Here is a 144179-nt window from a genome sequence, read left to right as displayed (position 1 = left end):
GGTGCATGACAATGCCTGGCCTCATGTGGCGAGAGTATGCAGGCAGTTCCTGGAGGATAAAAAAACTGATACCATTGACTGGCCCTCACGCTTGCCTGACTTAAATCCAATAGAACACCTCTGGGACATTATGTTTCGGTCCATCCAACTCCGCCAAGTTGCACCTCAGACTGTCCAGGAGCTCAGTGACGCCCTGGTCCAGATCTGGGAGGAGATCCCCCAGGACACCATCCATCGTCTCATTAGGAGCATGCCCCGATGTTGTCAGGCATGCATACAAGCACGTGGGGGCCACACAAACTACTGAGTCCAATGGAGTTGCTGCAGTGAAATTTCGATAAAATGGACTAGCCTGCCGCATCATTTTTTCACTTTGATTTTCGGGTTGTCTTTGAATTTAGCCCTCTGTAGGTTGATAATTTTAATTTCCATCAAACGATGTGGCATCCTTTCATTCCTAACACATTACCCAGTCCGTATCAGTATAGATCTCCAGCAGGATTTTTTCCCCATAGAGATCTGATGTGTTTTTAATTTTTTTGAGCAGTTTATATCACTGTAACAAGATTCAAGAAAATAAGACAAGATATAGCAGTATTTTTATGAACAATACACACATCTTCATGATTTCTCCAAATAATTATTGTACCTTTAGCACTACAAAATGATAATTAAGAAACAAAATATAAAACGAGTTTGCTAATTTTTTAGGGGAATATAGCAGCATGTTTGTGTGTTTGACATATTTATTGTTATTTTTTTGGTTTTTGAGCTTTTTCTCATTTTTATGTTCAGGTCATTTAAGCATTGTCTTAATTATCAGCCCACAAGAGAATTTTATTTGGAAGTGGCTGCTTCCCTTTAGTATATATTCTCATTTATACCTGTGTCTGTAGAGTTGATCATTGATTGTCAGTATTTGGATACAATTAAGGGAGTCAACTCTACAGGAAAAGGTGAACTATAAAAGAATGTAGTAAATGAATGTTAACATTTTGTTCACAAATACTAGCCCATATTTTTTCCATACAAAATAAGAGAAGAAAAAGACTAAGTAAACGATGACATCATTTAGAAGAAAGACTGAACCATTTGTTTGTTAAACTGGTTGGAGTGAAACTCACAGTCACAGAGGTACCACAGGACTGCACCTGGGAACCCCGGTGTAACTGGGCATACGCTATCTTTTCTTGACAATTCAGTGACCTTGTCTATGCCATGTTTAGTTGAATTTTCTTTTAAGTTGAAATAGAAGTGAAAAAATAGGGTAAAAATGAATAAAGCTCCAGAATGTTTACTAGCGCACTTGCTACTGAATACATCTTCTTGGAAGTTCCATCCACAGAATTTACTCCAAGATATATCAGGGCATAAACTATTCTGAAAATGGAAGACAATTTTTAAATAAATTGGCAGTTCTGTATCATTTTCTTATATGCTCGACCTTCCATGTCTCAACCTTAAAGCCAATGCATACTTGTCAATTCAAATCAAGTCAAGTCAAGTTGGGGAGCATACACTGGTACAGTACGTTGCTGCACCCACTACACGACGAAACAATGCGGTCCAGTCCCACTCTCCGTAAATGACCCTCTATCTGCCGCAGCCAAGTGTTACGTGGGTGACCCCTTGGCCTGGTTCAGTCACTCGGGTCCCCAACAATGAGGAACCTGTGAGCCGGATCACCTTCGGGGAAACGCGCCACATGTATGTAGTGCCGTAACTGACGCACCCTCACAATGCAGGTAATGTGCCTCATTCGGGACTCCATGATCAATCACTCATTTGACACAAAGTCAAACCAATGGTACTCAAGGATTTTCCTGAGAGACACAGTACCAAAGGAGTCCAGTCTTCGTCTCTGGTCACTGGAAAGCGTCCACGTCTCGCAACCATATAGCAAGACAGGAAGCACCAGGACTCTAAAGACTTGGACCTTCGTCCTTTTGCATAGATATCGGGAGTGCCATACACCCCTTTCCAGCGACCTCATGACCCCCCATGCTCTCCCAATCTGTCTACTGACTTCATAGGAAGAGTCACCAGAGACATGAATGTCACTGCCAAGGTAAGTAAACTTAAGAGTAAGACACTTGTCAGTAGAGTAAAAAAAATCTGCCTCTACTCTGCCAGCTTCAGTGGATGAGAAATGGGAGAATGAAATCCGGAATATTTTGGATTCAGCGACTCAAGGTTTACACGTTTTCTTTTTGGTTAATTGAAAGGGGTGTGGACCTGAAGAATAGCCCTTGGTCACTGTTTGGGATGTTCATGCTTCTCAATTGCTCAATTTAATTTGCATCTTCTAGAGCAGGGGTAGGCAACGTCGGTCCTGGAGTGCCACAGTATGTGCAGGTTTTTGTTCCAACCCAGTTCCTTAACGAGAACTCAATTATTGCTGATGAAGCACATATTGCTTAAGTGACATTTTAATGCTTCATTTTAGTGGTCTCGCTTGTTAAGGTTCTCCAACCTTAATTGCTTATTTCAATCTTAAACTGCTGCATTTCAGTGTTTTAATTGCTCCTTATTAGCAATAAGATGTAAAACAGGGGTAGGTAATGTCGGTCCTGGTGAGCCGCAGTGGCTACAGGTTTTCAGTTCAACCCAATTGCTTAATTAGAAACCAATCATTGCCAATCTCAGACCTTATTTAATTTATGGCTTGTTAGTCTGTGCAATGTAAGGCTTTTATATCGTAGATTTTTTTTCCTTTCCAAGGATATCATCCAAATGATTTGAAGCCTAAAACAGATCATTTTCAGTCTGTCACATTTTTCTATTAAGTGTTTTATTAAATCAAAACCGTGCATGATGAACACACACAGATGTAATTGGAAAAAAGCTAGCTGGAGAACTGCTGGCTGGCTTTGTCTTTTACATCTTATTGCTAATAAGGAGCAATTAAAACACTGAATGCAGCAGTTTAAGATTGAAATAAGCAATTAAGGTTGGAGAACCTTAACAAGCGAGACCACTAAAATGAAGCATTAAAATGTCACTTAAGCAATATGTGCTTCATCAGCAATAATTGAGTTCTCGTTAAGGAACTGGGTTGGAACAAAAACCTGCACATACTGTGGCACTGCAGGACCGACGTTGCCTACCCCTGTTCTAGAGAGTACATTCAGAGGCCACACTTTAAGTGAGGGACTCTGTTGTAATTTTACTTCTTTTCTGTATATCATTTTGATTTCTGAAGTTTGAGAGTTCTTTCAGTTCTTTTTTATGGCATTGTGAATAATTGTATTGATATTATTATATATTATTGTTATTATTCATTAATGGTTTCTTCTGTGTTCATTGTTGTTTTGTAGGATTTTAAATTATTAAGGTTTTATTTTCAATAGGAGATAGGAAAAGGCTTTTAACCCAGACACTCACTTTTTGACCCTTCCCCTCTTTTTACTTTTCCTTGTCCTTCTCATTTAAAGTACATCTTTTTGCTTGTCTTCCTTTCACTGCTTGCATTGTTTACTGTCCAAATCACAAAACTATGTGCACAAGATACTGTACCATTAATTACCATTAATCAAGTAGTAATCCAAATATTAACACTGATTTAGAATATGGTACCAACATAGGGGAGATGTAAAGGCTGACATTAATATCAGAAAATTGTATATTCCTATCATCGTTTAAGTATTCAATGTTTAGCACACTAAAGAAGAGTAGGAGCTCAAAAAGGGAAGAAGGCACAAAATTGAACCAAACAAAATGAAATGAAAACAAAAGCAAAAATTTTAAGAAAACATGAAAATAACAATGACATAGTTAGAGAGAAAGCTACATGCTAATGTAAGAATGTTGTAGAAAAAACAGAGCTTGGTAACCAAGTTGAAACAAAAGTAGCGTATTGCATTTATACAACAGCTGGTCAAAAAGTTTCCGCACTTTTATATTTTTATTGGAAACGGTGGGGGGAGTGGTAATTGAACATTAAAAAGTTGGTATGATGCTGGGAAAATTGAATTGCAAACAAAGGTGACTATGTAAAAAAGTGATGTCATTTGTTTTTTAAATTCTTAATAAACAGAGTTAAAAAAAAGTGCAGAAACTTTTTGAACATCCCTCATATATAAAACATGAAAGGACACTAACGTGAAAGAAAATGGCAGGATGCATTGAACAGATTGGCTTTTGTAAACATGTACTTCTCATAGCTCATCATCACTTTTGAATTTGAATTACCATCAGTCCTTTACCAGTGGGTTCTTTGAAACAAATATACCTGCAAAAAACTGCTTCAAACCTTATAGACTGCTCCTTTAAGTCTGGCTTTTGTCAAAAGTTTGTCTTTTTCACAAGATGAGGCTGAAAGCGATGAAAATAGTACTTGTTAGTTCATGGCATTTTTATATTATGTAAAATTAATTCTAAGTGATTTGTCACTATATTTCCTTATTCAGTTAGTATAATTTCTTCAATTTCCATGTCGTATGTTTCAGGAACAGTACACAAAATAAGGCATCTACCATGGTGTCCCATAAATATAAGAAAGAACCTAACAGTGAAGGCAAAATAGCTTGGATGTGGAAAAAGGCCACAGGAAAGATCTGAGTGAGCACAACAGGATCAAGAATAGATGGAAGAGGTACTTTTTGAATGAAGAATATCTAAAGGTAGTGTTTGGGATGTAGTCCAAAATGAAAGGCTAGTACCAACAATAAGCAGAGAGGACAAAAAAGAAGGCACTGAATAGAATCATACCAGCAGAAGGTGGAAGAATTTAGGAGAAAAGGGAGTAGATGTGTTGTGGGATCTTATGCAGAAGATATTTTAAAAGGGGAGAATACCAGAGGAGTAGAGGAACAGTGTTATTGTACCTATTTATAAGGAGAACAGTGATATTCAGATTGTGGAAACTATAAATGGATAAAGTTGATGTCACACATAATAAAGATTTAGGAAAGGGTTATATGGAGAAGGATTAGAGAAGAGACCATCATAGGGAAGGAGTATTTTTGTTTTATGACAGCAACAGGAACAACTGGTGCAGTCTTTGCATTGAGACAGCTTATACAGAAGCATCAAGATAAACAGAAATGTTTATATGGTGTTTATTGATTTGGAGAAAGCTTATGATAGAGTGCAACATTTAGATGTCTGGAGTTTCATGAGAGAGGAAGGAGTACCACAGAAGTATGTGAGGATTGTCCAGGATATGTATGAGGGAGTGAGGGAGGGAGGACTCAGGTATTAGGATAATAGACACAATCCCAGATAGAGTGGGTCTGAACCAGGGAATTTCTTTAAGTCCTTACCTCTTTGATCTGGTTATGAATGTGTTGAGTCATGGGATAAAAGACAATGTCCCCTGGTGCATGCTTTTTGCTGAAAAAAAGAAAAGTGGAAGTGGAGAGAAAATTGAAAGAATGAAGAAGGGCTTCAGAAGACAGAGGATTGAAGACAAATAGGACAATGACAGCATATATGAGGTTTAATAATCAGAATTGCGAAGTTTGCTTGCAAGAAAGAGCTATTGAAAAGAATGGATACATTTAAAAATCTATGATCAGTGGTAGCCCAAAATAGAAAATGAGATGCAGAGATAACTCATAAGGGAGAGCAGGGGAAGACATTACATGTGGCAGAATTTAGAATGTTTAGATGGATGTGTAGATTATAAGAAAGGACAAACACGTTTTCAGAGACCAAATTAAAATAAACCTGTCCTGTGCCTGGCCAATTTATTGCAGTTCTGCTGTGGCAGTAACATATTTTAATGAAACAATCTGAGACCCCAACTTTATTGTTTACTTATTACCTTTTAAATACTGCGCATCCTTTTCTCTGCATGGGTCTGGGGGTTGTCAGGTTGTTTGGCACCTCTTCTTAAATAAGCTTGTCTGCAGTGCAAAGAGGTGGACAAGGAGGACAAGGAGAAGAACTACAGTATTTTCTAATATGGTTGCTGCAATGCTTAATTCACCTGAATAACAATACATCAATCTGTTCCATTTATGACAATGGTAGTGATTCACCAATTTCCCCTTCTATTGATGCTTTAAGCATATAATATCATTCTTAATTTGTCATTGGCCCCTTCTGTGCCAATTGCTTGATTTGGGCAGCCATTTGATGTTTTCTTTTTTTAAGATGACGGATCTCTTCATTGTCAACTTGTTAATTGATAGAGATTGTAAGCGCTTTTGTACTCATCCTCCTGTTGCCTGTAATGTCATGCAATGAGGCACAATGGTTTCTCACTGTTTTGTTTAGTCTGAAAAATGAGCAAAATATTTTTTCTTTTTTGTTTTTAAAGGAAATTTTACTTTTTTAGACTGGCTTCATGGAGGCCTGGTGAGAGTTTCCTCTGTGTCAGGAGGACCCCGTCTTGGGGCTGTGCAGGCACATGTTATGCCAGTGCATCTGCCTATCCCAACAATCATTGCGCTTAAGGCAGGGCACTAGTAAGGGTGAAAACACGAACAAACACACATACCAGAGCCAATTTAGCAAAGCGATTTCACCTAACATGCTTTTGCTTTTAAACATTTATAAGTTATTTAACAAATGTCTAATAAGGGTTTTTTTTACCATTTAGTACAACATTATCCTTGATGAGAAATTGTTCATTAATGTCCAGCTGATTAGTGTCAAATGTCTTTTAAGTACATTTACATGTGTTTTATTTAGCATTTTTCAGATTTGTTGTTAATGGATATTACATTATTTAAAAACTGTTTATTTCATGCTTCTGTCTGCTTTGCAACACTGAAACAATTTATCAGGATTTTACATTTATAATTCACTTATTTCTTAGATCTTTTGAAATATCTAATGAGAAGACTAAGGTCATTTATAGTGTTACCATCTTGGACATTGGAGTCTGAATAGGGAAAAACAAACTCTTCAGTTAGAACATTGCTTACATATTTTTAGTTCATAGTACCTTCTCCTTTAATTTAAAATGAGATTCTCACTGTGTGTCTCACAAAGAAAAAAATGAAACGATTAACTAAGACAGAAATGTAATCTTTTTTTATGTTAACGCTGCCAAGACAACATTTGGCATTGGTGATTGGTATTCATAAGCAATGCAGTTGCAATTATAGTAGCATTCACGCACTTTTAAAACCTCTTTTTCCAAGTCAGTATTACCAGACCCACAGCCCATGTGCATCAAACAAAAGACTAAAATCAGCCTCAGACGGGGCACATTCATAAACACCCATTCTGAGACAATTTAAATTCACTAATTAACCTAACTCTGCATATATTTGGGATGTGGGTGGAAAAAGAAAATACTAACCTACACATTCAGAGATCAGGAAAACTCTCAAATTTCATACAACGATGAGACTGAGATTTGAACCAATTTTACTTTAACTGTGAGGAAATCAGCTCTAACTTGGTACATTGTAATTTTTAGACTGTTTATTGCTGTCTCTGCTGTAAAAGAATCACAACTATTATTATTTAATGCATGATAAAAGTCACATCTACTGTAAATCTATATACTTTACTTCCACTTAAAGAACATGCCACAGACATTTTCATTTCTTTATTATTATTATTATTATTATTATTATTATTATTATTATTATTATTATTACCATGCTTATATTAACTTCACCTGTTTGTTGTCTGGTACAAATCTGTAATCAATATTTAACCCACTTCCTATTGTCCAAATGACTTGAAATTTTGCACACTTACTCACTTCTGATGACAATAAATGAATCAATAATCAGTTTCACTAATTTATCAATTAATCCATGTTAATTAAGAAATGAAATTTTCATATGAAGAATAGTTCAAGATTTCGCCAAAAGATGGCGCTAGTAATGGATAGAACAAAAACAAACCTAAGACTCTTCTTACCATGCTCCCTGTTCTTGTTTTGGGAGCCTCTTGAACCTGATATCATTGATAACATAATCAAATTAGCTGGCAGATGAGGACAAATCATACTTGGAGCAAGGGGATGGTGTAAAAGTGTTATGTGCTTTTATTCTTCTTCTTGTTTTGGCTGCTCCCGTTAGTGGTAGCCACAGCCGACCATCCTCCTCCATATCTCCCTGTCCTCTGCATCTTGTTTTGTTACACCCATCACCTGCATGTCCTCTCTCACCACATCAATAAACCTTCTCTTAGGCCTTACTCTTTTCCTCTTCCCTGGCAGCTCTATCCTTAGCATCCTTCTCCCAATATACCCAGCATTTCTCCTATGCACATGTCCAAACCAACGCAATCTTGCCTCTCTGACTTTGTCTCCCAAACATCCAACTTGAACTGACCCTCTAATGTACTCATTTCTAATCCTATCCATCCTCGTCACACCAAGTGCAAATCATAGCATCTTTAACTCTGCTACCTCCAGCTCTGTCTCCTGCTTTCTAGTCAGTGCCACTGTCTCCAACCCATATAACATAGCTGGTCTCACTACAGTCCTGTAGACCTTCCCTTTCACTCTTGCTGATACCCGTTTGTCACAAATTACTCCTGACACTCTTCTCCACCCATTCCACCCTGCCTGCACTCTTTTTCACCTCTCTTCCACAATCCCCATTACTCTGTACTGTTGATCCCAAGTATTTAAACTCATCCACCTTCGCCAACTCTACTCCCTGCATCCTCACCATTCCGCTGACCTCCCTCTCATTTACACACATGTATTCTGTCTTGTTCCTACTGACCTTCATTCCTCTCCTCTCTAGAGCATATCGCCACCTATCCAGGGTCTCCTCAACCTGGATGTTTCCTACTATTGCTACAGATCACAATGTCATCAGCAAACATCATAGTCTACGGGGACTCCTGTCTAATCTCGTCTGTCAACCTGTCCATCACTATTGCAAATAAGAAAGGGCTCAGAGCCGATCCCCGATGTAATCCCACCTCCAACTTGAATGCATCTGTCACTCCTACCGCAGACCTCACCACTGTCACACTTTCCTCGTACATATCCTGTACAACTCTTACATACTTCTCTGCCACTCCCGACTTCCTCATACAATACCACAGCTCCTCTCGAGGCACCCTGTCATATGCTTTCTCCAGGTCCACAAAGATGCAATGAAACTCCTTCTGGCCTTTTCTAAACTTCTCCATCAATATCCTCAGAGCAAACATTGCATCTATGGTGCTCTTTCTTGGCATGAAACCATACTGCAGCTCACTAATCATCATATCACTTCTTAACCTAACTTCCACTACTCTTTCCCATAACTTCATGCTGTGGCTCATCACTTTTATTCCCCTGTAGTTACTGCAGTCCTGCGCATCCCCCTTATTCTTAAATATCTGCACCAGTACACTTCTTCTCCACTCCTCAGGCATCCTCTCACTTTCCAAGATTCCATTAAACAATCTGGTTAAAAACTCCAGTGCCATCTATAGGTACAGTATGTCATCTGGACCAATGGCCTTTCCATTTGTTATCCTCTTCATAGCTGTCCTTACTTCCTTCTTGCTAATCCGTTGCACTTCCTGATTCACTATCTCCACATCATCCAACCTCTTCTCTCTCTTGTTCTCTTCATTCATCAGCCTTTCAAAGTACTCTTTCCATCTGCTCAACACACTCTCCTCGCTTCTGAGTATGTTTCCATCTTTATCCTTTATTACCCTAACGTGCTGCACATCATTCCCAGCTCAGTCCCTCTGTCTAGCCAATCGGTACAGGTCCTTTTCTCCCTCCTTAGTGTCCAACCTCATACGACTCATCATATGCCTTTTTTTTAGTCTTTGCCACCTCTCTCTTCACCTTGCCCTTACCTCCTTGTACTCTTGTCTACTTTCTGCATCTTTTTGATTATCCCACTTCTTCTTTGCCATCCTCTTCCTCTGTATACTCTCCTGTATTTCCTCATTCCACCACCAGGTTTCCTTTTCCTCCTTCCTCTTTCCAGATGTCATACCAAGCACCCTTCTTGCTGTCACCCTTACTACATCTGCTGTAGTTTCCCAGCTGTCTGGTAACTCTTCACTGTCACCCAGTAGCTGTCTCACCTTCTCCCTAAACTCAACTTTGCAGTCTTCCTTTTTCAACTTCCACCATTTGATCCTTGGCTCTGCTCTCACTCTCTTCCTCTTCTTGATCTGCAACATCATTGTACAGACCACCATCCTATGCTGCTTAACTACACTTTCCCCTGCCACCACTTTGCAGTCTTCAATCTCCTTCAGATCAACTCTTCTGCATAGGATGTAATCTACCTGTGTGCATCTTCCTCCACTCTTGTACGTAACCCTATGTTCCTCCCTCTTCTTAAAATACGTATTCACCACAGCCATGTCCATCCTTTTGGCAAAATCCACTATCATCTGACCTTCTTCATTCCTCTCCTTTACAAAATACCTACCCATCAGCTCCTCATCTCCTCTGTTCCCTTCACCAACATGCCCATTCAAATCCGCTCCAATCACCACTTTCTGTCCCTTGGGTACACTGTTCATCACTTCATCCAACTCACTACAAAAATCTTCTTTCTCACCCGTTGCACACCCAACTTGCGGTGCATATGCACTAACAGCATTCATCATTACGCCCCCAATTTCCAGCTTCATAATCATTACTCTGCCTGACACTCTTTTCACCTCTAAAACACTCTTGACATACTTTTCCTTCAGAATAACTCCTACTCCATTTCTCCTCCCATCCACACCATGATAGAACAATTTGAATCTATCTCCAATCCACCTGGTCCTACTCCCCTTCCATTTAGTCTCTTGCACACACAATATATCAACCTTCCTTCTCTCCATCATATCTGCTAACTCTCTCCCCTTACCAGTCATACTAAAAAGTTGAAAATAATATATATATATAAAAATACTTTATTAAAACCACATTTATACTAAGTTAAAAAGTGTACTAAAAAGTAAAAAATAAGTCTCTCATACATCACTCATTAAAAAAATAAAAGCGTGGGCGCTTTTCATCAATCAAAATTCAAACAAAATCTTAGCAAAGCGTTATGCACCTAGCAGAGCTCCTCATTCAGCAACTGTCCACCTGCTCTTTGTTCCAAGATACTGGTATTCAGCTTTTGTTAAAATTTACTCTCAATAGCAATAGGCAGCTTCAGTATGTAGATGTGTTTAAATCAAAGCTTAAGGCTTTTTCACCTCATAAAGTTTTTTTGTTTAGGCATTTTTAATGTTTTGAGTTTCTTTTCTGCAATGCATGTTTTGATCATTTTTTTATTAATTGTATATTAATATCTTTTGTATTTTATGTGCTTTTATAACACCTAGACACTTGTTTTGTAAATGACAAATTTTCTATGTTAAATTACAGAATAATGTCATTCAAACTTGCCCGTCATAATGGTTTACAGCAGTGGTCCCCAACCTTCTTGACAGCAAGGACCACTTTATTAGATGCAAATTTTTCCACAGACCGGTCGGCTTTGGGTGTGGGGGGGGGGGGGGGGGGGGGGGGGGTTGCGGGGGCAGTTTTATACACAATTTACATAACATTTCTATTATTATTAAGTTATTAAGCAGTTCGCATACGTTTGCAACCCGAGATTTTTCTTCTTTTTTTGCATATAACAAAGACATATGCTTTGCATTTGTCATTCCAACAGATTGCACATCACAAACATTAACACTGCTATCTTTCTTTCGTGTCTGCCGTTTCTATAGGAGGGTGACAATGAGTTAAATTCCAATGGATGTTTTTCTAATGTTGACAAGCAATAAGAAAAAGGTATCACTGAAAACCACAGAAAACAAAAACAGCAAAAAAAAAAAAAAAATAGTACGAGGAAAGTTCGAAGAAACAGATTTTTTTTACAATGTTTCTGTTTTGGGGATCGTTGTGCAAACGTGCACAACTGAGCTGTGACCACAGATCTAACTGCTCTGTGGATGATTTGTTCAAGCATTTCAAGGTCACTTCATTGTAATGAAAGCATCTGCTGAATGTACTTCGTAGTAACGCGATTTCTATAGACTCGTGTCATATGGGGAAACTGTCGGGACCATAAAAATAACTTTGTTGTAATACACTCTCACCTCGGTCTCTCTCCTCTCTCTGCGCTGCTGCAAAGCCCAGCCCGCCAAGCGTTCTGAAAAGTCTGAGTGAGTCTCTGTTGCCATCAGTTCTCTCGCGGACCGGCTGTCAGACAGTTGCGGCCCAGTAGTGGGCTGTGGACCGGGGGTTGGGGACCCCTGGTTTACAGTATATAAAACTGAAACTGCCTTTGTATCAGGCCTGTGACATGGTGTTCATGGAGGATGACCTGATAGTTCGCTGGATGACCCGTGTTGCTTGGCTGTAGTCATCCTAATAAAGCCATTTTGAACAGGCATTTGAACTTATCACCAGCAAATAAATGGCCTCCTAAGACTGAAATAATTACTTCACTGCAGGAATAAGAACTGGTATTTCTGCAAGGTATTAGATAGATACTGTCAAACTCTCCTCAGCTTTTTGATCAGTGGTGTCATGTCACCTATTCTGTCATCTGTATTCAGCAGAGGATGTAGAACACCTGGAATATACACTCTCCAGCCACTTTATTAGGCACATCTAGCTAGTACCAGCCTTTTGCCATAAATCTTCATGGTCTAGATTCAACACGGTGCTGGAAACATTCCTGATGGATTTTGGTCCATATTGACATGTTAGCGTCACGTAGTTGCTGCAGATTTCTCAGCTGCACAACACTTAAAGTGCTCGATTGATTTGAAATCTGGGGTCTTATGTATAAACGGTGTGTATGCACAAAAATGTTACATACACCTGTTTCCACGTTTACAGCCGCACACATTCCCACGGGAGCCACATTCATCCCCACCCCCACCCCTTGTGCATTCTTCTTGGTTTTGCAACAGCAGTGCTATTGTTTCTGTGTGGCCTCCCTTTTTCTTTTAGATTCATATCCCAGGATGCCGGCTCCATTACATACATCGAAATGAACCACATATCATTTATAAATTTAAGGCACATATCATTTATAAATGTAATCAATCTGTAACTATATAATGGTGCATGAATGGTCAGACTATTCCAACTACCATGGATACTTTAGCCTTATTAGAGGACACCACAAATGGAAGAATTAGAATAAAATGCACATTCAGAGCTCATACTGATTTCTCTCCACAAGATGATGACTGGCTTATAAGTCAGTTTAAATTTCCAAGAACTATCCTTTTGGAGCTGTGTGCTGAACTGGGGCTGGCTTTACAAAGGTAAACTGTGAAAAATTATACTGTACCTCTATAGTTCCCAACCTTTTTTTTTAGGTTCTCTAAAATCATGATGTCCCCCACTGTAACATATACCTTATTCTTATTATGACCTATTCAAAAAGTGAACTCCTACTCACATGGAGGAAGTCCATAATGTCATTAATTTGGTCTAAACAAGATTCCAAAGAACATGGAAACAAAAGAGGGAAAGGATAGTTCAAGTACTGACAAAGAAATCACTAAGAAATTGTTAAAAAAATAATATAATATGAAGTAAAATGAAAATACAGCAAATACAGTTTTGAAAACATATAATAAGAGAGGTGGTATTCATAAATATAAAATAACTTCAATTACAGCTTTTTCTGTAATATATGGATCATTTTATACTTCTGTTATATTGCAAAATTTTATAATCATTGTTACAATTCATATTATTTTAATGGTAGAAAAACCCAAGCCGGTTGTAAAATCATAAATTAAAGAGTTCTTCACCATCCCTTCTATGTTTATATAAATATATAAATGTCTCTGTAAAAAATAAAAATAAAAATTATTTGTTTATTTTTTTCTATCATTTTTAACAGTGAATTTCTGTTTTTTCATTTTATAAATTGTTTAATGTACCTAAATTCTCGACTTACCAACCTAAAAAATCAAATTGTCCCCCAGTGGGGTGTGCGCCCCACGTTGAGAATCACCGCTCTACCTGTTCCTTTGCAAGTTCCGTCCACTCTTGGGTTTTTAGCCACAGGAGTTTTTCAGCATGAACAGGCTGACCGATCGGGTATTTCTCAGACATCACTGAGTTGTGCCATGCCAGTTGTATGGGATGGTATTATCTGCTTGTGAAGCAGATATATAAGATTTCTGTACACTGTGGGTGAACAGGCAAAAATCAAAGCACAAATTGCAGCAACGTCCAGTTTTCCAATGTAATCTGAGCAGTCGACCGCACACACATTGCTACAAAGGCGTCTTCACGGAATGAATTTGTTTATGTAAATAGAAAACATTTACACTCTGTTAATGTGAAAATCATCTGTGATGAGAAAATGCGGCTAACTAATGTCATGAGATGGCCTGGCTCAACTCATGATTCATTCACCCTGAGAAATAGTAATGTGGGGAACAAACTTGAAAATGGTGTTGTGCATGATGGCTTGCTGCTTGGTAAGATAAGACATCTCATATTACCCCATTGGTCAAAATTGTACGTTATCTGCACGATGTAACCATATAACATGATTACTTGGGTGACAGTGGGTACCTGCTGAAGATGTGGCTTCTCACCCCACTTGCCAACCCACTGACTGAACAAGAGCGACGTTATAATGACTTCCACTCTCATGTTCGGCAGTGGTAGAAGGTACTTTAGGGCATCTTAGATAAGAGAAGTGGAGTGCTGCTCTATAGGCAACAGAAAGTGTGTCACATTGTGCAAGCGTGTACCGTGCTACATAATGTGGCACGCAATCGTGGTTTGCCTGTACATGAAGAGATACAGTATGATGAACCTGACCCTGAACCACCAAATAAACAGCCATATTGGACAGTGTTACAACTTCATTTGAATGTAATTAACAGAATGTAAAAAAAGCTAAGCAGATGAATCATTTATTTTTTTAACCAATTCATTTAATTTTGGTCACTATCACAAAGTACTGCCTTTAAATTCCATAGTTCATTGGCTACATCTCTTACTGCATCTACTAATGCATTTTGTGATTCCACAACAGCATCCATCAGCACACAGGCAGGGGTGTGTGAACAGCCTGCACCCGAAGATGGGGTTGGCACAACAGCAGTACCATCATCGCCTGGAGCCATGTCCTTGGGATAGGGGTCAGCTTTTGTAATGTTGTCTGGAACTGAATAAACAGTAATTAATACTGCATCTGCTGTCTGATTGTTTGACTTATTAAACATGCAAATTATTTACACAAGTATATTTACACAAGTATGGATAATAGTAAGCAAAAAAGAAAATACAACTCAATGTCACCTGCAGTGATGTCAGAATCTCCCTCCCCCATTGGTAAAATGCCAGCAACAAGTGTGCAACAGCTGGCTGCTCAAACAACGTGAGCCCCGGGAGTTTGCTATCTCCAGTGGTGTTGACATTCAAATGGTGGTCTGCATTTCTCCTTTTCACAGCAACTTTGATGTCTGACCACTTTTTTTTTATTTCCGGGACAGTGCGATTTTCTGATCCTGAACTTTTGAGTACATCTGCCATGCTATGCCACTCCATCAACTTCCTTTTATTGCTTACTAGCAAAATACCCACGCTTCGCAGCGGAGAAGTAGTGTGTTAAAGAGGTTATGTAAACATATATATACATATACATATATACATATCTATACATATACATATATATATATATATATATATATATATATATATATATATATATATATATATATATATATATATACAGTGGTGTGAAAAACTATTTGCCCCCTTCCTGATCATCAAACACATTTAACCATTAGTCAAATATAACACAAGTAAACACAAAATGCAGTTTGTAAATGGTGGTTTTTATTATTTAGGGAGAAAAAAAATCCAAACCTACATGGCCCTGTGTGAAAAAGTAATTGCCCCCTGAACCTAATAACTGGTTGGCCACCCTTAGCAGCAATAACTGCAATCAAGCGTTTGCGATAACTTGCAATGAGTCTTTTTACAGCGCTCTGGAGGAATTTTGGCCCACTCATCTTTGCAAAATTGTTGTAATTCAGCTTTATTTGAGGGTTTTCTAGCATGAACCGCCTTTTTTAAGGTCATGCCATAGCATCTCAATTGGATTCAGGTCAGGACTTTGACTAGGCCACTCCAAAGTCTTCATTTTGTTTTTCTTCAGCCATTTCAGAGGTGGATTTGCTGGTGTGTTTTGGGTCATTGTCCTTTTGCAGCACCCAAGATCGCTTCAGCTTGAGTTGACGAACAGATGGCCGGACATTCTCCTTCAGGATTTTTTGGTAGACAGTAGAATTCATGGTTCCATCTATCACAGCAAGCCTTCAGGTCCTGAAGCAGCAAAACAACCCCAGACCATCACACTACCACCACCATATTTTACTGTTGGTATGATGTTCTTTTTCTGAAATGCTGTGTTCCTTTTACGCCAGATGAACGGGACATTTGCCTTCCAAAAAGTTCAAATTTTGACTCATCAGTCCACAAGGTATTTTCCCAAAAGTCTTGGCAATCATTGAGATGTTTCTTAGCAAAATTGAGACGAGCCCTAATGTTCTTTTTTGCTTAACAGTGGTTTGCGTCTTGGAATCTGCCATGCAGGCCGTTTTTGCCCAGTCTCTTTCTTATGGTGGAGTCATGAACACTGACCTTAATTGAGGCAAGTGAGGCCTGCAGTTCTTTAGACATTGTCCTGGGGTCTTTTGTGACCTCTCGGATGAGTCGTCTCTGCGCGCTTGGGGTAATTTTGGTCGGCCGGCCACTCCTGGGAAGGTTCACCACTGTTCCATGTTTTTGCCATTTGTGATAATGGCTCTCACTGTGGTTCGCTGGAGTCCCAAAGCTTTAGAAATGGTTTTATAACCTTTACCAGACTGATAGATCTCAATTACTTCTGTTCTCATTTGTTCCTGATTTCTTTGGATTTTGGCATGATGTCTAGCTTTTGAGGTGCTTGTTGGTCTACTTCTCTGTGTCAGGCAGCTCCTATTTAAGTGATTTCTTGATTGAAACAGGTGTGGCAATAATCAGGCCTGGGGGTGGCTATGGAAATTGAACTCAGGTGTGATACACCACAGTTAGGTTATTTTTAACAAGGGGGGCAATTACTTTTTCACACACGGCCATGTAGGTTTGGATTTGTTTTCTCCCTAAATAATAAAAACCATCATTTAAAAACTGCATTTTGTGTTTACTTGTGTTATATTTGACTAATGGTTAAATGTGTTTGATGATCAGAAACATTTTGTGTGACAACATGCAAAAGAATAAGAAATCAGGAAGGGGGCACATATATATATATACATATATATATACACATATCAACATATATATATACACATACATATACACACATACATACACACACACATATACATATATACATATACACATACTTACATAGTGCGTTGTAACATGGGTTGTGATTGTTACATGGGAAGGAGACGACAAATCACAGCTTCCCGCTTTCTAATCGGGCCTGTGATTGGTGCTTTGACTGATGCCCAGATCCCACAGTATCTCCCCTTAGGAGAGGCGTTAGGCAAGTGTAATTGAATAGCAGTGCTGCAAGTTCCTCAAAGTATCCTCACAGGTGGCGCAGTGGTAGTGCTGCTGCTTTGCAGTAAGGAGACTGTGGAAGATTGTGGGTTCGGTTCCTCCCTGTGTGGATAGCGCTTTGAGTACTGAGAAAAGCGCTATATAAATGTAATGAATTATTATTTAATGAATTATTAAGTTTAGCTTTACACCTGTTTTTAAGGCTTATTGACTGAAAGGGGCTTTCATGAAAAAAGTTAGGGCTTTGCTACAGGATACACCCTCCACAAGTTAAGGAAGCAAAAATAAAGGTATATATTTCTGTTTTATTTAAACCTTTTAAGTTTGTATGTGGGCGGCATGGTGGCGCAGTGAAAGGTGCCAGTTAGGAGACCCGGGTTTGCTTCCCTGCGTGGAGTTTGAATGTTCTCCCCGTGTCTGTCTGGGTTTCCTCCGGGTACTCCGGTTTCCTCCCACAGTCCAAAGACATGCAGGTTAGGTGCTTTGGCGATTCTAAATTGTCCCTGGTGTGTGGGTGTGTGCGCCCTGCGCTGGGCTGGCACCTTGCCCGGGGTTTGTTTCCTGCCTTGTGCCCTGTGTTGGCAGGGATTGGCTCCTGTATTTAGGATATAGCGGGTTGGATAATGGATGGATGGACATTTGTATGCATAGCCCCATTTGCCTGTTTTTCTTTCTTCAGTAATATTTCAGCAAACCCGGAGCTTGTCAGTTCAAATCCTGGTACTGACACCACTGTGTGACCCTGAGGAAGTCACTTCACCTGCCTGTGCTGCAAAAAACAAAAGTAATATAACAAATTGTACCTCAGATGTTGCAAGTTGCTGGAATAAAGGCATAAGTCAAATAGATAAATATGTATTATACACATAGGAACTATTCATTTATTTTCAGTTAAGTCATCTGCAGCAAACCTTTATAAATGAGGGTTTCTCCTTTTTAGATAGTGCAAACTGTTTCTTCTTCATTGAGGTTTTCTCTTGGAGAGCTTTTTTCATTTCATTGAAAATTAAAGCAGCAGCTGCCGAAATATGTAGCTTTCTTATTAATTTTTCAACATTGTGTAAAATAACTTTATAAAGTAACATAAAAGGTTTAAATACTGGTTATCCTTTTACACTAAAATATTACTAAAGAGATACAAAAAAAGTAAAATGCATATGTTGTTTTTCTTTAAGGAGATTAAATATTACTGAAGAAAGAAAAAAAAAACTAAAACAACCAAATGGGGCTATGCATACGAACTTAAAAGGTTTAAATAAAACAGAAATATATACCTTTATTTTACTTCCTTAACTTGTGGAGGGTGTATCCTGTAGCAAAGCCCTAACTTTTTTCGTGAAAGCCTGTTTCAGTCAATAAGTCTTAAAAACAGGTGTAAAGATATTGACAATAAGCTACGCAAACCCACCAAGACATGGAATCGTTTAAATCAAGGCGCTGCGCTACCTTCTTCCAGATCGGCCCCAAGGCGTTCATATTTTTCCAAAGCAGTTCTGGTCTCCATCGGCATCTGTAGCTGAGTCGAAAAACACCATCCCATACTATTAGTTAACGATTAACACATTTCTATATGTATTGTAAGCATACAATACAACTGATAATATGTTGCGCTTATTTATCTGGTGTACTAACATTTTTGCGCGTTTAACGGCTGAAATCCAACATGGTTTGTGCCCTTCAGAATGAAAACAGTTTGCATTTACCTGTTTAATAAAAGGCGAGCTTTTAAGCCTGAGAAATCACCCCGTAAATGCACACGTTTAATTGCACATGTGTTGATATGTATGCTTACACAGTATTAGAAGACACTCAATAATTAACGTAATTTACCTTCGTTCCCGCGTTTGAGTCGTGCTGTAAATTCTTACTGTGAAATATAATTTACAAATAATTTGGTGAATGAACTTGTGAAGAAGGTGGAGCTGGAGTATTACGTCACTTCATTAACGAAAATGCCGTGATGTGCAGAAGGGCGGGGGGAGTGTGGGGGTTGACGGAGAATGTTTTCTTTAGCGCTCTTTGGGGCTCTTCCTTGTTTTCAGTTCACGTGATTACGTAGGAGGCATGATGACGCGATACTCGACTCTGCCTCCTCCATTAGAGTATATGGACAAAAAAGAGGTTCCAGTTATGACCATTACGCGTAAAATTTCGAAATGAAACCTGCCTAACTTTTGTAAGCAAGCTGTAAGGAATGAGCCTGCCAAATTTCAGCCTTCCACCTACACGGGAAGTTGGAGAATTAGTGATGAGTGAGTGAGTGAGGGCTTTGCCTTTTATTAGTATAGATTCACTGCCTAAGCCAGCAAATAGTACTTTTTCCTTGCCTCTACTTCAGCAGGACCTCCATTTCGCATTCGCTGAAGCTTTTTTTCCCCTGTGCTTTTAGATCGATAGATAGATAGATAGATAGATAGATAGATAGATAGATAGATAGATAGATAGATAGATAGATAGATAGATAGATAGATACTTTATTAATCCCCAAGTGGAAATTTTGCCATTGTCTTTTAACAATACACTACACAGAAGGGGCTATTTGTATTGATTTGCATATTCAAAGGGGAGTAGTTCTGGGAGGAGTCGGGGTGGGGTAGCAGGTGCATGCACATGCAATACATTTCATGCTGAGTGGTATTTTTGGAGTGGAAGAGCGTGGAAGTTGACTTACACATGCACTTTTGTCTGTATGCCATGTTTTAGTGTGAATTCTATGCAGCGTTATACTGTACATGAAGCCCCTGATGACTGGGGAGGTCATTTGAATACAGTAAATGCATTGTCATATTCAAGAAACCAGTTTGAGATGATTTGAGCTTTATAACATTGTGCATTATACTGCTGGAAGATGCCATTGGTACACTGCAGTCATAAAGGGATGGACATGGTCAACAACAATACTCAGGTAGGCTGTGCCATTTGAATGATACTCAATTGGTAATTGGTACTAAGGGGACCAAAATGTGCCAAGAAAATATCCCTCGCTCCTTTACACCATCACCACTACCAGCCTGAACTCTTGATATGAGGCAGGATGGATCTGTCCTTTGAAATTCTCACCCTACCATCTGAATGTTGCAGCAGAAATTGAGAGTCATCAGACCAGGCAACATTTTTCCAGTCTTCTGTTGTCCAACTGTGGTGAGTTCATGCAAATTCTAGCCTCAGCTGCCTGTTCTTAGCTGACAGGAGTGGCACCCAAGTGTCGTCTCCTGCTGCTGTAGCCCATCTGCTTCAAGGTTCAATGGGTTATGCATCCAGAGATGTTCTTTTATATACCTCGGTTGTAGTAATTGGTTATTTGACCTACTGTTGCCTTTCTATCAGCTCAAACCAGTCTGGCCATTCTCCTCTGACCTCTGGCATTAACAAGACATTTTCGCCCAGAGAACTGCTACTCATTGGATATTTTTCTTTTTCTGACCATTCTCTATAAACTCTAAAGATTGTTGTGCATTAAAAGTTTCTGAAATATTCAGACCAGCCCATCTGACACCAACAATGCCACGTTCAAAGTCACAAATCAACTTTCTTCCTTATTTTGATGCTTAATTTGAACTTCAGCAGGTTGCCTTGACAATGTCAGCATGCCTAAATATTTTAAGTTGCTGCCATGTGATGTAGCTAATTAGATATCAGGGTTAACAAGCAGTTGAACAGGTGTACCTAATAAAGTGCCTGGTGAGTGTATGTATACTAAATTCAAAACCATGTTGTCAACATCACAGGTCCCAGTGACAGTCCTTGTGATGACATTCAAACCCATCATTAAATCATTAAATTCTTTGGCAACATGAATTTTTATATTAGTACACAAGTGGGTAGGTCTGAGTACAAGATCAACCACAGCACCATTTTCAATTTTAATGATCATTTTTACCATGAACTTTAATAAGAATCATAGGGCATTCATCTTTTTAAAAGATGATCACTCCTTCTTTCTGGTAGTTGTCATCCTAAATAAGCTGGCTGGTTCTGCTACCCTATTAGAAAAATGTTTTTCTTTCCTCTCAGCCATTTTTCTACTTTTCAGTGTTCCCTTCCATTTAGATAGATAGATAGATAGATAGATAGATAGATAGATAGATAGATAGATAGATAGATAGATAGATAGATAGATAGATAGATAGATAGATACTTTATTAATCCCGAGGGAAAAAACACATACTCCAGCAGCAGTATACTGATACAAAAAACAATATTAAATTAAAGAGTAATAAAAATGCAGGTAAAAACAGACAATAACTTTGAATAATGTTAACGTTTACCCCCCGGGGTGGAATTGAAGAGTCTCATAGTTTGGGGGAGGAACAATCTCCTCAGTCTGTCAGTGGAGCAGGACAGTGACAGCAGTCTGTCGCTGAAGCTGCACCTCTGTCTGGAGATGACACTGTTTAGTGGATGCAGTGGATTCTCCATAATTGATAGGAGCCTGCTGAGCGCCCGTCGCTCTGCCACAGATGTCAAACTGTCCAGCTCCATGCCTACAATAAAGCCTGCTTTCCTGACCAGTTTGTCCAGGCATGAGGCGTCCTTCTTCTTAATGCTGCTTCCCCAGCACACCACCGTGTAGAAGAGGGCACTCGCCACAACCGTCTGATAGAACATCTGCAGCATCTTATTGCAGATGTTGAAGGATGCCAGTCTTCTAAGGAAGTATAGCCAGCTCTGTCCTCTCTTGCACAGAGAATCAGTATTGGTAGTCCAGTCCAATTTATCATCCAGCTGCACTCCCAGGTATTTATACAGTTAGGTCCATAAATATTTGAACAGAGACAACTTTTTTCTAATTTTGGTTCTGTACATTACCACAATGAATTTTAAATGAAACAACTCAGATGTAGTTGAAGTGCAGACTTTCAGCTTTAATTCAGTGGGGTGAAGAAAACGATTGCATAAAAATGTGAGGCATCTAAAGCATTTTTTTGACACAATCCCTTCATTTCAGGGGCTCAAAAGTAATTGGAGAATTGACTCAAAGGCTATTTCATGGGCAGGTGTGGGCAAGTCCGTCGTTATGTCATTATCAATTAAGCAGATGAAAGGCCTGGAGTTGATTTGAGGTGTGATGCTTGCATGTGGAAGATTTTGCTGTGAACAGACAACATGCGGTCAAAGGAGCTCTTCATGCAGGTGAAAGAAGCCATCCTTAAGCTGCGAAAACAGAAAAATTCCATCCGAGAAATTGCTACAATATTAAGAGTGGCAAAATCTACAGTTTGGTACATCCTGAGAAAGAAAGCAAGCACTGGTGAACTCAGCAACGCAAAAAGACCAGGACATCCACAGAAGACAACAGTGGGGGATGATTGCAGAATCATTTCCATGGTGAAGAGAAACCCCTTCACAACAGCCAACCAAGTGAACAACACTCTCCAGGGGGAAGGCGTATCGATATCCAAGTCTACCATAAAGAGAAGTCTGCATGAAAGTAAATACAGAGGATGCACTGCAAGGTGCAAGCCACTCATAAGCCTCAAGAATAGAAAGGCTAGATTGGACTTTGCTAAAGAACATCTAAAAAAGCCAGCACAGTTCTGGAAAAACATTCTTTGGACAGATGAAACCAAGATCAACCTGTACCAGAATGATGGCAAGAAAAAAGTATGGAAAAGGCGTGGAACAGCATCTGTAAAACACGGTGGAGGCAGTGTGATGGCTTAAGCGTGCATGGCTGCTAGTGGCACTGGGACACTAATGTTTATTGATGATGTGACACAGGACAGAAGCAGCCGAATGAATTCTGAGGTGTTCAGAGACATACTGTCTGCTAAAATCCAGCTAAATGCAGTTAAATTGATTGGGCGGCGTTTCATGATACAGATGGACAATGACCCAAAACATACAGCCAAAGCAACCCAGGAGTTTATTAAAGCAAAGAAGTAGAAAATTCTTGAATGGCCAAGTCAGTCACCTGATCTTAACCCAATTGAGCATTCATTTCACTTGTTGAAGACTAAACTTCAGACAGAAAGGCCCACAAACAAACAGCAACTGAAAGCCGCTGCAGTAAAGGCCTGGCAGAGCATTAAAAAGGAGGAAACCCAGCATCTGGTGATGTCCATGAGTTGAAGACTTCAGGCTGTCATTGCCAGCAAAGGGTTTTCAACCAAGTTTTAGAAATGAACATTTTATTTCCAGTTATTTCATTTGTCCAATTACTTTTGAGCCCCTGAAATGAAGGGATTGTGTTAAAAAAATGCTTTAGTTGCCTCACATTTTTATGCAATCGTTTTGTTCACCCCACTAAATTAAAGCTGAAAGTCTGCACTTCAACTGCATCTGAGTTGTTTCATTTAAAATTCATTGTGGTAATGTACAGAACCAAAACTAGAAAAAAGTTGTCCCTGTCCAAATATTTATGGACCAAACTGTAGGTCTGTACCCTCTGCACACAGTCACCTCTGATGATCACGGGGTCCAGGAGGGGTCTGGGCCTCCTAAAATCCACCACCAGCTCCTTGGTTTTGCTGGTGTTTAGGTGTAGGTGGTTTGAGTCGCACCATTTAACAAAGTCCTTGATGAGGTTCCTATACTCCTCCTCCTGCCCACTCCTGATGCAGCCCACGATAGCAGTGTCGTCAGCGAACTTTTGCACATGGCAGGACTCCAAGTTGTATTGGAAGTCTGATGTATATAGGCTGAACAGGACCGGAGAAAGTACAGTCCCCTGCGGCGCTCCTGTGTTGCTGACCACAATGTCAGACCTGCAGTTCCCGAGACGAACATACTGAGGTCTGTTTGCAAGATAGTCCATGATCCATGCCACTAGGTATGAATCTACTCCCATCTCTGTCAGCTTGTCCCTAAGGAGCAGAGGTTGGATGGTGTTGAAGGCGCTAGAGAGGTCTAGAAACATAATTCTTACAGCACCACTGCCTCTGTCCAAGTGGGAGAGTGATCGGTGTAGCATATAGATGATGGCATCCTCCGCTCCCACCTTCTCCTGGTATGCGAACTGCAGAGGGTCGAGGGCGTGGCATACCTGTGGCCTCAGGTTGTGAAGCAGCAGCCGCTCCATGGTTTTCATCACATGTGACGTCAGAGTGACAGGCCGGAAGTCGTTCAGCTTACTAGGATGTGATACCTTTGGGAGTGGGGTGATACAACATGTTTTCCAAAGCCTCGGGACTCTCCCCTGTTCCTGGCTCAGGTTGAAGATGCACTGTAGAGGACTCCCCAGCTCCAGCGCACAGACCTTCAGCAGTCGTGGCGATACTTCATCTGGACCTGCTGCTTTCCTGGCACGGTCTCCTCAGCTCTCTGCTCACCTGTGCTGTTGTAATTGTGGGTGGGGATGTCTCTCCTATGCTGGTATTAGCAGAAGGATGGGTGGAGGGTGTAGTACTCCGAGGTGAGAGTGGGTTAGGGTGGTCAAACCTATTAAAGAAGTTGTTCATTTGGTTTGCTCTCTTCACGTCTCTCTCGATGGTGGCACCCCGCTTCGAGCTGCAGTCAGTGATGATCTTCATCCCATCCCACACTTCCTTCGTGCTGTTATTCTGCAACTTCTGCTTCAGCTTTCTCCTGTAATGCTCCTTCACCGCCCTGAGCTGGACTCTGAGTTCCTTCTGCACGCGCTTGACCTCATGCTGATCACTGTCTTTAAAAGCCCTTTCTTCTGGTTCAAAAGTCCCTTGATGTCACTTGTAATCCATGGCTTGTTGTTAGCATAGGAGCGTACAGTTCTTACTGGAACTACAATGTCCATACAGAAGTTGATGTAGTCAGTAGTGCAGTCAACAACCTCCTCAATGTTCTCACTATGTGATCCCTGCAGGATATCCCAGTCCGTAGTTCCAAAGCAGTCTCAAAGAGCCTGCTCTGCCTCAGGGGACCACTTCCTGAATGAGCATGTGGTTGTAGGTAGCTCCCTCACTCTTGGTTTGTAGTGAGGCTGAAGCAGAACCAGGTTATGATCTGCTTTCCCAAGCGCAGGCAGCGGGGTGGCGCTGTATGCATCTTTAATTGGGTCCAATAGAACTTTATTTGTCCTTAGGTGGAAATCTGGCTTTTTACAGAAGGTCTTTAAATAAATAAATAAATAAATAAATAGATAAATAAATAAATAAAATTAAATAAATAAATGCACGCTTTGGTCTGAAAAAGATGGAAAATAAAAAGAAAGAAAACTTCTGACTTGGCTGTCACAAGTGAGGCATTATAAATATACAATATAAAGAAGCCCCAGTAGTGTTTCTTGACCCACTTCTACCGAATAATTCATTGGCTGAAAATCCTTGATGTTAGTGTATCAGAGAGGGGATGTGTAGCATTGTTAGTGACGACACTCAGATTTGTTCCAAACCCTCCAGAGTGTGTCCTATAATTGAGCTTGACCTTTTAATTACTGTACTTTGTTGATTGAGTGGACTTCTTTTGAAGTGATGTTACCAGCACAGCACATCATACCACAGAACATTGCACTGATCATCACATAATTATAGAAAACGTGAAGGATATCTTTTTCTTATTAAAGGAACACCATCTCCTAAAGAAGAAGAGCTTTCTCTGCCCTTTCTTATATGGTTCCTCTGTGTTCTGAGACCAGTCCAACCTGTCATTAATGTGGACCCCCAAGTTCTTGTAGGAATGGACCACCTTTACATCCACTCTTTGAATAGTGACCCGATATACATGCTGCTTCGTGTGGTGAAAGCCAATAACCAAACCCTTGGTTTTGCTAATGTTATGGTGCAGAAAATTCTCTTTGCACCAAGAAACAAAGTTCTCCACCTTACTCCTATACTCTGTCTCCTCACCTTCATCAATACACTCCATAACTGCAGAATCATCTGAGAATGACATGGGGCTTCATGTATAATGCTGTGTGTAGAATTCACCCTAAAAACATGGAGTACACACAAAAACAGTAATGTGCATTTGCACACAAAAATCCAGATGCATAAATCTGTGCATACGCCAACTTCCACGTTCTTCCACTACATTAATCCTGGTCAGCATGAAGTGTAACGCATGTGCATGCGCCTGCCGCCCACCCTAACTCCTCCCAAAATTATGCCTCTTTGAATATGCAAATAAAGACAAATCCTTTATGTTCAGCCTTCTGTGAAAAGACAATGGCAAAAGCACAGGGAAAAAAGAACAATTTCAGCAAATACAAAATGGGGGCAAGGAAAAACATACTATTTGTTGGTTTAAGCAGTGATATAAACAACAAAAGGAAGTTGATTGAGTGACATAGAGTGGTGGAAAAACTCGAAAGTTCAAGTTCAGAAAGTTGAAAAAAGTGCCCAAAATTAAAAAAAAAAAAAGTGGTCAGATATCAAAGTTGCCATAAAAAGGTGAATTGTCCACCGTCACAGTGTCACATGGAAGTGTATTAGGGTACAGAGAAAAAAAAATAGGGACACAATCGAAAAAAAAGTCAAAATTTCAACTTTAATCTCATAATTTCTACTTTAATCACGTAGTTTATTTTGTCATTAAAGTAGAACATCATAAACTTCATCTTAAAATCTTTTAATCTATTAGTTTCTCAAATAACAATTGTAATTAAAGTAGCACATTAAATGATTCGTACTCTATGTGTTCTCTATGTACTCTATGTGTGTAAATGAGCTTTTTCTTATGCCGACAAGACACATAATACATTATAGTCATGATATTACAGCTCTCTGAACAATTTAAATACTAAGATGTACTGTATACTTGATATCATTTTGATGATGATAGGAATTAAAGCATGTATTAAACATGGGGGCATCGTGGCACAGTGGTAGTGACAAGATGGCGTCCCAACCAGAGATTGTTCCTGCCTCCCGCAAGATGCTTGCTGCGTTGTGCGTGACCCATTTTGAAAATTCCTGTCCTTCCTTTCCTTTCTCCAACTAACCAATCACCACACAATAAGCTCTGTAATAAATGTCATGCCATCTGTAAGCTTAGAACAACAATTCTTCAGAACTTTTAAGGAACATTGAAATATCTTCATAGTACATATTTAATTATTCCATCCATCTATCTGTCTAGGGGCATGCCAGTCCCAGCAAGCATATAGCACGAGGCAGGAACAATCCCTGGATGGGGCGCCAGCTCATCGCTGCCACTGCACCATCGTGGCCACATGTTTAATTATTCACAGTATACATAACTTAAATGAAGTTAAAAGTTTATCTGTATAATGTAATATACATAATTTAATACATTTCATTTTATAAATGATATCAAGAGCTCAAAGAAGATAGGTCTTGTAAATGTAAATCAACTGTAAATATGAGGTGCTCTCTTCTATTGAATTGAATTGAATACCTTTATTATTATTGTATGATACAAGGAGATTCAGTATGCAAATCCTCCATAAACTTACTTTCCTATAAAATGATAACGTAACATTAATAATAATAATAATAATAATAATGATAATACAGTGATCCCTCGCTATATCACGCTTCGACTTTTGCGGCTTCACTCCATCGCGGATTTTAAATGTAAGTATATCTAAATATATATCACGGATTTTTAGCTGGTTCGCGGATTTCTGCGGACAATGGGTCTTTTAATTTATGGTACATGCTTCCTCAGTTGGTTTGCCCAGTTGATTTCATACAAGGGACGCTATTGACAGATGGCCGAGAAGCTACCCAACCAGAGCACGTATTACGTATTAAATAAAACTCCTCAATGATATACGATATGCTTCCCACGCGGTGCTTCACATACTTGAAAGCCCGAGCAGCACGTATTGATTTTTAATTGTTTGCTTTTCTCTGTCTCTCTCACTCTCTCTGACATTCTCTGCTCCTGACGGAGGGGGTGTGAGCAGAGGGGCTGTTCACACACTGGCCTAGAGGATACGGACGCTCCTCTAAAAAATGCTGAAAGACTACCTTCACATTGCTCCCTTCCTTGCAGCTGCTTTGTCCAGCGGTGCTTCGCATGCTTAAAAGCCCAAACAGCCCTATTGCTTTTTGATTGTTTGCTTTTCTCTCTCTCTCTGTCTCTCTTTCTCTCTCTGACATTCTCTGCTCCTGAAGTGCACTCCTTTGAAGAGGAAGATATGTTTGCATTCTTTTAATTATAAGACAGAGCTGTCATCTCTGTCTTGTTATGGAGCATAGTTTAAACTTTTGACTAAAGTGTGTTATTTCATGTCTAGAGGGCTCTAATAATGTTAAAAAACGTATTTAGAAGGCAGTAAACAGGTTTTCTATGCTCTAACTGCAAAAATTATTTGATTTATAGGTAAAGAATCCTACTTCGCGGAAATTCATTTATCGCGGTAGAGTCTGGAACGGATTAACCATGATAAACGAGGGTTTACTGTAATAATAATAATACGATACTGCGGTGGGCTGGCGCCATGCCCGGGGTTTGTTTCCTGCCTTGCGCCCTGTGTTTGCTGGAATTGGCTCCAGCAGACCCCCATGACCCTGTACTTAGGATATAGCAGGTTGGATAATGGATAGATGGATAATACGATAAAAAGCAATGAAACATGTACAATATGAAAGCATAAGTACAATATACGTGTGCATATAGTACAGACAGTGCAAGTGGCTCAGGTTATGCAATATTACAGCTATAGTGCAAGTTTACAATGAGGTAATTATACATATAAGTACAAACAGTTCTACAATTCTACCAGGAGCACTTGATAGAATAATTGAATGTGTTTAGAGCTCTTGGGATGAAACTGTTTCTGAACTGTGAGGTCCCTACAGGAAAGGTTCTGAAGCGTTTGCCGTATTTGAGCTGTTCAAAGAGACTCTGCGCATGGCTGAGGCAGTGTGTGCTAGATGCTGTATCCCAATCTTTCCGATCAGCTGCTGTAGAGCTGTAGAGCTGGCGTGAGAATGTGCATGGCTTTACGCCAAGTTTAGTTTTTATACATTGCGAGTGAGTGTGAGTGTAAAAAAGGACGTATGCAACATTTTTTTGCATACGCACTGTTTATATATGAGGCCCCAGGAGTTATATTTACAGTCTGAGGAATATAAGGAGAAGAGAAAAGAAGACAAAAATGTTCCTTGTGGTGATGGTGATACCAATGCAGTAGCAACTGCAACCTTATTTATGACCTGATCTCTTTTGTCCGAGGCTTCAACATCACCAACAGCAGGCGAGTTCTTCATGATGTCTCTTATCTAAGTTTGGTGCAATGGGTGAAGCAGCATTAACAATACACCTTTTCATTTCATGTGCTCAAGTTCTCTTTTAATTGCAAAGGAAACTTGATTTTATTTGTTTAAACATTGGTGCACCAAAAGGCCACATTTTTAGGTTCATCTAATACCAGGTAGAAGCCACTTTTGCATCCAGAGCAGTGGGAATTCTTTGACGTTGTACAAGAAGCTTGAGAAATCCTTAAAGAACTGGTTCTTTGCTGACTCAACACCACCACACAATTTTTGCAGATCGTTTGAGCACATTAACATCGTGAACTTCCTTTAAAACCTTTGTAACGGCGTGGCTCCTGCACCATGCTCACTGTTCTTGTTTTGGGAGCCTCTTGAACCTGATATCATTGAAAACATAATCAAATGAGCTGGCAGATGAGGACAAATCACACTTGGAGCAAGGGGATGGTGTAAAAGTGTTATGTGCTTTTATTCTTCTTCTTCTTTCCGCTGCTTCCGTTAGGGGTTGCCAAAGCAGATCATCTTTTTCCATATCTTCCTGTCCTCTGCGTCTTGTTCTGTTACACCCACAACCTGCATGTCCTCTCTCAGCACATCCATAAACCTTCTCTTAGGCCTTCCTCTTTTCCTCTTGCCTGGCAGCTCTATCTTTAACATCCTTCTCCCAATATACTCAGCATTTCTCCTCTGCACATGTCCAAACCAACGCAATCTCACCTCTATGACTTTGTCTCCCTACTGTCCAACTTAAGCTGACCCCATTATGTACTCATTTCTAATCCTGTCCATCCTCGTCACACCCAATGCAAATCTTAATGTAATCCATAAATAAATAATCCATAAAAATGATGAAAATTAAAATGTTTAAAACCAGGCTAAGATGAGACTAAAAACCAGCAGCAGTCATTGTGACAAATGAGCCAAGCACAACTCCTTCCATGTCTCTCCAGCTCACCCATAGCTCGCTCAACTGGCAGAGACTTCAACAGCTGCGGTCCTCTTACTACTGACCCCCATGGGCATCTGCCAGATGGCTCAGGGTCAGCTGCCCTCTCGCATACACAGTCGTCCCTCGGATTCCAAGAAATAACACCAACTTGATTGTACCCATTCATCAGCACATTCAGAGGGTGGGTGAGTACTCACTTTCTTTTTCTATCTATCTATCTATCTATCTATCTATCTATCTATCTATCTATCTATCTATCTATCTATCTATCTATCTATCTATCTATCTATCTATCTATCTATCTATCTATCTATCTATCTATCTATCTATCTATCTATCTATCTATCTATCTATCTATCTATCTATCTATCTATCTATCTATCTATCCTTTTCCATTTCTTTTCCCTCCTTTCATTACTCTTTCTGTGCTGGCTTGTACTTATATGGCTCCTTGGGCCCAACGTCTCAATCACGTACCGCAGGAAGCCAATGAAACAATTGAGAAAGATCGCATGCACATGTGCAGGTGTGACTCACCTCAATTACCTCATCAACTCCCCACAACTGTGGCACCCACCGAGCCTCGGACCCGCTATACCACAACCTTATTCTGAATATACTGTATTGGTTTGAGATATGGTGCTATGCCGTCAATTCAAGTAAATTAAAATAACTGTCATGATTGTGGAACCACGTTGAAATGATACATGAATTGTAATGTGGAGCAGTATCCTGCTGTAAGCATTCCTTTAAAAAAATTGAAGACAGTGACCAGAAAGGGGTACACATAGTCAGATAAAAATCTTAAGTATGCTGTGGCATTCAAATGAACCAATGTTGGTGCTAAAAGACCTAACTTGTGCCACGAGAACATTTCCACAACATATCACACCATTACTGGTTTGTACTGTTTGACGTCATCAAAATACACTGCTGGAAGAATATCCACAACTAAACTACAAGAAATTGTCACATACTACTAATAAGTAAAAAAATAAATACATATATATATATATATTGTGGCAAGCGGCTGGGGGTGGGCGGACGGACCGGAGGAGGGAGATACACCTCCTCCAGACCACGAGGGGGTGACCGCATTGGTGGCTTTGGGGACCACGGGAACTGAGCTTGGAAGCTCAACCCTATAGGGGCCCGTGGTCACTGCTAGGGGGTGCCCCGATGCCTGGAGAGCCCTGGTCCTCAGCACTTCCGCCACACCCAGAAGTGCTGGGGGGAAGATGACCAGGGACACCCAGAGTGCTTCCGGGTGCGCGGCTGGTACATCCGCCACACTGGGGAGTGCCGGTGGAGGTTAGTTGGGAGGCACCTGGAGGACATCCAGGTGATTATAAGAGGGTCCACCTCCCTCCATTCGTTGGCTGGAGTTGGGAGTGTAAAAGGACAGAGCTCGGAGGAGAGGAATGGAGGCGATGAAGAAGGCATTGTGTTCCAGAGGCCTGGACTTTGGGGTGATTGGCACTGTGGCACTGGGGTGTGCTTCACTTATTGTGTAAATAGTTTGTAAATAAACGTGTGTAGTACTTTAAAATCATGTCTACCTGTCTGTGTCAGGGCTGTTCCCCACAATATATATATATATATATATATATATATATATATATATATATATATATATATATATATATATATATCTTGCCTAAAGAAGGGGCCTGAGTTGCCTCGAAAGCTTGCATATTGTAATCTTTTTAGTTAGCCAATAAAATGTGTCATTTTGCTTGACTTTTCAATATATATATATATATATGACATTGTACTTGCAGAGTTCCAGTCTTGGAAAACAGCACATCGGCCATGCCATGAAGTGCTCTGGGCGCAGCAGAAATATTTGTTTTGTTTCTGATCTATCTGTGCAGATAAAGTACTTTGCAGTTTTTTTCTACCATCAGGAAGTCAGAAATGCCTTGGATGTAGTAATAAAAACTTTCATTATTATTATTTCAAAGAATCTCATTCTTACTAAAGGATTGGGTTTTCCTTTAAGGCTTGTTTTAACTCGCATATTTTGAGATCATATCTAATTATACTGTACATGTGAATTAGACATGCAATGTTGCTGGATTTTTTTTTTTTTTGTGGTACTGCTCTCTGTACACCAACATGAGTGGAGTGAATTAAAATACTAACTGCAACTATCATGCCTGGCACAAAGTATCATACCTCAGTCAAAGTTGCTTGGATCATACATGTTACCCAGTTATAATGTTTGCAACCACATGATTGGCTGGCTATTGGTGGAGCAGGCTAATTGTGATGAGGAAAACACATAATGTTCATAATAAGGTGACCAATGAATGGACATTAGAAACAAAATTATTCTTTGCCATAATACAATGTTACTCTGAGCAAAATTAATCATGAAAAATATGACTGGTCCCAAACAAAAGATACAGAAACAGTGACACCGCTGGTTTAGTTTTAAGATCAGCCTTCATGCAATTTTCAGTAGGATTTTGTGTTAACCTTAACATCTAAAACAGTATGCAAATACAATTACATTAAATTATTTAATTTTCAAGCCGTTACTAAATTATACATTTTTAGCCTAAAAGGGTGTTTATATTTCATTACTGGAAATCAAACCCCTGCCTGTCTCTTTTGTAATATTAAGGCTGAAAATGTAATGTTTCTTAATATGCAGTGAGAAGTCAAGCAAAATGACACCTTTTATTGGCTAACTAAAAAGATTACAATATGCAAGCTTTCAAGGAAACTCAGGCCCCTTCTTGAGGCAATTTTAAAAGTCTAAAATCTTGAATCTAAAACTAAAATCTTAAAGCTTTCAAGTTTTACAGGAGAGCACAAGGTCAATTCTTTCAGTTCCAAATAAAGAAGGCATTATTACAAAATAAAATAAAAAAAAAACTACCTCTATACTATATCATTTTCTTTGTATAGATTCAAACTGTTTTATATTGTATGGTTGGGAAACAAACACACCAAAAACGTTCTGTTTATCTCCTCAGTACAAATTCAAGCAACTTTCAAATGTAAGCGAAGGAGAACATAAACAACATTGACATATTCACTCAGTTGTGGTCAGCTTATAATAGGCTCAAAGGCAAAAAAAAAAAAAAAAGGCATTAGTGATGTGCAAAATGATTCTTTTTAGTGATTTGATTCATTTTGTCATATCTTTGAATCACTGATTTGTTCACTTCAAAAACAACAAGTTATATTCTAGTTTAAAATCTACAATACTGTCATAACTGTGTAACAACTTTAACCACCAAACAATGCAAAAAATATAAAAAACAAGCAAAAAAATGGGCAATTTGCACATAATAATAATAATAATAAGAAGAAGAAGAAGAAGAAGAGTACTGCTCTTAATTGAATTTTGACAATAAATAGAAAAAAACAATCGTACAAATAGATCCTTAAAATGGTGCACACATCACGATAAAACGGTGAGAACATCGAAACATTGAAAAGTGAGAACTTTATGAAATCATTTTCAGTTTTGGATTAATCTCCCACAATTTCCTTCTTTAATATCCAATCTTTTTGGATGAAATCTGCTATACATACTGTATCATCAATGAACTGAACTGTGATTCAATGTATTGCAAGTCTCTTGTCTGCAGTTTGAGAATGCATACACAATGGTTCTCCAGATCAGAAGGGGGCATACTGGTTCATTCAATCAGTCCGTGTATTGAGACGGTTATAATCACTCATTCAGAGTGAACTGATCAATGCTGTCTGTCACTACCCGATCTGCGCTGCCTGTCCAATCTATGCACGCATGCGCAGAAATTTACTGTGACAACGGTGCCCGATCTGCGTTTTTTAATTTTTCAACTTGAGCCCCCATCTGATTTGTCTCGTGCACACACCCTCTCCTTAATAAAATTACTTTCACAATGCTGCCCGATTTGTACTGCACATGTCTAATGTTTTACAACACTCGTCAGATTTGAATTGTACTTGCAAGTCATTTTTGTATTGCCGTTTATCTCCGTCAATAAGTGATCTTCTGACTGGAAAAGATAGAAACTTTTGAATTTTATTACGTCCTGAAAGAATATTTGTCAACTGAAAAATTTAACTCCACTCGAATGAAGAGGGAGCGAAATGAAGCAGCCTATTTAAGTGAAGTTAAAATGATAGTTCTGGACTGTCGCGGAATGCTATATAAAACTTAACATGTGCTGCATATGCCTCAAAAAGATTCGTTATTTAATGTCAGTGAACCAGTACATTCATTCAGAGACCAAGACAAGTACAAAAGAACAAGTTTGTTCGTTCACTGCATATCACTAAAATTCAAAAGAAATCCCCATTAGTGCAGCACATGCTTGTGTTTGAAACTGAAAAGTTCTGTATTGTGTGTGCTCTAAAGCAGGGGTTCTCAAAGTTGGTCCTGGGGGCCCACTATGGCTGTAGGTTTTTGTTCCAACCAGTTTGTGTTTTTAATTGGATTCCTGGGATAATTAAGTGAACTGTTATTTCTCAGATTCAATGTTTTGGGAAAAATATAGAAATTAGAAAACTAAGTTTGGTAATATATTGTGATATATGGCCAGCAGTTTATCCCGGCCAATACCGCCACACCGCTAGATGGAGTCCTCCCTGCAACATGGAGGGGCCCCAAATTCCCGCAGGGCATCATGGACACTGGAGTTTTACTTCACAACCCTGCTGGATACCGTGGGGACCCCCAGGGCACGCTGCAAGGAGAAATGGGGATTTGTATTTTACATATAGCCCTGAAGTACTTCCTCATCACGAGGATGGAAGAAGCAAAGTACTTCCGGGCTGAAGAAAAGAAGGAGTCTTCATCTGACCTGGAAGTGCTATGAAATCACATGGACTGAGGACAGAAGCACTTCCGGGTCAGGGACTATAAAAGGACTGTGGGAGATCCCAGCAGAGAGCCGAGTTGGGAGGGTGTGGAACGGAGCTGCTGGAAGTGAAGGATTGATTAGTGTATTGATTAGTATTGTTTATTGAGTATTGTGGAGTGGAGGTGCTTTGTGCACAGTATTATAATGATAAATTTAATTATTGGACTTTTTACCTGGTGTCTCAACATGTTGTCTGAGGGTTCAGGGGTTGACTGTGCCCCCTATCTGTCACAATATATATTTTATTTTTATTTCACCCCGTATCCACAGTTCTCCCCCGGGCACAGCAGGCCCAGCCTCTGCCCCTCTGGAGCTCTAGCTATATGACGTTCAAAAAATTTCTAAGTCCAGACCCAAAACGAGGGTTCGGGAGGGGTGATGGCACGAGGTTCAATTCGCCCAGGCTCCATGGCTCTACCCCGGGCACGGCAGGCCCTATCTCAGCCCCTCAGGAGCTCCAGAGTGTTTTGCCTGGGTTTCTCGGTTCTTCCCAGGGCATGGCCAGGCCATCTGCAGCCCCTTAGGACTTCTGCTCCGTGTCCAGGGATGCTTGATGGCAGCCAAACTAGTAATAGGCAGAAACATATCAGTTGAGATGGGACTTCCGAGAAGGTACCGGGGTATCCTTCTGACTTAGCAGACCAAGATGTGCCAAAGGCCTGCTGCCAGGGCTGCTGACGCTCCCTTAGGAGAACGATTTAGACATGGGGTCATGTAGATAGTTTTTACATGAACCCCATGTCTGCTTTGGTCTTACATGACCAGATAGTTGTTTTTTACATGACCTTTACCCCGGTTTGGTCTTACATGACCCCATGCTCATGTTTTAAATGACATTCACCCTGGTTTTGTTTTACATAACCCTCTGCTCCAGTTTTATATGACCCCATGCCCAGCTTGACTTTACATAACCCCCTGCCCCACTGGATGGCAGCAGAACCAGCGTAATGAGTTCCCGCCAAGGGACAGGGAGAGAAATTCCTAAAGGGAGGAAATCTGTCCAGGCCGCTCAGTTATCCCCTTGGCAAGGGTTGTTTAGTCCTCATGTCCACTGGGCCAGTCCGGGACTGGCTGGAGCCAAGGCTCAGGTTGGGGATAGGCTCAGGGTTAGGAAAACGGAGGTCTGCAGCATGGACTGCAATGGCAGATTGGTGTCCACAGGATGGTTAGGAGAACAGAGCTGACCAGGCTAGGTAGGAGGTGCATATGCCCACATGAGGTGCTACACGTTAAATGTTGTGTACATAGGAAACAGTGAAGGTTCAAGAACCCTGTATGGGCAATGAACTTTAAACAGTAAGACATAAGGAGATAAAGTATACAGTATGTGATTTTGTGGTTTAACCAATCAGTGAAGCTTTTGTGCCAGGACTGCGATGTGCAAAACTAGCAGTTTAACTGATCAGTGGTGCTTCAGGCTGTGTTAGCAAGGTGCCTTGAATGTAAATCAATTTTGAGAGCTAAGTGTGTAAATAAGGGCTGCACCTGACATGGAGAAATCACATCACTGAAACTATATCCAAAGCAAGAAGATCACTCATCCAACTGTACCCACTGATGAATAGAAAAAGTAACCCTGAACATTACAAACAAAATAGTTCTGTACAGAAGCATCATCAGAGCTCAGTTACTGTATGCAGCACCAGTATGGGGATACGTTTCCAAAGCACTCCTCAGTCAGATTCAATGCCTTCAAAACAAAGCCCTAAGAATGGCATTCAATGCACCATGGTATATAACCAATGACTTGATACATCAAGGCACCAAATCCCTGTCAATTCAATAGTTCATTCAGAAGAGTTCTATCAAACTTTTCACCAAACTAGAAACTCACCCAAACAAAACTCTTCAAGGGATTCTACAATATGATAAAAGCCAATACAAGAAACACAAAAGACCAAAGGCAATACTGGATGACTTTATTTTTCTACCTTTTATTTTTCTCTTTTTTATTATTTTTTATTGATCACTCCTATCACTTTCTTTTATGCGGATTCGTTCCCTGGACACTATTACTTTTACAACGTGGACATGGATTTTTAAACGGAGAGACTTGTCTATTCAAGTAGTCAACTTCAAGCACAGAGAACAAATGCCAGTGTCGGTGTGGTTCCCTATTTACCCGACGAGGTAAGAAGGCGGTATCGTGGCAGCAGAGCCAGCACTAAGCTAAAAATGAAGCGGCTTGCGAGAAAGTGGCGTTTTATGCCTTGGGTGCCTTCTGTGATCCTGGGAAATGTGAACTCAATATCAAATAAGATTGACGAACTGGCTGCGCTGGTGAAAAATGTCAGAACCTACAGAGAATACAGTTTGTTGTGCTTTTGCGAAACATGGCTAACTACTAACATCCCAGATGCTAACGTGGAACTACCCGGGTTTAGCACAGTTAGAGTGGACAGAGATGCAAGTACCTGTGGGAAGCACAAAGGAGGAGGACTCGCTCTCTATGTTAATACACGGTGGTGTAACTCTGGACATGTTAACGTCAAAATCTCCACTTGCTGCAGGGACATCGAACTGTTGGCCGTAAGTTTACGTCCCTATTACTTGCCCAGAGAGTTTGGACACGTCATTGTTGTTATTGTATACATTCCACCTCGGGCAGACGTGGAGTCAGCGAGTGACATCATCCATTCTGCTGTTGCTAAATTACAAACGCAGCACCCACAGGCGCTTGTGCTAATCGCTGGAGACTTTAACCATGTGACGCTGGACAAAACATTACCTGCATTCTCCCAGTATGTGGACTGTAACACCTGGGGAAATAAGACTACTGATTTACTGTATGCAAACGTTAAAGACGCATACAGCGCCACCCCGCTGCCTGCGCTTGGGAAAGCAGATCATAACCTGGTTCTGCTTCAGCCTCACTATAAACCAAAAGTGAGAGTCCTACCTGTAACCACACAATCATGCAGGAAGTGGACCCCGGAGGCTGAGAATACTCTGAGAGAATGCTTTGGAACTACAGACTGGGATATCCTGCAGAGATCACATAGTGAGAACATTGAGGAAGTTGTTGACTGCACTACTGACTACATCAACTTCTGTATGGACATTGTAGTTCCAGTAAGAGCTGTACGCTGCTATGCTAACAACAAGCCATGGATTACAAGTGACATCAAGGGCCTTTTGAACCAGAAGAAAAGGGCTTTTAAAGACGGTGATCAGCATGAGCTCAAGCGTGTGCAGAAGGAACTCTGAGTCCAGCTCAGGGCGGCGAAGGAGCAGTACAGGAGAAAGCTGGAGCAGAAGTTGCAGAATAACAGCATAAAGGTAGTGTGGGATGGGATGAAGATCATCACTGGCTGCAGCTCAAAGCGGGGTACCACCATCGAGAGAGACGTGAAGAGAGCAAACCAAATGAACAACTTCTTTAACAGGTTTGACCACCCTAACCCACTCTCACTCTCACCTCGAAGTACTACACCCTCCACACATCCTTCTGCTGATACCAGCATAGGAGAGACATCCCCACCCATAATTACAACAGTGAGCAGAGAGCTGAGGAGACTTCGTGCCAGTGAAGCAGCGGGTCCAGATGGAGTATCGCCACGACTGCTGAAAGTCTGTGCATCGGAGCTGGGGGGTCCTCTACAGCACATCTTCAACCTGAGCCTGGAACAGGGGAGAGTCCCGAGGCTTTGGAAAACATCTTGTATCACCCCAGTCCCAAAGGTATCACGTCCTAGTGAGCTGAATGACTTTCGGCCTGTTGCTCTGACATCACATGTGATGAAGACCATGGAGAGGCTGCTGCTTCACCACCTTAGGCCACAGGTTCAACATGCCCTCGACCCTCTGCAGTTTGCATATCAGGAGAAGGTGGGAGCAGAGGATGCCATCATCTATATGTTACACCGATCCCTCTCTCACTTGGACAGAGGCAGTGGTGCTGTAAGAATTATGTTTCTAGACTTCTCTAGCGCCTTCAACACAATCCAACCTCTGCTCCTTAGGGACAAGCTGACAGAGATGAGAGTAGATTCATACCTGGTGGCATGGATCGTGGACTATCTTAAAGACAGACCTCAGTATGTGCGTCTCGGGAACTGCAGGTATGACATTGTGGTCAGCAACACAGGAGCGCCGCAGGGGACTGTACTTTCTCCGGTCCTGTTCAGCCTATATACATCGGACTTCCAATACAACTCGGAGTCCTGCCATATGCAAAAGTTCGCTGATGACACTGCTATCGTGGGCTGCATCAGGAATGGGCTGGAGGAGGAGTATAGGGACCTAATCAAGGACTTTGTTAAATGGTGCGACTCAAACTACCTACAACTTAACACCAGCAAAACCAAGGGGCTGGTGGTGGATTTTAGGAGGCCCAGACCCCTCATAGACACCGTGATCATCAAAGGTGACTGTGTGCAGATGGTGCAGACCTATAAATATCTGGGAGTGCAGCTGGATGATAAATTAGACTGGACTGCCAATACTGATGCGCTGTGCAAGAAAGGACAGAGTCGGCTATACTTCCTTAGAAGGCTGGCGTCCTTCAACATCTGCAATAAGATGCTGCAGATGTTCTATCAGACAGTTGTGGCGAGCACCCTCTTCTACGCGGTGGTGTGCTGGGGAGGCAGCATTAAGAGGAAAGACGCCTCACGCCTGGACAAACTGGTGAGGAAGGCAGGCTCTATTGTTGGCATGGAGCTGGACAGTTTAACATCTGTGGCAGAGCGAAGGGCACACAGCAGGCTCCTATCAATTATGGAGAATCCACTGCATCCACTAAACAGTGTCATCTCCAGACAGAAGAGCAGCTTCAGCGACAGAATGCTGTCACTGTCCTGCTCCACTGACAGATTGAGGAGATCGTTCCTCCCCCAAACTATGTGACTCTTCAGTTCCACCCGGGGGGGTAAACGTTAACATTTAACATTATACAAAGTCATTGTCTGTTTTTCACCTGCATTATTATCATTCTTTAATTTAATATTATTTATTGTATCAGTATGCTGCTGCTGGAGAATGTGAATTTCCCATTGGGATTAATAAAGTATCTATCTATCTATCTATCTATCTATCTATCTATCTATCTATCTATCTATCTATCTATCTATCTATCTATCTATCTATCTATCTATCTATCTATCTATCTATCTATCTATCTATCTATCTATCTATCTATCTATCTATCTATTTTTAATTCCCCTTTACTATTTCTGATACACTTGATCTCCTCCTTGACTGTTTTTTTACTACTAAAATACTGAAAGAAGCTGTTTGGGTCATCTTTCACCTTATCTGCTATATTCCTCCCCAACTGTCTTTTAGCCTCCCTGATATCCTTCTTAATGGTTGCCCTCATGTTTTCATATGCTCTACGATTCACATTGCAGTCATTAGTCTTATATGCCTTATAAAGCAGTTTTTTTCCTTTGCAATTTCTTTTTTTAAATCTTTAGTAATCCACTGTGCAGTTTTTAAAAATGTCCTATTAATTCCAAATTTAGGTATGTATCTGTCCTGCATTACATGTAAAACATTTTTAAACCTCTTCCACTGCTCCTCGATATTCTCCACACTTAAAAGCTTATCCCAGTGTATCCTACTTAGACATTGTCGCATCTGCTTAAAATTTGCCCTTAAAAATTTTAGTCTTTGCATCTGCACTCTTACAATATACTGAGAAATGTATTATGTTATGGTCACTTGATCCTAGTGGTTACATCACTTCCACACCCTCAGTTCTGTCCTGATTATTACAAAATACTAAATTCAGACAAGCTTCACCCTGTGTTGGTGCTTTAACATGCTGTGTTAAAAAACAGTCACTGATTACTTCTAAAAACTCCTCCATTTACAAGGTTATCCCAGTTAATATTTGGATAATTAAAGTCCCCCATGACTATAATATCCCCCTGTAAACTTGCCTTTTTCATATTACTAAAAAGATGTTTGTTGAAATTACTGTCTGAATTGGGTGGTCTATAACACACTCCTAAAATAAGGCCTCATTCCCAAATGCTTGCTAGGCAAAGCCACATGTCCTCACTAAGATGGTGCTCATCGTGCAACTGAAGAGGAGTTGCATTTAAATTCTGTTTGGCATAAACAGAAACCCCACCTCCTTTTCTGTTCTGTTTCTAAAAAATGTGTATCCCTCTATGTTACACTCATCCCCACCTTTGTTATTTAGCCAGGTTTCCATTATTGCTGTAATATCATAATTATTCTCTGCTACATACAACTCCAACTCACTTACCTTATTTTTGATACTTCTAGCATTAAGGCAAGCTATTTTCAATGTGTTACTCCTTCTACATTTAAATGTTTGTTTAGAATTTACATTACTATGCATTTTTATTTCTACACCATTGTTTGTTCCTCCATGTATAGATCTAAACCTGGCCTGTCCTAAACTCCCTGCTCCCCCATTCCCTAGTTTAAACAATCCTCGACTAGCCTACACATACGCCTCCCCAATACATTGGTGCCCCTCCAATTCAGATGTAACAGGTCCCATCTGTTCCAAAAGGGATCCCAATGCCCCATAAACCTATACCCTTCTACCCTGCACCAAGATTTGAGCCATGTGTTAAGCCTTCTAATCTCCTCAATCTTACCTGGACTGGCGAGTGGCACAGGCAAAACTTCGGAGAAGACCACCGTGTCAGTTCTGCTCCTCAGCTTGGCACCTAACTCTTTGAATTTGGATTGTAGAACTGACAGACTACCCTTATATATGTCATTTGTTCCAACATAGACAATGACAACTGGATCTACCCCCACTCTGGCCAAGAGCCTATCCACCATTCCAGGGAGGTCTCCCACCTGTGCACCTGGAAGGCAACTCACCGTGCGAGACTCTCTCTCTCTGGAGCACACCTGCGCTTCAATCCTCCTAATGATTGAGTCCCCAACTATCAGTACCTCTCTCTTTTTGGAAACTGGTTTTGAGGTGGCCCGTTCGGGCTCCTCATCCCTATCTACCACCTTAGAATTATCAGAGACACCGTCCAGCTCTGCAAGGACATGATAACGGTTTGACTCTTCTAATTCTGGCACCCTTTACCTTACGCCTTGTGACTGTGACCCACCTATTTCCACCTTTCTGGTCTGGAATCTCCTCCCGTGCCACCTTGGGGGTGCACACTATCTCTCTAAAGGACACCTGGGACAAGACCGCCAATTTACTATTACAACGCAGGTCAGCCAAATTCTCCTCTAGTTCAGCGACCCTGAGCTTGAGGTGTTGGATCAGCTGGCATCTCCTGCAGATGTAGCCCTCATAGACCACTGGCTGTTCCAAATCGTCATCTAAAAAGTTTAACATCCAAACAGGACTTGCATTGCACTGGCCTAATTATTAATAATTTGATTTGGGATTAGTAAAACTGCCTTAACTTTTTTTTTTCTTAAAATTAAATGATTTAACATAAATGGTAATACTAAGATCTGCTACAGCTATTTTACACCTTTTCCCCTTAAGCTCCTGTACTGTTCTTCCTATCAGCTGCCTTCTATTTGTCTTTCTATGAGGTTAACTTTACTTTTCTCTGTCTCTTCTCCTAACTTTGCCCTCCTCTTACTTATAAGCTCACCACTCGCACTGTTTGTATTCCCCCATATTAATGAACCCTTACGCTGTCACCCACTTAACTGTTACACCTCTGTGTACCTCTGGGCTGCTAAGGACTGTTCTATCTAAAATAAACAAATAAATAATACTTTAATACCTTATCTGCTCCTACAGGGCAGCACGGTGACGCAATGGGTAGCACTGTTGCCTCGCTGTTAAGAGACCCGGGTTCACTTCCCAGGTCCTCCCTGTGTGGAGTTTGTATGTTCTCCCTGTGTCTGCGTGGGTTTCCTCTGGTTTTCTCCCACAGTCCAACAACATGCAGGTTAGGTGCATTGGCGATTCTAAATTGTCCCTAGTGTGTGAGTGTGTGTGTGTGAGCGCCCTGCGGTGAGCTGGCGCTCTGCCTGGGGTTTGTTTCCTGCCTTGTGCCCTGGGATTGGCTCCCATGACCCTGTAGTTAGGAAATAGCGGGTTGGATAATGGATGGATGGATCTGCTCCTGGGCGGCACGGTGGCGCAGTGGGTAGCGCTGCTGCCTCACAGTTGGGAGACCTGGGGACCTGGGTTCGCTTCCCGGGTCCTCCCTGCGTGGAGTTTGCATGTTCTCCCCGTGTCTGTGTGGGTTTCCTCCCACATTCCAAAGACATGCAGGTTAGGTGGATAGGCGATTCTAAATTGGCGCTTGGTGTGTCGGAGTGTTTGTGTGTGTCCTGCGGTGGGTTGGCACCCTGCCCAGGATTGTTTCCTGCCTTGTGCCCTGTGTTGGCTGGGATTGGCTCCAGCAGACCCCTGTGTTTGGATTCAGCGGGTTGGAAAATGGCTAGATGGATGTGCTCCTACAGCCCCTTGTGCCTGATCGGCATCTTAACGCTGGCCACACACCGCTGAGCCTTCCCCTTTAATGATTTGAAGTCAGCCGTGGCCTTTCTTTTTCTTTTCCTTTAAACAAAGGAATCACTGTTACGATGATGCGGTTATTTGCTTACAAATGCAGATATCAGTTACTGCTGCTTTCTACCCTACTCCTCAATGCTAGTTCAAATACAGATAAGAAGAACAAGTGCAAGTAACTTTCCAAGCGCACCTCAAACACCCAGCTACTTTTGCTCTTGTGGGGGCAAAAAAAAAACTTTCTCAAGGGAAAAAAACTTTAAAAATTCCAACATGGTTCCTTAGCAGCAACCAAAACCAAACATTTTTTAAGAGCAAAATGTATTTTTTTATTTAAATCTCACACCACAGAACACACCAAAAACTCTCAACAGCCTCTAGCATTTGCAAAGCACTCGTCAGCCACATGACATGGAGGTACACTGTTTTACCACAATTACAGAGACAGCATGATAATGAAGACTTCTTCTTTCAACAAGATGGAGCTCCTCCACAATATGCCGTGAAAATGCGTGAGTTTTGTGATAAACAATTACCCAACTGGTGGATTGGTCGACAAGACCAGTGGAACGGACAGCATGATCACTCCAATGGACTTCATTTTGGGATGTTGTCAAAAATAACATTTTTTAACGACAACCACATACTGTGAATGAAATGATTGGCTACATAAGAGAAGCATGTCAAGAAATTGATGGCAATCAAGAACTCAGTGCCAAAGTGTGCTTGAGTGTAGTAAGTAGACTAGAAGAATATGTAAATAATGAAGGCCAACAATTGGAGCACTTACGAGATTGTACCTAATTGGAATTATACCATTGTGATATGCTTTTGAGTTAACAAAATTCATAAATATATTGTGTTACTAAAGCTACTGGAATAATCATAACAACTGTAAACCTACTTTTGCCCACTTTCTATAGAGTGAAGGGTGGGGTGGGAGTGGGGTGGAGACCACTTGCAAAAGAAAGGATGTAGATGTGGTATCCCATCCAAGTACTGGCCGAACCAGAGCATGTTTAGCTTTCAAGATCAGACATGTTCACACTGGAGTGGCCGTGAGAAAAAGCTCTTCTCCATTGTGTTAACTATACAGTGAAGGATGATAGACCCCACTTTCAATACAAAGGCCGTAGATGCGTTTCACAGCCATACACTGATGCCCAAGTTGAGTACAACTCCAATGGTCAGAAGCTAACGGCACTTGGGGTTCCCAGTTGATCTCCCATACAAGTACTGGCCAAGCCCGAGCTTGTTTAGCTTCCAAAATCAAGCGCATTCAAACTAGTGTGGTCATAAGCGAAGGTCCTGATCCTTTAAGCTGACTATATAGTGAAGAATGGGGAAGCCCGCTTCCAATAGAAAGGATAAAGATGCATTTCCCAGGAATACACTGATGCCCAGTATGACTACTACAGTAATGGCCAAAAGCTTACAGCACCCGGAGTTCCTAGGCAGTCTCCCATCCAAGTACTGGCTGAGCCCAAGCATGTTTAGCTTCGGAGATGGGACGAGATCAGGCACGTTCACACGGGTGTGGCCATAAGTGAAAGCCCTGCTCCTTTTCATTCAGTATATAATGAATAAAGGGGAAGCCTGCTTCCAAATTAAAGGATAAAGATGCGCTTCCAAGCCATACACTGATGCTCAGGTTAATTACAACAGTAATGGCTAAAAGCTTACAGCACTCGGGGTTCCCAGGTGGTCACCCATCCAAGTACTGGCTGAGCCCGAGCGTGTTTAGTTTCTGAGATCAGATGCATTCACACTGGTGTTGCCGTAAGCAAAGGCCCCACTCCTTTATGTTCAGTAGATAGATAGATAGATAGATAGATAGATAGATAGATAGATAGATAGATAGATAGATAGATAGATAGATAGATAGATAGATAGATAGATAGATAGATAGATAGATAGATAGATAATGTTTACCTCCCCCGGGTGAAATTCAAGAGTCGCATAGTTTGGGGGAGGAATGATCTTCTCAGTCTGTCAGTGGAGCAGGACAGTAACAGCAGTCTGTCACTGAAGCTGCTCTTCTGTCTGGAGATAACACTGTTTAGTGGATGCAGTAGATTCTCCATAATTGATAGGAGCCTGCTGAGCGCCCGTCGCTCTGCCACAGATGTCAAGCTGTCCAGCTCCATGCCAACAATAGAGCCTGCCTTCCTCACCAGTTTGTCCAGGCGTGAGGCATCCCTCTTCTTTATGCTGCCTCCCCAGCACACCACCGCATAGAAGAGGGCGCTCACCACAACCGTCTGATAGAAAATCTGCAGCATCTTATTGCAGATGTTGAAGGATGCCAGCCTTCTAAGGAAGTATAACCGGCTCTGTCCTTTCTTACACAGAGCATCAGTATTGGCAGTCCAGTCTAATTTATCATCCAGCTGCACTCCCAGGTATTTATAGGTCTGCACCATCTGCACACAGTCACCTCTGATGATCACGAGGTCCATGAGGGGTCTGGGCCTCCTAAAATCCACCACTAGCTCCTTGGTTTTGCTGGTGTTCAGGTGTAGATGGTTTGAGTCGCACCACTTAACAAAGTCCTTGATTAGGTCCCTATACTCCTCCTCCTGCCCACTCCTGATGCAGCCCATGATAGCAGTATCGTCAGCGAACTTTTGCACGTGGCAGGAATCCGAGTTGTATTGGAAGTCCGATGCATATAGGCTGAACACGACCGGAGAAAGTACAGTCCCCTGCGGCGCTCCTGTGTTGCTGACCACAATGTCAGATGTGCAGTTCCCGAGACGCACATACTGAGGTCTGTCTTTAAGATAGTCCACGATTCATGCCACCAGGTATGAATCTACTCCCATCTCTGGCAGCTTGTCCCTAAGGAGCAGAGATTGGATTGTGTTGAAGGTGCTAGAGAAGTCTAGAAACATAATTCTTACAGCACCACTGCCTCTGTCCAAGTGGGAGAGGGATCAGTGTAGCTTATAGATGATGGCATCCTCCGCTCCCACCTTCTCCTGAAATACGAACTGCAGAGGGTCAAGGATGTGTTGAACCTGTGGCCTCAGGTGGTGAAGCAGCAGCCTCTCCATGGTCTTCATCACATGTGACGTCAGAGCAACAGGCCTATATATATAATATAATATAATATAATATAATATAATATAATATAATATAATATAATATAATATAATATAATATAATATAATATAGTGAAGAAAAGGAGAGCCTGCTTCCAAAAGAAAGGATAAAGATGCGTTTCCAAGCCATACACTGATTCTCAGGTTAAGTACAACAGTAATGGCTAAAAGCTTACAGCACTCGGGGTTCCCAGGCAGTCTCCCTTCCAAGTACTGGCCGAGCCCGAGTGTGTTTAGCTTCCGAGATCAGGCGCGTTCACAATGGTGTGGCTGCAAGTGAAAGCTCTGCTCCTATATGTTCGGTATATAGTGAAGAAAAGGGGAGCCTCTTCTAATTGAAAGGATAAAAATGCATTTCCAAGCCATACATTGATGCCGAGGTTGAGTACAACAGTAATGGTTAATAGCTTAAAGCATTCAGAGTTCCCAGGCGGTTTCCAGTTCAAGTACTGGTGGAGCCCGAGCGTGTTGAGCTTCTGAGATCAGAAGTGTTCACACTGGTGTGGCCGCAAAGAGGACAAATGTAAAACTTTTGGATTAGGAGCATGTAAAATAATGCTTCCTGCACTTCATCCTCGATTAAGGGAATGGGTTAACCAGATTAGTAGCTCCCAAATTTTACGAATGTGCTACCCACCTAATAAAAAGTGTTGTTTGCAACCTGCCCGCGTGCAACTGCAAGTGAAGGTTGTAACTACGCGCACGAATCGTGCTGCTGCTCACAGGTGCAAGCAGGTGTGAAACTGTTACTGGGTTCACAGTAAACCATAGCAACATTCCTGACGGTTAACAATATCGTTTCAAATTTTAATTATCGTTAAAATCATTGTTGATTACTGCTCTTTGAAAATCTCATGTTAAATAATGCCCAGCATAAATAAAAGTAAGTCTTACAGACACAGAGGGCAGGCAATGTGTTTTCATTTGTGTTAGTAAAAATTTGGCAGAAAGCAGTGACAGCGCTTCTAGGAGGATTAAATTTGAAGTCTTACGTTTATTTAAGGTGTTGGCTATGTCATTATTTTAATGTTTATGCAAACAAACATATTTGTATTTTTAAAAAGTTTTTTTTTAATGTTTAACTTGAAGCTATGACTTGTTAATGATCAAACAACTAATTATTTTCAGTTTTTTGTTTACAGATATACAAATGTGGCCATGTAAATTGTGTAACATTTCATTATCTACCAGGTATGACTTGCTACAATATTTTAGGCTGAAACATATCCACCTGTGTCTACGCAGATATATTGTGGATGAAAGCACTGCATTAAGATCAAGATGATGAACTTCCGCTCCAAGCTCGGCTGAGCTGGACAACCAGAAGTTCTTGACAACTCACTTAAGAACAAATGGAAAGGTCAGGGTAAACCAGCTGCAAACATAAAGAAGCCCCGGAAGGCATAGGTTAATTTCTGTCTAAGCCATCCAAGAGGTGAGACCACAGACACCCTAGGGATGGAAAGGGTTGCTCTTTTGACCGAGTTTAAAAACAAAAAAAGAATGATGAGGCATTGATCAAGGAAAAGATGCAGTGTACCTTTTCGTACAGAAGATAAGAAGTTCTTCAATGTTTGTAGAGGTGTGAAACCGATGCCTAGCACTGTTTGGAGTTAGTGAAGTAAGTTTATTAACCCATTAATTTGAAATGTCGATGCAAATCCTCATACTAATTGCATTCAGGTTTATACATCTTGTTATGTCTTTTCTGCTCTCCTTCAGGTCAACCTGGAGTTCATGTGTGCAACAACTGCTTCTCTAAATCAAAATTCATTGGACAACTGGACAGATACACTGATGGCCTGATGGAGGTTTTCTGTGCCAAAGGATGATCTGCAGGACAGAAAATCCATGCCATAATGGCAACGGCAGCTACAGTAAGTGTTTTTATGTAGTCAAGCAACAAGCTGCTGAAATTCATAGGACTTTTTTCTCTTTCTCCTCCTAATCCATTCTATCTCCTTCTCTAAAAGTTACACATATTTGCCTACATGTTACATATCTGTCTATGTTTTTATGAATTTATATTACCAAACCTTTTATTGATCTTTGTATTAACGCAGCTTAAAACACACAAAGAACGAACAATTTCTCTCATGCAAAATTTAACATACAATCAGAGATTGTATATTGTATTTGAGATTATATAACTATATCAAAGTTCTTAGAATAATGTGGTTACAAACATGTCTTGAGAGTGGATCCACCAAATACAGCCCTGGGTGATATAAACTTTAAACATTACTTCATTGATTTAACTTTGAATTCAGCATTAGTTAAACTAATTAAATTATGTCTGTGCATTGACAAATGTAATATTCTTTGGAATCTTTTTGGTATACTTGTTTCAGAATGAAGACAAACATTAAGCATAACTGTGTCCTGAGGAGCTTAAGTGTCTCTTTCAATGAAGACATGGAGACACTTCTCAAGGAATACATGGTAAGTGTATGTCTACCTGCTCTCTTTACATTATGTGTAAGTTATGGATATACATGTATTTACATTATGTTAATTGTCTTATAGACATCATAGTTTAGCATTGCCCATGTTTGTTTGCAGTGTGCACTGAAAGATGAAAAAAATGCTGCATGAATTTGGAGTTTGATCATACAATCTAAATGAGACACTTGTCAACTGTAAATGTATAAAACAGTTGCACATCTTATTCTTCTTTGCTTATCCTCCAGGACTGTGATTGTGCAGAGGCTGAGTCTGCGATTGCACAGACAACAATGGGCTTCTACATCATTTATACAACGAGTGCCAGTCGTGAAGAGGAACCTACAGATGTTGGCATTGTACTTGAAGGAATGGAAGTTCTGCAAAACCTACGTAGTGTCACCTTTGGAAGTATGATGCTTTTTGGACTGATTCATGCACATAAAAATTGAAAATTGGGATTCTCCAGTGATTGAGAGCAATTGGTCTGATACACTGATATTTACTTCTGGAAGTGTATATAAGATTTGGAAAGTCTATGTATTCCTTACAGTTCTTGATTTATATTGTTAGAGGTGGTCAGAAATTTAAAAAAATGGATGTCAGGGATTCCTTAAAATGCTTGTGTACTACATTCCAGCTTTAACTGTTTATCTAATAGGTTTCATCTGTCTACCTCTAGTTTTATTACACAGTTGTTAAGCACAGTTCCTAAAATGTGGCACCCGCTACTACTGAGTATGGTGGTTTTCTCTGCGTGTCCTGACGCTGTCTTCTTGGGGTTCTCTGTCCACAGAAATTTTATAAATTCAGGTCCTCTGCCAAACCGACGGCCAGAGAATCCTGCCAACTACACCACTGTGAAATATAGAGGCACTGTCGTCCCCTTGAACCCTCAGATCAGATGTCAGACACCAGATAAAAATCCAATTATTATTTATTTTATAATAATAATGTGCGCCAAGCACCCTTCTCTCCACAATACTCATAAATAATCAATAACCAATACAATAAACCAATCATCCTCTCCCAGACACGTTGCCACCCTTCCACCCAGCTCAGCTCACTCGTCTGGGGTTCCCCAGAGTCCTTTATAGTCCCTGACCTGGAAGTGGTTCCATCCCAACAATCCATAAGTCCTCATCACTCCCGGGTCAGGTAAAAACTTCTTTTCTTCATCAGCTCAGAAGCACTTTATTTCTTCCAACCATGTGACTAGGATTTACTTCCGGGCTGTATGGAAAATAAACTTGTCTGTGTCTCCCTGCAGCATCCCCTGGTGGCACAGACGTTATCCAGCAGGGCTGTGTATTAAAACTCCATAGTCCATGATGCCCTGCTGGAATTCGGGGCATCTCCACGTGCAAGGAGGGCTCCATCTAGCGGCCTGGGGTATTGGCCGGGATAAATGGCCAGCCATATCCCACAATATATATATATTTGGTAAAACGTGAACTACCACAGCTATGCTGATGACACACAGCTGTATTTATCAATTGTACCTGATGACCCCAAATCTCTTGATTCACTAACACAATGTCTGACTTGTATTTCAGAATGGATGAATAGTAACTTTCTCAAGTTAAATAAAGAGAAAACTGAAATCTTAGTGATTGGCAATAATGGATACAATGAGGCTATTAGAAATAAACTGGATGCATTAGGATTAAAAGTCAAAACGTAGGTAAAAAGCTTAGGGGTAACTGTTGACTGTAATCTAAATTTTAAATTGCATATTAATCAGATCACTAGGACAGCATTTTTTCACTTAAGAAACATAGCAAAAGTTAGACCTCTTATGTCATTGAAAGATGCTGAGAAATTAGTTCACGCGTTTGTTTTCAGTCGACTAGATTACTGTAACGCACTCCTCTCAGGAATACCCAAAAAAGACATAAATCGTTTGCAACTAGTGCAGAATGCAGCTGCTAGAATCCTTACCAGGAAAAGAAAATCCGAGCACATCTCTCCAGTTTTGATGTCACTACACTGGTTACCTGTGTCATTCAGGATTGATTTTAAAATTTTGCTTATGGTTTATAAAGCCTTAAATAATCTCGCCCCATCTTATATATCGGAATGTCTGACGTCTTATATTCCAAATCGCAACCTCAGATACTCAACTGAGTGTCTCCTTAGAATTCCAAGAGCAAAACTTAAAAGAAGTGGTGAGGCGGCCTTCTGCTGTTATGCACCTAAAATCTGGAATAGCCTGCCAATAGGAATTCGCCAGGCTAATACAGTGGAGCACTTTAAAAAACTGCTGAAAACACATTACTTTAACATGGCCTTCTCATAACTTCACTGTAATTTAATCCTGATACTCTGTATATCCAATTCATTATAATAACTATTCATGGTGGCTCTAAAATCTGTACTAACCCCTACTCTCTCTTCTGTTTCCTTTTCCGGTGTCTACTCTAAGTACCATGATGTTCCAAAAATGATGGATGGATTAAAAGCCAGAAGTCTGTATGACCATCAGCATCAAGTGACTCCATGAGAACCCTAACTACAAAGAGGACTATTTCATTTATGTTAGGTGGAATGCCCAGAGGGGACTGGGCGGTCTCGTTGCCTGGAACCCCTACAGATTTTTTTTTTTTTTCTCCAGCTTTCTGGAGTTTTTTTTTGTTTTTTCTGTCCACCCTGGCCATCGGACCTTACTCCTTTTCTATGTTAACTAATGTTGCCCTATTTTAATTTCTTATTTTGTCTTTTATTTTTCTTTTCTTCATTATGTAAAGGACTTTGAGCTACTTTTTGTATGAAAATGTGCTATATAAATAAATGTTGTTGTTGTTGTTGAATCCCCTTTGATTTATATATGTCCGTGTCTTCAGGGTTGCATTGCTCCGGCAGACAGCACTATTCAGCTGCTCCGGCTCGATCGACCCTTCCACCAAGCACCCGGTCCACATTTCCGCCTCCCTTGTAGGGCTCGCAGTAACTTGGCACCCGCTACAAAGTAATTGCGGGCCTGGTTCACACTGCATCCCTCTATGGTATACGGTACGGGTCTCGCTTACCTGTACCACCGCATTTATCATGACGGGAGGCTCCCGACCAAATCGCCCTATTTACCCAACGAGGTAAGAAGAAGGCGGTATCATGGCAGCAGAGCCGGCACTAAGCTAAAAATGAAACAGCTTGCGAGAAAGTGGCGTTTTAAGCCTTCGGTGCCTTCTGTGATTCAGGGAAATGTGAACTCAATCTCAAATAAAATTGACGAACTGGCTGCGCTGGTGAAAAATGTAAGAACCTACAGAGAATGCAGTTTGTTGTGCTTTTGCGAAACATGGCTAACTACCACCATCCCAGATGCTAACGTGGAGCTACCCGGGTTTAGCACAGTTAGAGCGGACAGAGATGCAAGTACCTGCGGGAAGCACAAAGGAGGAGGACTCGCTCTCTATGTTAATACAAGGTGGTGTACCTCTGGACATGTTAACGTCAAAGTCTCCACTTGCTGCAGGGACATCGAACTGTTGGCCATAAGTTTGCATCCCTATTACTTGCCCAGAGAGTTCGGACATGTCATTGTTGTTATTGTTTACATCCCTCCTCGGGTGGACGTGGAGACAGTGAGTGACATCATCCATTCTGCTGTTGCTAAGTTACAAACGCAGCACCCTGAGGCACTTGTGCTAATCGCTGGAGACTTTAACCATGTGACGCTGGACAAAACATTACCTGCCTTCTCCCAGTATGTGGACTGTAACACCCGGGGAAATAAGACTATTGATTTACTGTATGCAAACATTAAAGACACATACAGCGCCACCCCGCTGCCTGCGCTTGGGAAAGCAGATCATAACCTGGTTCTGCTTCAGCCTCACTACAAACCAAAAGTGAGGGTCCTACCTGCAACCACACGATCATTCAGGAAGTGGACCCCGGAGGCAGAGAAGGCTCTGAGAGAATGTTTTGGAACTACAGACTGGGATATCCTGCAGGGATCACAGAGTGAGAACATTGAGGAAGTTGTTGACTGCACTACTGACTACATCAACTTCTTTTTTTTTTTTTATATTTTTATTTTATTAATTTTCATTGTAATCATTCCATACAAACAGATCAATTTATAACCCAACAAATTTGAAGACTAATTAAACCCCACCCCTGAGAAGGAGAGCTTAGCTAAAGGAAAATTGCTTAAGGCTTTTTAATAAGGCAACATTAAACAAAAGAAAGGGAGAAGTAAATATCTATGTAAATAAGAGATGGAGAAGGGAGTTAAATGCGGTAATAGTTATTTCTCTTATTCTAAAATAATATTGATTAAATCCTGCCATGTTTTGAAAAAATTTTGTACAGATCCTCTAACTGAAAATTTGATTTTTTCCAATTTCAAATAATATAAAACATCGGTTTCCCACTGACTTATAAGATGAGAATTAGGATTCTTCCAATTTAACAAAATAAGTCTGCGTGCCAAAAGTGTAGTGAATGCAATCACCGTTTGCTTGTCCTTCTCTACTTCAAGTCCATCTGGAAGAACACCGAACACAGCTGTTAATGGGTTAGGAGGGATTGTGATACCAAGGCTGTCTGAGAGGCACTTAAACATTTTTGTCCAAAATGATGTTAGTTTGGTGCAGGCCCAAAACATGTGACCCAGTGAGGCAGGAGCTTGGTTGCAGCGTTCGCAGGTTGGATCCTGCCCTGGAAACATTTTGGACAGTTTTAAGCGAGACAGATGGGCTTGATATATAATTTTTAGTTGAATAATTCTATGCTTTGCGCATATAGAACTCGAGTGAATTCTCTGCTTTGCTACCTTCCACTCCTTTTCTGATATATTGATTAAGAGATCTTCTTCCCAATGTCCTCTTGGATCTTTGAAAGGTAGGGACTCTAATAAGATTTTATATATTGCGGAAATAGTGTTTGTTTCCTCGAAATTGAGCAGTATTTTTTCCAGCATTGTGGAGGGTGCAAGGTGGGGGAAATCGGGCAATTTCTGTTTAACAAAATTTCTAATTTGAAGATAGTAAAAGAAATGTGTAGCTGGGAGGTTGAATTTTGAACGTAATTGTTCAAAACATGTAAATATGTTGTCTATATAAAGATCTCTGAGCATTTTAATCCCAAAACTTTTCCAGGTATTAAAAACTGGATATACTTGCGAAGGTTGAAAGAGGTGGTTCTCTTGCAGAGGTGCCACTGATAAAAGATTTTCCATCTTAAAATGCTTTATAATTTGGTTCCATATTCTGAGTGAGTAAAGCACAATTGGGTTATTAGTATATTTGCGATAACTTTCATTTATTGGAGAGCAGAGCAGGGAATATAAAGAAGTACTACAGGATTTTACTTCTATTGCGGACCAAGCCTGTGTATGTTCGTTTATTTGTGTCCAGGTTTTTATGGCTTGTATGTTTGCTACCCAGTAATAAAACTGAAAATTAGGTAAAGCCATGCCACCTTCAGCCTGAGGTCTTTGTAGGGTTGCTCTTCGGATACGTGGGTGTTTTGAGTTCCAAATGAATGAGGTTATTATTGAATCTAACTGTTTAAAAAACGATTTATTGATATATATTGGAATGTTTTGAAATAAAAAGAGAAGTTTAGGAAGGATATTCATCTTAACGATGTTAATTCTTCTGGCTAGAGTGAGATGAAGGGTTGACCATCTATGCAAGTCTTGCTTAATTTTTTCCATACAGACGGCAAAATTTTGTTGATAAAGAGCTTTATGTTTACTTGTGATATTTACCCCTAGGTATTTAAACTGATCTGCTATGGTAAAAGGTAGGGTGTCTAATCTAATATTATATGCTTGTGAATTCACTGGAAAGATTATACTTTTATTCAGATTAATTCTAAAACCAGATATCTTTTGAAATTCTGTTAGTGCGGGGACAGTGTTTTCTGGGTCTGATATATATAAGACCATATCATCTGCATATAGAGAAATTTTCTGTTCCAGTCCTTCTCTGACAATCCCCTTTATCTGATAAGAGTTTCGGCAGTGAACCGCCAGTGATTCAATAGCGATTGAAAACAACAGTGGCGACAAGGGACATCCTTGTCTGGTACCACGTTCTAGTTTAAAGTAGTCTGAGCAAATGTTATTAATACAAACTGAAGCTTCTAGATTGGTATACAGTAGTTTGATCCAAGCACAAATATTCGGGCCAAACCCAAATTTCTCCAATGCAGTGAAAAGGTAATTCCATTCAATCATATCAAATGCTTTTTCTGCGTCTAATGATAGTAATATCTCCGGGGTGTTTGATTTTGCTGGTGAATATATAACATTAAACAAGCGTTGGAGATTTGAAGATAGGTGTTGGCCTTTAATAAATCCAGTTTGATCTTGTGATATTACCGAGGGCAGCACTTTCTCCATCCTTCTAGCTAGGATTTTTGAGAGTATCTTAACATCATTATTCAGGAGTGAAATTGGTCTGTATGATGCACATTGTAACAAGTCCTTATTTTGTTTAGGAAAGACGGTGATTAATGCTTGTCAAAATGTTTGAGGTAGTATTTGGTTATCTCTAGCTTCTGTAAATGTTGCCAATAAGAGGGGAGCTAGCTGAGTGGAGAATTTCTTATAAAATTCTACGGGGTAACCATCAGGGCCTGATGATTTCCCGCTTTGTAGTGACTTTATAGCATCTAGTAGTTCTGTTAGCGTTAGAGGTTTATCCAGTTCCTCAGCACTTAAAGCATCTATTTGTGGTATCTGTGATGTATCCAGAAATGCATTAGAGTGTGTGTTGTCTGCTTTGGGCTCAGTGGAATATAAAGACTTATAGTAATCTCTAAATGTGTGCATAATTTTATTATGGTCGATGATTTCTTCTCCATTCTTGTTGGTGATATACTGGTATTGCATTGTGAACTACTTGTTTATGAATTTGTTGAGCTAAAAGCTTATTAGCTTTTTCTCCGTGTTCATAGGAATGCTGTCTAGACTTATAAATAAGTTGTTCAGTTTCTTTAGTTGTTAAAATGTTAAGTTCTGTATGTAGGGCCTGCCTTTTCCTGTGGAGAACTTCATTTGGACGCCTGGCTTGTTCTTCATCTATTCTAGTAATTTCATTTCTTAGCTCTGACACTTTCTTAGTTTCTAATTTATTTCTGTGGGAAAGATATGAAATAATCTGTCCTCTTAAGAAGGCCCTTAGAGTTTCCCAGAGTGTTCCTGCAGAAACCTCTGTGGACATGTTTGTCTCTAGGAAGAAGCTGATTTGTTTGGATATAAATTCTGTGCAGTTCTCATCTGCCAATAAAAGAGGGTTAAGACGCCATCTGCGAGGTGAGTGTGAGGGGCTTATTGATTTTAGCTCCAAGACTAGAGGGGCATGGTCAGAGATAACAATTGTGTCATATTTGCATGATTTAATTGTAGGCAGGAAATTATTATCTATAAAAAAATAATCAATTCTTGAGTAGCTAAAATGCACTGGTGAGTAGAACGAATATGTTCTTGAGTTTGGGTTAAGAAACCTCCAGGGGTCTGATAAGTTGTGATCATTTAAAAACTGTGTAATTATCTTTGCAGTATTAGATGTCGTCCCCCCTGTCACAGGAGTCCTATCTAAGAGTGGATTTAAAACACAATTAAAGTCCCCAGCCATTATAATTTTATGAGTGTTCACATTGGGAATGGATGAAAATAGATTTTGCATGAATTCCTTATCATCAACATTGGGTGCATAAACATTTATCAAAATCATTTTACTGTTATATAAGTTGCCCATGACCATCACATATCTCCCTTCAGGGTCCGACACTACATCTGATGCTACAAATGGAACTGTTCTATGTATGAGAATTCCCACCCCTCTAGTTTTCTTTATAAAGCTAGAATGGAACATTTGGCCAGTCCAGTCTTTTTGTAATCTGAACTGATCCTTGGTTAGTAAGTGGGTCTCCTGTAAAAATACTATTTTAGCGTTTAAGCCTGTTAGGTGAGAGCATACTTTCTTTCTCTTTAATTCGTGATTCAGGCCTTTAACATTCCAACTCACAAAGTTAACTGTCCCATCATTGAGACATTGATTCTGAGTTTTTAATGTCATTTTATAGTTTTAATTGGTAATATGGCAGTTTTAATCTTAGTTTCAAGATTCCCCATGAGTTATTGCATTTTAGCCTATTGTTGCATTGATATTTATAATTATAAGAATTACAAGAATAGATTAGATATAACCTGCTCTCCTTCTCTCCCCCCTTTATCCCCCCACCCCCCCATTTTGCCTCCCCACATGAGGCTAGATCCCACTTCGCGATGTTCCAGTCCTCTGACATACGAAGAGACAGAGCATGTCCAAAACAAAACAAACCCCACCCTGCAGCGGCGTTACAGAATTAAAACAGAGATATCTTTTGCAGTTAAATTCTTAATACTATCTGCCGAAAATGTTCTCATTAACAGTATTTAAGCTTGAAATAATCTTCAGCGCTTTTAAGTTAAGATATTAAGATTAAAAAAAAAAAAAAAAAAAAGAATCAACCCTGGGAATGATTTTAAAAACTAGTCTAGGATAAACCTGGTAATTCCTACTGTAATAGTATAATGGTAATAGTATAAATAGTAGAAAAAGCAATAAACCAAGGGTATGATGTTAAGCAGTCTACTTTAAGGTATAGTAAAATAAAATAAAAAAAGAAGAAAAAAAACGAATCCTACTTTAATTACTTCCACATTTTCACACTCACGTCTATAACTCTATAACTCTGATTAAAACATAAACATATAAAGTCCAGATAAAGAAAAGGATGTATAATTATAATACCAGTCTCTTTAAACATGGATCCAGAGAGCAGATCATAGGTCCTTCCCGTGCCTTGATAGAATACGGCTGCTTATTAACTTTCAAAAAAGTGTCAGAAACAGCTTCTTTAGTTCCTTTTCAGCTTCTTCTTTGCTTAGGAAAACATAATGTTGATCTTGAACTTCCACTTTCAGTTTGGCGGGATACAAGAGGCTGTATTTGATATCGGCTTTCCGTAGCAACTTTTTAATGTCGATGTAGGATCTGCGTTTTGCAGCTGTTGATGGTGAGAAGTCGGGAAAAATACGAATAAGATTATTTTCGAATATAATCTCTTGCTTGTGTCTGAGAAGTGCCATCACATCAAGCTTACATCGTAGTCGCTCGAAGCAGACAATGAAAGACCTAGGTTTAAAGGCGCTTGGTATGCTTATGCAATAAGCCGTGGCTCATCTCAATGTCGAGTTTAAAGTCATCTCCAATTATTTTAGACAGTAATTCTACTGCAAATTTCACTGGGTTTGAGCTTGAGCTTTCTCGTTTCTCAGGTATACCCTCAATTCTTATATTATTTCTTCTGCACCCATCCTCCTGGGCTGCAAGTCTGTCTCCAAGTTTTTTGCATTCGGAGTTCGCAGCTGTGGCTTTTTCATCGGCGTTAGACGCCAGTTGTACCGCTGTTTCAACTCGAACCGTGAGTCCCTGCTTAACGTCTTCCAGCTGATCTGAAACGTCATTAATATGGTCATCAAGCATTTTCAGTTTGGAATTAGTTTCTTCAATGTGTTCCACTAATTTTTCCAACATGCCTTTAAAGTTCACGTCAAAATGTTTAAATAGACGCGTTTCCTTATCTTTGTTATCCTTCTTGAGCTCAATGGTCACCTTCTTAAGATCATTCATGTTATCTTTCTTAAGCTCATTCTTAAGCTCATTCATGGCCGTAACCATGGCAGTGGTCAGTGTAGCGATCATCTCTTTCAGTTCGGACAGTTCGCTTCGGCTTTCGTGCTCCGCGAGTGAAAATGCAGCTCCTGTTACAGCAGGTGCTGCAGGCTCACGATGAGTAGATGAGAGCACATCCTGCAGGGCCTTTTCTTGTCTCGAATGATCCTCAGAAATCGGCGATCCATCGCGACCTGTATCACTTGCACCTTCGCTCCCAATTTCGCTCTCGACTGGAGACGATACAATGGAGCGGGGTCCCAGGAAATTTGCGCATTCGTCTGCCTGTTCCAGGTCAGTCTCCGTGAGGCCATACCTTGCACTTGCACTCAGGCTGGAAGTCTGTCCAGACTTTGATACAGCTTTAAGTTTCTTTTCCGGTTCTTTCTGACTACATCAACTTCTGTATGGACATTGCAGTTCCAGTAAGAACTATACGCTGCTATGCTAACAACAAGCCATGGATTACAAGTGACATCAAGGGCCTTTTTAACCAGAAGAAAAGGGCTTTCAAAGGTGGTGATCAGCATGAGCTCAAGCGCAAGCAGAAGGAACTCTGAGTCCAGCTCAGGGTGGTGGAGGAGCGGTACAGGAGAAAGCTGGAGCAGAAGTTGCAGAATAACAGCATGAAGGAAGTGTGGGATGGGATGAAGATCATCACTGGCTGCAGCTCGGAGCGGGGTACCACCATCGAGAGAGACGTGAAGAGAGCAAACCAAATGAACAACTTCTTTAACAGGTTTGACCACCCTAACCCACTCTCACCTCGGAGTACTGCACCCTCCACACATCCTTCTGCTGATACCAGCATAGGAGAGACATCCCCACCCATAATTACAACAGCGCAAGTGAGCAGAGACCTGAGGAGACTTCGTGCCAGCAAAGCAGCGGGTCCAGATGGAGTATCGCCACGACTGCTGAAGGTCTGTGCATCAGAGCTGGGGGGTCCAACACAGGAGCGCCACAGGGGATTGTACTTTCTCCTGTTCAGCCTATATACATCGGACTTCCAATACAACTCGGAGTCCTGCCTCGTGCAAAAGTTCGCTGATGACACTGCTATCGTGGGCTGCATTAGGAGTGGGCAGGAGGAGGAGTATAAGGACCTAATCAATGAGTTTGTTAAATGGTGCGACTCAAACCACCTACACCTGAACACCAGCAAAACCAAGGAGCTGGTGGTGGATTTTAGGAGGCCCAGACCCCTCATGGACCCCATGATCATCAGAGGTGACTGTGTGCAGATGGTGGAGACCTATAAATACCTGGGAGTGCAGCTGGATGATAAATTAGACTGGACTGCCAATACTGATGCGCTGTGCAAGAAAGGACAGAGCCGGCTATACTTCCTTAGAAGGCTGGTGTCCTTCAACATCTGCAATAAGATGCTGCAGATGTTCTATCAGCATTAAGAGGAAAGACGCCTCACGCCTGGACAAACTGGTGAGGAAGGCAGGCTCTATTGTTGACATGGAGCTGGACAGTTTAACATCTGTGGCAGAGAGAAGGGCGCTCAGCAGGCTCCTATCAATTATGGAGAATCCACTGCATCCACTAAACAGTGTCATCTCCAGACAGAAGAGCAGCTTCAGCGACAGACTGCTGTCACTGTCCTGCTCCACTGACAGACTGAGGAGATCGTTCCTCCCCCAAACTATGTGACTCTTCAATTCCACCCGGGTGGGTAAACGTTAACATTTAACATTAAACAAAGTCATTGTCTGTTTTTCACCTGCATTATTATCATTCTTTAATTTAATATTATTTATTGTATCAGTATGCTGCTGCTGGAGAATGTGAAATTCCCATTTGGATTAACAAAGTATCTATCTATCTATCTATCTATCTATCTATCTATCTATCTATCTATCTATCTATCTATCTATCTATCTATCTATCTATCTATCTATCTATCTATCTATCTATCTATCTATCTATCTATCTATCTATCTATCTATCTATCTATCTATCTATCTATCTATCTATCAGCTTGCTTACAATAAAACTATGTAATCGAAATAAATGGAAATTTTATATGCATTTAAACTACATAAATTTTAAATATTAGGCCTAAGTATTTTATTGAGTGAGAAGAAAGGGGCAGCCTGCTTCCAATAGAAAGGATAAAGATGCATTTCCAAGCCATACACTAATTCCAAGGTTGAGTAAACCGTTCATGGTCAAAAGCTCACAGCAATCGGGGTTCCCAGGGGGTCTCTCATCCAAGTATTGGCCGAGCCCGAGCGTGTTCAGCTTCCGAGATCAGACGCTTTTACACTGGTGTGGCCGTAAGCAAATAGCGTGCTCTATCACGCTGACTAAGTAGAGAAGGAAAGGGGAGCCTGCATACAACAGAAAAGATAAAGATGCGTTTCCAACCCACACATTGATGCTCAGGTTAATTACAAAAGTAATGGCAAAAAGCTTACAGCACTCGGGGGTCCCAGGATGTCTCCCATACAAGTACTGGCCGAGCGCGAGGTTGTTTAGTTTCCGAGATCAGACGCGTTCACACTGGTGTGGCCGTAAGCAAAAGCCCCACTCTTTAATGTTCGGTATATAGTGAAGAAAGGGGGAGCATGCTTCCAACAGAAAGGATAAAGATGTTTTTCTAAGTCATACACTGATGCCCAGGTTAAGTACAACGGTAATGGCTAAAAGCTTACGGCACTCGGGGTTCCGAGGCGGTCTCCCATCCAAGTACTGGTCGACCCCAAGCACGTTTAGCTTCCGAGATCAGACGCATTCACGCTAGTTTGGCCGTAAGCGAAAGCTGTGCTATTTCTTGTTCAGTATATATTGAAGAAAGGGGGAGACTGCTTCCAAATGAAAAGAAAAATATGTGTTTCCAAGGCATACACTGATGCCCAGGTTAAGTACAACGGTAATGGCTAAAAGCTTACAACACTCTGGGTTCCCAGGCGGTCTCCCATCCAACTACTGACTTTGCCCGAGTGTGTTTAGCTTCCGAGATCAAATGCTTTTACACTGGTGTGGCCGTAAGCGAAAGCCCTGCTACTTTTCGTTCAGTAAATATTGAAGGCAGGGGTAGCCTGTTTCCAAATGAAAGGATTAAGATGCCTTTCCAAGCCATAAACTGATGCCCGGGTTAAGTACAACGGTAATGGCTAAAAGCTTACAGCACTCGGGGTTCCCAGGTGGTCTCCCATCCAAGTACTGGCCGATCCTGAGCGTATTTAGCTTCCGTGATCAAACGAGATCGGGGGCTTTTACACTGGTGTGGCAGCAAGTGAAAACCCCCCCTCTTTAATGTTTAGTGTATAGTGAAGACAGGGGGAGCCTGCTTCCAATAGAAAGGGTAAAGATGCGTTTCCAAGCCATACACTGATGCCCAGGTTAATTACAACGGTAATGGCTAAAAGATTACAGCACTCAGGGTTCCCAGGCCGTCTCCCATTCAAGTATTAGCCAAGCCCGAGCGTGTTTAGCTTCTGAGATCAGGTGCATTCACACTCGTGTAGCCACAAGCGAAAGCCCCCCTCTTTAACTTTCAGTATATAATGAAGAAAGGGGTAGCGTGCTTCCAAAAGAAAGGATAAAGATGCGTTTCCAAGCCATACACTGATGCCAAGGTTAAGTACAACGGTAATGGCTAAAAGCACTCAGGGTTCCCAGGCAGTCTCTCATCCAAGTACTGGCCGAGCACAAACACGTTGAGCTTCTGAGATCGGGCGCATTCACAATGCTGTGGCCATAAGCAAAAGCCCTGCTACTTTATGTTTAGTAAATATTGAAGGCAGGGGTAGCCTGCTTCCAAATGAAAGGATTAAGATGCCTTTCCAAGCCATACACTGATGCCCAGGTTAAGTACAACGGTAAAGGCTAAAAGCTAGCTGCACTCAGGGTTCCCAGTGGTCTCCCATCCAAGTACTAGCCAAGCCTGAGCATGTTTAGCTTCCAAGATCAGATGAGATCAGGCGCTTTTACACTGATGTGGCCATAAGAGAAAGCCCTGCTCTTTAACGATTCAGTATATAGTGAAGAAAGGGGGAGACTGCTTCCAATAGAAAGAATAAAGATGCATTTCCAAGCCATACACTGATGCCAAGGTTAAGTACAACTGTAATGGCTAAAAGCTCACTGCACTTGGGGTTCACAGGCGGTCTCCCTTCCAAGTACTGGCCAAACCCGAGCATGTTTAGTTTTCAAGATTAGATGAAATCAGGGGCTTTTACACTGGTGTGGCCGCAGGTGAAAGCCCCTCCTCTTTAACATTCAGTATATAGTGAAGAAAGGGGGAACATGCTTCCAATAGAAAGGATAAAGATGTGTTTCCAAGCCATACACGGATGCCCAGGTTAATCACAACGGTAATGGCTAAAAGCTTACAGCACTCCAGGTTCCCAGGCAGTCACCTATTCAAGTAATGGCCGAGCACGAGCATGTTTAGCTTCCAAGATCAGACGAGATTGGGCACATTCACACTGGTGTAGCTGCAAGCGAAAGCCCCCCTCTTTAATGTTCAGTATATAGTGTAGAAAGGGGGCGCCTGCATCCAATAGAAAGGATAAAGATGCCTTTCCAAGCCATACACTGATGCCCAGGTTAAGTACAACGGTAATGGCTAAAAGCTTACTGCACTCAGGGTTCCCAGGTAGTCTCCCATCCAAGTACTGGCTGAGCCCAAGTGTGTTTATCTTCCGAGATCAGATGCATTCACACTGGTGTAGCCATAAGCAAAAGCACCGCTACTTTACGTTCAGTATGTAGTGAAGAAAGGGGGAGATTGCTTCCAAATGAAAGGATTATGATGCCTTTCCAAGCCATACACTGATGCCCGAATTAAGTACAACGGTAATTGCTAAAAGCTAACAGCACTCGAGGTTCCCAGGAGGTCTCCCATCCAAGTACTGGCCGAGCCCAAGTGTGTTTAGCTTCCGAGATCAGACGAGATCATGGGGATATCATTGAACTATATAAAACTTTTAAAGATTCCTAAATTCTTGAACTTTTATTTTTGTGTTAATAAATTCCAGCAACACTGTTTGGATGAAGCCATTTATTTGACACAGTGACAAAACTCTTGCATCAAACCACCAGACACATTTTTTATACAAGGGTCACTTATTTTTAAATGTGGAAACCATTTTGATTTGAAGAAAAATGTTACCATTTGAATATAATAAAGTACTACCCTTTGCAGGGAATCCAACTGTTAAATCATACTAGTTACAGAGAAAGGCCACTGAATTAGGCAAGTGTTAATCTGAAATGGCATAGTTGTTAACAAAATTAAGGTTGTATTCTAAAACCTTTCTGGAATAAAAAGAGTTTAATTTAAGTCTCAGGGTTGTATCTTATTCATTTCTTAAAACAAGATAAACCTAGAAAGTTTTGGTTCTTGAAATAAGAATATATGTCCTGCTATGCTCATCACTGTAGTTGACAACAGTCTTTTCTCTCACAGTTGTGCTTTTTTAAGTCGAAATTGTCTTGGAATTACACTTTATATCTAAGTCAGATAGGTTAAGACCAGTTATCTTGAATTGAGAAAAATAATCTAGCAAGTATCATTGCAACATGAGATATTTAATCTCTTGGGGCAAAATATTAGATATATTACCTTAAAATAAATTTTTACTTGTTAAGAAAAAATGTTTTGCAGTGTGCTGGACTCTTTGTTAATTCATTGCCTGACAGAGATAATCAGGTCAGAAAAACAGATGTTGAGAGTCATGAGGCAGGTGACAGGTAAAGTCTTCTGAGATCAATCACAGACTCAGAAGTTCATTTTTTACAAAATGCTTAAGATATATAAGTTTATAACCAATGATTTATTTTTCAGTTTGGTTTTGTTTAGAGTGGCATAATTATGTTATTATGCCAGGCAGGTACTGCATTACTTTATGTATATAGCTATAATTTAAAATTGCTAGTTCAAGTGTAATTTTGTCTTTTTACATTTTATGGTCTTTTAGTTCCACCTACTGGATATTACTAGTAGCAGTAGGCTTTAGTTCCATATGCTTTAATAATAATAATAATAATAATACATTTTATTTATATAGCGCCTTTCCCATGCTCAAGGCACTTACAGAATATAATAAAAAATGGCAGCGTATACAGTATATAGCATTGTACAAACCAGATAAATAAATAAAGAAGATTAAGACAGTGAATTCTGAAAAAAAAGAAACAGACAGCATAATTGATGGTCTAGCACACACACACAGGTTACATTAGCATCTTGACAGAGAAGTAAACTGAAAGAAGGGTAATAAAGTCAAATAGAGCTAAAAGCCTTCCTGAACAGATGAGTTTTGAGTTGTTTTTTAAAAGAATTCATGGTGTCAGCTGACCTGATTAATTTCGGTAGGTCATTCCAGAGTCTGGGCGCTATACAGCTGAAGGCCCTGTCACCCATGGAGTGTAGATTAGTGAGGGGCGCAACAAGATTGCCAGAATCAGAGGACCTTAGTGGGCGGGCAGGCACATAGTGATGGAGAAAGTCACTGATGTAGTTTGGCGCGAGGTTATTTAAGGTTTTGTAAGTTATTAGTAGGATTTTATATTCGATTCTGTAAGACACAGGGAGCCAGTGGAGACGGAGCAGGATGGGTGTGATGTGCTCGCTGCTGCTGGTTCGAGTAAGGACTCTTGCAGCTGAGTTTTGAATAAGCTGGAGCTGTGGTATAAGATTAGAAGGGGCACCTGCTAGTAGGGAATTACAATAATCGATGCGGGATGTGATAAAAGCATGGACAAGTTTCTCAGGGTTAGAAAAGGAGAGGAAGGAGCGAGCATGGGATATGTTACGGAGGTGAAAGTAAGAAAGTTTCTTAATGTGATTTATGTGGGCGGAATAAGAGAGGGAGGAATCAAAAACGACACCAAGATTTTTTACAGTAGAGGCAGGTCTGATGAGATCACCGCCAAGATAGACTGGGAAGGAGCTCATTTTATTAAGTTGCATTTTAGTCCCAATTTGCAGGAGTTCAGTTTTATTGCAATTTAATTTTAAAGAGTTCTGCTCCATCCAGGTTTTAATTTCACTAAGGCAGGTTGTGAGCTGAGAAAGCTCTGATGAAGTTCCACTTTTAACATTGAAATAGAGTTGAGTATCATCTGCATAAAAATGATAACCCAGTCCATAGCTACAGATAATATGGCCAAGGGGAAGCATGTAAATACAGAAAAGCAGAGGACCGAGGACAGAGCCTTGAGGGACTCCTTGTGTGACTGGCACTGAGCTGGATCTGCTTTTGCCAAGACTAACAAACTCTTGCCTATCAGTCAGATAGGACTTGAACCACTGGAGGGCAGTGCCAGAGATACCCAGCATGTTCTCCATTCTGGACAGTAGGATGTCATGTCTGACAGTGTCAAATGCTGCACTGAGGTCTAACAGAATTAATATGCTGGTTTGTCCAGAGTCTGCTGCCATAAGCAAATCATTGGTTACCCGTAGCAGAGCAGTTTCACAGCTGTGCCGCGCCCTGAAACCAGACTGAAAGGGTTCCATCAAATTATTAGATGTTAGGTAATTGGTGAGTTGGGAAGCTACAACACGCTTGTGAAATTTAGTGAAATTCTAACAAAAGGTTTTCACCATTTTCTAAGAAGTCTGCTGTCCTTCCTCATTTTAGACACCATTTGTCTTTTAGCAACAAGAATATTAATAAAATGTCACAAAAATAGTTAAGCGGTGACTGCATTATTGGAGAGTTCAACATATTAATCTAAAAAAGTACAGATAAAAAGTGCAAATGTTAAAAGATTAGAAATGTCATCATTTTTCAGGTTAGAAATGTTAATACCATAGCCTGGCAATTGTTGTTGGAGGTTATTCTTCACAAATGCCTCAGCCTGCTAATTTCAAATCAGAATTACAAAGTTAAGTTCCTTTCCAGGAAGCATCAAGCAAAACACTGAAATCAGCCCCAGACAGGGCACACTTACAAACACTTACCCATTCTTGAGGCAGTTTAGAATTATAAGTTAACCTAGCATACATTTCTTTAGGACATGGGAGAAAAAGCAGAATACAAACCCATATAAACTAGATGAAAAATGAAGTAATTATGAATAGAATTCTCAAATGTCACACGGTAATTGGACTGTAATTTGAACCTTATTTTAATTGTGAGGAAAAAGTGCTAACCTTCTCCAGTTTGCCTTACTGACTTATTATCACTTTATGTGCTATACAAAAATAATGTACAGTATATAAAATGTCTACGTGTGGTAGTGTCTGTGTGTCTGTCCAGCCCGGAAGTGCGAGGCTACAGCATGAAGCTCAAAGAGCCGGCAAGACGGCCCCATGTCAACAAGTCGGAAGAAGAAAGAAGGACGAGGCTACAATGATCAAACGAATACTACAGTCGTCTGCTGTGATTAAACAACTGGCTGAAAGGCTTCTGCAAGAATCAAAACATCGGGTTCATTGACAACTGGGACCTCTTCTGGGAGAGGCTGCATTTCTTCAAGCGGGATGTCTACATCCAAATAGATTTGGCGCCCGGGTCCTCTCCGAAAACACTGCTAAGGTAATTCGTCTCTCTTGACTGTCTATGTCTACTCCTAACCCCTTCCGTAATGCTAATGCTTTGCTAGGACATGATAATTCTTTAACAAAGTGTTCCACAAAAGTGCACTGCATTACTACTCTAATAACTAATATCAATGCACGTAAAAAATCTAGGCAGTGCGGCATAAACACTAATAATTTAATTACAATTACACCTGTAGATGTACAATGAATTAAATCTATAAAAACAGATTATAGATTAAATAAAAAATATGCACAGAGCGACGCTAATAAAAATATCTTAATGTCTATTTCAAATACCCATGACACACATAGAATTCAGCTCTGCTCCTCCGAAACATTAAATATGGCACTATTAAATGTTGGAGCATTAACCAACAAGACATTTTTCATAAACGATCTTATTAGTGATAGAAAATTTGATTTTATTGTACTAAGTGAAACGTGGTTTAGCTCAGATGGTATGGCTGTTTTAATCGAATATGCGCCTCTGAATTAATTTTACTCGTGCGGATCGCCAGGGAAAGAAAGGCAGCTAGGTGCCGGTTAAACTGTAAAGATGTCAGTTTTGGTAAATTTAAGTCCTTTGAGTATCTTGCCATTGTTATTCATGGAGATTCTCACTTTCTAGTATTATCCATGTATTATCCATGTATAGACTTCCTAAATTTAATGCGTCTTTCTTTGAGGAATTCTCAGACTTGTTGTCAATCATAATTACGAACTATGACACGCTCCTAATAGTCAGCGACTTTAACTTTCATATCGATAATCAGTGTGACCTGAAAGTAAAAGAATTCATGAACCTCCTAAACTTTTGATTTGAGACATCTCGTTAATCAACCTACACATAAAGCAGTTCATACGTTAGATTTAGTAATTAGCAAAGGACTAAAAGTTGATGTAAAGCAGATCATTGATATTTGTTTATCAGACCATTTTCTTTTACTATTTAATATAGAAATATTGATAGAAAACATTCATGAGAAGCATATTGTTAAAAAATGCTTCTTTGATTCAGCAGCTTTATAATTTACAAACATTCTAAGCAACCACTCCGTTAATAGTGCTAACTACAATAGCGAGGATAATGTAAATAGTAAGGTAGAAAAATTTAATATTAAGGTGAGAGCTGCTGTTGACATAGTTGCACCTGAAAAGACAGTTAAAAAATCTTCTAGCATTGTTATACCATGGAAGACCCAAAGAGTGTCTGATTCAAAGAGAACATGCCGGAGAGCTGAGCGTAAATGGAGAAAAACTAAACTAACTATCCACTATGAGATATTGATGGTTAAAATAACAGAATACAATAACACAGTCCGTCTTAAGAGGTGCTGCTATTTCTCTAAGATTATAAATAACAATGCTAGTAATCCCAGAATCTTATTCTCTACGATTGATCGTCTGCTAAACCCAGGCAACTCAAAGGAATGCCTCCAAAATACTTCCAGTGAAACTTGTGAGGCTATTGCTGTATTTTTCAATCAAAAAATTAATGATATTAGAAATAATATAGTATATCTCCCCAACACTGTGGATCCTCTTAAGCCCCAGTACTCCATTATAAACAAATTAAACTCTTTCACCAGGATAGATTTACCTGATTTACATAAAATAATTTTCTCAACTGAGACTCTCCACCTGCGTCCTTGACCCAATACCAACAAGTTTTTTCAAAGAAGTATCGGGCGTGCTAATTGACAGTATTCTTGACATTGTAAACTCGTCATTAGATACGGGAGTCTTCCCAGAATGTCTTAAGACTGCTGTAGTTAAACCCCTACTCTTGCATCACCCCAGTCCCAAAGGTATCACGTCCTAGTGAGCTGAACGACTTCTGGCCTGTCGCTCTGACGTCACATGTGATGAAGACCATGGAGCGGCTGCTGCTTCACCACCTGAGGCCACAGGTCCAACACGCCCTCGACCCTCTGCAGTTCACATACCAGGAGAAGGTGGGAGTGGAGGATGCCATCATCTATATGCTACACCGATCATGCTCCCACTTGGACAGAGGCAGTGGTGCTGTAAGAATTATGTTTCTAGACTTCTCTAGCTCCTTCAACACCATCCAGCCTCTGCTCCTTAGGGACAAGCTGACAGAGATGGGAGTAGATTCATACTTGGTGGCATGGATCGTGGACTATCTTAAAGACAGACCTCAGTATGTGCGTCTTGGGAACTGCAGGTCTGACATTGTGGTCAGCAACACAGGAGTGCCGCAGGGGACTGTACTTTCTCTGGTCCTGTTCAGCCTATATACATCGGACTTCCAATACAACTCGGAGTCCTGCCACGTGCAAAAGTTCGCTGACGACACTGCTATCGTGGGCTGCGTCAGGAGTGGGCAGGAGGAGGAGTATATGAACCTCATCAAGGACTTTATTAAATGGTGCGACTCAAACCACCTGCACCTGAACACCAGCAAAACCAAGGAGCTGGTGGTGGATTTTAGGAGGCCCAGACCCCTCATGGACCTCGTGATCGTCAGAGGTGACTGTGTGCAGAGGGTGCAGACCTATAAATACCTGGGAGTGCAGCTGGATAATAAATTAGACTGGACTGCCAATACTGATGCTCTGTGCAAGAGAGGACAGAGCCGGCTATACTTCCTTAGAAGACTGGCGTCCTTCAACATCTGCAATAAGATGCTGCAGATTTTCTATCAGATGGTCGTGGCGAGCGCCCTCTTCTACACGTTGGTGTGCTGGGGAGGCAGCATTAATAAGAAGGACGCCTCACGCCTGGACAAACTGGTGAGGAAGGCAGGCTCTATTGTAGGCATGGAGCTGTACAGTTTGACATCTGTGGCAGAGCGACGGGTGCTCAGCAGGCTCCTATCAATTATGGAGAATCCACTGCATCCACTAAACAGTGTCATCTCCAGACAGAGGAGCAGCTTCAGCGACAGAATGCTGTCACTGTCCTGCTCCACTGACAGACTGAGGAGATCGTTCCTCCCCCAAACTATGCGACTCTTCAATTCCACCCGGGAGGTGGGTAAACATTAACATTATTCAAAGTTATTGTCTGTTTTTACCTGCATTATTATTACTCTTTAATTTAATATTGTTTAATGTATCAGTATGCTGCTGCTGGAGTATGTGAATTTCCCCTTAGAATTAATAAAGTATCTATCTATCTATCTATCTATCTATCTATCTATCTATCTATCTATCTATCTATCTATCTATCTATCTATCTATCTATCTATCTATCTATCTATCTATCTATCTATCTATCTATCTATCTATCTATCTATCTACCTATCTATCTATCTACGCAAGAAAAATAATCTTGACCCCTCTGCCTTTCAAAATTTTAGACCCATTTCTAACCTGCCTTTCTTAAGTAAAATTTTAGAGAAGACAGTCATTATGCAGCTAAATGACCACCTCAATAAACATGCTATTCTTGATAAGTTTCAGTCGGGTTTTAGAACAAATCACAGTACAGAAACTGCACTCGTTAAAGTTGTAAATGACTTGCTGGTAAATGCAGAAAGAGGCCATTTATCTGTTCTCATCCTCTTAGATCCGAGTGCCGCATTTGACACCATTGATCACAATATTCTTAGAAATTGCCTTAGTCAATGGGTGGGCTTCTCTGGCAGGGTCTTAAATTGGTTTGAATCCTACCTGGCAGGTAGAAAATTCTTTGTTAGTTGTGGTAATTACAACTCAAAGACACATGATATTCTATATGGTGTTCCACAAGGCTCTATCCTGGGTTCGTTGCTCTTTTCTATCTACATGCTTCCGTTAGGTGAGATTATCTCGGGGAATAAGTGAGGTACCACAGCTATGCTGATGACACGCAGCTGTATTTATCAATAGCACCTATGACCCCAACTCTGTTGCTTCACTAACACAATGTCTTACTTGTGTTTCTAAATGGATGAATAGTAATTTTCTCAAGCTAAATAAAGAGAAAACAGAATTTTTAGTGATTGGCAATAATGGATATAATGAGGTTATTAGAAACAAACTTAATGCATTAGGTTTAAAAGTCGAGATGGAGGTAAAGAATTTAGGGGTAACTGTTGACTAACCTGAATTTTAAATTGCATATTAATCAGATCACTAGGACAGCATTTTTTCACTTAAGAAACATAGCAAAAGTTAGACCTCTTATATCATTGAACGATGCTGAGAAATTAGTTCACACTTTTGTTTTCAGTCGACTAAATTACTGTAACGCACTCCTCTCTGGACTACCCAAAAAAGGCTTAAATCGTTTGCAACTAGTGCAGAATGCAGCTGCTAGAATCCTAACTAGGAAAAGAAAATCCGAGCACATTTCTCCAGTTTTGATGTCACTACACTGGTTACCTGTGTCATTCAGAATTGACTTTAACATACTGCTTATGGTTTACAAACCCATAAATAATCTCGCTCCATCTTATATATATGAATGTCTGACACCTTATATTCCAAATCGTAATCTTAGATCTTCAAATGAGTGTCTGCTTAGAATTCCAAGAGATAAACTTAAAAGAAGTGGTGAGGCGGGCTTCTGCTGTTATGCACCTAAAATCTGGCATAGCTTGCAAATAGGAATTCGCCAGGCTAACACAGTTGAGCACTTTATAAAACTAATAGAAACACATTACTTTAACATGGCTTTCTCATAACTTTAAATTAGTTTAATCCTGATGCTCTGTATATTCAATTATCATAACTATTCATGGTGGCTCTAAAATCTGTACTAACCCCTACTCTCTCTTCTGTTTCTTTTCCTGTTTTCTGTGGTGGCGACCTGCACCACCACCACCTAACCAAAGCACCATGATGTTCCTACATTGATGGATTAAAAGCCAGAAGTCTACATGACCATCATCTTCAAGTCCTTCCATGAGAACCTTAAAATACAAAGAGGACTGTTCATTTATGTTAGGTAGAATGCACAGAGGGGGCTGGGCGGTCTCATGGTCTGGTACCCCTGCAGATTTTTTTTTTTTCTCTCCAGCCATCTGGAGTTTTTTTTTGTTTTTTCTGTCCTCCCTGGCCATTGGACCTTACTCTTATTCTATGTTAATTAGTGTTGTCTTATTTTAATTCTTACTTTGTCTTTTTTTTCTCTTTTTTTTCATCATGTAAAGCACTTTGAGCTACATTATTTGTATGAAAATGTGCTATATAAATAAATGTTGTTGTTTGTACAGCATGAAGCTGAAAGAGAGCGACTCCATCGCCAAAGTGAAACCACTGAGGAAAGACAAATGAGAGAGAAACTCGCTTAGCCGCTGATAGACAAGGGGGGCAAGCACGTAAGCAAAAGAAAACCACCAACTCCGCATTTCAATTTTTTTTCTGACGATTTCAATAGTTTCTAGGAGCCCAGTCTTTTTACAGCATGGGCTTGCACAGCTAGTACAGTACTTAATGCACAGATAAAAATCACAAGCCTCAATGTCTTTATTTAACATCAAATGAAAACTGTTAGTCACTGAACTCTTTCTTAAGTTGGCTTCCCAACAGACCTATATTAAAGTTGCCTTAAATTTGTATAACATTTAGCAACCTTTCATTTGTAATGGAATAAAGACAAGATACACTATCTATCCATCCATCCAGTTTCCAACCCGCTGAATCCGAACACAGGGTCACGGGGGTCTGCTGGAGCCAATCCCAGCCAACACAGGGCACAAGGCAGGATCCAATCCTGGGCATGGTGCCAACCCACATCAGGACACACACAAACACACCCACTAGGGCTAATTTAGAATCTCCAATCCACCTAACCTGCATGTCTTTGGACTGTGGGAGGAAACCGGAGCGCCCGGAGGAAATCCACGCAGACAACATGCAAACTCCACACAGGGAGGACCCAGGAAGCGAACCCAGGTCCCCAGGTCTCCCAACTGCGAGGCAGCAGCGCTACCCACTGCACCACCGTGCTGCCTGTTACACTAACTAACATGTCTAAAATGAAATTATGCTCCATTACACCCACTTGCACATCAATAGCAGTGAAGAAACTCTTTATGAAGAAGCAGGAATGCCATTGGCACACAAATCTCAAAATGTAAATTATAAATAAAAGAACATAAATATTTAATCACTTAATCAATGATGAATAGAAAATAAAAAGTGAGAAAAATGGTGATCAGCTGTTACTAGATTATGAAACCAAGGAATCCAATCTATCTCAAGAGTATCATCCTTATATAAAGATGGTTCCTAACTATTTCTTATTATTTGTGTCTTGAAGCACTTGATGCTATTTTTTTATCCATTCAGCAGTGTCATAATCTAATTGAAAAGTGAAAAAAATACAACTGAAAGCAATTTTTTTCTGATAAATCAGTGATGTTATATTTGAGTTGTGCAAGTTAAGTACAGTGCTGCGATGGGTTGGCACCCTGCCCGGGATTGGTTCCTGCCTTTTGCCCTGTGTTGGCTGGAATTGGCTCCAGCAGACCCCCGTGACCCTGTGTTCAGATTCAGCGGGTTGGAAAATGGATGGATGGATGGATGGAAGTTAAGTACATATGTGCTGGACATATTAATGGCAAAATAACACAGTAAAGGTATGTAAACAATGTGAAAGCTAGGGGGCACCACTGAGCTCCAAACCCCAAATGCAACCACACAAGGCAGTCCTGGGTTCAAATAAAGGGGGTGTTTATTACAAATACCTTGCAAACACAAGCACAAACACAAGTTTCTTCTTCCTTTTTCCTTTCCTCCTCTGTCTACCACCTTTAGGATTCTTCCCCTTTTTTAGTTGGTACGCCCATCCATCCTATATGGCAGTTACATCAGATAATCCTTCCTTTTATCAAAGTACTTTAACAAACATCATAGTGTACTGTCTGCAAAAAGGGCAGTCAGTTCAGAAAATAGAAGTGAGGCACAAAAGAAAGAACAGACACAAGGCAAAGCAAGGGTGAAAATCAAAAGTCAAAAAGCGAGAATGTCAGAGCCAAATCACAAACCAAAAATCAGTGTCAATAGGTAGAATTTTGTTTCAATAACCAGTGCTCAAAATGACAAAGTAAGTTGCTAGGTTTGGTCCAATTTCAGATACAAAATGGCCATTGAGACAACTTTTTAAGCCTTCATCATTTACCCCAATGTCATGACCTAGGACCTGCATCATGGCAACTAAAACCACTAAATGTCACCCATAGGCATCAGAAAAGATGTTTAATCAATGTAAATTTCTATAAACCAAGGCTTCAGTCAAGAAAATAACCACAGGATTAAATTCCCTGAATGCATAAACCACAGAAATGAAACTTAACATGATTTTACAGACTCAAAAAATCTGGAAAAGTTCAGAGGAAACTTTTTCTAACAGCTGAAAGCAAATATGTTGGTTAGAAATAAGTAAAACTCATATCTCATTGTAAACTCCCAACAAATGGATTGGTATTCAACGGAAATAAAGCATCATACTAAGGGGAAAGGCATAGTTCAGAAAGCTAGGGAAAAAAAAACAAACAAAATGTCAGAGCCAAAACACAAAACCAAAATCAAAGTCAATGATTAAAGAAAAATGCTAAACATTTCTTCTTTGAAGTTTGCTTAGCTTCCACTACACTGACAAAGAAATGTTTATGCATAGAAGGAAATTGATTTAATGTTTTGTTACTGAATACTGTACCTCACCATCTTAAATAGGCAGAATGCAATGAAGTCACACAGCTTCATGACTGGCAACTGGTGCTGTTGCAATGAAACACATGGCCTTTATCACTTTACAAATGACACTATAATTATGTCACTGTTAGAACGATAAACATTACAAATAGTAAAAAAAAAACATACCCAATAAAGTCCAAAAATTAAAAGAACTGCATCAAAGAATTCTAAAATACAGCTTCACTACATACCTGAATTTTACACAATAAGGCATCTTAATCAGGGGAGACATAACATAGGCAGTATCTGTGGAAAAGACAGACAGGCAGCTGCTACATGAGCTTATGACTGGTATATAAACAAACACACATTCTCTTGAGGTTTGGCTGCCTATAAAAACCCAAGACAGACATACATGTACTTTGTCTCCAAATGTGCAAACAAAGAAAGGCAAAACAGTTTTTTGGACATGAATGCTCGAAAAGGCTGGAAAATGACTGTTAATTGTGGGTTGGATGAATTTTCAGAAGCTACAATCATTCAGCAAAGCACAGACAATCTAAAGAAAAAAAAATGGTAATGTGTCCTGTTGAGGGAAAGATTGCTCTTTAAGGAAAAACAAACATCACATCACATGTGACAGATAGGCAGAAAGAAAAATAAACAAAAATTAAGCAAAAAACAAAAAAATTCTTTTGCTCCTAAATATTTTGATTTTTCTTGTGTTATTGTTGTTAAAAACTAAAGAAAATGCTTTATTTTAAACAAAAGTAAAAAATAGAATATCTCTTCTCCCAAAGCAAAATGAGGTAAAAAAACACACCCATAAAACCAAAAATCTGACAAAAATACATTTACTTTTGCATACAGACTAATCCTTATTTACTGTTTTTGTTGAAGCTTTTTTGTATGATTATTCCTAGAAATATTACACATTTGTAAACAATATCCTTTTGTGTTGTAAATGTAACAAATAGAAAAGTTTTAATCAGTATTGTAACTGCAGTTTGCTACATTGTGTAGTAGAATTATAAAATATAGGCCTAAAAAGTCATTTGGACCATCATGCTGTTCCTAGGTAGTTGCTTTGTACTTAAAAATCTGTTTCAGTTGATTTAGAGATCTTATTATCACAAACCTGTATTTCTGCTTGCAGTTTCAGTAGATACTGTATATCTTTCATGTTCCATTCTCCTGTTCTTTCTTCTCATTATATATTGCTGTTTGAATAAACCATTATGATACATAATGCTAAGCTTCGTTCACAGACTAATAACACTTTGATGAATATTTTGCAGATGAAACCAAATGACAACTGTCCAATTCATGCATATATTTACTCCTTTAAAAACAGAAATAGCAAATTAATGAAAATTATTTATTTTTAATTTGAAAATAAAAAACAAAAGTAACGAGTATATTTACAACTTTTATTTTAAAATGCTTAAACTTCACTTTATCTGAAGACATTCACATTTAAAAAATCTTAACTTATCACACATCTACACAATCTAAAACCTTATTAATTTTGAAAATGCAGAACATAGTAAATTGTAGGCCTAATTAAAATTTCTAGAATACAAAGGGACAGAATGTTGACCTATTGGGCACCTCAGTTTGAGCATTTAAATCGAGGCTGAATACTCATTATCTTTTAATATAATATATTCTTCTTAATGCCATGTCTGTGTTGGATAAGGATATGTATAAGTGTACTGTTTTGGCAGATGGAAGAGAAGAAAGAGATCATTGTTTAAGCACAAATCTCAGTAGTCATTGTTATTAGATAGTTCAACAAAGTTATTGTGCAAAAACTAAGACAGAGTTGAAACAAAACTAATGTTGAAACAAGAAAACTTCCTTAGTTAACTGATTTGATAACTTGTGTGTTAGTTCACACAAGGTCTTGCCTTTAATTGCTCAAAACAGACAATGTAATGCAGGTGGCCATCTTGTATATCAAAGCTGCCTTGATGTCATGGGTCACATAGCATGTGCCTAGCAACTGTGAAGCATCATAAAAGAAATACAGAAATACAAAATGGTGGCTCCCATACAATAGAAAAAAACCAGATGCAACCACATCATCAAAATAACAGTACAGATATTCAAAATATTAAAAAAAAATAAAATAAAATAAACACTATAATCATGTCAAAGAACCTGTGTTACTGTTTTCAATAAGTAAATTGCAATTTTCAGGTTGTCATTTTTTATTCTCAAAAAGAACTAATTCAAGTTTTAAATCAGATTTAGGGCCAAACAACATAGGTTTTGTTTATGTTTCTTTGTTTTTGACTTTGGCCATTGGATGACCATGGCATCTGACCATTCTAAAGATTGTTTTTTTTTTGTTTTGTTTTGTTTTGGTTTTTTTTACTTGTGTAGCTCATTTTCCGTTTCTTTTTGCTTCACTGTGGAGTTTGGCATTAGTGACACCTTTGGCTGTCCCTACTTTGGAAAAGGAACCTTAGATGTTAGCATCATTAATAATAAGCCCAGAATTGGATTATTGTCATATTTCACAAAAAGGAAGGACCCAAAACCTGAATGGAAATACAATATAAAATACTCAAAGTGTATTTTTCAGAATTTGTCAGAAAAATAATAATGGACTACAAACAAATTGGTTTAGTAAAATTGTACCACGCCACTGTCTAGCTCAGCTTTTCATCTTTCCAAAAAAAACATAAAAACTTGGAAAAATTGTCATCCTGATAAGACATTATACCATTTATCAAAAATAACTAAGTTCACCTTGCATTAATGTATACAAGACAACACATTTGGAATGATAAGCTGTAAATGTCTGTATTATGCTATTAAAAGTCTATTATTGAAAAACATCCATCCATCCATTTTCTAACCCGCTGAATCCAAACACAGGGGTCTGCTGGAGCCAATCCCAGCCAACACAGGGCACAAGGCAGGAACCAATCCCAGGCAGGGTGCCAACCCACCACAGGACACACACAAAGCACCAATTTAGAATCACCAATCCACCTAACCTGCATGTCTTTGGACTGGGGGAGGAAACCAGGGCGCCCGGAGGAAACCTACGCAGACACGGGGAGAACATGCAAACTCTACACAGGGAGGACCCGGGAAGTGAACCCAGGTCCCCCAACTGTGAGGCAGCAGCGCTACCCACTGCGCCACCCTATTGAAAAACATTCAAAGGTCTAATTATAAACCATAAAACAGCACACCAAATATCAAATACTAATAAATAACATAAAACAGCATAGACATACTGTGGAAATAACAGAAACGTCTAACAGAAAAGGCAAGTTTAAAAAGTTAAGTGTTAAATTGCAAAGTTTTATTGGAGAATCATCAAAACAGATATCACTACCAAATTATTATAGAGTTTGTTGTGAGCCTATCAAGAGAATTTCAAATTGTTTTGCTTCTGAGATTAAGAAGGTGGTGTGTTATCCAATTATTAATATCATGAAGACAAAAAAATCAAAGAAAAAGACGAAAGCTCTTCAGAAGGATTATCAGAGGTGTATCACTGGGTATCATATGCAAAACAATTAAAGCTCACTTCATCATGATGCATAATGGACCCCCACAGAAAGAAGATACACCGTGAAAAACAAATTACCTAATACTGGACCCTGTGGAACACCATGAGTAATAAAGAAGGAATATGATCTGTAACTTTTCAGAGGAATAAATAGGAATCTGTTACTTAGATAAGACTGGAACCATACATGTACAGTGTCTGTAATTCCTAAGGAAATTAAACTCTTTATTAGTAGAGGGTAGGAAATTGTATTGAAAGTTGTGTTTAGATCATTGAGAGTAAGAATGCTGAGAAGTCCAGCATCAGTAGCACGAAGAAGATCATTTGTGATTTTCAAAAGTACTCTTTCAGTGCTATGTTTAGCACAGAAACCTGACTAATAATGTTAAAAAATGTTACAGATCAGATGTACAAGATGTTGACATTCAAAAATGCACTTTAAAATTTTAGTTAAGAAAGTGAATATTTGAAATTGGGGGCTTACATGTTCTCCCTCTGGGTGCTGTGGATTGGTAATGCTAAATTGACATGTGTGTGTATGTGGATACGTGTGTAAGTGTGTTCGCTCTGCAATGGACTGACACCCTGTACAGGGATTGTTCCTACCTCGCGTCCCATGATTGTTGGGAGTGGATCCAGCTACCCTGTGACCCTGCTCAGGATAAAGCAAGTTAGAAAATGAATGGACAGATGAGGTTTCTTGATAAGAGGGGTAATATCATCTTAATCCTATAGCAAGAAGAACAGGTGGGTTGAGGGGGTGATGGTAAAGAAAACTATAACCTAAAAAAATCAGTAAAGTTATCTGGACAATGATTACCTGTGGAAGAAAATTAAGGGTCATAAAAAGCAACATTTACAAAGGTGAAAAGTATTCAGGGCAATGCTAATAGGAAGCTATATACCTCAATCTGGAGAAACAGTCCAAGAGGAAGATTAGAAAAAGGCAACTGTGCATGTAATAAATGCAAACAGTTATACTTTGCATTTTGTCATACTGACACCTTTGTAAAAATATAGACACTGTAAAATGTATCTTCTCTTGAACTTATCTTTACATAAATACTCCACCCAAAAATTATACCTTTTATATGTTATTTATCCCATGAAATTTGAAGTGATGGCCAAAAAAATTTAGTTATGTGTTTTCATGTAGAATGGAAAGAAAAAATATTTATAATATAATACTGACAAGACAAAGCTCTACAACACCAAACTATGTGAAAAATGTCCATGTAAAATACAGATAAAAGTTTTTATGTTACCTGTGACGCATAATTCACATGTCTGTTATCCAATCATATGCTCAAAATGTGAAAAATGCATGGACTTTTTTCTAAACTATTAAAAATAGTTACTTCTGGTAAATCTGAGTACATAATAAACAGGAAACACATTCGTATAATACTGAGCTTTTGAAATTAAGACAAGACTCATTCCCACAACAGCAAAGGTTTGCACATTGTTTTATTTCAGTTCAATCATTTTTGACTGAAATGTTCTTTTCATAGCAGTGTAAATGCATTCTTGATAGAATAATTGGAAGGCTGATCATAAGTATAAAATGATGGTATTATTGTTGGTATGTAAGGTGTATTTAGGGCTTAACCCGTGGACCTCAAAATAATTAGCTAGTTTAAGGGAAGTAATGGATAGGTATTTGGGACCTTTAAGTTTAAGGATTGGAATTGGGCTTAGCTCCAAGACAGACAATGTAGTAAGTGTTAGGGATTTTAGGATTGACATAAGGAAATTGGTAGATAAAGCTTGTCCTACAGCAGACCCAGATATAAAGGAAACACTGGCAGAAGGTAATTTTATCACAAGAATAGGGAATAGTGAAATGCAAACACAGTTAGTGCTAAACTTAAAACTCTAGGGGCTACTGTTGAATTGGAATATGAATTGGAACAAATGTGGAAATTGGAGAAGGATGCTGGTGCTTCAGTGAGGATGTGTTCTATGCAATTAAGATTGTAAGGACTGGGATTGGCAAGAGGAACTCAAGAGTCTTCAGAAGTTTGTGAGTTAAAGCTACTGTCTAATACTCCTCCACAAACACAAATTAATAGGGGTAGATTTCAAAATAGGTGGCCAATGATGAGACCCCAATTAAATACCCAAAGTAAAGTGTGCAATGAGTTTGGCTGTAATAGGTAATAGGTATAGGTGGGTGTATAATCAAGATGGAGTTAAAGGGCAAAACTTCCACAATGGAAGTGTGTAGGCTCATGGTGAAGGCAACAGAGTAGCAATCTTTCATTGGTATGTGTTTGGAAGGAAACATTGAGGATCGAAATTGCACATTTCCAATTGATATAGATGCCCAGGTCTCTGTATTTAGTCTATCATTATGGGTTTGATAACTTAACTTTTTTTTTTTTGTGTGAGCTGGTGGTGGTAGATTTCCTGATGCAAAATGTTATATTGGCAGTAATTTTTTTAAATAGATATTGGGCAGTAGTTGATGTAGCAAAGACACAATGTAGGTTACTGGGTAAGGCATTTCCTTTGTTTGTGCCATCATAGAGAAGACTGTTTGTGAAGTTGTTTTAGAGAATGATGTTGTGACTGTGCAATCAGAAGTAGTCATAAATGGTAACATAGAGGGAGATATTAATATGGCAACAGTAGGGATGTTTGAACCTAATAATACTTTATCAAAATATGAAGTTATGGTGGTTAAAATAGTTGCTAAATCTTTTAGTGGACTTGTTTCCCTGTAGGTTCTGAATATATGCTCTGTTTGCATAAAGTAATAAAAATGGGGCAGTTCAATATTGGGGATTATTGATTCCTCTCTATCTATAAATCAGCATACTGCTGTCCTATGGAAAATGGCTTCTTTGGAGGATGTTCTGGGCCTTAAGGATAAGTGATTGACATAGGAGGAATTGGGGCCTATTACTTAAACGTTAGTGGAAAATCTTGCAGGTTTTAGTATAGGGCAGGGGTGTCGAACTCTGGGCCTGGAGGGCCACAGTGGCTACAGGTTTTCATTCTAACTATTTTCCTAATCAGTGAGTAGTTTTTACTGCTAATTAACTCCTTTTCCCTTCATTTCAATAGCCCTTTTTTTAAGGATTCAGTCCTCTGCATTGATTCCTTTCTTCATTAAATGGCAGCCAAACAGAAATAAGACATGAAACGAGCCAACAGATGCCCAGCTAAACTGGGATTTCAAACTCCAACCAATTTCACTCCAAACAGTCCCTTAATGAGAAGCTGATTCTTGCTGTTAATTAAGCCCGTTGTTTAATTCAATGGCTTGTTGCTGCTCTCATTCTGCCACAGCAGACATTTCCAAATCTGTTGATTTTTCTGTTTTTTCTAACATTGTCAAAATGTTTTGGTGACCTGAGAGATCAACTTTACAGAGATCTTCACCTTTCTTTATTTTCAGATATTGTGTGATGGGCACAGGTGAGCTGGTCATATGGTGGCTTGTTTGATATCTCATTATTGTTTGGCTACTAGTTAAGGAAAAACAACAACAACATTTATTTATATAGCACATTTTCATACAAAAAGTAGCTCAAAGTGCTTTACATAATGAAGAAAAATAAAAGACAAAATAAGAAAGTAAAATAAGACAACATTAGTTAACATAGAAAAGGAGTAAGGTCCGATGGCCAGGGTGGACAGAAAAAAACAAAAAAAAAAGCTGGAGAAAAAAATAAAATCTGTAGGGGTTCCAGGCCACAAGACCGCCCAGTCCCCTTTGGGCATTCTACCTAACATAAATGAAATAGTGCTCTTTGTAGTTAGGGTTCTCATGGAGTCACTTGATGCTGATGGTCATACAGACTTCTGGCTTTTAATCCATCCATCATTGTTGGAACATCATGGTGCTTTGGGTAGATGGTGGTGGTGCAAGCCACCACCAAAAGGACACCGGAAAAGGAAACAAAAGAGAGAGTAGGGGTTAGTACAGATTTTAGAGCCACCATGAATAGTTATTATAATGAATTGGATATACAGAGTATCAGGATTTAAATTACAGTGAAGTTATGAGAAGGCCATGTTAAAGTAATGTGTTTTCAGCAGTTTTTTTAAGTGCTCCACTGTATTAGCCTGGCGAATTCCTTTTGGCAGGCTATTCCAGATTTTAGGTTCATAACAGCAGAAGGCCGCCTCACCACTTCTTTTAAGTTTTGCTCTTGGAATTCTAAGGAGACACTCAGTTGAGGATCTGAGGTTGCGATTTGGAATATAAGGTGTCAGGCATTCCTATATATAAGATGGGACGAGATTATTTAAGGCTGTATAAACCATAAGCAGAATTTTAAAGTCAATCCTGAATGACACAGGTAACCAGTGTAGTGACATCAAAACTGGAGAGATGTGCTCGGATTTTCTTTTCCTGGTAAGGATTCTAGCAGCTGCATTCTGCACTAGTTGCAAACGATTTATGTCTTTTTTGGGTATTCCTGAGAGAAGTGCGTTACAGTAATCTAATCGACTGAAAACAAACGCGTGAACTAATTTCTCTGCATCTTTTAATGATATAAGAGGTGTAATTTTTGCTATGTTTCTTAAGTGAAAAAATGCTGTCCTAGTGATCTGATTAATATGTGATTTAAAATTTAGATTACAGTCAACAGTTACCACTAAGCTTTTTACCTCCGTTTTGACTTTTAATCCTAATGCATCCAGTTTATTTCTAATTGTATCCATTATTGCCAATCACTGAGAATTCGGTTTTCTCTTTATTTAATTTGAGAAAGTTACTATTCATCCATTCTGAGATACAAGTTAGACATTGTGTTATTGAATCAAGAGATTCGGGGTCATCAGGTGCAATTGATAAATACAGCTGTGTGTCATCAACATAGCTGTGGTAGCTCACGTTGTCCATCCATCCATCCATTTTCCAACCCGCTGAATCCGAACACAGGGTCACGGGGGTCCGCTGGAGCCAATCCCAGCCAACACAGGGCACAAGGCAGGGAACCAATCCAGGGCAGGGTGCTAACCCACCGCAGAGCTCACGTTGTGCCCTGAGATAATCTGACCTAATGGAAGCATGTAGATTGAGAAGAGCAGCGGACCCAGGATAGAGCCTTGTGGAACACCATATAGGGTATCATGTGTCAAAAGAGACAATTAAGGGACCTGAGTCAAGTTAATTAAAACAAAAGCAAAAGAAGTTAATTAGAAGTAAAAACGGCTCACTAATGAACAAGATGGTTACAATGAAAACCTGCAGCCACTGCGGCCCTCCAGGACCAAGGTTCAACACCTGTGGTATAGGGGTTGAACATTTGGGGAAAAAAAACGTATAGATTGCCAACATATTAAGAATGGGGATAGCAGGGTCATCAAAATAGGGCTCTAGAAGGTTCCCTTTGATTTTAGCAGGGAAGTGGATGAACAATTGACCCAAATACAGGCTAGTGATGTAATTCAGTCTTCCCAGTGTCAATGGGCTGTTCCTATTCTTGTTGATAAGAAAGATGGTGGTGTTAGATTTTGTGTGGATTACATGCATCTGAATGATGTATAACAATTAAGGATGCATGTCGTCTTCCAAGGGAAGATGACATATTGGATGCTTTAGAATCTGCAAAATGGTTTTCAACAGTAGATTTATCTAGTGGTTATTGGCAAGTTGAAATTGATCCTTGTCATCAGGAGAAGACTGCATTTACCACAGGGCACGGATTGTTAGAATACAATGTCTTACCATTTGGAATGTGTAGCGCTTCTACCACATTTCAATGATTAATGGAGCTGGTTTTCCCAGTTCTACAGTGGACAGCTTGTTTTCTGTTTCTGGATGATATTATAGTTTTTTGTAGGATATTTGTAAAAGCGAATTCAATGCCTATGGGAGGTACTGAAGAGACTGAAGAAAGTGCGATTAAAAGTTAAACCTGGTAATATTCAATGTTTGCAAGAAGAATTAATTATTTGGTGCATATTATTTCAGGTGAATGGGTGGCCACAGACCCTAAGAAAATGGAAGCTTTCCGTTCATGGCTAACACCTAAGAGTGTAACTAAAGTTAATAGTTTTTTGGGACTAGTCTCCTACTACAGGAGATTTTTTGCAGCAGTTGCCCAACCCCTTTATTGGTTAACAGAAAAGAGTGTTCCATTTTAGTGGAATGTTCAATGCCACAGTGCTTAGAAATTTTAAAGCAAAAGCTTGATACTGCCCCAATAGTGGCGTATCCTGATCCCTCAGTCAGGCTTCAGTCAGTTTCAAAGTCATCTTTCTTGTCTTTTTAATACATTTTTGTTACATTTATTTATGTTAATGTTTCTTTTATTTACTATGTGCATTATTCTTTGTTTTTGTCTGTAACTATAAGATGCAATGGTTATGTCCCATGTGTTTTGTTGGTGGTCCCCCAAGAGGTGTGGCGAACTGCTAGTAACTGCTCTCCTCGCAATAAATTCAGAGGGTTTCCTATAGTTCCTGGTGGTTAATTTCGAATGTGCTAAGAATTAAAATGTTTACTGGTGTTTCTGTTGTGCTTATTGTGATTTCCTGGTTTTTTAAATCAGTGTTCTGTTTTTGTCTTGGGATTCTGCATTGAGACTGTGTTTGCTCTGGATTGCCTTGCCTGGATTCCTTTTGTGCTCCAGCTTCTTGGGCTGCTTATCATTTTTTCTTAAAAATAAATATTTTATTTATAAAGATTCTTCAAAGCCCCTTTTGTTTTAAGAGGGAGTTTGATGGTAGCCCCCTCTAAAGGGAAAGTTTGGAAGTATTTGCAGGACTTGTGTGCTTTTGGCACTTCCAGACATGACACCCTCTCAGCAATTTATTTTAGATACTGATGCAAGTCATAAGGAGATTGGTTCTGTTCTTTCTCAGATTCATGAAGTGTGTGAGCAGGTGGTAGATTGAAACAAGCAGAGAGAAATTATGTCACTATTCTTAAAGAACTTTAGTTGTGTTTAGTTGTATTCCTACTTTAAATGTTATTTGCTTGAGAGAGAATTTGAGGATCATAATTTTAAGGATCCAGAAGATCAAGCAGCCTGATGACTTCAGTTGTCACTCTTTACCTATATTATTCAGCATAAGAGAGGAAAACAGCATAATAATGTTGATGCATTGTCCCATCTCGCCCAGGAATAGTATTTTTTTTCACTGGAATCTGAGAGAAATGCAATAACCATATGGAGATCTGGGCCAAATAGTTTGGAAGGAGCAAAGTTGTACTATGCTGGCAGTTATGCATTCTCAGTCTGGATTAAGGAAATTATGTACTGTTTGGGAACAATTGATGGTAGAGAGGCAATTTTGTATATTAAAACCAATGAAGAAAGAGGTGAAGTGAAAAGATAGTGCTACCCAGGACATTGATTCCAGTTAAATAACGTCTGTAATACAAGGACTGGTGGAGTTTATGAGTGGAGAAATTGTTAAGGAAGGTGGTGTATTTGTTCTATTGGCCAGGATAGATTAAAGATGTTAAAGATTGGTCAAAAAGGTGTGAGGTATGTAAGTAATAAAAGTAATGGACCAGCAATCCAAGCCCCATTACCAATCTGTATAACTAGGGGGCTCCGCCCCCTGCTCGCTTCGCTCGCCAACCCCTGGTGTTGGGAAATGACAAAGAGCGTGATGTATGAATGAGATATAGCATAGTTTGAAGGTGTAGACGATGCATATAGAAAGCAAACAATAAAGTGTGTGGCACAGTGTAAAGGTTTATTGGAAAAATTCTTTGTACACAACATTAGTAGTAAAGATGGTGTCTTGTCATTGAATGAGTTTTCCTTGGCATGGAGGACGTATAACCTTAACTTTAACGTCAGATGAACGTCGAACTTGTGAGAAGGCCACATAAAGTTGCCCATGTCCAAAAACGGGTTCAGAGAGGTAGATGCCAACCTTGTCCATGGTTTGTCCTTGTGATTTGTTGATGGTAATGGCAAATGCAGGTTTAATGGGGAACTGTCGCCGTTTAAGTGTAAAAGGTAATCTCAGGTCAGAACTTGTAAGGTCAATTCTAGGAATCGGAACAGTATTGTTAGCATGTGATCCTGTAAGAACTGTCGCTTGAATAACATTGTGTGTCATGGTGTTGATGACCAAACGTGTGCCATTGCATAAACCCTGTCTAGTGTTAAGGTTTCTTAATAGCATGATTATTGTTCCGTTTTTAAGGCTAAGATTGTGTCGTGGTAATCCGGCTGGGTTAATAGTGTTTAAATATTCTAAGGGGAAATGAAGATGTTCATTATCGTCATCAGAGTCAACTTTGTCAGAGTTTAGAAAGAGTTGTGTCTCTTCAGGAAGTAATGCAATGACTTGGTTATTTATGTGATCCACATTAATATTTTTTGGACATAATATAGTGTGTTGTGTTAAAAGGGGTATTTGGTCTAATGAGATTGCTGTTCCAAATATCTCTGTAACTAAGTCGTCGCAGATAAAGGCTTGAGGAATTGTAATAATATCTGGGTGAAGTCCATCTGTATTCGTGAGTGTACCATCTCCCAGTTGTAATAAACAATCGTTATAATCTGGATCTGGACATCGCATGTTTTGTACTAACTGTATCTTTTGAAAGCGATGCCAATTGTCTGCGTATTTTAAGGTGGACTGAACAATAGCTGAGCGTATGGCATGTGGAACAATAGCTAAGCACTGTCTAAAATCTCCTCCTAATAAAAGTACCTTTCCTCCAAAGGGAATATTATTATTCATTAACGTTTGTAGAAGTTTATCAATGGTGTTGAGTAAGTGACTGGATGCTATTGCACATTCATCAATAATTAACAGTTTTGCAAGACGGATGCCACGTGCATTGCTACTGTTCATGTTCATAGTGGATAGCGATTTGTAGGATCTAATGCAGTTCATAAAGTTTGTACTTTCAGGTACATCGTTAGTTAGAAGCTTCTGTAGATATTCAGGATATGAATGTAAAGGAGGCAGTCTAATTTGACCCTTTTGACAACAACGTGTAAATTCATTACTTGTATTGCCAGTTGTTTCTTCAGGGAAGTTAAGTGAATGAGAATGATTGCAAATGACATTCATTCATCCCAATGAATTTTACTGAATAGTGGACTCATTATTGAACGCGTTGTCAGCTAACTGGTGCAAGCGTTTAGCAGGTGTCTGTCGTTGATGTCCATGACGTTTATCTTTTGCTTGTGCCGTTTGAGAGGCGCGTCGTTGTATGTCCAGTATTTGGGACGTGTTGTTTTGGAGCTGTAATCGATTTGCCTGTGCTGTGTGAGAAGCCCGTTGTAGTTTACGGCGTATATTGTTTGTATTGAGCCTTGGCTGTTTTTGTATGTCGGTCAGTTGAGCTTTCTGTTTTTGGAGCCTTGCCTGCTTGTTTACCGGCAATTCAGATGCGCGTTGTAGACGTCTGCGTTTATTTATTTTGTCCCTTCGCTGCCGTTTCTGTATGTCTGAGACGGGAGGTGTTTTGTTTTGAACCCGTGCCTGTTTCAATGCAGCACTTTGAGACGCGCGGTGCATGCGTCTACATTGATTGTGTCTGTCCATCTGGTTTCGTTTCTGTAACTGTGTTAGTTGAGCTTTGCGTTTTTGGAGCCGAGACATTTATTCTTCCGGAGTTTCAGAAGCGCGTTGTAGGCGCCGACGTGTATTGTTTTTTTTCATGCGGGTTCGTGTGTTTGGTCCCGTTACCCGAGCCGTATCGTTTTGTACCCGTGATCGTGAATACATGACTTGTTTGTTCTTCAGCGTTAGAAATATGGATATGTAATAAGGAGGATCGCACTCACTGTTAATATGCAGCCTTTTCTGCGGTTGAACGGTTAATAGTGCCTCATTGTAATGAGATCCACCTATGCTGCATAGTGTGAATGTGTTGAGATGACGTATGTTTAATACGGATGGTTCAATCAGAAATGGGGCTTTGTGTGTCATTTCTTATTTATGTTAGTGTGGTCGTGGGTCTGAATCGTCCTTTTTGTGTATGTTTCGTGTGCTATGTCCGTAGTCTGTCCCGTTTCGTGTCCAATGGGCTTTGTGTGGGGCTCGCGTCTTCTTTTTTTTTTGTGTGCTAGGGGCTTGTTGCCTGAGTTTTTATTTCTGTTAGTGGAGGGGGTGTTTGTGTGTCGTGGGTCTGAATCGTCTTTTTTGTGTGCGAACCGTTTCGTGTGCTATGTTGCGCTTGCGTGTGACTCCTTTGTTTTTGGTGTTCTAGGGGCGCGTCGCCTCATTTCTTATTTCAGTTACTGGAGGGGGGCTTTGTGTGTCATGGGTCTCAATCATCTTCTTTGTGTGTGTCCCGTTTCGTGTGCAATGGGCTTCGTGCGGCGCTGTGTGCGGCGCCGGCGTGTGACTCCTTTTTTCTGTGTACTATGGACGTGGCGCCTCATTTCTTATTTTACATTGCATTCCATCCAGTTTCCGTTGCTTGGAGGGGGGGGGGGGGGTTTGTGGGGCGCCTGCGCAGTACGTCTTTTGCGTCCACGGCCCATGGCCGGATGTCCCTGCGTCCATCCGGTTTACCATTCTCGTTTAGTAATATGGATTAGTTGTCCATTGGAGAAAGTAGTAATGAATTTGATGGACCCATTACCTCTTTCAGATAATCTTGTATATTGTTGTTGTTGATGATTATTTAACAAAATGGACAAAAGCCATTCCGCTTCCTAATCAGAAGTAAGCACTATGGCTAAGGCTTTTGTGGAAAAGTATGTGTGTAGGCTTGGAACTCCATATACTATTCAGACTGATCAAGGAAAAAACTTTGAATCTACGCTTTTTCAGGAAATTTGCAGCCTACTTGATATTTATAAGACCGACACAACTCCTTACCATCCTTGCTTAGATGGGTTAGTGGAACAATTGAATTGAATGTTGACCATAATGCTTGCAATATTTGTTAATGCTGTCCAATTACCTTATAGGATTGTGTCTTATTGGAGTAGTGTCCAATCTAGTACATAGCATACCCTTTATGAAACAGTCTACATTCTACACAATCTACATTCAGCTCTAAAACAACATCAAGAATGTGGAATCATTGTAGAATACCAAAATACACCAAATTTTACTTAAATTTTGTGGAAATGGACATTTGGACATTTACTATGGGTGTCATAAGGATCTGGATTTCATGAAAGGATCACAGATTCTGCAGAATATAGGCTGTCATATGCAAGCTTTGCCAGAGCAACAAAGTAGAAATAAGTTGTTTATTTACTGTAAACAAAGGAAAGTTAGGCACATTGCACAAAGTTGTCACGACCTACTAGTTTAAGATATACTTAAAAAGGCTACTGTCCCTGACTGCTCCTCAAATATGCCAAATACTAATGACCCTTCACCTCTGTCTTAAACAAATATGCCACTGTTTGAGTGCTGTAATAATGCAATTCAATCAATTTTATATCACACATTGTAATTTGCAGGCCCAGTGAAATAATCCACAAATAGTTAATCAAACAATTAACATTTTTAACACAAAATTATAGATCAGGATGAAGAGGTTGGGAGTACATGCTGATAGCGCGATGCTGCATCCACCACATGACAAACCACCTGGATTGGGACCCAACTGCAGCGAGTGACACCTCACCACCACACTGGAACAGAGTGAGGTTTTTATGGTGCCTGGACTGCCAATCTGGCCACCAACCCCCAAGTTTTCCATGTAAATTGGAGGAACTGCTTGCTGGGATGGATGCAGATTAACATCATACTCGGGATGAAGCAATTGCAGGTTAAGGACCTTGCTCAAGGGCCCAAAAGAGTAGAGTCACTTCTGGCATTTATGGGATTCGAACCAGCAACATTCTGATTGCCGGTGCAGATCAGGTACAGAGAAAAATGTTTAGATTAAAAAAATAATTAGTTCTTTTGATATAAATCTAATTTATTTTCATTATACTGTATCTTGTACTATAAGGAAAAATGCTTCTTGCCAGTCCTACTAGTGCAGTGACTATAGTAACAATATATTACAAGGAAAAATGACACTGCAGACAAATTGCTAAACAGAGTGTGAACAAAAAAAAATAATGTTAAAGTAAAGATGAATACCTAAAAAATATCAGATAAAAACATATGTGTCAGACAGTGTAAACAAGAATTGGAAAGTATTACTGAATTAGCCAACCAATTGATAGTACAGGTGCTTACAAAATATAGTATTGGTTGGGAGATGACATTGTTTGAGAGTCTGCTAATGTGGCACTGAATGATATGATATTGCTTGCAGAATGTCATGGGATAGTCTGTTGCTGGGGAGTAAGGACTGCCATGGGAGGCTGGGGGCCAGACCCAGCCAGGACGCCTGGAAGGACTGGGAGGTGGTTTATACGTCCCCTGGGCCACAAGGGGGCAACCGCTCTGGATGTTGAGGGGACCACAAGGAAGGAGCAAGGAGGCTCAAACCCACTGGAGGCTGTGGCCACCGCCAGGGGTCGTCCCAAGCATCGTGGAGCCCAGGAGATCGACACTTCCGCCACACCTGGGAAGGTGGAGGAAGGACCTTCCAGGGATGCCCGGAGTGCTTCCGGGTGCAAGGGCAGCACTTCCGCCACATCAGGAAATGCTGCCAGAAGAGTGTCATCAGGCACCTAAAACACATCTGGGTGGAAATAAAAGGGGCCGCCTTCCTACAATCGGGGAGCTAGAGTCGGGAGTGGGAGCAGGATGAAGCTCTCGTGAGGAAAGGAAAGGCGACCCATGGACACTGAGAGAGAAGCCCGTGAGGAGGATGATTGGTGCTGGGAGCACTGTGTGCTGTGTGGGACTTATTTGTGAAAATAAACCTGTGTGTTTTATAAAGAAGTGGTGTTTGTCTGATGGTGTTCGGACCCGTGCTCACAGGACTCTGTAACAATAAAACTGACTTTCTTAAGAAAGTTCTTGCCATAAATGCCCAGTATTGATAGGAGCTTGGCTTCAATGCTAAACAGGGATGATTTATACAACTTTTGCAAAGTTTTATGGTCTAAAGCAGTGCTATAGCTGAATGCGTAGATAGTCAGTGTGCTCCGCAGACTGACACGTACTGAGGATAAACTGAGACAAACTGAGGATTGGAGACTGAGAAATACTGATGTGCTATGGTCATCCTTGTGAACAGAAGAGAAGCTGCTAAAAGTTTTGTGTTCTGAGGTGTGAGGAGTAATTACAAAATACATTTTACTCTTACAAACTTTGTGTTTTGTAGCTGCTAAGGAGCTGTGTGGGAATTTTTAAAGCTTTTTTTCCCTTTAGAGGGTTTTTTTTTGCTTTTTTTATCACCTGCACAGCAGCAAAAGCAACCAAGTGTTTGGGGAAGCATTTGGAAAGTTACTTGTACTTGTTATTTGTATTCAAATTAGTGTCAGCTAAGCAAGGAAGTAAGCAGAAGTAGCTGACACTGGCATCTCTGTAAGTAAATAACCGGTGTTTTAGCAAATAATAGTTAAAACTAATAGAAACAATGATTCAGTAGTGGGTAAAAAAGGAAGTGGATAACTTCAAAGTGGTAAAAAGAAGGCCTCTGCGGTACATAGGCAGGGGGCTAGCATTAAAGCACTGATCAGGCACAAGCGGCCGTAAGAGCTGAAAAAACTAGAAGCGGATATTCCACAAGTGAGTTTGTCTCAGTGAGAAGGAAAAAATGATTACAAAATTTACTAGATTGAACCGTTCTTAGCAGTCAGGAAAGTACAGCAGTTAAATGTAAGGGTTCATTACTATGTTAAACAACAGTCACTGATTACTTTTAAAAACTCATACACTTATGCTCCACTATTTGCAAAGTTATTCCAGTTAAAATTAGGGTAGTTAAAGTCCCCCATGACTATAATTTACACCTGTAAACTTGCCTTTATTTAATATTACTAAAATTGGGCAGTCTATAACTCACACCTTAAATAAGGCTCTTTCCCTAATGTTATTCAGACAAAGCCAGATGTTATCACAGAGATGGGGCTCATTGTCCAGTTGAAAAGGACTTTTGTCTAAATGCTGTTTGATATAAACAGAAACCGCACTTCCTTCTGTTCTGTGTATCCTTATTAAAAAAGTGTATCCCTCTATGTTATACTCATCCCAATCTTTTTATTTAGTCAGGTTTCTGTTATTGCTATAATATCATAAGTATGTTCCGCTACATACAACTCCAACTGACTTCTTTTATTTTTGATACATTTTGTATTAAGGCAAGCTATTCTTATTGTGTTACTCATTTTACTTTTACGCGCCGCAAGATGGCTACACCGACGAGAGCTCCAAGTCATCTCAGCAAAAAGTTATTATTTATTTTCTTATTACTCACTCTCTACTACTTTATCACACTTTCAGTATGACCGGCAAACACTATTGGAATTACGTTCATCAGCCAGTTCGGATTTTCAACAGTTTTTGATATCGCGGACACTGTACTGCCTGGAGTCTTTTGCTTACTCGCACGACGCCGAAGGAAAACAAAGTGGGGGAAACGCGCCGGAGTTCTGTGCCGAACCCGACTGAGAAGCAAGCCTCCTCTGCCTAGCATCCTGCTCGCTAACTTTCAGTCTCTGGACAACAAATTAGATGAGCTGCGCGCACGGATAAAGCACCAAAAAGACATCACGAACTGCTGCATTTTGGCGTTCACAGAGACGTGGTTGGAGCCCAGCGTACCCGACTGCGCAGTCACACCTGACGGGTTCGCAGTTTATCGGGGAGACAGAACGAAGGACTCAGGCAAGTCAAGGGGAGGGGGTGTGTGCTTTATGGTTAACTCTTCGTGGGCTACAGATGTGTGTGTCTTAAAAACGCACTGCTCACCGGTTCTCGAGCTGCTGACCATTAAAGTTAGACCCTTTTACCTCCCGAGGGAGTTCAGTTCAGTTCTCCTTTCAGTTGTTTACATCCCCCCCACAAGCTGATAAAGCTTCAGCTATGGATGAATTGTATGATGTTATCATTGGACTAGAGAACGCTAACTCAGAAGCAGCATTTATTGTGTTGGGAGACTTTAACAGAGCAAACATGAAGAAAGTTCTCCCTAAATACTATCAGCACACCTCTCCCCCCACAAGAGGTGATCAAACACTGGATCATTGTTACACCTTATTCAAGGACTCCTACAAATCCCTCCCTTGACCAGCTTTTGGAAAAGCAGACCATTGCTCTATATTGCTGCTGCCTGCATATAAACAAAGACTTAAACAGGAAAAACCGGTTTACAGGGACATCTACAAATGGGACAGTGAAGCTGAGGGGGTCTTACAGGACTGCTTTGAAACAACTGATTGGCAGATGTTTGAGGATGCAGCTGATGGCAACATCATTGAATTCACAGACTCTGTCACTGGTTATATCAGCAAGTGCATTGACGGTGTTGTCACTAAAACCTCCATTTGCATATATCCTAACCAGAAACCCTGGGTAAATAGGGAGATTCGGGCTAAGCTCAAGGCGCGGACCTCTGCCTTTGGCTCAGGGGACTCTGGTGCATACAAAGCAGCCAGATACGACCCCGGAGGTCCATCAAGATGGCCAAATGGGACTACAGGGACAAAGTGGAGTCAAGCTACCACAGCTCTGACACCAAGCGCCTGTGGAATGGACTGTGCTGCATCACTGACTATAAAAAGAAAAACACAGTCAGTGTTCAGCCCACTGCATGTCTTGCAGACGAGCTCAACACTTTCTATGCTCGTTCTGATGCAGCCAACAAAGAACAGGTGCTATATCCTCAAGGAGGCAGTGAGTCTGTCACTCTGATCCTTGAAACGTCTGACGTGAGAAGGTCCTTCAAAAAGGTCAATCCTCGCAAAGCTCCGGGACCAGATGGCATCCCAGGCCATGCCCTCAGGGCGTGTGCTGACCAGCTAACAGGTGTGTTCACCAACATCTTCAATCTCTCCGTGAGGCAGTCAGTGGTCCCCACTTCCGTCAAGACATCCACCATCATTCCTGTCCCAAAGAAACCGGTGGTCTCCTGTCTGAATGACTATCGCCCGGTTGCACTGACATCGGTCTGAGTACTGAGAAAAGCGCTATATAAATGTAATGAATTATTATTATTATTATCGGTCATTATGAAGTGCTTCGAGCAACTGGTCAAAGGTTACATCTGCTCCTCCCTCCCTGACACGCTGGATCCTCTCCAATTTGCTTACAGAGCAAACAGATCTACAGAGGATGCCATTGCGCTAACAATAAACACTGCCCTCACCCACCAGGAACAAGGAAATACATATGTAAGAATGCTGTTCATAGATTACAGCTTGGCATTCAACACCATCATCCCCTCAAAACTCATCTTGAAGCTTGACAACCTTGGGTTGGGGACGACCATCTGCAGATGGATTTTCTCTTTCCTCACAAACAGGCCCCAGGTGGTGAGAGTCGGCAAACACACGTCCTCATCACTCATTTTAAGCACAGGAGCGCCGTAGGGCTGTGTGCTTAGCCCCCTCTTGTATTCCTTGTTCACCCACGACTGTGTTGCAAAACATGGCACAAACACCATCATCAAGTTTGCAGACGACACAACCATCATAGGCCTTATCACTGACAACGATGAGACGGCCTACAGAGAGGAGGTACTGGCATTGAGTAATTGGTGCCTGGATAACAACTTGTCTCTTAACGTCAGCAAAACCAAGGAGATGATCGTGGACTATCGGAAACAGCAAGGCAGAGAACACCAGGCCATCTACATCAGTGGCGTAGAAGTTGAAAGGGTTAACAGCTTCAAGTTCCTCGGAGTAAACATCACCGAGGATCTCTTGTGGACCCTTCACATAGACACTGTGGTTAAGAAAGCTCGCCAGTGGCTCTACTTCCAGAGGAGGCTGAGGAAGTTTGGCATGAATGCCAACATCACCTCAAACTTTTACAGGAGTGTGGTCGAGAGTCTGCTGACGGGCTGCATTACTGTCTGGTATGGGAGCTGCTCTGCCAGCAGCTGGAAATCACTACAGAGAGTGGTGAAGGCAGCAGAGCACATCACAGGCAAGAGTCTTCCTGTCATTGAGGACATTTACCTTCATTGGTGCTTGCGTAAGACAAGCAGCATCATAAAGGACCACAGCCATCCAGCACGCCAGCTGTTCTCCTTGTTACCGTCTGGCAGACGATACAGGAGTCTGGCTGCTCGGACTACAAGACAGTTTTTACCACCAGGCCATTCTACTCCTCAACAGCAACACCTGAACACTTATATACACTTACATTACACCTACATTGCAATACTCACACACAAACTGTACCTGCACACACTCTGAATACTGACTGGAACATGCATCTGCACTTTATGGAATATGCATCTGTACTCATAAAACATTATCTGTGTAATAACTGTCATTTGTACTTGCTGCTCATTCAACTCATATTGCTCTATAACTTCTTTTAAAACATACATATTTTATTTTATATGGCTTGTCTATTTTTAACTTGTAATTTTTTTTAAACTATTTTTTTTAGCTTTATTAGATCTAGGCTGAGTGACTTGTTTTTCTCGTCATACACATTTCATTGTATATTGACCCTGTGTTAACCTCTATATGACAAATAAACCTAAACCTAACCTAAATATTTAAACTTTGGGTTAGAATTTACATTATTATGCATTTTTATTTTTACATTATTGTTTGTTCCTTTATGTACAGTTCTAAACCTGGCCTGTCCAAAACTCTGATCCAATAGCCTGTCTAATCCTTGACTAACCTACTTTTACGTTTCCCCAACACATTGTTGCCCCTCCAATTGATATGTAACCCACTGAAGCGGAATAGGTACAATCTGTTCCAAAAGGAGTCTCAAAGCCCCATAAACCTAACTGATTTTTAAGCCACATGTTAAGCCTTTGAATCACTTCAGTCTTACGCAGACTGGCATGTGGCACAGGCAGAACTTCATAGAAGACTACCTTGTCAGTCTTGCTTCTCAGCATGGCACCTAACTATTTAAATTTGAATTGCAGAACTGAAAGACTACCCTTATGTCTGTAATTTGTTCCAACATGGACAATGACAACTGGATCCACCCTTGCTCTGGACAACAGCCTATCAACCATTCCAAGGAGGTCTCCAAGCTGTGCATCCAGAAAGCAAGACACTGTGTGAGACTCTCTGTCTCTGTAGGAAACCTGCACTTAAATCCCCCAATGACCGAGACCACAACTATCACTATCTCTGTCTTTCTGGGAACTGGTTTTGAGGTGGCCCATTGGGGCTCCTTATGCCTGCCTACCACCTCAGAATCTTCAGAGATTCTGCCCAGCTCTGAAAGGACCTGAAAATGGTTTGACACTTCTAATTCTGGGGTCCCTGGACAGTTTGCACCCTTTGCCATGCGCCTTGTAACCGTGATCCACGTTCCACTACCTGTCTGGTCCTGAGTGTTCTCCCTCACTGTTTTAGGGGAACACACTATCTCTCTAAAGGACACTTGGGCCAGGTCTACCAGTTTTCTACTATAGTGCAGGCCAGCCAGTTTATAGACTTTGAGCTCAAAGTGCTGGATCAGCTGGCAACTCCTGCAGATGTAGCCCTAATAGAAGACTGGCTCCTCCAAGCCTTCCTCTAAAAAGTCCAACATCCAACAGAACTTGCATTGCACTGGCCATGTTTTTAAAATTTTACTTTGGATTATTTAAACTTTTTTATTAAAATTAGATGATTAAACTTAAACAGTATAACTAAAAAAAATAAGCCAAAAACCTAGATTAAAGAACTGCTATTTATATTACCCCTTCTGGCCCCTTTAACTCCTCTAATATCCCCCCCCCCCCCCCTGATTGCCTGCTATTGGTCCTTCTATGAGGTTAACTGCTTTTCTCTGTCTGTTCTCCTAACTTTGCTCCCCTTTTATTCCTTAATTAAAAAGCTTCCAATTGCACCGTTTGTAAAGCACAAATGTGGAGAAAGCCCGTCTGTATTTTATATTTTGTAATATTCAGCATAGAATTGAGGGTGTAGAGGTGATTGAACCACTGGGATCAACTGACCATAGTATAATACAATTTTCAGCATTTTGGAAGAGTGTGGATGCAAAGACTAAAACTGTTAAGTTTACCTTTGCTAGTGCAAATTCTGAGACAGTTGAGGAGGAGTGGAACAGGTTTAAAAACATTTTACATATAATGCAAGACAGGTACATGCCTAAATTTGGAATTAGTAGGAAATTTTAAAAAACTCCACAGTAGGTTAATAAAGAGTTGAAAAAGAGGCTGCCAAGAAAAAAAACAGCTGTATAAGATGTATACAATTAATAACTCCAAAGTGAATCAGAAGATATCAGAGTAGCTAAAATGCAGTTAGAGAGCAATATAGCAGATAAGGTGAAAGATGATCCAAAGAGATTCTTTCAGTATTTTAGTAGTAAAAGTACTGTCACGAAGCAGGTGAAGTGCATCAGGAATTGTAAAGGGGAATTAAAAAATTTTGACAGTTAAATACCAGATGCTCTAAACTTGCATTTTCTGAGATCTTCTCATGACATAACCTCCCAGCAGTAAAAGGGACCACTAAGGAGTTACTGAATGACTTAGAAATTTTATAGAGAGAAGTATTGTTTAGATTAAGTAGGCTGAAATCAAACAAATCCCTAGGATCAGATAATATTTATCCTCGAGTTCTTAAGGTGAATACATATATTAACCCTTGACACATATTTTTAGGAAGTCACTGTGCACTGGAGAAATTCTGAAGGACTGGAAAATGGCAAATATCATTTGATTATATAAAAAGGATGACCAGGCAGATCCAAGCAACTTTAGGCTGGTAAGCTTAATGCACATCACAGGTAAATTAATGGAAGGAATTATTAAGGGAAAAATTGAACAATACATGGCAAGAACAGAAGTTGTACTGAAGTGTCAGAATGGGTTCAGAAGAGGGAGGTCATGTTTTAACAACATGCTGGGATTCTATGTGGAAGCAATAAAAGGATATTATCAAAGTGGAGCATATGATATTATTTATCTTAACTTTCAGAAAGTATTTGATAAGGTGCCACATGAGAGGTTGCACATTAAAGTAAAAGAAGTGTGAGTTCAGGGTGTTATTTGCAGATGTGTGAAAAATTGGCTCAAACACAGGAAGCAAAGGGTGATGGTGTGAGGAACCCTTTTGGCTGATATTAAGAGTGGTGGTCCAAAAGGGTCAGTGCTAGAGTCACCTCTATTTTTAATATATATTGCGGCCACCAGGAGTGTGCTCAAGCTTCCAAAACACCTGACACAACACAGGCTCAGCACATAAGTTCAGCAAACAAAGGGATTTATTTGATGTAAAACACTCCCCAGTAAGCCCATTTTCCCACAACAGCAAGCACAAGTACAAGTACATTTCAATACTGTAAGCACTCTCTATCTTCTTCTCTCTTTCTATGCCTCCTCAACTCCTCCAGCAAACTTTGTCCACCTCCTCCCGACTCTGGCTCCTAAAATTGTGTCAGACAGCTCCTTTTATATAAAACTCCAGAGTGCTTCCAGTGTTCCAAAAGTTTGACCAGGGAGCACTTCTGGGACCCAACAAATTAGGGCTCACCAATCTTCTCTGTGCCCCCATGAGACCCAGCAGGGCTGAGCCGAAGAACTCCAGTTCCCATGATGCCCTGTGGCAATCCACAGAGCTACTGCAACCCATGGGAGCTACCATCTAATGCTCTGGAGGAAACAATGCCCTGCACATGCTGTCTCCCCCTGCTCTTTGAGGCTGATGGCAAGGTTCCCAGGCGGCGTCCTTCACAATATATAAACGGTTTCAATAGGAATCTAAAAAGCTGGTTCCATTTTCAGATAATACCAAGTGAGGTGGATTGGCAGATAATCTAGAACAGGAGTGTTGAACTCCGGGCCTGGAGGGCCACAGTGGCTGCATGTTTTAATTCTAACTATTTTCCTAATCAGTGACAAGTTTTCACTGCTTATTAACTTCTTATCCCTTCATTTTAATAGCCCTGTTTTTAAGGATTCAGTGCTCTGAATTGATTCGTTTCTTCATTAAATGAAGGCCAAACAGAAATGAGATGTGAAACAAGCCAACAGATGACCAGCTAAATCGGGGCTACAAACTCCAACCAATTTCACTCCAACCAATCTCTTAATGAGAAGCCCATTCTTGCTGTTAATTAAACCCGTTATTTAATTCAATGGCTTGTTGTTGCTCTCATTCTTCCATAGCAGACATTTCCAAAACTGTTGATTTTCTGTTTTTCCTAAGAACACCATCAAAATGTTTTGGTAACCTGAAAGATCAACCTTACTGAGACCTTCAACTTTCTTTATTTTCAGATATTGTGTGATGGGCACAGGTGAGCTGGTCATGTGGTGGCTTGTTTTCTGTCTCATTATTATTTGGCTGCTAATTAAGGAAAAAGAAACAACTAAGGGGTCTGAGTCATGTTAATTAAAATAAAGGCAAAAGAAGTTAATTAGCAGCAAAAACTGGTCACTGATTAATAAAATGGTTAGAATGAAAACCTGCAGCTACTGCGGTCTTCCAGGACTGGAGTTTGACACCCATGATCTAGAATATGTTAAATCATTACAGAGGGACATGAGCAGCATACAGGCTTGGGCAGATTTGAGGCAGATTAAATTTAAGCAAATATAAAGTATTACACGTAGGAAGTAAAAAATGTTTGGTTTGAATACACAATGGGAGGCCTGAAAATCGAATGTACACCTGATGAGAAGGATTTAGGAATCACAGCAAACTCAACACTATAATCTTTCAGACAGTGTTCAGGAGCTATTAAGAAGGGTAACAGAATTTTAGGTTATATAGCATGATGTGTGGAGTACAAGTCTAAGGAGGTTATGTTCAAGCTTATAACGCACTGGCAAAATCACACATGGACTACTGTGTGCAGTGTGGTCTCAAGGCTACAAATGGACATAGCACTGCTGGAAAAAGTCCAGAGAAGAACAATTAAGCTGATTCCAGGTTTAAGTTTAAGCAAAAGAAGATTAAGAGGAGACATGAGTGAAGTGTTTAAAATTATGAGGATTAGTACAATGGATCTAGTGTATTATTTAAAATAAGTTCATGAAGAACATGAGGACACAGTTGGAAACTTGTTAATGGTAAATTTCGCATATACATTAGGTTTTTCTTTCACATAGAACCAAAGACACATGTAATAAGCTACCAAGTAGTGTGGTACAAGGTACGTCTTTATAGAGACTTTCAAAACTAGACGATGTTATTTTACAAGAATTAAGTGGAAAGGACTGTTTGTTTGCTCTTTATTTCATCATATACAATTTCTTGTATTAGGAATTTGTTAGTTTTCACATACCCCTTGGGGTCAGAACACAGGGTCAGCCATTGTACAGCACCCCTGGAACAAGGGCCCAGCAGAGTAGGATCTCTTTTGGCAGTAACAGGAATTTGAAATGGCAACCTTCCAAATACCAGTGCAGATTCTTAGCCTCAGAGGTACCACTCTGCCCCAAACTAGTGAGATTTTTGGGGCTGAATGACCTTTTCTCATATAGATTGTGCTAATGTTCTAATTAGTGAAACAACGGCGGTAGACAAAATGACTCAACAGCTTTCTCAGAATGTAAAAGCGTGATTCAACCTTGATGCAGATTGCTAAGAACACAATACTTACTCCACAGCAACCCTACTAATCCATATTACTAACTGAGAATGCTAAACCGGATGGACGCAGGGACATCCAGCGATGGGCCGTGGCCACAAAAGACGTACTGCGCAGGCGCCCCTCAAACCCCCCCAAGCAATGGAAACCGGCCGGATGGAATGCAACGTAAACGCACGAAGCCATTGCACACGAAACGGGACACACACAAAGAAGAGGATTGAGACCCACGACACCCAAAGCCCCCCTCCAGTAACTGAAATAAGAAATGAGGCCACGCGCCCCTAGAACCCCAAAAACAAAGGAGTCACACGCAGGCACACATAGCACACGAAACGGTTCGCACACAAAAAGGACGATTCAGCCCCACGACACAGAAACACCCCCTCCACTAACAGAAATAAAAACTCAGGCAACAAACCCCCAGCACACAAAAAAAAACAAGCCGCGACCGCCACACAAAGCCCATTGGACACGAAACGGGACAGACTACGGACATGGCACGCGAAACGTACACAAAAAGGACGATTCAGACCCACGACCACACTAACGATTGCGCCAGTTAGCTGACAACGCTTTCAATAATAAGTCCACTTTTCATGAAAGTTCATTGGGATTAATGAATGTCATTTGCAATCATTGTCATTCACTTCACTTCCCTGAAGAAACAAATGGCAATACAAGTAATGAATTTACACGTTGTTGTCAAAAAAGTCAAATTACACTGCCTCCTTTACATTCATATCCTACATATCTACAGAAGCTTCTAACTAACGAAGTACCTGAAAGTAAAAACTTTATACTAAAATACCATTCATTACCTTTACTGCCATAACTTTAAAGGAAAGATGTTTTGTTTTTAGCTAGGATTTTTAAACTAGGTCCCCAGTTTTAATCCACTTAAATGGTCTTTCTAAGTACGATTTTTCCTCCAATTAAGTAAAAAAGAAAAGCAGAAATAGTCTATTACTCTTTAATAATACTATAAATGTTAAATCTGGGAGTAGTACCTAGTGTTTTGAATTGAACAGGAAGCTTATCACAGCATCACGGAGTGTTGCATATTGCAAGAAAAGAATTTCGCAAACAATTATGACATAAGTCTTCTCAATTCTCTTGCTTACATACCTTACCGTTTGTATTTATTTGTTATATTTTACAATGATTAATCTGTAGAGCTCATTTTTACCCCTTCTGCCCGTGAACGACTTTATCTTAAATTATCGCTTGTGCGATTAAAGAACAAAAGACTTCAAATCCCAAGAATCTTTGCAGTCCGCCCATACCCCGGAAATAAATGCGGTTAACCAATCGGCTTTAGAAATTTGTAAATCTATTCCCGGAAGCGAAATGACAAAAGAAAGAAAGCGAGCTGAGGGCCGAGTTATTTATTGTGGCGAGTGTTCGTTACTTCACATATATGAAATGTTTTTTCAAGGCTTTAAAAGTGACTAAGACTTCGTAAAAGGCGAGGTGGGACGGAAAGCGTTATCCAGCCACAACTGCACTTCCTTAGTTCAGCCAGCCGCAATTGGTGCCACATCATTACGACTGGAGACACAATCTCCGCAGCTGCGGGGGTGTAGCGGCCGCCAGCGCAGCCTGCCTGCTTCTGTATATGAGGTTTGGTGAGATTAATTCACTTTTTTCATTTTGTATACACTGAGATATTTAGATACCTTTCTCGATAATTGAAAGCGTGTTAGTGAAAAAAAATGAGGCAAGACCCATTTCACGATTTAGAGCGGTCGGTTTTCAACAAAAGTCGCGCGGGAGCCTTGCATCATTTGCTTTTCATTCCAATACATTTCTTAATGCGTGGCCCACCTTTAACGCATGTCCTCGTCTAACACATTCGTACCCTATGTCTGTTTTTATTTCACGTATCGTTTGTGCGGATAAGTAATTAAATGGCACTTCTGTGTTTGTAAAGTTTTTTTTTTTTTTTTTATGGGTGTAATTGTCGAACATTTATTTACCCGTTTCTAAGATAATTGCACGGCTGCATTTACATCCGTATTTTTATTAACGTTTATCGGTTTATTGTTATTATTGTATATGATTTTGACTAAACCTATGTTTTAAGAAAACATATCTTGAGTATAATTAAATGAAGAAAAAGAGTAAACTTTACTAAGCAAATGCACAAGTATTACGTGCCTTACAAAGGGAAACTCCTCTATACTGGATAGGGTTAAAGGAAGAAATTCGTCTCTAAATGTTGTGTTCGCTTGCTATTTGGTTCAAGTGTGCTTCCGTTCAGAGTTTTGGGAGAAAGCCGAGGTTGATGTTGATCTGATGTTCGGCCAGTGAAAAGAATAAATATTACTTTTTTATACTGTATTTTCCACACAAAGTGGTGGGTAAAAATTAGGGTATCGCATCCATCTAAAAGCGACAACCAGTGTAAGTTATCGACGAAATTACCCAGAAAAGGCTATCGTTTATAAGTACCAGTATTTTCCATAGCACTTGAATGTTGCATTGTTCCATGTTTGTTCCAACAATTCAATAAAAGTGAACTCTAAGTGTGATTCTGACAATACACAATTTTTTTTTAAACAAGGTTAAATATTTATAGGAGTATGTAATTGCAGAGATGCTTATAAAGTAACTGGAGAGTAGTTGTACACCCCTGCCCAAAAATACTATTTTGAAATATTTTTAAATGGATAAGGTTTAAAAAGGTAAAAAAAACTGGCTGTGCACTTAGACTGAAGTAGCCTTGCATTTAAATTCTAATAGGGTGCATTTTTTTTTTTTGTTTTACAGGTCATTATGTTGAAAGTTTTTTTTTTTTTTTTTTTCATTTTTGAGGTTATAAAGGTCAAGTTAATTAACAAACATTTGCATTTATTCTCTTTTTGATAAACTTTAATGCACCTAACATTTTCAGCAATAAGCAGGGACAACCTTCAAAATGTGGAAATGGCAGGAGAGCAATAAGTTACATTTATCAGAAACGTCATATCTAATGTATTTGACATAAAACACATACAGCTGTAGAGCTTAGAAATATATGAATTCAACAATAAAAATAGGAAATTAGAAATTATTACAGAATGTTTCCATAATGCAAAATATAACTCCAAGGGTAACTTTCAGTATTGCAGCAGTAAGAAGACAGTCAAAAATCAAGTGAATTGGGTTGGGAACAGCATGAGGAAATTAAATGTATAGTAAAAGAAACCGGTACTGTTACTTCAAACTTTGCTGAGGATCTCACCAGTGATGAACTAAACGGGCAATTAAAAATGTTTTAAAGAACACAAAAAAACCCAGTTAAACAAATGTAGCATGATAATACATTATAAATACAGATCTTGAAACTCGGCAGTCAACCTTCCACTGACTCCAAGAGCGATGTGAAAATGGCAAGTAAAACAAAAAGGCTGTGCACTGGCCTGGAATGATTACTTTAACATATATGTTGACTAACTTTAATTATTTCCAAATTCTAAAAAATGTCTGGAAAATTAGAATGTTTTAAGATTCATCCCAGTTGAGCAACTCGGTCTTTGTGCAAGTAGTGAGGTGTAAGATATTGCAACATATTTTGTAATGCCACCCATTTAGTATTACTTTAATACATTTAAAGTGCTAGGATTGATATTAATTAAAGGGCTGTCCAAGAGAGAGATAAAACCATGAGTTAATGGAGCAGGCTATTGCTGATAAAGGCAGAGTTTTGCTCTTCATACATTTTAGATTGTTTTAAATGAAATTTATGTAAATTTACTGTTTTTATTTAAATGACATTTTTGTTGCATGTTGTAAATGACAGAATTCTGTTTCTTTTTTGAGGTGCTGTCTGCTGCTTGATCCAGGATTTAGAAGTGGCAAAAAAAATAGGCTGCATGTGACAAAGTTTCCAGTTTGTAAATCATAAAATGCTTTTGCAATAGAGAGACCTATACGTATCGTGATAAGTGACTTCAATTGAATAGGGCATAGACACATAGTACTTTATTTGCTCCAAGGGAATTTTGTTGTGTTAAAGAAGGCTTTAAATTAGTGATTATAATATGTAGGACTTCAGTTTTAAAATGTGTCCTCCATTGGTTCCATATTTTTAATAAATGGTGAACCACTGGTTTGCTAGTAGGTTGATGGTAAGTAGTCTCGATTTGATCAAAGAGGGAACAGTAGTAAAAAAAAGTTATAGTACCATGACACTGTCAGCCAGTGTTTCCCACAAAAATACAATTGGCTGCCCTTTAAAAAAAACTTTATTTTTGATCGCATGACCATTTCCATTGTATTCCATCATATTCTATGTAAATGAATTGTTTAATGGAATGATTATATTTCATAATGCTTGTCTAGTTAAAAAAAAATGGAACTATGCCAGTTATTTTTAATAACATTAATAACAACTAATTAAAATCAATGGTAATAAAAATGCAAACAGAAAAAGTAATTTGCAATTTAAAAAGTTTCTCTGAATAAAGATAAAACACTAATTTCTTCATTTGTAAGGGTTGTATTTAAATTTAAGTATAGAGTACCTGAAATCATTTCTACTTGGACATGTACCAACAGCCGTTTTGTTGTAAATTAGAGCATGCTGATACACTTTTCTATTCCATGGGAAATGTTAACATGCAAGTCCAGATTTTATAGAAAGAGAAAGTTCAGAAGCATATTGCTTGTCTAGTTGACCATAACTTCTTATGTCACAAAGCAGTTTTAAAATTGTAGCTGCAATGGCACACAAAACCTGAATAGCCAAGCCAAACACAGCTGCATATTCAAAAAGATCTAATTCTTGCCAGTTTAATAAAATACTGTGGTAATTAGATAAGTTTCATTTCGTCTTGTGAACTTGTCATGTCCAATAAATGGATCCCCAATGGCTTATTGGGTGTCGTGGGAATCCTGTAAAGATAAAACAATGAAATAAAGTTGTTGTCGGATTCTGTTTTCTGAAGTACATTGTAAATCCTAAGCCATGTGTAAATTCTGCGACCTACTGCTTTAAGGAAAACTACAACCAAAAATTAATTTTTTTTGGTATGTCACTTATCCCATTTACTTTGTCATGGTTTCTGTAAATATTAAATGTAATATCATGCTTTCTTGGAGACGGTACATAAGTTTTCCATAAATGGGACTGATATGCATCCATTGCTGGACAGGCAAACTTTGTGAAAAACATCCATGAAGAAACGAATTCTCCCATTACTCATGACACGTAATCCATATGTCTTTTATACAGCTGCTAGATCGAAATGTGCAAAACGGTTGTTTTTTTGTTAAAATGTTGTATAGTTACTTGAATTATCAGGGGCTATGTAAACGGTAAACTCGGACTCGCATGTAGTACTTTTTAACTTGAAGATCCGTACCTCCCCCTCATTTGTTGGTCAAGAGTCCTGTGAGAAAAATCACTATCTGATAGAGGTGTGTGACATGCTGTTGTGAGATTTATGTTCATATTGGCATGTGGAGGACTCATTAGCTGAGTTATAACTCTTAATTTTATTTTTTTATCACAATCTTAAGTGCTAAGTTTGGTATTTTTCTGGTTGAAGTTAATTGTTCACAAGCATGGTACATAAATATGCATTCGCTTTGCAAAATTGTGTTCTAAAGTTAAACAATTTCTATTAAAAATGCATGGCCTGTCCTGCCATTTTACAGTTAACCCTATGGGATTGGTGGCTCCAACGGAAAAGTATAAAAAATAGACCGAATATGTCATCTTTGACTGGCACCCTGCCCGGGATTGGTTCCTACCTTGTGCCCTGTGTTGGCTGGGATTGGCTCCAGCAGACCCCCGTGACCCTGTGTTCGGATCCAGCGGGTTGGAAAATGGATGGATGGATGGATGTCATCTTTGAGTTTCAGTAAAACATGTATTCTATGTTTCCAACACATGTTTATGACGACAAATGGATCTTAAAATGATTATTTCATTGCATGTTCCTGATATTTGTCTCGAGGTAAACATGTATTCTGTTCGCTTGTGTGAGTTCTTGCATAAATACAGAAGTAAATCATATGTTTCACAAACTGTTGACTGTGATTTTGTGTTTTGAGAGGAAACCATACTCCCAAGGAGAGGGGATGAAAGGTTATTGCAGAATAAGACAAGCCCTGATGTAGCACGCTTAGCTTGTTGTGTTTTTTAAAATGGGTGACTCTCATAATAGTGGTGTTACATTGTTCAAAAATAACACATACAATCTGTTTTGTAATGTGTGTGTAATCACAAGTAGCAAATCAATACTCAACTGTTTTCTCTTGAAAATTGATGTGTTCAGTAAGTGTGTGGTGTTTTTTTTTTTGCTGGAGGGACTATGTCTTCCGGCTGGCCTGGGAACGCCTCGGGATTCTCCCGGAAGAGCTAGAAGAAGTGGCCAGGGAGAGGGAAGTCTGGGCATCTCTGCTCAAGCTGCTGCCTCTGCGACCCGACCTCAGATAAGCGGAAGAGGATGGATGGATGGATTTTTTTTTTTTTAATTTATTTTTTATTTTTTTAATGCTTTATTCCCCATGCCCCTTAGAACTCAATGCACAATGCCAAGCCTGGCCATGTAAAGTTAAACATTAAATATAAATAAAAAATACAACACACTTTTTTTTTTTGTGGAATATGCATTTATACCATGTTTGTGAAGAAATAACTTCGATTTAAAAAATGCCAAACTTTTCCTTTGAACACTGTCTTTGTGCCTGTGCATTAATACAGAGTCATTGAATTGACTGACTAAGTGGAGAAGGTAGTTCAACCTGGAGGCAGTATCACATTTGCACCTGGGGGGGTATTTTTTGTACGTGGATTACTCGTTTAGCGGATGTAATTGTTGACGATTTGGCATGATCCTGGATCTGTCGGTTTTTCGAAACTCTTGCTGGATGTGTTGTCATAGCAGCACATCCAAATCCTCAAACCTGCTATGTAAACAAGGATTAGCTCACACACTTAATCAGTGTCTGTGCATGGAATTCGTTCAGTCATGGCTTCACCGTTCATGAATGAGCGACCAATTGATATCGTTGCGCCAATTATAAGAAGAGAGTTTCATATAGAGCGGGTTTTGCGCGATCTGCAAGATCCTTTATTGCTCCTGGAGGAAATTATTTTCGAAAGATACCGCTTTAGCCAAGGGGGAATATTGTACCTCAAAGATTTATTACCACCTTATATTCGAAGTCAAACTAGGCGAGGTTGGGCTCTCACAACCACACAGACAGTATGCATTGCTTTGAGGTTTTTTGCAAGCGGCACTTTTTTGTATACTGTAGGCGATGCGGAAAATCTATCTAAAAGTGCAGTTTGCCAGGCAATTCGTAAAGTCTGTTTGGCTCTGAAATATTTCCTTTGGGTTTTCATAGTGTTTCTTGGACACCTGAGTGTGCAGACAATAATAGGTGTCAATGGTCGTCTTTTGGACAACTGTCAAGTCATCAGTCTTCCCCAACTAGACTGAGAGACCATTTAAAGGCTTTTGCAGGTGTTTTGAATTAATTAGCTGATTACGAGTGTGGCACCAGGTGTCTTCAATATTGAACCTTTTCACAATATTCAAATTTTCCGAGATACAGTAATCCCTCCTCGATCGCGGGGGGTTGTATTCCAGAACCCCTCGCGAAAGGTGAAAATCCGTGAAGTAGAAATCATATGTTTATACTAGCCAACCCGCAGCGTACCATACGCCGCATAATCAGGCCGCTTTTTTAATGATTTTTAAGCACAGGGACAAAATTAACATTTGAAAAATCGATGATGTAATAAATCACCAAGAAAAGTAACATTTCATGTGCCCACACCCAACTTGTCACCTGAGTCGTTTTCTTCTTTGCACAGTCCACATGCACGTGTGAGTCACATAGACTTTTCATTGTTGTTTGCGGTTTTGGCTGCTTTTCTTTATATAATCCACCAAGTCACCCGACCATGGGGTAGTACCGGTGGGGGGGAAGGGGCGGGGTTAGCGGGTGTGTACAAAGGGCAAGAATCAGTGTGAGCGTATGACCCGCTAGCCGTGTTTTTGAAATTTTGGCCCTGTGCCTTATTAATTGTCATCACAAAGGCAAATCTAACAGGAAATTGTCTTCGTGTTAAAGGAAAAGGCAAATTATCCGCGACAAACAAACTGTTTTACACGGTGCATACCTGCCGCATAATCGCGCCGCTTTTTTAATGTTTTTTAAGCAGAGGGAAAAAAAATGAACATTTGCAAAATCCGTAACGCTGCTTTCAGTAAGTACAATGCACACGCATTTAATTTGTCGGCCACTTTTTGCCAGCCGTCTTTTCTGGTTTGGGCTGCTTTTACAGTGTTACAGGTTGTGCATATTAAATCTTGAAATCCTTCGAGTAACTGTGGTCCACAGCTCTCCCAGCAAAGGCCAATTAATCACCGCGCTCGCGGCTTAGCAAGGGGGCGTGGTGACTGTAGCGAGCCGCAGGGCAGTCTGCGTTGTGGCCGTTTCTCACCTAAGTGCACAGGGGAGAGACTGCCCACATCCATGATCATTCCTGTGGCTAATGGGCTGCAGCTGCCATGTCCTCTCCGCATATATAGAGAAGCGCGAGCAGGTTAAGGAGGAAAAAGAAAGAACGAAAAAGAGAAAGGAGAAGGAAACGGGAGGCAGAAGGAAGCAGGAAGGCTAGGAAGCCGGTGCGGATGAGCGCGTGAGCGCTCGCAGGCAGCTGTGTGGAAGCCTGGGTGTTAGGCCGACACACAGGAGTCGTAGTAGTGGTCGGTCCCGCTGAGTGAACGAGTAGTGGGGGTGACCAGTGAAGGGCGACTGGCCGTGTAAGGCCAAGAAGGCAGCGGGAGTCGGGAGGCTTGGAAGTAGGAGTCCCAAAGTGAGCGTCCTGGCCTTAGGAATTAAAGCCAAGTCTCGATCGGGAGAGCGAAACCGAAGCCAGGGATCGGGGAGCATCCAGATCAGTCATGTGGAGAGAAGGTCAGCTGCATGTAGGGCGACTCACCTGTAGAACAGCCCAGATGGGTGTAGCAGGGGAGCCGCCAGGCTAAACAGAAGACACCGGGCTTTTTGGTTTTAACATTGCTTCCTGTACTATTTTACCTCGTGGTTTTTAGAAGAGTTTTTCCTAATGGATTTTAACCTCCACGTTTGTTCGTTTGGTTTTTCACTTGCTTTTTTGTGGATTTATTTATTTAAAGAAGACATTGGAATGCCCTACTACACTTTAGTTTGAACACTGTTTTGTTCTATTTTAATAAAAGCACTGTTTGCTCATTGTTATTGCCTCACTGTCTAGCTCATCGGTGACATTACCGACGGTGTTGGGTTCAAGGGCTCCCTAACAGAAGAGGGGAGCATGGAGCCGAACCTGCATCGTCACAGTAACTAATTAACTAACACACACCCACCCACCCAGCTTGTGTGAAAAAAAATGTGCCGTTCTTTCATCATTTTGTGGCAGGCTATGAAAGACTTGCTGATCATGTTTTTTAGACTCAATATACATTGGCTTTTCACTCAGAGCGAGGGCGCGCATTCATTTCGGATTATTACATCCAGCTAGTCTGCTAGACTAATCTGCTACACGGCTGCGTTTGAAAAACCGACTTATCCCGGATGAGTTTCACCGGCATTAATGATTAGGAATCTGGTTGGAACAAAACCCTGCATCCACAGGGGTTCACCAGGACCGAGTTTGGGAAACACTGCTGAACACAGACGAAACCGACTCAGGTGAGGAGTTGGGGCGGGCAAAGTGGTTGCAGCTATTGATTATTCAGTGTTGTTTGCCTGGGTGTCTGATCTGCTTGACTGGATCATAAATAAAACAATGTGAAGGCAATGTCACAGGTGATCCTGTGGTATAGCGGTCCACAGCTCCCCTTCAAAAGGCCATTTTTAAATAAATAATCCAAGCCCCTCGCTACGCTGTGAGTGCGAGGAAGTGTGGCTGAAACGGTTTCCGGGTGGAGTCGTGCTGCAGGCATTTCTCCCCTGTGCGGTGTATGAGCGAGTGAGGAGAGACGGAAAGCCGGTACGTTAGAGTGAGCAAGAGCAGGCTCGAAGATAATGTGTTCCTGTGGTATAGCGGGTCCATAGCTCCCATTCAAAAGGCCATTTTTAATCAGGCGACTGACAGTAGTGGAGTCAGGCGCAGAGAAGGTCAGCTGGTGAGAGTGTGTCTCGACTGTTGCAGGGTCTGCATCGGTGAAGCAGGTGAGACGCTAATGAAAAAGAGGCACAAGGCTTATTGGTTTTCTTCATTGTGTTTTAACCTCAGTTTTAAAGGATTGCGCGTCTCTCTCTCTCTCTCTCGGGCTGCCTGTGTGTGTGTGCGGCTCTCTCTCTCGCGCTGCCTGTGTGTATGCCTCTGTCTCCCTGGCGCTGTCTGTGTGGGTGCACGGCTCTCTCTCTCTCGTGCTGTCTGTGTATGCCTCTGTGTCTCTCTGGCGCTGCCTGTGTGTGTGCGCGGCTCTTTCTCTCTCGCGCTGCCTGTGTGTGTGCACGCGGCTCTCTCTCTCTCTCTCTCTCTCTCTCTCTCGTGCGCGCGCTGCCTCTGTGTCTCTCTGGCGCTGCCTGTGTGTACGCGTCTCTCTCTCTCGCGCTGCCTGTGTGTGAACCAAGGTTCCACTGAGGTTGACTAGTGAAAAGTCAACGTGGCTCAGAGCTGCAAGTGGACTGTGGCACAGACAAACAGAAATGACGGCATGTTTTCCGAGGGGTCGCGTCCGAGTTGGTGGGTGTGGCTCTGCGAGTTTTCGTCGTATCCAATGGTCTAAGAGTTGGTGGGTGTGGCTCCTTCCTGCATGCGCCATTGGCGTCTTACTTCTCAGCGGCTTAGTGAATTATATATATATCTATACTAATATAAGGCAAAGCCCTCACTGACTGACTGACTCACTCATCACTAATTCTCCAACTTCCTGTGTAGGTAGAAGGCTGAAATTTGGCAGGCTCATTCCTTACAGCTTACTTACAAAAGTTAGGCAGGTTTCATTTCGAAATTCTACGCGTAATGGTCATAACTGGAACCTGTTTTTTGTCCATATACTCTAATGGAGGAGGCGGAGTCACGCATCATGCCTCCTACGTAATCACGTGAACTAAAAACGAAGAGATTTACAGCACGAGTCAAACGCGGGAAAGAAGGTAAATGACGTTAATTTTTGAGTGTCTTTTAATACTGTGTAAGCATACATACTGTATTAACACATATGCAATTAAACGTGTGCATTTACGGGGTGATTTCTCAGGCTTAAAAGGTCGCCTTTTATCAAACACGGGAACAAAGGTAAATGACATTGTTGAGTGTCTTTTAATACTGTGTAAGCATACATATTAACACGTGCAATTAAACGTGTGTATTTACGGGGCGATTTCTCAGGCTTAAAAGCTCTCCTTTTATTAAAAAGGTAAATGCTAACTGTTTTCATTCTGAAGGGCACAAACCACGTTAGATTTCAGCCGTTAAACGCGCAAAGATGCCGGTACACCAGATAAATTAGCACAACATATTATCAGTTGTATTGTATGCTTACAATACATATAGAAATGTGTTAATCGTTAACTAATAGTATGGGATGGTGTTTTTCGACTCGTGCCTTGATTTAAAGGATTCCATGTCTTGGTGGGTTTGCGTAGCTTATTGTCAATATCTTTACAGCTCTTTTTAAGACTTAATTTAAAAAGGTTTTGTTCTTAATAAAAATTTAAAAGCAGTACTTCGCCGGTGCGAAGCGCGGGGATTTGAGCGACTGACGCATACAGACATATTCATGAGTGCAGGTACTTCGGAAAGAAAGCACAGTGTAAACCTAAAGTTTAAATTAAGTTCATAGACCTACAAAAGGTTGCCATTGATTTCAGGCAAGATTGCTTTTCTCCTGTACAACTATACGTTGCATTCTCAAGAGTGTGCTTGCACGGCTTGGTCATAATGCAACCGGAGTGCTGAACTGACAACGTGGTATACAAACAGAACTATAACAATCGTAAAAAAAGAAGAAAAAAAAGGCGAAGAACCCTTTAATAAAAAGACTCCTTCCTTGGCGTTCGTTTATAAAACAGCGGAAAAGCTGTGTTAAGGCTGCTTCACAAAAAAACTGATCCTTAATATAGATATAGATATACAGTGGTGTGAAAAACTATTTGCCCCCTTCCTGATTTCTTATTCTTTTGCATGTTTGTCACACAAAATGTTTCTGATCATCAAACACATTTAACCATTAGTCAAATATAACACAAGTAAACACAAAATGCAGTTTGTAAATGGTTGTTTTTATTATTTAGGGAGAAAAAAAAATCCAAACCTACATGGCCCTGTGTGAAAAAGTAATTGCCCCCGAACCTAATAACTGGTTGGGCCACCCTTAGCAGCAATAACTGCAATCAAGCGTTTGCGATAACTTGCAGTGAGTCTTTTACAGCGCTCTGGAGGAATTTTGGCCCACTCATCTTTGCAAAATTGTTGTAATTCAGCTTTATTTGAGGGTTTTCTAGCATGAACCGCCTTTTTAAGGTCATGCCATAGCATCTCAATTGGATTCAGGTCAGGACTTTGACTAGGCCACTCCAAAGTCGTCTTTTTGTTTTTCTTCAGCCATTCAGAAGTGGATTTGCTGGTGTGTTTTGGGTCATTGTCCTGTTGCAGCACCCAAGATCGCTTCAGCTTGAGTTGACGAACAGATGGCCGGACATTCTCCTTCAGGATTTTTTGGTAGACAGTAGAATTCATGGTTCCATCTATCACAGCAAGCCTTCCAGGTCCTGAAGCAGCAAAACAACCCCAGACCATCACACTACCACCACCATATTTTACTGTTGGTATGATGTTCTTTTTCTGAAATGCTGTGTTCCTTTTACGCCAGATGTAACGGGACATTTGCCTTCCAAAAAGTTCAACTTTTGTCTCATCAGTCCACAAGGTATTTTCCCAAAAGTCTTGGCAATCATTGAGATGTTTCTTAGCAAAATTGAGACGAGCCCTAATGTTCTTTTTGCTTAACAGTGGTTTGCGTCTTGGAAATCTGCCATGCAGGCCGTTTTTGCCCAGTCTCTTTCTTATGGTGGAGTCGTGAACACTGACCTTAATTGAGGCAAGTGAGGCCTGCAGTTCTTTAGACGTTGTCCTGGGGTCTTTTGTGACCTCTCGGATGAGTCGTCTCTGCGCTCTTGGGGTAATTTTGGTCTGCCGGCCACTCCTGGGAAGGTTCACCACTGTTCCATGTTTTTGCCATTTGTGGATAATGGCTCTCACTGTGGTTCGCTGGAGTCCCAAAGCTTTAGAAATGGCTTTATAACCTTTACCAGACTGATAGATCTCAATTACTTCTGTTCTCATTTGTTCCTGAATTTCTTTGGATCTTGGCATGATGTCTAGCTTTTGAGGTGCTTTTGGTCTACTTCTCTGTGTCAGGCAGCTCCTATTTAAGTGATTTCTTGATTGAAACAGGTGTGGCAGTAATCAGGCCTGGGGGTGGCTACGGAAATTGATCTCAGGTGTGATACACCACAGGTTATTTTTTAACAAGGGGGCAATTACTTTTTCACACAGGGCCATGTAGGTTTGGATTTTTTTTCTCCCTAAATAATAAAAACCATCATTTACAAACTGCATTTTGTGTTTACTTGTGTTATATTTGACTAATGGTTAAATGTGTTTGATGATCAGAAACATTTTGTTTGACAAACATGCAAAAGAATAAGAAATCAGGAAGGGGGCAAATAGTTTTTCACACCACTGTAAGACTACTTCTGTTTTTCTTTTTGACATGTGTTGATGAGGTGCTTCGGGGGAGAGATGGAACCATTACGTTTTTGGTCCTAGTATTCTATGCACACAGAGTGATTGCTAAAGATATACCTAAAATAAATCTAAGATTCACATAGATTCCTCATAGGGTTATGTAAAACACTAACCTAGTAAAAGATATATTTATCAGCACATGATACGATATCTTAATTTTCTGAGGAGTTATTCCTGATATGAGACGTTGCAGTGCTAAACTAAAATAATACACTAACCTTGCTGAAAAGGTTTATAAGAATTTTTCATCTTTTAACTTTATGCCTTTTTGAGATCAGTTTGCCTTCTACTTACAGTGGTGTGAAAAATTATTTGCCCCCTTCCTGATTTCTTATTCTTTTGCATGTTTGTCACACAAAATGTTTCTGATCATCAAACACATTTAACCATTAGTCAAATATAACACAAGTAAACACAAAATGCAGTTTGTAAATGATGGTTTTTATTATTTAGGGAGAAAAAAAATCCAAACCTACATGGCCCTGTGTGAAAAAGTAATTGCCCCCTTGTTAAAAAATAACCTGTGGTGTATCACACCTGAGATCAATTTCCGTAGCCACCCCCAGGCCTGATTACTGCCACACCTGTTTCAATCAAGAAATCACTTAAATAGGAGCTGCCTGACACAGAGAAGTAGACCAAAAGCACCTCAAAAGCTAGACATCATGCCAAGATCCAAAGAAATTCAGGAACAAATGAGAACAGAAGTAATTGAGATCTATCAGTCTGGTAAAGGTTATAAAGCCATTTCTAAAGCTTTGGGACTCCAGCGAACCACAGTGAGAGCCATTATCCACAAATGGCAAAAACATGGAACAGTGGTGAACCTTCCCAGGAGTGGCCGGCCGACCAAAATTACCCCAAGAGCGCAGAGACGACTCATCCAAGAGGTCACAAAAGACCCCAGGACAACGTCTAAAGAACTGCAGGCCTCACTTGCCTCAATTAAGGTCAGTGTTCACGACTCCACCATAAGAAAGAGACTGGGCAAAAATGGCCTGCATCGCAGATTTCCAAGACGCAAACCACTGTTAAGCAAAAAGAACATTAGGGCTCGTCTCAATTTTGCTAAGAAACATCTCAATGATTGCCAAGACTTTTGGGAAAATACCTTGTGGACTGATGAGACAAAGTTGAACTTTTTGGAAGGCAAATGTCCCGTTACATCTGGCGTAAAAGGAACACAGCATTTCAGAAAAAGAACATCATACCAACAGTAAAATATGGTGGTGGTAGTGTGATGGTCTGGGGTTGTTTTGCTGCTTCAGGACCTGGAAGGCTTGCTGTGATAGATGGAACCATGAATTCTAGATAGATAGATAGATAAGTATCTATCTATCTATCTAGAATTCATGGTTCCATCTATCACTTCTACTGTCTACCAAAAAATCCTGAAGGAGAATGTCCGGTCATCTGTTCGTCAACTCAAGCTGAAGCGATCTTGGGTGCTGCAACAGGACAATGACCCAAAACACACCAGCAAATCCACCTCTGAATGGCTGAAGAAAAACAAAATGAAGACTTTGGAGTGGCCTAGTCAAAGTCCTGACCTGAATCCAATTGAGATGCTATGGCATGACCTTAAAAAGGCGGTTCATGCTAGAAAACCCTCATATAAAGCTGAATTACAACAATTTTGCAAAGATGAATGGGCCAAAATTCCTCCAGAGCGCTGTGAAAGACTCATTGCAAGTTATCGCAAACGCTTGATTGCAGTTATTGCTGCTAAGGGTGGCCTAACCAGTTATTAGGTTTAGGGGGCAATTACTTTTTCACACAGGGCCATGTAGGTTTGGATTTTTTTTTTCTCCCTAAATAATAAAAACCACCATTTACAAACTGCATTTTGTGTTTACTTGTGTTATATTTGACTAATGGTTAAATGTGTTTGATGATCAGAAACATTTTGTGTGACAAACATGCAAAAGAATAAGAAATCAGGAAGGGGGCAAATAGTTTTTCACACCACTGTACTTAGCTATTCACAGTAACAGAAATTTTGACCAGGGGTGCCCAAACTTTTGAATGCCACAGGTGTGCATTATAGGTTATACTGTATATGTTCTATACCATCATATGCCTTTGTGATGGTCCCTCCTCCCTAGTTGCTTCCAGGAGTGTTTGGAACTGTCTATAGTCGTAAACCGAGATGAGCTGGGCAAATGAGGACACACACACACACACAGTCAACAATGGATTGGTATAAAATGTTCAGTGCTTCTATTAAATAAAACTCAAAGTGCAAGTAATGTCAAGTGGAAGTTTAAAATATTCCATGAAACAAGGTTAAAATCCAGGGCAAACTTCTGGTTTTCAAAACCACAAGCTTCAGTGCCTTTCTAAAACCAACACCTCTTCAAGTTTACACTGTACGGATTCCTCAACACAGGGAGACATCCACCAGCATACGCAGACAACCCTTAATCCAGGTCGGGTCCCTGTTGCCCGTCCATCCGCCTTTGCAGGGTGCCATGCTGAGCGCTGCTTCTTGATCCCTCTACAGTGCAGTCCATTGGGCTTTCATAGGAGTCTCCTGGAGCACATGGTCGCTCATACTGCAAAAGTGCTCAATAGGAGCATCGTTAAGCATAAAGCTTGAGACAGATTCTGATCGCAGTTTTGACTCTATTGAACATGATGTGTTTGATAAAGGACTTGATGCTATGCTTGATGTGTAACTACTGCTTTTAATATAACTTTGAAGCATCGTGACATGCAATTTTGTAGTTCAAGGGTCTTGAGTTCAATTATTATACCCAGATGCTCTCTGCTACATGTTGTCCTTGTGTTAGTTTACTGAGCAGTGCTGTTTTAATTACACTTTAGAGTACCAACAGTTTTTCTTGGCATACCTGTGAGTACCATTATGCTGTAATTGTGCCTCTTGATGTTTCATGTGAAGTGTGCAAACACATGAGAGAAGAAAAAAAGATGTTTCAGCTAGTGCCTTGTTCACAGTATAATCCGCCATACACACAGGCAAGCGCACACCCCCACCAAAGGGATCAACTGCATGTGCAATATTTTTAACCATGCCAAACAGGATAACTTTGTAATTTTTTTTTTTACTTTTCTGTGTTTCTCTTTTTTTATCAAAAAAAAAATTGCTTTTTTGGTTGGGTGTGCGTTTTGTAATTTTATTTATAAAGCACAAGATTCAAAGCACAAACATTCTGTTTCATATCCCCCATCACTCCCACCATCACTTTTTGTCACATGAATGAACGAAAACAGGCTAATATTCAAATTAGATTTTACTGGGGTTGCCTATAAAGTAGATGATTGTAGGTGACTGTAAAAATTCAATTAATTGTACCAAATGGCCATCAAAACTTAAACATGTAATCATGTTTTTTGTCACTGAAATAAACTGAGTGGCTTAATGTAATTGCAAATCAAAGTACCCTAAGTTCTTGTCAATAAGCCGCGGCTTATCTAAGGAAAAAAGTTGTGAAAATGAAAAAATAGAATATCGGCTTATACATAAGTCCGGCTTATACATCCATCGCGGGGGTTGCGTTCCAGAGCCACCCGCGAAATAAGAATATCCGCGAAGTAGAAACCATATGTTTATATGGTTATTTTTATATTGTCATGCTTGGGTCACAGATTTGCGCAGAAACACAGGAGGTTGTAGAGAGACAGGAACGTTATTCAAACACTGCAAACAAACATTTGTCTCTTTTTCAAAAGTTTAAACTGTGCTCCATGACAAGACAGAAATGACAGTTCCGTCTCACAATTAAAAGAATGCAAACATATCTTCCTCTTCAAAGGAGTGAAGCAAACAAATCAATATGTCTGTTTGGCTTTTAAGTATGCGAAGCACCGCGGCACAAAGCTGTTGAAGGCGGCAGCTCACACCCCCTCCGTCAGGAGCAGACAAAGAGAGAGAGAGGGAGAGTTTGTTTTTCAGTCAAAAATCAATACGTGCCCTTCGAGCTTTTAAGTATGCGAAGCACTGTGCAGCATGTCTTTTCAGGAATCAGCTTTACAAAAGATAGCAACGTGAAGATAATCTTTCAGCATTTTTAGACGAGCGTCCGTATCGTCTAGGTGTGCAAACAGCCCCCCTGCTCAATCCCCATACGTCAGGATCACAGATAGTCAGCGCAAGAGAGACAGAACAGTAAGCCGGGTAGCTTCTCAGCCATCTGCCAATAGCGTCCCTTGTATGAAATCAACTGGGCAAACCAACTGAGGAAGCATGTACCAGAAATTAAAAGACCCATTGTCTGCAGAAATCCGCGATATATATTTAAATATGCTTACATATAAAATGACAATTTAAATGACCGCTACGCGCTCGTGTTGACTCGGCGACGCCCAGAGCAGAAAGAACGCGCTCCGGCCGCTCCAACCGCGCCATGCGGGGAGTGAGAGAGACGGCAATATCTCACACTCTCTCCCCCCTTAAAGAAATTAAATGGGCGCGAGTGAGACCACTGACCTCCCTCCCTTCTATTAGTTATAGGTTATAGTACGTTCGGCTTATCCATGAGTCCGGCTTATCTATGATACGATTTTATTTTAAAAATTCGTATGATTTTTGGTCTCCGGCTAATACATGAGTCCGGCTTATAGACAAGAACTTAGGGTATAAAAAATGATCTAAGCATTTAATCATGATTCCTGTTTACTGTGTGATATGCATTTTATGCATGCAAGATAATGTCACCATCCAGTCAGAATCTGCTTTTAGCTGTCCATCCAAATTCTAAAATTGACAATATTGATCATTATGCTACTCTTCATATGGGTTGTTGTCTGATTATTGTTTAAATTGACAATTGTCCCCCTCATCTCTTCACCACCTCCATCACACTGAATGTTTGACAAGACAGACTCAGACAAGTGTTTTAATCAAGTATTTTAATAAGGTTATGAAAACACTGACAAATGACCTGCGCAAAATGATTTCAAAATGCCATCAGTTTGAAGTTATTAAAAATCACCTTCTGCTAATATAGTACTCCTATTATTCACTATTTTGTTTTTAAATGTTTTTGTTTTGTTGTTAAATGTTAGTTTTAAGAGAAATACTGTCATCTCTCCTGAGTTTCTCCTGGATAGGCTTTCTATATTGCAGCCGTACCGTCTCTGTCCAGCATTCCAACCCCAAACCTATCCATCTGTTTTCTTTCTCTGCATAACTGATCACCACAAATTGTAATTTGTAAAAATTTTCAAAAAAAAAAAAATCGAAAATGAAAAACTTACAACTGTATGAAGCTAAATGGAGTTGGGTGGATGAAATAAAAATAACTGCTAACCTGGTAGAAGAAGGTGATGTTATGCACAGTTCAAATATCAAGTCAGGACATGGCTAAGAGAGGTTTGAAAGACAGATTTAGAAAAAAGTTTGAAATTCTGCAGAACGTGAGTTGTAGTAATGTACAAACAGAAATGTAATATGAATGATCTTTCTTTTAGAACTGATAAAATTGTATTAGTTGAAAATTATAGGAAACAAGCTCCATTGGTATGTTTATTTTTACACGTGCAAACAAATGAAACTGTTAAAATGTCCAACAACCAAGTTTCTCGAAGCTGTTCCTGTTTAGCTGAAGTACAGTACATTATTTTTGATTAACCCTTGACAAATAGATTAAAACGCAAGCACGCTGCGCATTAGCATGTATTCACAAGTTCCTGTATCACAAATGGACGTTTGTGACTTGCATTCCCTTCTTGAAATGTTGGTGCCATACAATTTTTAATTCCCATTTATTTGACTTTGGACTCTTGCCGATTGGCTTATTCTAGGTTTACAGATATGTAGCTCAGTGCAGAGTAGTATGAGAGACAGTCTGTTAACATTAGAATTACCAGAGCCAACAAAAAAACTCGGAAATCCGGCCCACCTTAAATCCCTTCGCACCTCTCCGTCAATGTGCTTTGTCTTCTAAATGTGTCTAAGACCAAGCAGCAAGTAGCCTGCTTATACCATCCCCCCCCACCGCCACAGAACGGGCAAGAAGTTCTCCCAGTTCCTGCCTTGATTGATTATCTGGGAGTGAGCTGCCCAGAATTGTAAGGGGAAATAATTTGTGTGTTTTGTGTGTACAACAATCTGTGTAAAAACATTGTTAAAACAAATGTTTTTCATGTTTTAGTAATAAATAACAAAATGTAGACGTGTACTATATAATGTGTGAAGGCTGATGGCCAAATATCAAATAAACACTTTCACAAAAGGTGCAAGTACAACCTCTGTGGTGTAGCGGTAAACCGGCTCCCTGGGAAATTTACCGTTTTGAGTAGTGAGCTGCTCTTATTCTTAATATTATACAGTAAAAACCATACATTTGATTTGTCTGTAACAGCCAGTGTAAATTTATAGCACTTGTAGTGAAAGTTAGCTTTTTTTTTCTTCACTTTTATTCTCTCGATCACGATACAACAAACAAACCCCCCCACCTCCGATCTGACGCGGTTACTTTTTAACTGAAACTGGGAATAACTGTAGATGTGAGTGGTGTTTTGAGACAATGGAAATGGAAATTCTCTGATCTGGAGGGATGAGTGTTTTATTGAGTGTTTTCACACTGAATTTGTATACACCTTATGGTCCATGATGTCAAAGCCGCACTGACAAAATGAAAAACATAGAGTATATATTATATTTGGAATTATTCATTTTATGACCTGTATAGTACATTTTGGAAAACATTGGCACTGATGCAACATTAATCATATTCATTCGCATAACATCTTGCGGTTGTAATCAGTGACCGCGTTTTTTTTTTTCTTTTTTTTCTCCACGATCTTGCCAGTGTCCACTTTTGAGTGCACGTTACTGTTTTTGTACTCCAGGACATGCAGGGGAAAGAATAGTACAGAGAGGTCAGTTCTGCACTATAGGCAATCATCGGATTCAAATGTTAACAGTTCACACACAACCAAGGGCCGTCCTTTCTACATTTACGATGTGTACCTGTTGCAATGTGTACACTTCTGTCTTTGCTGTGGTTACTATTACACTGAAGGGGCATTGATCATTGATCATGAAGCAGTGATCTTGGAACAGGAGCTTCTCGATATTGCATCCTCTTTTGCTTTATCCATCGCCTTTTCTTTTAAGAAGTGACAACGAAGCTCCTCTGCAAGGTGAGCAAAGAACACTCTTCATTTCTCAGTGGCCCCAGTGCATGCCTTGCACAGTACATGTGCGTTGATCGCTGCCAAGTCAAATGTGTTATAGCACAAGCAACCGGCCACCTGAATGCTCCTGCTTGCACTGAATAAGCTCACGTCTTCTTGCAGTACAAACTGTGAGATAGACAAAACTGTATCCTGAGGTTTGGCTGCACAGAACTCCCTTTATTTAAAAAAACCCATCCGATTTTTCAGGTACCTTGCCAAAATAAAGTTTTGGTGTCTTGTAGTTCACAATAATAGCCACATATGAAGGACACCATTGTATTTTGATAGTTTACATATTATTTCCTTGTTTTTTTCTCACTTGCCTGGATTGAGCGATCACTTTTTAAACATTAGAACCTTTCCAGAGAAAACACAAAAATGTCCACAAACATTTCGGTGGTAAAACATTGTTCATTTTCCCGAGTTCCATTTTGTGCTCTTCATATTCCATGTAATTGGCTGCTTGTACGTTTATGTAAGCTTGAAAGAAATCTTTTGATTATGAATTGGCTAGAGTTAAGTGGTGATGTATGTTAGACCAGGAGTTTTCAGGTACAATTTTTAGGTCCTGCTAAAGTTTCAGGTTTATGTCAATTTTTTTTCTTTTTAATTGGATGACCTCAATTAAGCAAGCTGTTATTTCAGTTTTTTTTTGGTCATCCCAGAAATAAAAAAAAATATCAGTGTTTATTTAGACTCAATACTGGATTAAGCAAGCATTTAAGTGTGTTTGACAGGGATGAAGGCTTTTTTTTTTTCAATATATATTGCATACCAGAGATGTGAAATATCTGGTGGTCTACCAGTCTTTGTGAATCTGTAGTTTAATGATCTGGAATTAAAAACTGATAAGCATCCATTCTACCGGTCTCATGATTTCATGTAAAACAGAGCTAATAAAGTTTATACTTTGATGGAAATATACGATGGTGAAAGCTGTGAACGGCAAACATTTCAAGAGTCCATAGCAAAATCTCACCTTACACATGTTGCATAGTCCATGTAAAGTTATCCAGTCATATTCTTAAAACTTGCACAATGTGCATTATATTATTACTATAATGACTCATCCATCTTTTCTTGCAGCATATTTTTACAAATTACATTTTGAATTGTATACTGTGTACATTCCTATTGTGATTTGCTTTCAAGTTCCTACTTTTAAATTAGTTCATGCTCTTCTATTAAAGTTTGCATACTATTTTCTTTCTCTACAGATGAAACCAGAATGGTCGTTATTAAAGAAAAAAACCTGAATAAGGAATTCTGCATGCCTAATAAGGGTGTTCTTGACCTGAGCTCTACAGGAAGGCAAGAGGAGACCTCTGAAATTGTCAGCCTTGCACAGGAGAAAGCTACTGTAAAGGACAGTGACTTGTCTTTGCTCAGAAGCATGGAAATGAGACCTAACCGCCTTAAAATGGAAACTGGCAATTTGAAGTCTGTCCACTGCAAAAAGAATCAGAGTAAATTTAAATTGCCTCCGTTGAAACATGAGGCTACTGACACGCAGTGTGTCAGTATGAAGGAGGAGGAGGATTGCGAGCTAGATATTGTTGAAATGGAAGCAGATGACAATGAGGTGCAGCCGGTCTCTGTAAAAGAAGAAGACTGCGAGCTCAAAATTGTTCAAGTGGATCAAGACTCTGATGATGAAGCTATATACATGAAACAGGAAGACTGTGAGCTAAATATCATCCAAGTAGAACAAGACTCTGATGAAGAATCTGTATATCTGAAACAGGAAGACTGTGATCAAGAGTCTGCTTATTTTAGTACAGCCAGTCGTGTAAGATACTCCATAAATATGCAAGGAGAGACGACTGAGATGGGTGCAGATGTGGAGTCGCATGAACTTGATACACTAGATTGGGATGATGGGAGGTCTGAAGATGACTCTTCTGGGCTAAGATATGAGGAAGAAGCATCGTGCAGTACAGGTAATGCTCTGTTGATGCTAAGAAGTAGTTCTTTCATAAAAAGTTAGCATTGGTGCCACAGAATTAATACTGAGGTCATTATTTTTGGTCAAGAGTAATGTTATAATTCTTATTTGCTGCTCTGTTGTTTCTGTAGCCATTTGGCTGATGCCATTAATAAACAGTGGTGGCTTTCATAAATTATTTCCTTTTAAAGTTATTAGTGTATTGCCAATCTTTTGTTGTGTTTTTTTAGGGGTCCTATGATTTCCGCGATGCGGAAAACTCGAAAGGAGTTAACACACAGAAGCGGATTTTAGATTTAAAAACAGAAAAGTGCGGAATTTAGCGACTGAAGGGGTGACTGTTACAAAATTTCCCAATAAATTAAACTTTTGAAAAATCTGTAGTTTCATTCAGACACTATTTTCTAGTTTGCTGTTTTTCAAGTGAACGCAATTCTTTGTAGAGGCACGACTGAATTTCTTGTGTGCTTCTTTCCTGTATGCTTTCTCGTTAAAGGCACGCAAATTAGCTGCACGAGACAGAAATGTTGAAACGAGCAGTATTAGATACCCTAACTACGTCGAAAAAACTAAAACATGAGCTTAACTGCAAAATTGAGGGCACAACAATATCCCAGTGACTTTTACAAATCTGGACAACAACTTTTCTGTAAGTTTTATCAGCATACAATAGACTGGACATGAAAAGATACTTGCAATGACCATGTCAAATCTAAAGCCCATCTCAAGAACAAGGATAAATTAAGAATCAAAAGTGTTCCCTTTCAGATACAGTGGGGCAAAAAAGTATTTAGTCAGCCACCAATTGTGCAAGTTCTCCCACTTAAAAAGATGAGGCCTGTAATTTTCATCATAGGTATACCTCAACTATGAGAGACAAAATGAGAAAAAAAAATCCAGAAAATCACATTGTCTGATTTTTAAAGAACTCCTCCACTTGAGGCAGGATCTCGCTCCCAACCCTGAGAGGGCACTCCACCCTTTTCCAGCTTAGGACCATGGTCTCGGATTTGGAGGTGCTGATTCCCATCCCAGCCACTTCACACTCGGCTGCGAACCGATCCAGAGAGAGCTGAAGGTCACGGCCTGATGAAGCAAACAGGACAACATAATCTGCAAAAAGCAGTGACCCAATCCCGAGTCCACCAAACCGGACCCCCTCAACGCCCTGGCTGCGCCTAGAAATTCTGTCCATAAAAGTGATGAACAGAATCGGTGACAAAGGGCAGCCCTGGCGAAGTCCAACTCTCACTGGAAACGGGTTGGACTTCCTGCCGGCAATTCGGACCAAGTTCTGGCACCGATCGTACAGGGACCGAACAGCCCTTATCATGTGGTCCAGTACCCCCCACAGGATTCCCCTAGGGACACGGTCGAATGCCTTTTCCAAGTCCACAAAACACATGTAGACTGGTTGGGCAAACTCCCATGTACCCTTCCAGGACCCTTCTAAGGATGTAGAGCTGGTCCACTGTTCCGCGACCAGGACGAAAACCACACTGTTCCTCCTGAATCCGAGGCTCGACTATCTGACGAACCCTTCTCTCCAGGACCCCCGAATAGACTTTTCCAGGGAGGCTGAGGAATGTAATCCCTCTGTAGTTGGAACACACCCTCCGGTCCCCTTTCTTAAAGAGGGGGACCACCACCCCGGTCTGCCAATCCAGAGGCACTGTCCCTGATGTCCATGCGATGTTGCAGAGGCATGTCAACCAAGACAGTCCTACAACATCCAGAGCCTTGAGGAACTCCAGGCGTATCTCATCCACCCCTGGGGCCCTGCCACCAAGGAGTTTTTTTTGACCACCTCGGTGACCTCAGTCCCAGAGATGGGGGAGCCATCTTCCTCATTGGAAGACATGTTAGTTAAATTGAGGAGGTCTTTGAAGTACTCCCACACCCCCCTCTCCCCCCCCCCCCCCCCCCCCCCCCGCCAACCAACAACATCCCCAGTCAAGGTCAGCTGCACTGCACTGCTTCCCCTTCCTGAGATGCCGGATGGTGGACCAGAATCACCTCGAAGCCGTCCGAAAGTCGTTCTCCATGGCCCCCCCAAACTCCTCCCATGCCTGAGTTTTTGCCTCAGCAAACACCAAAGCCGCATTCCGCTTGCCCTGCCGGTACATATCAGCTGCCTCCAGAGTCTCACAGGACAAAAGGGTCCTGTAGGACTCCTCCTTCTTCAGCTTGACGGCATCCCACACTGCCGGTGTCCACCAATGGGTTCGGGGATTGCCGCCACGACAGGTACTGACCACCTTACGGCCACAGCTCCGGTCAGCTGCCTCAACAATAGAGGCACGGAACATGGCCCATTCAGACTCGATATCCCCCACCTCTCTCGGGATGTGGTCGAAGTTCTGCCGGAGGTGGGAGTTGAAGCTACTTCTGACAGGGGGCTCTGCCAGACGTTCCCAGCAGACCCTCACAACACGTTTGGGCCTACCAGGCCTGACCGGCATCCTCCCCCACCATTGAAGCCAACTCACCACCAGGTGGTGATCAGTTGACAGCTCCGCCCCTCTCTTCACCTGAGTGTCCAAGACATGTGGCCACAAGTCCGATAACACGACCACAAAGTTGATCATCGAACGGAGGCCTAGGGTGTCCTGGTGCCAAGTGCACATATGAACACCCCTATGCTTGAACATGGTGTTTGTTATGGACAATCCGTGATGAGCACAGAAGTCCAATAACAAAACACCGCTCGGGTTCAGATCGGGGGGGCCATTCCTCCCAGTCACACCCTTCCAGGTCTCACTGTCATTGCCCACGTGAGCATTGAAGTCTCCCAGCAGAACGAGGGAGTCCCCAGAAGGTATGCCCTCTAGCACCCCCCTCCAGGGACTCCAAAAAGGGTGGGTACTCTGAACTGCTGTTCGGTGCATACACACAAACAACAGTTAGGACCCGTCCCCCAACCCGAAGGCGGAGGGAGGCTACCCTCTGGTCCACCGGGGTAAACCCCAATGAACAGGCTCTAAGTCGGGGGGCAATAAGTATACCCACACCCGCTCGGCGCCTCTCACCGGGGGCAACTCCAGAGTGGTAGAGTGTCCAGCACCTCTCAAGGAGATTGGTTCCAGAGTCCAAGCTGTGCGTCGAGGTGAGTCCGACTATATCTAGCCGGAACCTCTCAACCTCGCGCACTAGCTCAGGCTCCTTCCCCTTCAGAGAGGTGACCTTCCATGTCCCAAGAGCCAGCTTCTGTAGCTGAGGATCGGACCGCCAAGGTCCCCACCTTCGGCCACCACCCAACTCACACTGCACCCGACCTCCTTTGCCCCTCCCATAGGTGGTGAGCCCATGGGATGTTTCTACATCAGAGGAAAAAAGGAAGAAATACAAAATTACAACATTTCATTTGTTGACAAATATAAGTATGAACTTTAAGCACTTGTGTAATTTTAACAAAGTTGACATTTAAATTTACAATTTTGATGCTTACTCTTTTAAGTAATATATATTCATTGACAAATGATTGCATTTTTCTCTCATTATTTTGCTATTAATTAGAGGCTGTTTCTGTTTATTAAATGTATTTATTAGTAGCACAAGGTTTTTTTTTTGTTTTTTTTTTTTTTACCTGAGCTTTTTGTTTAACATGCTACTCTTGCTTTGTATTTTTAGTTATGATGAACAGGAATATTCCAAGAAACTCCAACATGACGTTTGGCCAAATTGATGGCATAGTGCGGGAACCAGAAATAATAGACCCTTCCCAGGAAGTTGTCTGTGAAAAGTATAGTTGTGGTGTATGTGGGAGAACATTTACACGAAAAGGTAACCTTCAGCACCATGAGAAACTTCATACTGGAGAGAAACCATATGGTTGTGAAGAATGTGGGAAGAGTTTTGCTGATAAATGTCGCCTACTTATACACCAGAGAATTCACAGTGTAGAAAAACCTTACGCTTGTCCTGATTGTGGGAAGGCATTTACACAAAAGCAACATCTGCAGTTTCATCAGAAAATTCACACTATTGCATTATGCTGTACCAAGTGTGGGAAGAAGTTCCCTGACAAACACAGTCTTCAGGTACACCGAAAACTTCATACTGAAGATTTTATCTATGCTTGCACAGACTGTGGAAAAATGTTTGCAAAAGAAACACACTTGGAAGTGCATCGACGAATTCACACAGGGGAGAAACCGTATTGTTGTCCTCAGTGTGACAAGCGGTTCAAAGATAAGCATTGTCTCCAGCAACATGTTAAGAATCATAATAGAGATAAGCTGTATGGTTGTTCTTTGTGTGGGAAAAAGTTTACTTCAAAACGTAATCATCAACAGCATCAGTGGATTCACACTGGAGAGAAACCATATCAATGCCCTGAATGTGGAAAGGGCTTCAGCAAAAAATGCTATCTTCAGCAGCACCAGTGGATTCACACCGGGAAGAAACAGTACTGCTGTAACGAATGTGGGAAGACATTTGCGAAAAAAGATAGCCTTCAAATACATCAACGAGTTCACACTGGAGAAAAGCCTTACTGTTGTTCAGAGTGTGGGAAGAGGTTCACTGACAAATGCATACTCCAAGAGCACCAAAGAATTCATACTGGGGAAAAGCCATACTGTTGTACTCAGTGTGATAAAAAGTTTACATCAAAGCGTAATCTTAAACGGCATCAGTGGGTTCATACTGGTGAGAAACCATACTGGTGTACAGAATGTTGGAAGGGGTTCAGTAAAAAAGAATGCTTTCAGATACACCAGAGGATTCACACTGGAGAAAAGCCATTTTGTTGCAATGAGTGTGGAAAAAAATTCACATCAAATAGTAATCTTAAACAACACCAATGGATACACATGGTGGATAAACCATACACATGTGCAGAATGTGGGAAAGGATTCATCAAAAGATGTTACCTTAAGCAGCACCAATGGGTCCACAGGAGAAAAAATGTATACTGCTGCATAGACTGTGGAAATAATTTTATCGAAAAACGTGGTGCTCAGCGACATGAAGAAGGTCAAAGTACTGAAAAGCCACGTCGCTGCAATAAATGTAAGAATATGGCTTCTGACCCAGTCTTAAAGGGCAGTACTGATGTGAAGCCTGCAACAAACCATTCTCTAGAAATGCAGAAAAAAATAAAGCGAAGTCCTAAATCTGAAACTCCTTAGCAACTGTAATATAAGGTCATTTTTCATTATAAGTCCTTTCATTTTAGTCAAGGATTCTGTAACCATACTTCCCTAATAATCTGCAATTTTCAGAGCACATTTATGCAGAACATAACCTGCTATTTGCAAACTCAATGAGTCGTCGTATACAGTGGGTGTATAAAAAAGAATCACCCCCTTAATATATTCTTTTTTTGCTTTACAGCCTTAAATGTAAACATACAAACCAATATTTTTCCAGCTTTACTTACTCAATGCAAAGTGAAAAATATCACACAGCTTCAGTTCAGAAGAATTTAAAAAAATAACAAATACTGAATAAAGGATCACCCCCCTCCCAAACAATATTTTTAAACTCAAATCGGGTGTAAGTAACCACCATTTCTATTGCAGACCATGGTTACTGGCTTCCACCTGTGATCAGTTGTAATCTGTGTGATTAATGAAGCATTAAAACAGCTGTTCCTGGAGCATTGCCTTGCTTGGTAGCGCAACTGACAGCAAGTAACTGACAATGGGTGGCAAGTCACTTTCAAAAGATCTCCGGGATAGACTTGTGGACAGACATAAGGCAGGAGATGGATACAAAAAAATCTCAAAAGGCTTTATCAATCCCAAGGAGCACAGTGCAGTCCATAATAAAGAAGTGGCAAGTGTTTGATACTACTAGGACCCTCCCTGGATCTGGCCGTCCCTCCAAACTGGATGGAAGAGCAAGGAGGAAACTGGTAAGAGAGGCTACCAAGAGGCCAATGGCCACTTTGAAGGAGTTACAGGATTTTATGGCAAAGAGTGGTCATTGTGTGCATGTGACAACAATTTCACAAGCGCTCCACAATTGTGGCTTGTTCGGGAGGGTAGCAAGGAAAAAGCCACTTCTCAAGAAAGGCCACATTAAGGCTCGTTTGAGCTTTGCCAGAATGTACCTTGAAGATTCTGATGCCAAGTGGAAAATGGACCAAAATCAAACTATTTGGCCTCAATACCAAACAGTACACCTGGTGGAAATCCAATGCAGCTCACCATCCACAACACACCATACCTACAGTAAAGCGTGGAGGTGGCAGTATCATGTTGTGGGGGTGTTTCTATGTCACAGGGCTTGGGGATGTCGTCAGGGTAGAAGGAAAAATGGATGGGGCAAATTAGTCAAATTCTTGAGGAAAACCTGCTACTCTGTGCCAGAAAGTTGAAGATGGACAGAATGTTCACCTTTCAACACGTCAACGACCTGAAGAGCACAGCAAAACTGACCACACAGTGGTTGAAGGAGAAAAAAGTGAATGACCCCATGTGGCCCAGTCAGAGTCCAGACCTAAATCTCATTGAATATATGTGGAAAGATTTGAAGATAGCAGTCCACCAACGCTCACCATCCAATTTGACCAAACTTGAACAGCACTGTAAAGAAGAGTGGGTAAATATTGTTCAATCTAGATGTGCAAAGTTGATAGAGAATTATCCGAACAGACTCAAGGCTGTCAATAAAGCAAAAGGTGGTTCAACAAAATATTGAAATTGGGGGGGGATCCTTTATTAATCTCAGTAGGTCTTGTTTTTGATTTTTTTTAATCTTTCTGAACTGTAGCTGTGATATCTTTCACTTGGATGTTATAGATTGCATTGAGTAAGTAAAGCTGGAAAAAATATTGATTTGTATGTTTTTCATTTAAGGCTGTAAAGCAAAAAAATGGGAATAATTCTAAGGGGGTGATTCTTTTCTATGCCCACTGTATATTCTGATATTAAGTGGTGCATCTGTCCTTGTTGAAACTGGTCATCACTTCAAGCATACATCCTTGTATCAAAAAAAAAAAAAAAAACACACCACCAGGCATTGTTAAAGTTTGGTCAACATTTTACCAGAAAGAAAGTAATAGAAAGAAGTGAGATTTCTCAATGACGATGTAGCTTGTGCTAAAATTAGTAAAGCACAAATGTATGTTTAACGTTTTTTTTTTTTTTTTCTCATTGTTTTCATTTTTGGAAAAGGAAGTAAAGCAATTTTTTATCCATCTGAATTTAAAAGCAAAGTATTAGTTTCATCAGTCATGCTCCCTTTTTTTCAGTGTTTTTAAAGGCTGCATTTTTTTTTTTTTTTTTTTTTTTTTTTTTTTTTTGAAAAATGCAAGCCTGTTAGAAGTAAAATATTAAATTTACTTGCATTTGTTTAGGCAACATAATAGCTGAAATACCACAGTGCTGACGGGATAGGTTTCAGTCAGCCACTCACAACCCTTAATTGTGTTAAACAGGGTTGAGAGTAACATGTTGATAGCTAAGAAGTAAAACTCCCAAGAACATGAAAATAATGCAGTAGGTTAAAGTAACTTCATTATAGCATTATTGGTGAGGCATAGTGCTTTCATGTTTGCACCTATTCGTTTCCTCTAGAGAGCTGGTTATCAAACTGTAAATTGACCCAGGAATTTAAGTGAATGCAACCTCCTTGTAGGCTGATCTTGTACTAAAAAAGCAGTTTGAAAAATAAATGATTATATTGAAATTCAAGGCAGATACCAGAAACACAGCGTCATATACTGTGTTCGACAGTATATAAGAAAACATGCATGTTATAAGATAGGTATCCTAACATGTCATTTCCCTGTCATTTCTTGAGTATTTATATAATCCTTACAGGATGGAAAAAAATCACTAAGTAAGATGAATGCCAGAGCAGTAGAAACATGTCCTCGTATCTTAACTGGTGTTAGCTGCAGAACCAATAATGAAACCATCTGCTACATTAAATGTGAATTAAATATGCATTCAAAGATAATAACTAAATTTTTTTTTAAAAGTATGCATTTTTATGATAGTAATTCAAGGGTGAGACTAGGAAAATGTAGGAATAGAGAATTGATGTAGATGGCAACGATGTACTGACTTTTCAATATAGGTTTCACTACTTTTTCTGATGGTTCTGAGGAAGAATGATTCAAAAGAAAATAATGGAATTATCTCAACCGTGTCCTCTTAGTACATAAAAAGAAAGCAAATATACACAACTAAAATACTGATTTGAGTAAATGTACCTTGTTTATGACGGTGGTTTTCAGTCATTCTTGGCAGGCCTCCCATAGCTGCAAGTTCTTACTCCAACCATTTTCATGATCAGTGTCATTCTTACTTTTAATTGATATCATTGTTTTGTTATCTAGCCTACACATTTCTTAGAAAATACATATTTGTATTCTTTACTAAAAGCTTTAAAAGCTTACTACTTTTGTTTTCTTTTTTAATTTACCCTTTTCTGTAGAATTTGCTGTCCAAAAAATACTGTTGATTAGCAGTGAGCAGTGCAGACCTACATTGAAGTCTACATTAACCCGGTAACTCGGATCATTGTCCCATTTTCTCTCATCAGAATAAGGGTTTACAAGGCATTTTTGAAGCTGAGTTTCTGTGAATAACCTGGTTATTAAAGTGCATGTAGATCATGGTTACCTAACTGTGCATGTCCTTTCACAGGCTAATCATTAATGCCAAATAGGATTTATATTTGCATATGTATAACTTTAGACATTTTTTTATATAAATATTGTCCATATATAAATATTTTTAGACATGTGGTGTTAACTATGTATTTTTGCACTACAATATTCAGTAGTGAATTACATATGTTTATTGTGAAAACATTGTATATTATGCACATTCCTGTTGCTAATGCACAAACAGTGCTTTACTACTGAATATGCAAATAGCAGGTAAAGCCTACTTTTGAAGTTTGGTTGGACATTTTCAGAAATTTGTTTTGTAAATCCAAATTTCTATGTGAAGAAAGGGGAATTTCTGTGAAACTCACGCACATTTCATAGTTGTAGTTTTCTCAGCTATACTTTTAAACACAGGAACGGTTTTTCATTAAAATGAAAAGCAAAAGAAGAAATGGTGTACTTACATTTGTTTGTCAGTTTTTCTGCAATGCCCTTAATGTCTGAAGTGAGGCTTTGAGCAACCTGTGGACAATTTTTAGAGTCACCAGTTAACCATATACACGTCTTTGATACTGTACTTTAAAGCACCTGGGTGGAAAACCAAGTGCTTATTCCATTCAGACCAAAACCATGCTGAGAATCAAACTCAAGTCCCTGGAGGTGTAAAGCAGCAGTGTAAACAACTATAATTTTGACTTGCAAAGGCAAATACATGAATACATTATTCATTGCAATATAAAATTTAAATGGGTAAAAGATTAACTGAAATTCAGGGCAATAAACAATTGGCAAAGTACTATGTTAAAGTTAAAAATCAAGTGTCACTTTGAGATCAAGAATAGCAATTTTAAAATCTAGGGAAAAATGTGGCTCTGTCGACACCATTTCACCTTATTTTGGGGTATGAACTTGAAATGTAGATATTCTTTTCATTTTGCTGTAGTGTGAATTTTTTTTTTTTTACACCATCTTTAAATTCTGTTGAGGCCTTTCATTTTATGCCCCTGAAACCAACAGTTAATCAAACCCTATGCAAGTCAATTAAAATCATCATGGCTCCTTTTACACTATTAATAGTAAATTGTTCAAAGTCGTGTTTACTTTTTTAAATTCACAGATATACCAGAAGCATCAGCTAGGTGCAGTTACAAACAGTCCAGCACTAGTTGAACTCAACCCCTAACACCCCCACCCTGATCCCCCCCGAAATACTTTAAATTTTCAGATCGTCAAATAAATCAGTCAACATCCTGTTTTCTGTTTTAAAAATTGTCATAAATAATGTGTGTGTGTTCAATAATACTGGTGAAGTTTATAAATATGAAGAGTTTATGAAAACATCTGTTTAACCTGTGCTGCTTATATTCTTTTAATGCAGTCCCTATGTATAATATGTACACATTACAGTGTATAAAGTGAGTGATAATGTTGATTTTATATAAAATGTCACTCACCAGCATTTTTTTTTTAGTAGATTGTGCCTTTAAAATGCCTTTGTAGATAAGGAGCAGTTTCTAGTTTCATTTAACCGTTTGCAGCAGCAAAGGGTCGTATGAAGCCCAAGTGTGTGTGTGCGCTCAATAAATCTCTCTAATTCTGTGATGCTATATATATATATATATATATATATATATATATATAGAGTTTGGTAACATTTAGGGGAAAAAAAATGATAATTTCAATGATTTATTGTGGATTATTCGCCTTAAGTGATAAATTCAAGTTAATTTCCTAAAGTGTGACTTTTTTCTTTTTTCCCACTTGTATATAAAATTGAAAAATCTGATCACAGGCTTTTACTTGTTCTTTTTGTTTTCTTCTTAGTTATTTTTACACATGAAATTTATTTTGAAGCTGTAATTGTTTTTTTCCAAGCTGCATGGTGCTGCTTACAAAGTTACTAGCTACTCTTATTACGTTCTTGTTTCCTTTGTAAACCATATTTATTAAAGGTGCTAAATAATGTATTGACTGAAATAAGAAACAAATGAACTGCATGAACAGATGTATATAGAAAGTTCCAGAGATCTTAAATGTTTTTGGTTTTCCAAGAAATTATGAAATCCTAGTTCACTTGGAGAATGAAAACTGACATTTAGTGACCTATTTTGTATTGGTAATTATTGGAGAATGTTTCAGTTAAGTAGTAGCTATCTTGTAAATAATTCATTACACTAAAACATTCAAAATAAGTTTAGCTTTGGTGAGCAACACTGTCAAGTCAGTTGACTTCTAACCCTCTCAGTCCTAAACTGGCAAAACACACACCTCAACCATGCACTAGGGCCAATTTAGGGTAAACAGTCCACCTAATCTGCATGTGTTTGGGGCACCTGGAGGAAACCCATGCAAAGTCCCCACTGGGAGGACCTTGGTCTCCTTATTGTGAGGCAGCAGTACTACTACTGTGCCACCATGCCACCCACAACTTTGTCCACCAAATTCAAAAATCTTATGGATTCTTCAGCAAGAATTTTTAAATCTCTCCGTCACATTTGGATCCTGATATATAATTTGGGCTTCCACTTTGAATAGCATTTATTTCTATAGCACATTTAATAAAAAGGGTGTGTAGCACATGAAATTAACCACAATTGTAACAATTTAAAAATGATCTAAAATGACAAATACACAGTAGGAAAGTCTGAACCTTGCATTTCAGTTAATGGCTATGGTACATTCTAACATGTATAAAATATTTTCGAGGTCTGTTTCAAATGCACGACATTTACAGCAATTCAAAAAGCAAGTACCCATACTGCACCAAGTATCAAAATTTCAACAAGTTCTGTATGGTATTGTTATTCATATCAAATGCAGGGACCACACCATTTCTTAACTGGTTAATTTCCACTTTCCTGTCCTGTATTACATTAGCTTCAAGTGTCTGTTAGCACATTAGAAAGCAGTTCAAATCTTTTTTTTTTCTTTATGCTGGTGTCTTGCTGTTCATAAATTTTCAGAAACTCTTCTTTATGATGCTGGCCGCCTTACCACTCCAGGGGCTGACAATGCAAATCTGAGCAATCATTTTGGAAGCTGTATGGCTCGTAATATCTCTGGAACGTTCTTTCTAGATCTGTTTTTAAAGTTCTGTATGTTGTGACCATCAAATCATTGCTGAAACCCTAAATGATGTTGAGGGTTTCCATACTATTGTTTTGATGTACTTTGTTGACTTCACAGTGTCTTCTACTAACTTGGGCTACGGAATAGCTTTTGTTTCATTCAGTTAGTTTTTTTTTTATAGTTAAAATGTTATTCCAGTTTATAACATGAGTGTCAATATATAATAAATGTATCTTGTACCCCAACTTTCAGTATATTTACATTTTAAAATTTTTTCATTTCCATTTTTAGTGTTCTTATAGTTTGCTTTTGTAAAGCACCTTGTGGTCACACTTGCTGTAAAAGGCACAATATAAAATAAAGATTTGTGATCAAATCCAACATTTCAGAGGAAAAACTATTACTAGATAATGCATGTAAGCTCTTATCTTCACCTACTAAATATGCATTCAGCGTTCAAACATTCTAAAAATGTATGTTAAAATAAAAAACTTACGGTTATGTGAGATGGTCTCATTTCTCAAGCAATTTTATAACTACACTAAATTAACCAATGTAGTTGACTGCTTAATCAGTGACATCCTCTTGTATAGCGACAATGCTGTTTGAAGAAAGTAGCCAGGTAAAAGCAGGTAGTGTTTGTGTTTGTTTGCCATCGAGGGCGAAAAACGAAGTAATTTTGAACACAGTATGTCACTGACTAGTGAGCGTGAAGGTACAAATGAGTCGGCAACAGTAACCCCTGAGTTTTCCCCCACACCCTACTCAATAGGTAGCCAATGGCAGTACCTGGGTTGGAAACAGACTTTTCATGAAGGAAGCAAATAGAAGCCGTTTATAACATTAGCAAAGTAATCGGTTACTGACAGCTAACAATACTTGAATGTAACAGTAGTACTGATAATGTCAAATTAGAAAGCACATATTGTGTCGCTCCTTCCAGGCTGAAAAGTACAAGAGGTTGGGGCAGGTAGGCTAAGCAAAACAAGCAATGTTAACTTGGAAAAATATAGCATCTTTTAATACATTAATTGTAGGTTCAAGATATACCGAAAATACTGTGAATCTGAGAATTCAGTTCTTAATGGTTTGGGGATTTTTTTGAGGATGTCTGAGCATCTTTGCCAGTAACTTAAATGCTTTCATGACAACCTTCTATGTAAATTAGCTTTTAAGCATACCATACCGCTAAAGTCCTGGAGTCATTTCTGGAATATGACTGCATCTTCATCTTAATTCAGTGGCATGTTTACTTTTCAGATATGCCAAGCCTAACATCAGAGACATGATAGAATAAAAGATAACCACTGCTGGTTTACAGCAACTGTCGGTTGAAGTCTAGCCATAAGCCAGACAAATTCGGACAGCAATCTGGGTATCAACCTGTAAGATACATGCACGTAATTGTTTACTGTGCATAATCTGCACCATACTGTTTGAAATTTACTTGTCATAACAAAGAAATAAAACATTAATCAGACATAATTTGTTTATGATAATAATCTATGAAGGGAGTTTTCTGCTTAAATGAAAATGGAGAGATTCTGTAATGAAATATGTGGAACGTGCACCTCCACACAGGCAGATGTAGCACCCTTCTGTGATTTAATACAGAATTCTGTCTGTGCGGCAACAGTACTGACTACTGCAAGATAATTAATAGTATATTGAACGTAATATGCAAAATAGCATACAAGAATTGAGTGTATCCATTTAGGCTCCTGCTGCAAACTCCGAAGGGATAAAAATGATCGAGATGGCAGTGGCGGTAAATGCAACTAGAGGATACAGGGAATGACGACAACTTAGTCACAGCCAATTACAATGACTGCTGCAATTATTAATTAAAATAATATATGCAGAAAGATCATTTTATGACTTTTAGATGGTCCTGACTTGCAGCAAATTCACTGGTCAGCTGCAACTCTGATAATCTTAATGGTATTTGCTCCCTGTCAGATACTACTAAACTAAAGCTAATCACCCTTCATGAAACCCTTAACTCCTGATAGCAGCTTCACCGTCTCTCGAAAGACTGAATACACAGGTGTTGTTGTGTTTGGGCTTTTTCTACTTAACTCTATTTGTGTGGCTTTATCAAGAAAGCAAGATGGCTTTAATCTTTATATTCTAATTTTCTGTGAGCCACAAAGCTAAGGAATGTTCAGCGAGACCAACAGAACTTAAAAGAAAGGAAAATAGTATTGTAGGTATTAAACAGCATATTAGAAAATAATCTCAACTAACATCTAATTTCTTGATTTTAAAATGAACTTTTTACAATAAGCATTTCAGCTAATGTTATATTCGAAAAAACTGGTAAAGCTGTGAAGATGAATGGATAATTTGCCACTGTGCTTTCTGTGTGACTCAGATTAACATCCAAAATTTTTTAATAAATAAATTTATTTTATATAGCACATTTTTCATACAAATTATGGAGCTCAACATGCTTTACAAAATGAAGAAAGAAAAATATAAAAAATAAGATTAGGCAATACTAAACGAAGAATAAAGTAAAGCCCAATGCCTTGAAGGACAGAAAAAACAACTCCAGAGGACTGGAGAGAAAAAAAAAAATCTGCAGGGCTTCAGAGTTCATGAAACCGCTCAGCCCCAAGTGGGCATTCTAACATAAATGGTCTAAATCAGTCCTAATGGCTTTCAGGCTTCATATGGAAGAATTAGATAATGATGGTCATGTGGACTTCTGGGCTTTGATCCATCAATGTAGGGACTACATGATGCCTTGATCAAGTGGTGGTGGCACAGATTACCACCACAGAAAACCAGAAAAAGAACAGCAGAGAAAGTAGGGGTTAGTACAGATCGTAGAGCCATGATAAAAATGATAATTAAATGCATATACAGAATATTGGGGTTGAACTAAAATGAAGCTATAAGAAAGCAATAATGGGTTTTTAGCAGTTTTTTTTTTTTTTTTTTTTTTTTTTTTTTTTTTTATAATGCTCCACCATATTGACCTGGTGAATTTCTATTGGTAAGCTATTCCAGATTTTAGGTGCACAACAGCAGAAGGCTGCCTGACCACTTCTTAAAAGCTAATGTAAGGTGAGAGGCATTCCAAAATATAGGATGTATCAAGATTATTTAAGGCTTTGTAAACCATAAGCAGTTTTTTTAAAGTCAATTCTAAATGGCACGGGTAACAAGTGTAATGACATCAGAACTGGAGAGATGAGCTTGTATTTTCTTTTCCTAGTTACAGTAAGATTCTGGCAGCTTCATTCTGCACTAGTTGCAATTGATGTCTTTTTTTGGGTAGTCCTGAGAGGAGTGCGTTACAGTAATGTAGTTGACTAAAAACAAAAGCGTAAACTAATTTTTCTGTATCAGATATCTAACACTTGCTATATTTAAGTGCAAAAATGCTGTCCTAGTGATCTGATTAATATGTAATTTAAAATTTAGGTCAGAGTCAATAGTTACCCCTAAATTCTTTACCTTGGTATTGACTTTTAAACCTGATGGATCAAGTTTATTTCTAATACCCTCACTATATCCATTTTAGCAGATCACTAAGATTTCTGTTTTCTCCTTATTTAGTTTGAGAAAATTACTACTCATCCACTCAGAAACACAAGTAAGACATTGTGTCAGTGAATCAAGAGTGTTGGGGTCATCAGGTGCTATTGATAAATACAGTTGTGTATCATCAGCTTAGCTGTGGTAGCTTATTTTTATGCTTTGAGATAATCTGACCTAATGGAAGTATGTAGATCAAAAAGAACAGTGGACCCTGGATGGATCCTTGTGGAACACTTAATAGAATATCATGTGTCTTTGAAGTATAAGTACCACCACAACTAATGAATTTTCTACCTGCTAAGTAAAACTCAAACCAGTTTAAGACATTACCAGAGAGGTCCAACCACTGACTAAGGCGATTTATAAGAATACTAGACATTAAGCCCATTACAGTAACGGGCGCTAGGATAGTAGTGCATAAACATTAGTAGGAACAGTCTATATTAAATGGCAAAGGACCGTCTATTTTTTGTTGCAGTAATACTGGCTTGTATCTGGCTGTAATATGCGTCACTGTATTGTGTGCCTTTAATTTTCTCTCACAGTAATACAGTGGAACCTCGGTTCACGACCATAATTCGTTCCAAAACTCTGGTCGTAAACCGAGTTGGTCGTGAACCAAAGCAATTTCTCCCATGGGATTGTATGTAAATACAATTAATCCGTTCCAGACCGTACGAACTGTGTATGTATGTATGTATATGTGTGTGTGTGTATATAATATATATAAATTAGTTTTTAAGCACAAATATAGTTAATTATACCATAAAATGCACAGCGTAATGGTAAACTAAATGTAAAAACATTGAATAACACTGAGAAAACCTTGGAACAACAGAGAAAACTAACACTGCAATAGTTCGCGCTATAGTGCTAGGAACCGCTTGCTAAAAACACTTTTTTAATGAGTTTTAAGCACGGGAAAAAATGAACATTTGAAAAATCCGTAATTTAATAAACCACCAAGAAAAGTAACATTGCAACAATGCAGGCTACGAACCGATCACTGTAAATAGAACTGAAAACAAAAACAAGCCTTCTCTACCTAATGCGTCCCTCGCTCGCGCGCTCTCTCTTTCGCGCGCCTGTGTGTGTGCGTCTCTCTTTTGCAGCCTGGAGCGCCTGTGTGTGTGTCTCTCTAGCGCGCGCCTCTCTCTCCCACGCCTGTGTGTGTGCGTGCGTCTCTTTTGCGAGCCTGGAGCGCCCATGCGTGTGTCTCTCTTTTGCGAGCCTGGAGCACCTGTGTGTGTGTGTGTGTGTGTGCGCGCGCACGCGGCTCTCTCTGTCTTGCGCTGCCTGGGTGTGTGTGCCTCTGTCTCTCGCTGCCTCTCTCTTGTGCTGTGTGTGTGTGTGTCGCGATCTCTCGCTCTCTCTCTTGCTCGCTGCACAGGAAATGCACAGGGAGAGACTGAACATGTACAAACCGAAAGGGAACTTGGCTTGTTCGTATACCGAGTGTGTGGTCGTGAACCGAGGCAAAAGTTTGGCGAACTTTTTGGTCGTAAACCGAGTTGTACGTGTACCGACACATTCGTGACCCGAGGTTCCACTGTACGTCTCTCCAGTAAGTATTTTAATCTGCTGGCGTGCAGCTGATTATTGTATGTATGGCGTCTCCCCAGCAACGGATTTTATGTGTGCGAAAATCTACTTTTAAAAGTCCTCCTATTTTAATATCATGAAAATTCATATATTTAGGAAAACACTTTACTGGGCCAAGTTTGTTAATCGCAAATCTGACATCCTCAGAGTGAACACTTGCACAACAACAAACACTAATCCCACCTCTTTGGGGAAGCTGGTCTCCGCGTCTCAGTACCCGATTGGATTTTTCGTGCGTTATGTTTTAGGTCTTACCTCATTTACCGAAATCTGATTGGATCGGCAATGCGATATTTTATAGGTCCTGCCCTCTCTGTCTTGTGTGACGCGTCAGGAGGCCTTTGAAGCATCGCACCGTGCCCCGCGCATGCGCACTTCACTAGAAGACACATACACATGGACGCACACAGGGATTTTATTAAAGAGGATTGTGAACAATGGTATCAAATGTAGCACTCGGATCTAGGAGGATGAGAACAGGTAAACGGCATCTGTCTGCATTTACCCACAAGTCATTTACAACTTTAACAACTTTGATTTTTTCTAAAACTTGACTGAACCTTGTCAAGAACAGAATGTTTATTCAAGTTATCATTTACCTGCATAATAACTGCCTTTTCTAGTATTTTACTTAAGAAATGCAGGTTAGAAATAGGTCTAAACTTTTCAAAAACTGAGGAGTCTGGGTTATTTTTCTTGAGCAGGGGTTGAACAGCAGCAGTCTTAGAACAGTCTGTGCAGACCCACATGTCTAATGATGAATTTACTATGTCAAGAACACTCTGTTACCACACTGGATACTTTAAAAAAACTTGTTGGTATTGGGTCAAGGACACAGGTGGAGGATCTCAGTTGAGAAATTATTCTATTTAAATCGGGTAAATCTATCCTGGTGAAAGAATTTAATTCGCTTAAAATGAAATACCAGGGTTTAACAGGATCAATATTAGGGGATGTACTATATTATTTCTAATATCATTAATTTTGTGATTTAAAAATGTAGAAAAAGCCTCAATCGTTTCACTAGAGGTTTTTTGCAGGCATTCCATTGAGTGACCTGGGTTTAGAGGACGATCAATTGTAGAGAATTAAACTCTGATTACTAGCATTATTTATAATTTTAGAGAAATAGTACCGCCTCTCAAGACGCTATATTGTACTCTATTATTTTAGACTTTAATATTTCATAGTGGACAATCAATTTAATTTTTCTCCATTTACGCTCAGTTCTCTGACATGTTTTCTTTAAATCAGACACTCTTTGGGTCTTCCATGGTGTAACAGTGCTAGAGAGTTTTTTTTTAACTGTCTTTTCAGGAGCAACTATGTCAGCAGCAGCTCTCACTTTAACATTAAAATTTACCACCTCACTATTTACATTATTTTCACTATTGTAGTAAGCTCTGCAAATGGAGTGGTTGCTTAAAATGCTTGTAAATTTTGAAGGTGCGGATGAATCAAAGCATTTTTTAACAATAAGTTTCTTGTTAATTTTATCTCAGTATTTCTACATTAAATACAGTAGTAAGAGAAAATGGTCACCACAAATGCAATGTTTGCTCTGACGATGTTGATGGAGAAGTTGAGAGAAGGCCAGAAGGAGTTGCATTGCGTCCTGGAGAAAGCATATGACAGGGTGCCTCGAGAGGAGCTGTGGTATTGTATGAGGAAGTCGGGAGTGGCAGAGAAGTAGGTAAGAGATGTACAGGATATGTATGAGGGAAGTGTGACAGTGGTGAGGTCTGTGGTAGGAGTGACAGATGCATTCAAGTTGGAGGTGGGATTACATCAGGCATTGGCTCTGAGCCCTTTCTTATTTGCAATGGTGATGGACAGGTTGACAGACGAGATTAGATAGGAGTTCCCATGGACTATGAGGTTTGCTGATGACATTGTGATCTGTACCGATAGTAGGGAGCAGGTTGAAGATACCCTGGAGAGGTGGAGATATGCTCTATAGAGGAGAGGAATGAATGTCTGTAGGAACAAGACAGAATACATGTGTGTAAATGAGAGTGGAATGGTGAGGATGCAGGGAGTAGAGCTGGTAAAGGTGGATGAGTTTAAATACTTGGGATCAACAGTATATAGTAATGGGGATTGAGGAAGACCGGTGAAAAAGAGAATGCAGGCAGAGTGGAATGGGTGGAGAAGAGTGTTGGGAGTAATCTGTGACAGATGGGTATCAGCAAGAGTGAAAGGGAAGGTCTACAGGACGGTAGTGAGACCAGCTATGTTATATGGGTTGGAGACGGAGGCACGGACCAGAAAGCAGGAGACAGAGCTGGAGGTAGCAGAGTTAAAGATGCTAAGATTTGCACTGGGTGTAACGAGGATGGATAGGATTGGAAATGAGTACATTAGAGGGTCAGCTCAAGTTGGACGTTTGGGAGACAAAGTCAGAGAGGTGAGATTGCGTTGGTTTGAACATGTGCAGAGGAGAGATGCTGGGTATATTGGGAGAAGGATACTAAGGATAGAGCTGCCAGGCAAGAGAAAAAGAGGAAGGCCTAAGCGAAGGTGAAGGTTTATGGATGTGGTTAGAGAGAGGACATGCAGGTGATGGGTGTAACAGAACAAGATGCAGAGGACAGAAAGATATGGAAGAAGATGATCCGCTGTGGCAACTCCTAACGGCAGCAGCCGAAAGAAGAAGAGTAAGAGAAAATGTTCAGATAGGTAGATCGTGGATATCAGTTTAACATCAACTTTTAATCCTTTAGTAATCATTAGAGCCATTGTGTGTTGGCTGACTAACGTGCTGGCTCAGATCAAGAGTGGAGGAGGTTCGGGAGTTCTTTTGCTTTTGGCCCTCACTGATTATCGATATGAAAACAATTATGAGCCTGTTAGTGTCGATTATAATTACTAACTATATGTCTGAGAATTCCTTAAAGAAAGACGCATTATATTTAGGTCTATACATAGACAATACTAGAGACTGAGAAACTCCTTGAATAACAATGGCAAGATACTCCAAAGACGCGAACGTACCAAAGCTCACGTTTACGCTTTAGCCAACTCGAATAAATATTTGCTAAACTGCTGCATTTTTTACCTTGGCGAACCACATGAGTAAAGCTGTAATTTGGAGGTGCATATTCAATTAATACAATCACACCATCAGAGCTGAGCCACATTTTAGATAATGTAATAAAGACTATTTTCCTATCACTAATAAGATCGTTGATGGAAAACGTCTTGTTGGTTAACGCTCTTAACATTGAATAAGGCCATATTTAAGGTCTTGGAAGAGCAGAACTGAATTGTTGAAGCGTTAAATCTGTGTGAAATGTTGATTACTGTAAATTATTTCGTATTCTGCTTTGAATGGATTTTTTAATTTAATCTTTAGTCTGTTTGTATAGTTTTAATAAAGTTCACATCTAACAGTGAAATGGTAATTAAATTATTGATACAGTGCACATTTGACG

The 144179-nt window shown here is 40.0% G+C and overlaps 1 protein-coding gene and 5 pseudogenes across 1 annotated transcript; 1 reads left to right on the top strand and 5 right to left on the bottom strand.

The window, feature by feature from the left end:
* Positions 1-45188: 45188 nt before the first annotated feature.
* Positions 45189-45307, bottom strand: LOC114642631 (uncharacterized; annotated as a pseudogene).
* A 128-nt stretch (positions 45308-45435) lies between these two features.
* On the bottom strand, positions 45436-45544 carry LOC114642628 (uncharacterized; annotated as a pseudogene).
* Positions 45545-62115: 16571 nt separating this feature from the next.
* Positions 62116-62234, bottom strand: LOC114642627 (uncharacterized; annotated as a pseudogene).
* Positions 62235-63325: 1091 nt separating this feature from the next.
* LOC114642629 (uncharacterized) lies at positions 63326-63444 on the bottom strand (annotated as a pseudogene).
* A 128-nt stretch (positions 63445-63572) lies between these two features.
* On the bottom strand, positions 63573-63681 carry LOC114642630 (uncharacterized; annotated as a pseudogene).
* Positions 63682-102463: 38782 nt separating this feature from the next.
* Positions 102464-131618, top strand: LOC114642624 (oocyte zinc finger protein XlCOF6-like). The gene is made up of 4 exons (XM_028791493.2): positions 102464-102738; positions 123229-123951; positions 127587-131489; positions 131524-131618. The coding sequence occupies exons 2-3, from the start codon at positions 123240-123242 to the stop codon at positions 129086-129088; spliced, it is 2214 nt and encodes a 737-aa protein (XP_028647326.1). The 5' UTR covers positions 102464-102738; positions 123229-123239; the 3' UTR covers positions 129089-131489; positions 131524-131618.
* The last annotated feature ends 12561 nt before the right edge of the window (positions 131619-144179 follow it).

This window comes from Erpetoichthys calabaricus, chromosome 11 (assembly GCF_900747795.2).
Source record: "Erpetoichthys calabaricus chromosome 11, fErpCal1.3, whole genome shotgun sequence".
NCBI classification, from domain to species: Eukaryota; Metazoa; Chordata; class Cladistia; order Polypteriformes; family Polypteridae; genus Erpetoichthys; species Erpetoichthys calabaricus.
The sequence above is the reverse complement of the archived record's forward strand: the minus strand, read 5'-3'. Positions and strand labels throughout refer to the sequence as shown.

Excerpts from the sequence above, each read along its gene's own strand:
- LOC114642624 (XM_028791493.2), top strand. The coding sequence starts at position 123,240 with ATGGTCGTTATTAAAGAAAAAAACCTGAATAAGGAATTCTGCATGCCT. Across the intron at positions 123,952-127,586 it reads AGAAGCATCGTGCAGTACAG|TTATGATGAACAGGAATATT; the intron begins GTAATGCTCTGT and ends TTGTATTTTTAG.